Source organism: Ascidiella aspersa, chromosome 8, assembly GCF_963924565.1.
Source record: "Ascidiella aspersa chromosome 8, kaAscAspe10.2, whole genome shotgun sequence".
In the NCBI taxonomy this organism is placed as follows: Eukaryota; Metazoa; Chordata; class Ascidiacea; order Phlebobranchia; family Ascidiidae; genus Ascidiella; species Ascidiella aspersa.
In genome coordinates, this window is record NC_139454.1 from 11,405,294 (window position 1) to 11,539,750 (window position 134,457).

The 134,457-nt window shown below is 39.0% G+C and overlaps 4 protein-coding genes and 1 non-coding gene across 6 annotated transcripts; 1 reads left to right on the top strand and 4 right to left on the bottom strand.

The window, feature by feature from the left end:
- Window positions 1-3,727: 3,727 nt before the first annotated feature.
- Window positions 3,728-21,920, bottom strand: LOC146136108 (aspartyl/asparaginyl beta-hydroxylase-like). Its single transcript, XM_083396158.1, has 21 exons — window positions 21,803-21,920; window positions 21,145-21,182; window positions 20,866-20,992; window positions 19,930-20,082; window positions 19,633-19,701; window positions 19,148-19,198; window positions 19,038-19,078; window positions 18,930-18,972; window positions 18,784-18,821; window positions 18,640-18,695; window positions 15,956-15,963; window positions 14,474-14,639; window positions 13,923-14,010; window positions 13,735-13,813; window positions 13,346-13,482; window positions 11,376-11,570; window positions 10,205-10,342; window positions 9,153-9,296; window positions 8,587-8,681; window positions 7,008-7,136; window positions 3,728-5,367 (listed from the first exon to the last, which is right to left on the bottom strand). Exons 1-21 carry the CDS (start codon window positions 21,873-21,875, stop codon window positions 5,217-5,219), a joined length of 2,019 nt encoding a protein of 672 aa, XP_083252284.1. The 5' UTR covers window positions 21,876-21,920; the 3' UTR covers window positions 3,728-5,216.
- Window positions 21,921-25,034: 3,114 nt separating this feature from the next.
- On the bottom strand, window positions 25,035-73,690 carry LOC146136109 (cGMP-inhibited 3',5'-cyclic phosphodiesterase 3A-like). 2 transcript variants are annotated; one of them, XM_083395377.1, is made up of 20 exons: window positions 72,841-73,690; window positions 71,692-71,795; window positions 70,607-70,686; window positions 69,982-70,137; window positions 64,943-65,080; window positions 46,005-46,139; window positions 43,495-43,593; window positions 39,321-39,460; window positions 38,089-38,186; window positions 36,322-36,360; window positions 34,991-35,136; window positions 33,179-33,382; window positions 32,095-32,206; window positions 31,367-31,477; window positions 30,735-30,913; window positions 29,766-30,030; window positions 28,860-28,999; window positions 27,968-28,133; window positions 27,031-27,190; window positions 25,035-26,766 (listed from the first exon to the last, which is right to left on the bottom strand). In XM_083395377.1, exons 1-20 carry the CDS (start codon window positions 73,578-73,580, stop codon window positions 26,514-26,516), a joined length of 3,465 nt encoding a protein of 1,154 aa, XP_083251503.1. In that variant the 5' UTR covers window positions 73,581-73,690; the 3' UTR covers window positions 25,035-26,513. The 2 variants fall into 2 exon arrangements, with proteins under 2 accessions (XP_083251503.1, XP_083251504.1); XM_083395378.1 differs by lacking the exons at window positions 69,982-70,137; window positions 70,607-70,686; window positions 71,692-71,795; window positions 72,841-73,690 and adding an exon at window positions 66,388-66,530.
- Window positions 73,691-77,972: 4,282 nt separating this feature from the next.
- Window positions 77,973-86,569, bottom strand: LOC146136110 (uncharacterized). Its single transcript, XM_083395796.1, has 8 exons — window positions 86,478-86,569; window positions 84,882-85,017; window positions 82,417-82,588; window positions 81,860-81,970; window positions 80,119-80,205; window positions 79,286-79,400; window positions 78,575-78,655; window positions 77,973-78,388 (listed from the first exon to the last, which is right to left on the bottom strand). The coding sequence occupies exons 1-8, from the start codon at window positions 86,533-86,535 to the stop codon at window positions 78,117-78,119; spliced, it is 1,032 nt and encodes a 343-aa protein (XP_083251922.1). The 5' UTR covers window positions 86,536-86,569; the 3' UTR covers window positions 77,973-78,116.
- Window positions 83,251-83,333, top strand: Trnal-uaa (transfer RNA leucine (anticodon UAA)). Its single transcript has one exon. It is a non-coding gene; the product is annotated as a tRNA-Leu (tRNA).
- Window positions 86,570-96,544: 9,975 nt separating the features above from the next.
- Window positions 96,545-113,790, bottom strand: LOC146136112 (uncharacterized). The gene is made up of 5 exons (XM_083394950.1): window positions 111,933-113,790; window positions 100,455-100,595; window positions 99,463-99,608; window positions 98,920-99,051; window positions 96,545-98,601 (listed from the first exon to the last, which is right to left on the bottom strand). Exons 1-5 carry the CDS (start codon window positions 113,668-113,670, stop codon window positions 98,044-98,046), a joined length of 2,715 nt encoding a protein of 904 aa, XP_083251076.1. The 5' UTR covers window positions 113,671-113,790; the 3' UTR covers window positions 96,545-98,043.
- Window positions 113,791-134,457: the final 20,667 nt, after the last annotated feature.

The following is a 134,457-nucleotide window of genomic DNA, read 5'->3' on the forward strand; positions in this document are numbered from 1 at the left end:
TATTAGCGCGCTGTGCTCCTTTAAGCTTTCACGTACGACGTAACCTATACACAATGTTACAATATTATGCCTAACGCCATTATTAACTAAAGGCAACGCCTAATAACAACTAGTTACAGAAAAAAAAACATTAATAATCCACTGAACTATGGAAGCTATAGTTAAACACTGAAGGTTTAATCAAAGAAAATATTCAAAAGTTGTAGCTACTGTTCAAACTGGACACAGAAAAATAATTTTAAACTTTTTTCCGCAATTTCATATTTAATTTTTTTTGAAGTACAAGTCGCACCGCTATCTATATAATTATGACTACCGGTATTTAGGCCTACCAAACTATAGTAGGGTTGTTATATTAATGCCCCACCCGCAAACTATATTTTTTGCCACTATTTACTTTTTTAGTTATTAGTAGGTATAACTTATTTGGCCGTTTTAACAAAATTCCTATAGATTCAAAGCGCCGTGTAGGCCTACACCTGGCATGTTGCGCCGGCTGGAATCATATACTCTAGAAAGTGCGTATTCTGTCAAACTAAGAATTGCTAGGGTTGCTGAACATTGCTTACGGTTGTTGAAATTAAAACATAAAACTCGAAACCTTAAATCTCCCATATATTCAAACTTGGGGTAGATATTAGTTAAATTTAAGCGATCGACCTTTTCTGGGCTGCTCACGCAAACTACTTTTCCATGTAGCACCCGCTTTACTTCACCAGTCACCTGATAACAACATTAAAATTGCGCGGGTTTGCGTTTGCGGAAGGAATAACTGATCTGCGTCTCGGTCCCTAAGCGCCGATTGATTAATATTTTATGTCACCGCTCGCCAGGCCAGCTCATTGGACAACATTTTCATGTGCTCTGTACTTTAGCCTGGCGCTGTCATTCGGTTTGGCGTCTCCGGGTGCGCAGATGGGCTGGATTGTCGGCCGTGGAAAATTACCGGATATTTTCCACTGCAAAAGACAAGCGCGACCAAACCGGGACACGACCAATTAAAACTGGAGAACGGAATACGACCTATAAAAACGTGACACAGCCTGATCTTTTACATCCTTTACTTGTTCTTTTAAACAAACAAACATCAGGTTAAAACTAGATCTGGGGATGCTCGAACGTGAGGATGGACAAGCTGACGTTATGTCCTACTTAATGCTCTTTTTCGGGCATTTTAGGGGTGAGCTGATACTTCCACCTACATCAGATTTATTATTACAAAACTAATTATTTAAACCTTCAACAACAGCTAAATGTATCCAACAGACAAAAAACAGGACGCAACATTTGCAAATTCAAGTAGGCGAATTTTTAACCTTCGCTTGGCAACTGCTATGCTGCTTTTAATTATTTGCATTCGGCCAAGAGTTGCCTGTGGGCAATACTGTCTCCCTCGAGACGAACTAGTAAGGCGCTGTAGCCAACACACGAAACACGGATTGAAGAGTGACTTCAATTTGTAGGCGCAGTTTGGTGCCTTTTTTAAGCAGTTTGATGCCTAAAAGCGAAGTTCTTGAGGTTCAAAATGTTTTTTGTAAATATACCACTAGCTATTTTTTTTTAAATTTACGGGATCAATTTCTAAGGTCGTTGTTTTTCTGAGTTCATTTTGAAGACCTATACTTCCTATAACGATTTGAAAAGTCCCGTTGTTAACTTAAATTTATACTTAGCAGTTGGTCACCAATCGAACTTATCTCAACGTGAAAACTTATAGTCCGCAATAAGCGAAATAACGGGTGCTTATTTCTCTATATAAGGGTTGTTTAACAAACACTTTTTTGTTAAATTTCAGTGGGGACCCTCTGGAATTGTTAGGTTGTGTCTAAAGAAACTAACAAACCAAATCTAAGCACGTTTGGTTCAGTATTAACCATGCTACGTCAACTTGAAAATTCAGATTTAGGTTGAAAGTTTTGAAAAAAAAATTATACTTTTTTGCATTGCTTGCAATGGAAAAGTTCTATATAGGAGCCGGTTTTACAGTTTAAAGGTGAGTATAGTCATGGTATAAATGTCACATTATTTTATACGAAAAATGGCCTTTTAATCATGTTTTATGAACTTTAGATAACTAATTGATATGATTGTGTGAATACTAAATGCCTTACTTTATCGATTTGATGTCAAGTGTGCTGCATCTACATTATTTTACAACTAAAAATATTTTTTTATCAGTTGCTATTGGCAGAATTTGTTGCCAATATACTCCTTTGCTATAATTTAGAAACCACTGTTGGTTGATCATCACGCTTAATTTTGCAGCTGATTGGCAATCTTGGTAGAAAGCCTCGACACCACGTCAAGGTCAAAAAGGAAATCTGAACTGTTATACACCTCGTCAAGGTCTCCCATAGCTCAGATTTGCTTTTTTGTTTTACTCAGATATGGAAACCTTCATCTTATAGTAATGAATAGAGTATTTATGTTGTGCTTAGGCCTATCACATCTGAATTGATAGAGAACTAGATTGGCTAGTCAGTTTGGAATTCCTGAAATCGGGTAGCAATCCCTTTGCGTCTTGTACTTTCTACACACTTGGCATTTTGACTTGGTTCAGTGTCAAGAGTTAGTAATTTTAACTCCTCGTTCAGCAATATCGTTGACAACCTTACGCTTCTTCACCACCTGTGAAGAGGTTTGTTGGTAACTGGGAAAGGTCAACCATTTTTCACTTAATGTGGTGCTGGCACTCAAAACAAAATCGTTAACATTGCCATGGCCTTGGGATGTTATGGCGATCGGCAGCTGCTATGACTTATGGCAGTTTAGTTAGCTGTCTTGGCGCTTCTAAGGAAATAGTTTGCGGATTTGCTATGATATTGGATGTACTTGCCCAATCTTATTTGCTCACAGAGCTTAAATTGGCCTCAGCACTGCTGCTAAGGAAATCAAAGCCAGCCTTATCTTCGCATCCAAATATTCGTTGGCTTTGATCATCTTTAACGGACGCATAGTCTTCAAGTTTTTCTTTAAAATTGGCTTTTGCTATATCAAAAAGGATATCCAGATCAGCGTCAAACTGTTTATTCGTACTGCCGTGTTTGGTGGGAGGTTTACTAGCCTTTAATTTTACTGTGCTTCAGTTATTGGTCGGAAAACAGGTATATTCAGGTGTAGATCCTTTAAAGATCTTTTTCCATGGCAATTCAACCTCACTGCATGTGGTGGATACTAGCCACAGCATAATGTCTTGATTTTTTTGAATTTTTAAATAGAAAATAATCAAGCCTACTTAAAGTTCAACATAATGTTATACTGCACAGCACATTTTATACCAGTGACAACTCACAATGATCTGTGATGCCATAATTAAAAAAAAGTACATTTAGTAATCATTGCATTGTAACAACTACTAATCTAAAGTTCATAAAAACATGCTATAAAAAACATTTTTCGCCTAAAACAACCTATTAAATGTTGTTAAAATGTGACATTTATAACAGGACTATTACCCACTTTTAAACCGTAAAACAGGTTTATTTATAGCTATTCCATATATTTGAATTTTCAAATTGACGTAGCACGGTTAATACTGAACCAAACGTGGTCAGATTTGGTTTGTGAGGTTTTTAGACGCAACCTAGCCATTTCAAGGGTTCCCACTGTAATTCGACAAAAAAGTGTTTTTTTGAACAACTCCACTATACTTCTACTTTAACAATGTAAAAACCTTGGAACAAAGAGCCAGATAAATAATTCGAAAAAGACGCGTTTGGAAGGGCGGCGTTACAATTTATTTTAGTGCAACTTTCCATTACTTTAGAAGGCATGTCAAACATGATTAAAAGAAAAACTACGAACGAAATTTTAGACCATTAATAAAATAATGTGAATCATTTAAATACAAATAATGATACCCTGAAAATATTGGGAAAAACTGAAGGATTTAACATCTGCTTTATAATGACACTTTATAGCTCAGCACTTTACAGCTCAGTATAAATATAAGTATAAAAATTTGCACCCATAAAAAACATGTTTTATCACGTCTAGGCTACATGCTAACTACATAATATGAATACAGTATATAAATATATGGTCATTATCAAATCCAAAATATGCTGTAATAAGATTCCGCAAACCGTTTATAAATAGGTGTTAATATGATAAAAAAATGGGATGTTTAATTTAATAAATAAGCACAAAAGTTTATACGGATCACTTTTGCAACGAAAGATATAGCTGGCGTTAATCCTATTCAATAAAACTGTATACCAAAAATAAGTTATTCACAAAATTACTAGAAACATTTTTTTGAAATACAGACAATTCGTAAGTAGCGAATATTTAAAAGCGATTATGCAAATATTAACAAAAAAGGTTTAATGGATGGATCCTAGCTAAATGTACATTACAGGCAAGATACAGAAATCGCAAGAAATAACACCTAATTAGATCATTTAAGAGCATTGTGTAATAAAAGGAACGTAAAATTACTTCATCATTGTACTTATTTTCAGTAATAATTAGATACAAAATTAACAGCATTAGATTGTGGGATGAACATGTTTAGTAAATAAAACATTAACTATTATTCTACGTTGTTAGCTTCGCTAAGTACTCCACTGACTCCAGTATCGCAATTTTTGTGTTAGATCATGTAAACTGTTGTAAATGTGCGTTGGATGTAGAAACAGGCAAGAATTTGGTGTTTTTGTAAAAAAATGCGCAAGCTTAATAAAAGAAGATACTTTTTACTATTTGAAGAGCGTAACTATAAACTACATGCACAACTACACATCCTAAACCAGTAATTGTACGTAGTACTTACTAGGCGGGAAATTTTACCATTTTTAGGGTGTGAGGGATTTTGAAAAAATATAAACAGGTTTTTTTTGGCTGCGTACGAAAAAAAGGTGCCAGTGTTTAGTTTATTCTTATAAATTAAAGTTACAATTGTACAGGTTCTGTATAGGCAATTGTACAGGTTCTGTATAGGCATATAGAAAAAAATCCGAGAACCACTGTTCAGTTGTCTATAATATACAGCAGCTAGGCGAGCTTGGGCAAGTAAAAATGCGGATACACTGCGGAAAGAATCGGCTGCAATGGACAAGAGGGCAGTGTGCGTCGAACTCGGACATCACTTCAACATTTAAAAAATACAAGTGGGTAACGTTATAAAATCGGCTGATTACAGAACAAGTGGATTAAAAATTATAAAAATTTCGGGGTGAAAAAAAAATCGGCGCCTGGATTAAACGGCGAACGATCTATATAGGAGTAAGAGACCGCTTTTCGTGTTCCGACAAGTCTGGGTGCCAAACATCGACGATAAGAATGAGGCGGTAGGTAAGGGCGTTCTGCCAAACTTCGTGCTCAAACGAGTCGTCGAATATCATCACCTTGCCTTCTTCCCACGTCCTGGATGTTAAAAGGTTCAAAAGTCGGCAGCAAAGATTTGCCATTCAGTCTCAGTTAAGTATTTCGACGAATTTATAAAAGTGCAAAGCAATAAAGGTTTCGCGTGTAAGCACAGCTATTTTAAGCACACATCCACAAAGGTAATATGGGGTGTAAAAAAATAAAAATAAAAAAATAGTCAAATGTAATTGCATGTCAAGTTCAAGTCAAACAATTGATTTATAAAATATTTTCGCCGAACTTTGTACACCTGGTTTTAAAATGAGGTAATCATAACTATATTAATTCGTCTTATGTTTTTAGAGGAAACCGGTTTAAGTAGGGGAGAGGGGAAATTTTCAGATCCAGGACAAAAACTTATTTAATTTACAACAGACGGGGCGGCCCACAATTGTTTAAATTTCAGGTTCACCGAAATGAACATTTTATATTCAATGAAAAGTTCTTCAGTTATACTTGTACACACATTTGTCCACGTTCTTCATTTTACGACTTTACTTTCACAAAGAAATTCAAGATTTTAACAAGTGTCAAACTGGCATGTATGTTACATATGCAATAAACTTTTAAAATCAAATGCTCATTTATACATTGGTAATAAACAATACACCAAAGTACAAAACCTGTTCGACCAAATTACGAATTTTGCAGATTTTTTTGTGTTTTAAAATAGCCTACAATTAGGAATCTATCTAACAACCTAAACCAAGAATCAAAATGAATAGACAACAATGCTTTAATTTAAACCAACTTATGCCAGGGCATATGGCCGACCTTAGCCCGCAGGTAGTAGAGGTTTGTTCGTGTCTGGCTTGATCAGGGAAACTAGGTTAATTAGAAGGATGTTTGAGATCAGTGGTCTGCTCTTTTTAACAAGCGGCCCCAATTGAAGATGGAATCAGAATTCACATTGCGACCCCGTTTTGTTTTTAGATAGGAATAAAAATATTTTGAGTAATCCTGGAACAAATCAACACGATCAAATATGCGTAAATTATACACATTTCCAGAGAACTGTAGCTACATGTGTGCACCAAAATGATTTTTTATTTAAATTATGAATTTGAATTTAGCACACAAACGAACACAATTTGTTTAAGCGGCTCCACTTTGCATAAGCATAACCGCCATGCTCTACTTCCAAGCGATTTACGATGTTTCGGATTTAATATGCTTAATGCGCTGAATTTCGTTGAACAAAGTTATGTGGTTGAAAACGGAAAGAGTTAGTTAACTCACAAAATTGGACAGAGTCGGGTAAATTAACAGTTCAAAAGTAAATGTTTATTGCTGAATCCTGAAATATTTGTAACCTAGCAGCTCATAAGAGCTATATACAGTAGGGTTGTTCAAAAAAACACTTTTTTGTCAAATTTCAGTGGGGACCCCCTGGAATTGTTAGGTTGCCTCTAAAAAACCCACAAACCAAATCTGAGCACGTTTGGTTTAGTATTGACCGTGCTACGTCAATTTGAAAATTCAGATTTGGGCTAAAATGTTTGAAAAAATAAATTGTCCTTCCCCTGAAAAAATTTTTTTTCTTCTTTTTTTGCATTGTTTTGCAATTGAATAGCCATAAATAAACCTCACTAGGTTAATTAGTAGTATGTTTGAGATCACCCAGAGATGCAGGCACTCACCTGTACTCGTCAGCGCAGCGTAGCCTTGCTCCGTCCCCGGTGGTGGGTATAACTAGCCCCAGGTGCATTCGCAGTCGGCAGTTGGTGGGGCCTGTGTGCGGCCACACGTGAGTCCCAGGCATCATGACACTGCAACAATAGTACACACTGGTATAGGGGGAGCTTATTTTATTCTTGGGCTGCTGTTTTTTCGGGTCATTGTCTTTTGATCGTTTGCACGAGTACTCGAGTAGCCACTCTCGTTTTATTTGGAATAAAATGCTGTTGGGAGAAGTTGCATTTTCAACCACCTAAGTTGTTCGCAGATGTAATTATAAATTCCTATTTTTAGTGCTACTTAGTCAAGCCTGCAAAAGCATGATTGTTTTTTTAATTCGTGTATCGGCAACGCAAGCTTAGGGATAATTAAAGAATCTGAAGCGTATTAGCTTTAATATAAAATATTAAACAAGCAATCGGTCTATATTTACTAGCTAAGCTGATACACGTAATGCAGGAGTTAGGAATTTAGCATACGTCTTTTTAGGACACCTCGATAAAAAAAACGCTATATCATCCTTTTATAAGCATCAATTAGTCGTGTGCTTTTGCATATCGCATCCTTGCTTATAAAATAAAACAGGACAAAAACGCACGACTCGGTGGTTAACCTTTCAACCAATTTAAAAAAAAAACTAAAAAAGCCTATAATGAGCATATTTAAACATATCATCAAATAAGTAGTTAAAAAACTCTTAGAAATAAAGCTACAACAAACGTTTACAGATATAGCAAGACACTATTCTCAAAACTAAAAACACAAATCTTAGAAAAAGGCAGTGAATTGGCCGGGTTATAAGGTTTACTGTCGGTTAAAAATATGACAAATAATAATATCGTGACAATCCTACGGACTCCAGCCATAAGACCGAGATAAGAACAACACCAACGTCAAAATAAAAGACAATTCGGAATAAGGCCAAAACAGGACTAATACCTAATGTAATTAGTACCGTCTAAATCGGAATAAGTCCTAAATCCCTCGAAATAAAACCTAAAAGGTCAGAATTAGGCCCAAACAACACTTTAACTAATCCCCAACACCACCCCTAAGTACATCACTAACTCCCTTAATAAATTCAGCACTAACCCATTTTCCAATAACCCCAAACAGTGCCAAAAATCCGGTGCCAAAACAGCGGCGCCCTGCCCTAAGGGCGTCCAAACGTGGTCACCAAAACGGCCTATGCCAGACCGATTGCCCCCGATCGTCCTATACCCTCTACCCATAGGTTCAGGCGTTATTTTGGCCATTTAGGCCTTCTTCCGATGAATTGAATTTAGGACTTATTCCGATGAATATGGATATATATAAATACGATGAATTATAGGCCTTATTCAGACGATTTTATTATTATGCTGTACTGCATATTACTGCGTATTTGGCTGTATTATGTCGTTGGTCTTAATACTATGGTTTTATAGATTTTTCTGCTTTAGCTATTGTTGCTTTTTAGGTCATATTGTGTGTTCCAATCCTACTTAAGGGACACTTCCATACTAATGTTATATTTACTAGAGTTAGAGTCTTAGAGCACACCTGTATTTAATCTGCCCCCTTTTGCAGCCTTTTGCGTTGACCATTTTCTCCACGAGGGCGCAGGTCTTGGGAACCCGTGTGCATTCTGGTGTTTTCTCTCCTGCCATAGAAGCGTTGCAAGCAAAGCATGTTTGGGTTATATTAAGTCCAAGAAATAACTAGAGATCGACCGATATCACTTTTTTGATACCCGATTTTTTACAATGTTGTCGACAGATACCGATTGTTTTTATATACCTGGGAAATGTTCAAAACTTGAATTATTTCAAAATAAAATCAAATAACATTTTAGTTTATATACCTTTATTAATTATTAAACTATAATTTTGCATATTACCTCGTGATGCTAAAATCCAATTTTTTTATCTACAAATGGGTAAGTTGTTTGTTGTACAGGAAAAATTATATCATATTTTTGTATTAAAATATTGGTCAAAGTATAGGCCTACATTTATCGATACCGATATATCGGTAAAAGCCAAATATCGGCCGATATTATCAGTAAACCAATATATCGGTCTATCTCTAGAAATACCTACACAAAAATCAATTGGTAATAGACAGACAGACTTACCCCTTGCGAACAAAGTGAATTGCCTCCACTCCCCAGTGTCCTTTAGACTTTCGTCTTCTCCCAAAAAGAGTCCCTTCTTGACATCCATCACCCGGAGTGCCTCGTCCCGGATCGTTTTCCAGTTTTGTTCAAGTTTCTATGGCAACAAATGCATTAAAAGTGAATTTAACGGAATGTACTCAAACAAGCAAAATACATGAAATTCAGGCGTTCAAAGGTAATTTTTCAGGTTATTAGGTTTAGCGTGAATAAGTTTAATTACCTCCAGTTCTCCACCTACAAATATTAGATAAATTTGCCGTTCAAGGTAAAAATAGCGGATTTGGATTGTAAATCACAGCTGAAGTTCTAATATTACTTTTGTATCGGATCGACTATCGGTTACGATCCGATATTATCGGACATCGCTAACATAAAAACATTCGGCATAACACAAGACAAAAAACACTTTTAAAAATGCAAAGAAAATTAGCAAAGAGATTTCAATTCATGCTAACGAGCTGCATGTGCTATATGCATATAAACGACTATGTAAACCAGGGGTGTCCAACAAGCGGCACGCGTGCCAAATGTGGCACGCCACCAAATAAAAAATGGCACGCAAGCCCCCCTAAATTAAAAAAAATATCTAATTTTTTTTATACAGTAAATTGCCTTTGTTTATTCACAATATAAAACAATCGCTGCAATCACGACAACTAACAATTACTTCTAATACTATAACATTATATTGTAGTGGAGGCTAGCATTCAAATAACTATAAAATTATGTGAAGAAACAAGAAAGCAAAACCAGCTCACCGACGGACATTTAGATGCAGTAAAGCGCACTGCTAACTACACGTTTTTATTATTTGTAAAAAACGCTTTTATTATTAGAAATACTAAACTTTGGCACGGGAAGAAGTTGTAGGATAAAAATTGGCACGCCGGCATGTTTGAGTTGGACACCCCTGATGTAAACACACCTTGGTACTTATTGATTTAGGTTGAAAGAAACTGCGTTAAATAAGCTTCCCCATTATAGGAACTTAAAGCCCCTCACCCTAACGTAATCCTGCGTTCCCGCCTGCTTTGCTGTCCAGAACGGCCTCGACTTGAGATGGTCAACGTTGTACAGAGAGCGCTGGTACTTGGATTTAAACATCCCTCGCTGCGCTCCGAGTTCGTAAACTTCTTCGGCCTTAAATAGACAGCTACGTTGTTTATAGATATTCAAGAACTTGCTGAGCAACAATGGCCAGGTTGATATTTTACCTTCAATTAATATTTTAGCGCGTATGCTGTAAATCAGAGGTATACAAAATGCCAACATCTGTATGGTTTTAGCCCGCCCCATATCCCATAGTGGAATTCCACTGAAAAACCTGTATTTTTTAAACTTATCTGTTGCCCTTGGTAAGTGATATATTTTTTTAAATAGATCACTTCCTTTTTAGCGGTAATTTTGCAAATTTGTTTCTTTTGAGTATTGACGGGTAGCCTTTTTCGTTTCGCCTGAAATGTGACCTTTAAAAAAAGTCACAACCCTTCACGTAAGTGTGCCGCATCTGTTCCTCAAAGCTATGAATTATGAAGATTTTTTTCTAGATCTCATTTGTGTAAACTAAGATCGGAAACAACAATTGTTACTCGCCCGGCGAAGCATTTATGGAAAGGTGAATGCTCAGTATATTTTTGGGTGAATTCTCAGCATACTACTGGGTGACATGCAGCAAACTGGGCGTCCATTAAATAACTGTGTCATGTGTAAAACATATTAAACAAACAACTTGACTCAGAAAGTCATCGGTGTTGAGGCTGTCCTCCAGCAAAAGTTGTACCTGTCTAGATTTGCCGCCAGGTCGGCAGCAGCAGGTCATAGTTGACGGCCTTGAACAACTAGATTTGTTTGGGCTTTTTATAATTAATTTGAACCCAATTAAATCGCAATTTATTCTTAAACAATGTGGATAGCAAATGCTACTTTGGCAAGATTGGCATTTTTAACACATCGTAAGCTTTTTTAGAAAATTCTTACCTATTAAAATATTTACAATTCTTTGTTTCGATTAAAACACCCCAAAAACCGTTGGACAAAGTAGCCTTTTTGGTAAAACCAGGCTTAGATTAGAAATACAATTAGAGAACACAAGCCTTATTAGCCGCACTTTGCTCTGCTTTTTTTAAATTAGCCAATCAGAAATGCTAACTTGTCCAAGTCTGACTGCCGGTACCTCTTTCGTTTTGTTTATCCTGTGCAGGGCGTCGCCGAGATGAAAGTAAAACTTTCCGGCCTGGGTCCCCTTGTCCATGGACCCGACGCCGCGGCCCAAAAGCTCGGCGCCGCGTTCCCAATCTTTGTCGACGGTCTTTACGATGAAGCCAAGGTGGGTCTGTGCAAACCCGTCGTCGGGTTTCAGAAGGAGCACCTGTGAAACAACAGGCGGTCGATGATAACGCGTTAACTAGCGAGGTTGCCGGGTGTGTTTAGTATTTTTTGGTATTTCCTAATTGAGATATTGCTCGTAATAATCGGCCGAGTTAACTTTGATTTGTTTATCGTTTTATTTTTATATCAGTGATTTGACTTGGAGTTGACTTGCTCTAATAATGATTTGACTGGGCCTTGTTAGCAAACTAGCGACTTTAATTGGGATTTGACTTGTTTTTTTTGGAAAATACTCGACTTAGGCATAGGTTATTTCACAAATGACTTGACTTGTTTATGGCATTAAAATAAAATTCGCCTTCGCCAGACTGGCAAGTGTTGGCCATGAGGAACGCACCCGGGCGAAATAACATCCGCCAAAATGGCGACACACAGTATGCGAATTTCCTTCCTACCAAATTGTTTTTCCTTAATTTAACTGCCTTACTATTTCGGTAGAGTTCCTAAACGGCAAATCACCGTGTTTATTTACATGCGTGGATAGACCATTGGAAAGTAGTTATGTGCTCAACACTAACTAGAGCTGCTGTAATACCATCGACCCTCATGATTCGTTAAGTAATTTGCTCCGAAACAAACAACTATCCCTGAAAACAGCATGTAGCAAGCAAATCATACTTTGATTTTAAAAATGTAAAGGGATTAAAAAAATCTTTAAAAAACACTATTATTAAGAGGGTTTTTGTTAAGTCATTTCCACTGCGCAAAATCTCTCCTGGGAAACATTATTAAACAAACCAAAGGTTAGTAAAATAACGTTTTCTTGCACCACAAGACCGTTTGGATTGTTCATACAAATCAGGGCTGTGGAGTCGGAGTCGGGCTCGGGACTCGAGGAGTCGGTTTGTTTTGCTGGAGTCGGACTCGGGACTCGAGTAAGACCATGTAAAACTACCAGAGTCCGACATGCGCAGTAGCAAGTTTAAAACTGATATGGCCGCCAACTGGAAATTGTAAAGGTGGAATAGCATTTGGTGGAATATTTTCCAATGTATCATGAGTGAATAAATTATACGACACCCCTATAAGTGGATTGCTAAATATCCACGTTATTTTAGGTACGTAAATTGTCGAAATACAGGCGGTAAAGTCAGTGCCGGACTCGGGTTTATTTTTTTGGGCGAGTTGGACTCGGGTTATTTTTAACCGACTCCGCAGCCCTGATACAAATATTGAATACGTAGGACTTTTTACAATGTGCGATGCGTATGGACAAATTTGGACTTTTTACCATTCTAATCGATCAGCTGGATCCACTTGATAACATAGATCAGGTAGTACGAAATGTTTTTTAGGGCTCGATAACGGTAATACCTGACGATCGGAGGCCGTATATAGATTTTTTATGTCGATCTTTATAAACTTCTGCTTAACAAAATCTATAGTTAGCACTGTGAAATTGTCGTTCGTTTTAATTTTATTTCAATCGCGTTTTATGTTCATTAGGAAAATATTCAGCGGGATGAAAAAATTAATCTTCGGGCAGCATCCATAGTAAACCCTGATTTCGAAATAAAACAAATATTTGAACAAAATGAAGCTCGCTTGATATCATCAAAACCTTGTATTAACACATGTGACTAAAACAATAAACATAATCTGGTATGTTCTGTGAATTTCGGTAGAAAAAATGTTTGTATCATTGTAAAATCTATAAAATAAGTCGTTAGCTTATAAAACTAATAGCTGAGAGGCTGTATTACTGCCGGCAACTATTTGTTTTCATAGGATTTTGTTTGATAAAGTCATACTAACCTGTTCATAGATGTTGCGAGCTTTTTCAGTTTTTCCGACCAACAGCCAGCTAACACCAAGTTGATTTAAAACTTTTATTTCCTTAGGAAATTCCCTTGCAAGTTTGCTAAGAGTTTGAAGAGAACCTTTTACGTGACCTTGGTAGAAAAAACAACAATTATTCATGGTAGATGTACTTGCATGGTAAAAAAATGTTTTTATAAATGGTAATAACTCCAAAAAGAATCCGTAAGAATTATTTTAATTATTATGATTCACTGAATAAGCGAAATATACATATAGTTTTTATATCAAACTTATTACTTTTTAAGAACTAAAATATTGGACCTAACTAACATAAACTGAAATCTCTGTTTAGTGTTTACCCAATATTTAATAGTTTTGCTCACCTAAAAAGCTTTGTCTATCAGCTTTGGTAAGCAAAGCTTTTATCTTCAAATTATCTGGACAGTTTGGGATTTGTGAAACCTGAATAAAATAAATACAATATAACACCCCAACATGTAAAAGACCTAATCTTGATATAACAGAATTATTTTTTTTTTAATTTGATAACCATCAATAATATGGCTCTTACTTCATCATATGCTTGTATGCAACTTTGAAGTACTTCATTGCTTTTTAATTGTTGTGACAATTCATTTAAAGCCTCGGCCAATCCAAACCTATATATAATATACAGTTAACTAACAATATATTTAGAAAAAAGTGACGGAATAGCTTGCATTTAGTATTGCTTATTTGTTTGGACATATAATAATAATAGCAAGAAGAAAATGCCAGTCTATTCATGTATAATAAACATAGGGTTACCTTTTGCACTTTGATTTTACAAAATTTTTATCAAACAAACTAAGTTATTTTTTTAAAAAGAAATATTTTTATTAGCCAATCCTATAATATTGATTGGAGTGGCTGTCTCTTAGAAATTTTGATAAATAAATAAATTGCACAACACTTTTGACTGATTGTTTCTTTACACAAACAAATTAACTTCTCAGCTCAACAGAAATGAGGGTTATTTTTAATTGGTTTGGTCCAAATGTGTTGCTTTTTTGCCTAATGGCCCTTTTATGAAGAGTTATGTATCGCATCAAAAATACCTATTAAAAAAAAAACAATTCAGACCTAGCCCTCGGACTGACTGGGTGGCTCTTGATTAACTTTCGAAAATGGGTTTCTGCCTCTTTGGCCTTTTTCTTTTTGATAAGGACATCCCCCGCTTCCAGTTCTTTAAGGATTGGAATATCCTTTTTAGAGGTGTATGGATTATCTTCAAGCTTCTTCTTTTTTGCTGCTGGTTCAACAATTTAGGTTATTACTATACAATCTGGCCTAATTCTTGATGATAAGTAGGGCAAATATTTTTTACCTAAAAAATGAAAAATTTTAAGGTTAAAATTTTGTCCTAAGAATATATTTTTTTAACAAAATTTGGACCTATTAGAAATACATTGATTTAAACAGCATAAGATCTAGTTAACAAAATAGGAAATGGGATAATTGCAAATCACAAGCAAAAAAGACAATACGTTTGTCAAAATCAGAGATAAAAACTATATAATGCAGAAACGAATTCGAGCTGAACCTTATGGGATAGACTAGACCTGGGTGGTTAATTCTGCCAGCTAGCATATACCGTATATTGTTCTAATGAAGATACAATACAGTTAAAATGTCACTGAATATATCTCAAAACTATTTTTTTTTTAATTTTAACTGAACGACAATTTCAAAAAGCTGACTATAGATTTTTTCAAATAGTCAATATATAATCGCCCTAGTGATAAGTAATTAAATACCAATAGTTTAGGGCCTGTCATCTCTTGAAGCTTAAAAAGGTACCAAGATCTCATTCAAGAATAAAAGTTTGTGATAAACCAATCAACAGTGTGAACAAAATTACAGTTGTGGTGAATAGTGTACTTAGATGAATTAAATATCAATTATTTAGCGGTGCAATACCTTGAAGATAAAGAACTCTTTCATGAATGTAAGTTTGTGTTAAAACAACCAGCACAGTGGACAAAATTAAATTGTAGGGGGCTATAGCCACCGGTAATGCTTGTTAGTTAGTAAATAAACCCTTCCTATATGACTGTAATGCCAGTATTCATTAACAGAAGGTTAACAAGCTGTAATATATGTCAATGAATTAGAATAGATGCCAGAAAATCTGTATGAAATCAGGTATTTAATAATACATTTTGCTATTTTACATGTCTTTTTGTTTTTCGCATAGGTAACAACCAGTATATTTACTGAAAATCGTTGTCTTAGGTTAGGGACTACTAAACACAATATAAACAAATTTGAATATTATTGTTATCCATTTAACAATTTGAATTTATTAGTTATGCTTTAATGTCGTCAAAATCTCAATTATTTGAACTATTAAGATATTGCCTTTTTTAATTTGCAATAATACAGGGTAATACATTGATGCAAAATAAGTTAAAAATGTGTAACAAAGTTATTTTTAGTAGGATATACAAAGGCACAAGTTCTCAAGATTTGTTTATCTTTAGAAATGAAATATAACAATCAAGATTTAGTGTTTATTGCAGAGTTCAACAAAAATGCGATTTAAAATATCTTTCATTTTTTCACATGTCACACTGTAAAACATATAACCTTCATAGTTAACAAGACATGTAACAACATGCAACACGGGCCACTAACCTTCAAAAACAGTGCGAATCAAATTGTATCACTTTCACTAAGATTTAAACAAAGATTTACATGTAGTGAACAAAGATTTACATGTAGAGTATGTGTATGGGAGACAAAATGTAAACACAAAAACAAATTCACATAATACATAGACACCATTTGAGTTGTAAATTCAGATTATTTATATATCAGGAACTTTAAATACAAAGTGAACAAGCAGCACTAATCCCTGGTAAATAAATATCATAAAAATTGTGACAAAAACACTTGTACGAAAGCTATTGCTTGTTTCCGTTGACAAAATCTGTGCTATTTTGTTGCATATGTGAGCACTGTAATGTGCAACATTGGAAGAAATTTTTTGACATCGACTGGAAGCTCCATTTACAGGATTTTTATGTTGCTCACCAACATTTTGTGATTGTAACTTAACAACAAGCTTTGATAATATACTTGCAACAACATTGAGTGTATGCAGAATTTCTTTGCAGAGTTGTGAAAGGCTTTGTAAAATTAAGCTGTTTGCAAAACGGTGGTCCCAGTCCAGATGGTTTACAGTGTTACAAGAGATTTCAATCCTATTTTTGTGGAAACTTCTTCCTAAAACTTCAATGAAAACAACTTCACGTATGACTGGCTTCAACAAAAATTTTCTATAAGGTTTTTCTGATAGAAAACTTTGCACTGCTGTTTTTGCAGTTGGATTTTGTTGACTAAGCAGGTGACCTTTTAACGATTTATTTATAGTGGTAAAAGCTTTGCCAGTCGGCCTTTTATTTGAATCCAAAGATTTTTTGTGCTTATCTCTAGAAGGGCTTGACAATGTTATTTGTTGATTTTTTACAAACTCTTTTATGGACTTGTTTGCTGTTAACTTTTCTTTTATTCTGTTTATCATTTTATTAATTAAATTTATTACACTTTTCTTTGGTTTTTCATCATTTACTGTTATATCAACATGATTGAATCTCTTAAATTTCAGCAGAGGTGAGTGATTTTCTCTTGATTGTTGCAGTTTGTTAATAGATCGCAGTCCAGTTGTCTTTTGAGTATAGTGCCAACCTCCTCTATTCATTTTTTGTGTTGACTTATTGATGACAAGTGTTTTTGTGGTTGATTTCTTGGTAATTTTTCCAACTGGTTTGTTCAAATTAAATCCTTTAATCAAACTTTTTGTATTTTTTCTGGTCAATTCTGGTAGTTTTGTTGCTCGTAGTTTTCCCCAGACAATTTTTTTGTCATTTTCTGTTAGAAGATCCTTAACGCGGTTTAACACAAAGTGTTGGCCTGTTCTTTCAAATAGTCTCACACAAAAATAAAGACTTGGAATTGCAGGTTGCATGTTTACTATTCGCCTAACCAAAACACTGATTTGTCTTAATGTTTTTGAAGAAGTCATGTTTGTCTTGTTGCGGTTAGTTAGAAAGTTTGGAGCAAAATACCGTGACAAAACCTTTAAATTTGTTTCAAAATTATGTTTTTGAAGTGGATTAGTTCTAACAAAAATGCGGAAAAATCTTAATTGTCTTAAATGTTTGAAACTTTCTCGATTGAAAGCTATAATGACTGTCCGCCGATACAGAAATTTAAACTTGGCATACAGCTTTGTCAACTTTCTCTGTATACTTTGAGATATTGCTGTGCGATTAAGTTTAACAAAACATTGCAAGGAAAATCTTCTTGGGTTAAAAACTGGTGGTGAAGCAAGCCTTGCTATTTGCAATGCGGATAAAGTGTAAAATTTTGTTGATATGTTGCATTTCTCAAGTGGTGAGCTTTGGGTTATTCGACGATTTAGATATAATATTCCGGGAACCTTTCGGTAGATTGAAGACTTAGATTTCAGATTTAGAGTCAGAGTCTGATCCTTTATGTCAAGAGTTTGATTTGTGCATCTCATAGCATCGGAAATATTAGATTTAAACTCATTAATTTTCTGAATAATTTTGCTTTCCAATGTTTGTCGTTTGAACAAAGATTGTCGCTTGAAAGGTTTGAAAATAGGGATGCAGGTAAGTTGAAAACCACGCGACACAAGACTGTGATTGCCGTAGTTGAACGAAGAGGAGTTTAATCTATCTGGTAAAAAGAGGGAAAGAGAAAAGAAGGGAAAGAAGAACAGAAAAAACATAGTTTGAGAAAAGTGTTTAGGAAAGTGTGTGCCAGGGGTCACCAAATATGGCCTAATGCACAGAATAATTATTCTTGCAGCCCGCATTAAAACAGGATTACTAATACTTCATTAGGTAAACGCTTGCTGGATACAAAACTACATTTGGTTGCCATTTTACACTAAACAACAAATTAATTTAACACATATTTATTTTATCTGTTCCTTTATAATAATTCGATCAAATAAGATAAAGAGATAATTTTATTTCTGGCCCGCAATCTCCAATTTGTACAGCTATTGGGCCCGCAATTTCCAGTCATTAAAGGTATTCGGCTATTTCTAAACTAAAGTTTGGTGACCTTTGGTGTAGGCCATACAGCAATAATTCATAAAATAAAAACTTTTTGAATAATACTTGTATCCGCTTTGTTTATCGTTTTGTATTTTTTTTTAATCCAAAAAAACAGATAATTCAGCAAACAATTTGAGTAAACCAATAGAAATAAACTAAATTAACATACCTGTGCTTTTCTTCTTCTCCTGTTTATTTCCTTTCTTTGCAGGCTAAAGAATAATAATATTTAACTTTCAATTGTTTTTTGTGTAATTTCTTTATTAGAACAATAGAATATAGTATCACAATAACACCAACCTGTTTTGTTGTTGTGTCCTTTTTTGTAGATTGTTGATCTAAAATTAACAATAATATATATATAATAATAAAAAAGTGACGAAATATTACTTAAAAATATTTTATATTAGTAGGTATGATCTTTTGTTTAAAAAAGCAACTACTACCTTTACTTTTGTCAACACCATCTTGTTTTTCTTCAGAAGGAATCTAAAATAATCAAATTAGGTTTTACAAATGGCATAAAATAAATAGCTAAAAAGAACCGTACTTACAATTTTAGGCTCTGGCACTTTTTGTTGTGATGTAAAATCAGCTAAAAAGTGTAAACAAAAGTAAAATCATTTATTATAATTTATTAGGTAAACACTATGAAATACATTACCTTGATCAGATGGTGCACTTTTCGTTTTTACATGTATATCTTCCTTCCAACCTAAAAAAGATTATAAGATTGGATTAACTGTACAGTTAAGAAGAAACAAATGACATCCACCCATCATAAAGTTGACAAACATATTTCCTGATGAATAAACCTACGTGATTATATTACTAAAGTGGAGTAATAAACCCAAACTTGCTTTTGTTGTGTTCTAAAGGACATAAGGGGTCTTAACTATTTTGCAGAATTTAAGAACTCAACAATTCATTTATTGAATTGACGGGTAAGGTTTGTTTGACAATCAATTTTATACAAGAAGTTTGATCAGTGAAGGAAAGGAAAAGATTCTTCAATTCAGGGTAACTGGTTAATTTCGATTCTGAACATTTGTTTATTCTGAATACAGTGTTTAACTGTTCAACAACAATTCTAATTTGTTTCAAATGTTTGCAGAGTGTTTCACAAATATTATATCTTGTCTAACATACTATGGCATGTCTTGTCAACTGGTGAACTCAAGGCAACTGTACGTCTCTTATCGATGTAATTCATTTGAGCTGGAAGAAATAAGAGAGATAGAAAAACAGAAGAAGATATCAGCTGTTATTTGCCAATGTGTGAGGTAATTTTTATACTAAAGTAATAAAACTACCAAAGGTATTTCAAAGTAGGAAATTAGAAAATTAAGTCAAAAGAGGCAAGAGTTACAAACAAAATTTACAACAAAAAAAGAACATTCTTAGGGAACCAAATGTTATCAGGGTTGTCGATAATAAATAAATAACCTTTAAACTGAAAGAGGCTATAAAATGCATCATCAATAAAAATCAAAATGTCTGCAAGAGTTCGAAGAGGATGGTAAAAGAAGTTGTACTGCACAGGATTAAGGAGACAGAGAGATGATGAAACATCAGCCGAAGATAAAGAAGAACTACGATCTATAGAATTTGCATACAAACAAGAAAGATTTAGGTCAATTTTAGATAACTGTTTGAACAATGAGTAAACATTCATATTATGTTTAAGTTATTTACACCAGTATATCCATTTTGCTGTAGAAGATATGTAATGCAGAGAATAAATACAAGTAAAATTAAACATGCTAAATATCTCTTTAGTTCAATCATCACAATAAATGTTTTTGTTGGTTAAACAAAGATAAGAGAAATACAGTTGTTGTACATATGGATGACATTTTTTAAATAAATTCAGCTACAAGTCATTTGTTGTTGATGCTATATTTATTCTTGAAATAAAAACAACACAACAACTAATAGTTATTAAATTACACAAAAGTGACGGCTTTTTAGAAGTTGTTTGTTGTTTTTAATTAGGAAAGACAGATAAATTGAAATATAAAGTGACATAAAAACGGGATCACACAACAAGACCTACAAAACAACAATATCTAAAGTATACCATTGTAGTAAGACCAAGACAATTTAACATAGTATGCAGCATATCCATTAAAAAAATCCCAAAATTGTCTGAATAAGACCTAAACCTGTCAAAATAAGTCCTAAATTCATCAGAATAAAGCCTGTGGACAATAGAACACCTAAAGCAGTTGATGAACGAGTTTAGGACTTATTATGACTAAGAAGCTATAATGACTATCAGGTACTTCTTTTATGGGCTTATTCCAAACAGTGTTTCACATTCTGACAATGATTTTGTTCCAATTTTGGCTTTATGTCTAGAATTCATGAAAAAACACTGACCCATTAAAGTTCTGTAGTCAACCAGTCCAAGATAAGCCGTTACAGCAATCCCCCATGTTATAGCGACCATGACAAATAAAACAATTAATATTGATGATGAGGAGGCTGATTTTCCAGGGGTTGCAGCCTAAACAGCAATAGATTAAAACAGCAAAATCTTAAATAATGTTGGCTTCTTAAATACTACTGCAAGCATTTTATAAAGTTTGTAATTCAAAAAAAGATAAAAGTAATATAGTAATTTAGATCCGGTATGGCTTCACACTGTTTTGTACAAACCTTGCCAGGGGAAGATTGATCCTGGTTGGCAGACTCATCTAAAACATAAAAAATTAACAATCAGCTAAATAATTAAATGATTTTGTTTTAATCACTAGAGCAGTGCTTTTCAACCCGTGGGATGATACGCACTTGTGCAAACAAACAAAAATTGTAATGCGGATGAAAATGGTGTTTGTTATTATTTTTTATTATGTAATCAAACAAGCTGGTGCGCCCACTTGTGCGATACAGGTACAGTAATATAGTCTCGTATAGTGGTTCATTGCAGCTTAAGCTATCTATTTTATATCGATCAAGGCTTAGGCACACGGTTTTAATACACAAACCCTTTCTTTGCTATTTCACAAATAAAACTAAAGGTTGTAAACTTAGTGAGCTTGTTTCGTGCGGATGGAAATTTTCCGAAATAAAAAAGTATGGATGGCAATCTTCAAAAATAAAAAAGTGCGGATGGAAATTGTAAAGGTTGAAAAGCACTGGACTGTTTAGCACAAAAAAATCAGATACAAAATTGTTATATTTTTTGCAAAATAAAGTCACTGATTGATTTAAAAGAAATTGAAATTTTCATAGTATATATTAAATACAAATACTAGAAATATTTGTTTTTACATCAAACCTTTTTTATTTAAAATAAACCAACCCTAAACCTTACCATACTCAACATTATCATCATTGGTAATTGCAACTTTAGAACCTCTGCTCCTTAATTGATCATGGCTAAACATTGCATTTGCTTTGCCATATGTTTAACTGTAAAGCTACAGCCCTACTATAACATCAATGATATAAGTGGTGAACCATGTTACACTTTAACAGTGTCTGGCCAGTAACAGCTGACAGGAATCGGTCTACCTTGCACAAACAATTAGTGTCACTCAAGACTAAGAGCTATTTACAGACGCTATACTATTTAAATAGGTATAGACCTCTAATGTACCTCTTAATAAGAGCTTCTTATTATGTTTGTTCAAAACACTCTTTTGTGACAACTTATAGACTGGTTAAATATTGACCTAAATATTTTATATTGATATACGTTCGATCATTTGTACATGAAGAGCAAAACTGTTTTTTATAAAAGTACGGCAGAGATAAATCAATTAGAACTTACTTGCTTTCGTTGATTTTCGATGCCTTGCGTTTTGGTTAGTTGGTCGAACCATTTTTAAAGCAATGCTAAGTCAGTAAAGTGCTTCTAAAGACAGCTTGCAAGTTTTGAATCCTAAGCAAATCTGACAAAAGAAAGCTCCACGCATATAAAAAGAGAATGGGCAATGTCGGTAATGAGCTTCAGCTTGTTCACGCAGCATGCCAAATGCAACCACAAATACACGTTGACATAACTTCTCTGTATAGCATATTTGGAATGCCGCCTTTAGCAGCGCCACCCGTTGGTTATTAACCTACTATCTTTTTTCCGCTAGGGCAACGGTGTTCAATGTGGCCGTTAACACGTATTTTAAAAACCTTGTGTTGGCGGCCGTGCTGGCATGCGTTCAAGTAGAGGTTCCCAACGTGGGCGGGACCGCCCCCTTGCGGGCGTTGGAGAGTTACAAAGGGGTGTTTTGGGTCTTTTTCTCATTTTAGGGGCGCGGAACGCACATAAGGTGGCGTTTCATAAAGGTACTTTTCACAAAATCTTACAAAGTTTAAATAAAAATAGTAACAAACAGCACTGTAGGTAACATTTGAGCTTAAATGGCAACTTTCGTTCTGCGAACTTGTAGTAGTTTCCGCCATTTGGTAACTTCTGGCGTAACAATTGGCTTTCTTATGTAAATTTATTGGTTGCTGTTGCGTTTCACCGTTTCATACGCGGCAAAATGTTGGTATATTTAAAGCAAGGGTCGCCAACTTAAGGCCCACCGCCTCTTTGACAATTAGACAAGAGTCCATTTTAACTGCTTTTTGACTATTACTACGTACCGGTACGTGAAAAAAATTCTACGTCCGGTGTGTTTACGGTTTGATGCTGTCTTTTGACCTACATTAGCGCTTCTTTAGCGGTGCGAAGTGGAAGGCTGCGTCGCGGACAAACGCAAAACGTATTCAAAAATATTGGACATATATTTTTTAACATTTAAAAAAATTATGTAGTAAAAACTATCAAGAAACTTAAAAGAAATGCCGGTATACCACCAAAACGTTCAAGTTGTAAACCGATTGACCGTGCAGCTATATTATTATTGCACAGAAATCACGTAAAAATCATTCAGCACGTTTTTTAAGCTGGACAGCTTTTAAATTAAAGAGTTATATATTACGCGCCTATCACAAATGCATCAACTGGATTTAATTCGCAGAAAATTTAATTTAACGAGAGTTGAAGTTCACACGTGCTAGCTCAGAGTCACATAAAAACGTTTAACAATCATATTTACGGGATACAGAAAAATACAGATTTATATTTAGTGATTTTTTTTTTACATTTATCTAATTCAGGGGTGACGAACCTATTTGCTGTCGCGGGCCACTTTGTCGGTTACCGCTGAGTAAGCGGGCCACACAGCTTTTAACTCATGCTATAAAACCTGTTAGAATCATAAAAATGTTCAATGGCAAGCAAAGCTTACGCTCAACTAGTTACTACTGCAATGTACTGAAGCAGCAACGGGCTCATGGTGTTAAATTTAATTATTATTAGTATATTTTATAACACAACAATGAATAAACAGTTGAATCCTGAATTGAACAGTTGAATCCTGAATTTGATTTTTCTATGCCCCTACGAAAAGCAATTCAGCATTTTATGATTAATATCACTGAGACAATATGAAAATAGTTAAGCGTATTGCTGGTCGCGCGAAACGCAAAAAAAATTAGGTTTTGATTTCCTTGAATTGGCTAAATTGCAATTTAGGAGGCTTTTAGCATTGGGTACACAACAAATTGCTGTGCTCGACACATTGATTTTTATCGAGCTGATTTTGCAAAACGTTTTGTGAGGAAATTGACTCCACAAGTTGTAAGGTTGTGATGTGGAGTGCAATAAAGTCAAGCGCAAGAATTAAACATTACGTTCTCGTTTTTTAAAAGATGTGACGACACACAATACAACGGCAATATTACAAAGAACGTTATAAATTTGCGCAAAAAAGAGTCCCCCTGTTGCTAGCCTGTTATCATATATAAAATATGGAACAAAAATAGTTCGAAAGGGATAACTTTTATCATTTATCTATTAGTTAGCAAAACTGAAATTAAATAGGGCCGTTATTTCTTCGATGATATATGTATAACATATAGACAGAAAACATGCAATGGCACTCAAAGAGAATTTGTACTTAAAAAGAAAAAAAATAGAAAATTGAAATTACGCGCGTAGCGCGACAATTTTGGGCAGTTTCAAAGGCAAAGTTGGGAAAAAAACACGCGTTATTTAATTCGGCTATCAGCTTTTGATATCGCATCGCAAAGAGTAGAAGCGGGTCAAAGAAACTTTAAGACTGCCTTGTCCTCACCCGAATGCTTCGCGGGCCACATAAAATTATTTTGCGGGCCACTTGTGGCCCGCGCGCCACGTGTTCGTCACCCCTGATCTAATTTAAGTTTACAAAAAATATAATTTTTAGCATGAGCATTGTACTCTTTTGTTTATATTAAAAATACGTAGTAGCGTAATAAAATGCCCTTTTCTATAAGTAAGCAAACCTAATATTTATTATTTTTTTATGGTAAGCACGTCTTAGGGCTAAAAAGTTTATTTTTTTTAAACCGATCAAAAATATACTATGGGGGTCGTGCCTCCCTCCCCGTCCTTGCTTGTTGCCGATTTTCCTAATTTAACACAAGACGAAAAAAACAAAAAGTTTCTATCGAATCTGCCAATAACAAAATCCTGCCAGCGAAATGACAAAGACAATAATACTTCAAAGATTGGAAGGATAATTCTTGTATTTGTCAACGGGAGTAAAATAACGTTTTGGTCAAAATAAAGAGAGTCACAATACACGTAACCGTTACGTCATAACATCATCATTATTACTACTCTTGAAGATATGTCACAACATAAAAGCTGCGAAGGAGGTTTCGTTATATACAACTATAAAAGTGTCAGCGACGTAACCAAACTATGGGGCCATAGAAGTGACGTAACATTGTTTTCAGGGGGCCCGGTTCATTTTGAAACGTTTACCAACCCAAAAATCTACACAATACGAGGTTTAGTGGCGAGCGCATATAACAGTTAATTTACTTTTCAAAGAATCTGTTGCATTCATGTTTCGACAAGTTTACCGGTTCAGTAACTTATTTGAGGAAAACTGTGCTGAGAAGTTAAAAGAAGGACAATAAGTTATTGTTTCCTGAAATAAAAAAGATTTCGTGGACTAATATTGCTAACAACAAGCATACGAAAACTATTCATTGTATATTTTTTTTTACAAACGACCAACTAAATGTATGGCAAAACTAAGTTATTTAAAAAAAAAACTCCAATAAGTTGTTTTCTTTTTAGTGAGCGTCTTTACAATGCCGTTATTTATTTTGGATTTAGAAAAATAAAACAAAATGTATTTAAATAAAGCGGCAGTTCGAAGAATGCCTTAGTTTAACCGCAAAACCATTTAAATTAATTGAAATTGTTAAAACAAACCAGCGCCATACAGACTTTGGCTGTTAGTTTATCGAATCAGGATGGCTTCGATATACGGAATGTTTTAAACCAAAACTACTCTGCACTGTTAATAAATACAAAATAAAAATACACCTAAGTTATTTTTCCAAACCTGCAACTTTACAGAAAGGACGCAAATTTTCAAAATAAAATATTATTTGGGGGTTAAAAAGTTTTTTTAGATTAGATTTAAGACACGGTTCTTGATCAAACTTAAATAAGGAATGTTTTTATTCAAATTATTGCTTTCTCTCAAACGGTATCAATATTCGGAGAAATAGAAGTGGTTAAAAAATGTTGCTATCGACTAGCGAAAGGCAACCAAGCATGAAGCTTGTATATAGCACACCAGCCCCCACTAGTGGCAGGGAAATCGCGTAACAGCATGAGCTGACGAACGTAGTTACGCCGGTCGCTTTACTGCAGCGGAAAAAAAAAAAAACAACGAAGAAACGAGTATGACGCGAACAAAAACGGAAAGAAAAATGCGCAATAGATAACAACATATATAATTAATTAATTATATTTATAAGTGTTTACAAAATAGAAAAGAGAAAACAAAAAAACTAACAAAAACAAGAAAACTCGTGCAATAGGGTCGCATCTCTCTCTTTAGGTAATTTTGGTCCCTACCAACAACATTTGACCTTTTGACCCGTCCTCGCCCATGACGTCATGACCTGACCTTTGTTACGTCATCAAGGCTGCTACGTTACTCCATGGCGTAACAGCTCGACATGCAGTGACGTCATTTCGGGTCGTCTACATTGTCATTGCCAACGATAATCTTTGGAGGTCGACTCGTATTCGTTGGTGACGTAAACGCGGTTGTTGACGTCGCTACAACGTCAAAGTGAAGAGGTTGGGACAAACTGGACGGCGGAAATACGTCATCGTCTGTGTCTTGTGGTACGCCGCAGCGACAAGCTTGAGCAGGCACAGCCGTTGGCCGGTGGAGGAGCGTGGCCGAGTGAGGCGATTTTGAATTTTGTCTTTCCCGTCTAAAAATGTATTATAGTGGTTAAAATATTCAAGTTTTTTGTTGGGAGAGAAATGTAAGTTAGTAATATGCGAAGGTAAACTGCATCTAAAAAACTAAAAAAAATAAAAAGGTTGTTTTAACCAAGCGACAAAGATCATTTTATACCACGGGCGGCAAGGCTTCGGACTTAAATAAAAGCAGAAACGAAAACCAAGCACTGACGACAATGCTTTGGTGCAAACATATCGTTGCTTTCCAGTCGAAAGTATACGCAAATATATACCTGGACAATCGCACGTCGACAGGAAGAGCAAGTTTGAAGGCCTTATTCATTTCCTCGTGCCCAGAAGCGAACGAATTTAACTTCCAAAAGTTGAGGTTTTCCTTTAGCTGTTCCAGTAAAAGACTTTTTCGCTGGGCGGCGGCAGAATCCAACGCTTCATCTGCAGCACACAAGTTTAAGTTTTACAGCAAAAACAAATAATAATAATAATAATAATTAAGAGGAGCAAAAAACTTGTGATGAAGAAATATGTGTTGCCTGTTATTGTAATACAAAATACTTATTTGATCTGTTTACCGCTGTTTATAGGTGGGTAAATTAAAAAAAAAGAAAACATTCAGTGTGTCCAGTAGATTAATGAAACCCTACCTACGGCTGACGAACACGTCACATAAAAATCCTCATGCTGAATATGCATATGTTTTTTTGCATTCAAAACAGTACACCCAAAAAAGTAAAATTTAACCACTCATAGATTTATTGTTTGAAAAAATAGTGTTTGGTTAATATTGTGGGTTTACAAACTGTAGTTAATCCAACCCAAAATTGTCAAGGTCTGTTAAAACAATATTGTTCTGACCTACATGAACAGACAAACTGCAATATTAAAAATGTATGGAAATTCTCTTTTTATCAACTTTTTTGTTCTGAGCAATGTTTCTGTTCCTAACTTTGCCTCGCAATTTGACTTTTAACTACCTGTGATTTAACATTCTTAATTTGGGTTTACGTGAACCTCCTCATGTTGAAACAGTTAAAAATAATAGTTAAAATGCCCCTTTGGGTGTGCGAGTATTCCAAAGCGTTCAGTTTGTGCCAATTATTTTATATGAGGTGCACCGCGCATATGGGTTAATTAAAACTGAACCCAATAATAAATTCAAATTTTGCATGTTTTTTTTTAAGTTAGAAACGCTGTGATGTGGATGCGACTAACCTGAATCGTCCTCGACAGCACCAGCAAGCACCCCCGTCTTGTGCATGACGTACACGATCGGCTTGATCAGGTTGTTGATGAAGGTCCGCTGCAGCTCTGCCACTTGAGGGAGCTCGCGGTCCATGAAGGGCGACACCGGGACGTTGAGTTCCCGCTCCTCGTCGCCCTGACAACCAGTTAAACAACATTTTGAATTTTAAAAGAAAACACCGGGCGGTTAGGGAATTAACCAGCCGTACAGAATTTGCCAAGACATTGGCTATAGAGAAAATGCTCTACGCAAGACTTGAATTGACGACCTACAGGCTATTGAACGAATAATATAGGCTGGCAAAAATAATCACGATGGTGGTGAACCAAAATACTCATTTAACCAAACTTTATGTTATGAACTGCGTTAAGCTGTAAAAATATCTTCTTTAAATGGCGCTCAAAAGATTTCTTTAGAAAATTATTTCTAAGTTCTATAATCCAGTCTCGTAATTTTTTATTCGATGTGTGTATTTAATGTGATCAATGGTCATGCCAAAAATTATTTTAGAGAATGCCAAAAAATGTGATGCGCGCTGACTTCGCTGTTTTTTGTCTGAAATCTTTCTAAACATTGATAATATTAATACGTTCCATGGACTCAACAATGAACTTTATAAACAAACTTCATTTGAAGTTTGGTTCGTGGACTTGGTCAGGAGTATCAACGAGCATTCCAATTGAGGTTTGGATTTTAATTCGGATTTAGGATTTCGATTTTCGCAATATTGGCTATCTTTATTTTTATTCAATATGTGACAGCTAAGCGGCCAATGAATTTTATTACCAATCAAAATGACAAGATCCAAAAAATTTGAGTTTTCCATCCCGAGTGTGTCGGAAAGGCTCGCTCTGCACAAACCTGTATAAAGAATTCCTCGCAGATAGCTTTGGTCCAGGTGATGTGCAGGTTGCGGTGCTTGGCCGGGCCACCGATGTCCGCCAGCTTGATCACCATCTGGCACACCAAGAGCCGATCCTCGTCCGCCGACCAGTTGATGCCTGGAGCAATTAAGGGACAGTGTGAAAAAAACGACGTAAAAACGATATGCTGTCCAATCATAGTTAGACTAGGACGGGATACACATTGAAGCGTATACAAACACTAGGAACTTTAATGGGAATTTATGCGGCAACAGTTAGAGAAAACCCTCAGTATTTTAGCCGAACAATAAATCGTTCATAAATTTGTAGAGCGTTTTTGCCTGGGGACCACAATAAGCGCCATGCCAGAAAAAAGGGATTGTAAACTTTTAGCAGACTGATTTTAAGGGGTAAAATAACAAACAATCGTTTGTTTATTGATGTGAAAACAAAATCGTCGGCAATTAATATGTAGCGTTTTGTAGCTATAGACATTTCGAATAAAACTATAGTAACAGTATTACAGCATAAACAATGGAAGGGTATTTAATTTAAACGTTGTTACTAGCAAAAATATTGTGTCATCACCCGCCCGAAGATTTTAAAAGCGCAATTGTTGTTGTTGTTTTTTTAGACGAGCCCAAGTTAACAAGTTAATGCGAAAAACCGATTTCACTGAAATAAAACAAATAAAAAAATAATTTGCAAAGGCTTCCATTGGTCTTTTGAAACCTATTTAATTCTTTGTAGCAAAAAAAAAAAAAACAAAAAAAAAAACGATTTGATAGCTAGAACAAAATATAACATTTTTGAAGCGTATTTCATTCAGTGTGAAATGCGTAAAAACTTTACCACTCTGCCAAAAAAGTAACAATTGATAAAAAAAGGGACTTTAAGCACCCACCGGTTTTCATGAGACAGTTGGAGTCGCTGTCATCCTCGGCGGCCGGACGCGGTCGTTGCGACTTGCTAGTGAATTGCGAGAGGATGTCGAAGTGCTTCTTCAGGTCGGTGGCGAGGATCGCTTCGACGATGAGGAAGCGCAATCTCTTCCACTCTGCCGTGGTGAGGTTCTTGAGGAAGTCGAAGTTGCGGTTGGAGTAGAGAAGCTCCCAGGATGCGGACGCGTGGTGGTTCTCCAGCACCGAGCGGTCGTTGTACAGAATCGCCTGCGTCGGAAAGTGAGAAGTTAAAAAAAAAAATTGTTTTTTTACGCGTATGTGTTTTTTTTAGCTAGGTGTTTAGTCGTTGTTAGAAATTTCCGAAGAAGCTTTTTGCGATTAAAAAAAAAACGCATTCTAGATATGTCTCTTTTTCATTTTGATGAGTAATAAAAAGTTTTTAAAACTAGATTGATCGAATTGCCGTTTCTTTCTTTTAAAATAAATCGGTACATAATCAACTGTTTAATTGCTGTTGAAAAAGAAAACTGTAATGATTCGGATTTTTGTCCAAATCTCTTTTTTTATAAAACACTTTGAAGTGACTGGCGTTTGATGCGACAAAACATATGACAAATCAGAAAACTAGTAAATATTTTTGTATTGCATAAATTACTCCTAAACATTGCATTCTCCAAATGCAAACGTAAAAGTATACTTACTCAATGTGCATGATATTTTAAATATACCTCCGTCATTAATGCCAAACAAATCTTCAATTTTACACGAAATTATTGAACAGACAAAAAGGTTTAAAATTAAATAATATTAGACTAAGATGGCGCCATATAAGCTCTCGGTAAATCGCTAAAAAGACAGTTCAACATCGGAGTGAAATTTTATTTCGGGCGTTTTGTTCGATCCTAAATCCGTAACAGAAGCACACTCAAAAACGCAAATTTCGAGATGAGCCTATAAGCGTTGGTACTTACCAGGGGGTGCCTTGTTTCGACGAGGAACGCGTTGGTCCGGCCAGGATGGTCGTAGTCGTGCATTGCAGCCGCCAAGTACAAAGACATCAGCTCCAGGGCGGGGATGGACTGGGCCAGGGATCCGTGGCCAATGTTATTTACTTGTCGGGTCTGCGACGTACCGGTGCCGCTATCGGAGTCTGCGCGTGACATAACAATCGAAGTCGCGTCGTTAGCAGGGCCACGCCGGCAATTTTTTAGAGAGGGGTGGTGGCGGATCAATAAGATCGATGGTTGGGCTAAGGATGATTGACGCGCTCAAAAAGGGTCCACTTTGACTCTATTTTAGATCTCGCGTAATAAATTCGGACAACGAAAAAAGGGAATAATGGTCGCGCGTGCGCCAGCAGCATTAGCTTAAAAGCACCCGGTGAAAACCAAAACGGGCGCCGTGCAATTCCGATAATGGAAACACAGTGGAAAATCTTTTCTTGATATACATCACTGAAAACTCGCCACAATGGCAGTGTGTAAACAAGCGACATCTAAACAACAAACATTTAACTTCTGCAAAAAAAAACTCAGGGAAGAAATGGCGAGGCACCGACACGAATAAAGGGTTTTGGGTTGAGCCAGTACAAACTTCTACCGACCTGAGGAATCGGAGCTTAATGGCGGGTAGTAGTCCTGAAATCCCGGTATGTCCTGTGTTGAGAGATACCAGCATCCATGGAGTACATCAGCGGCGTGAATGCGGTTGTGGTCTTAAAGAGGAAAATATAAATGGTTGGTAACAGATATGTGCTAGAAGTAAAGCTTGGCACGATTTTTTGTCAGTTTTGCTGAGTGGTGGGTATATAAAAAAAATCCCGGAATTGCAATAAAAGGCTGCAAATGACGAGCCTATTCATTTGGCGAAGTATGCAAATGTGCGAAACGGGTGTGATAGCGGCTCACATCTAACATAACGAAATCAATCTAACGTCTTGGGTCCAGGCAATAAATAGCTATAGTTTTATATAGTGCACCCAAAATACATCTCAAAACAAAGCATCCTTGGTCATTTGTGAACAATCACAAAAAGGTTTTTTAGGCTAACTTCTTAAGCCTCATTAAATGTTATATTTCAGGTTTACATTTCAGTGCGTTCGGGACAAAACAATTTTCTACACCCCTATAATTTTATTCTAGTGTGATGTCATAATGAATTCACACATTAATTCCGTATTACATTTATGCAAGGTTTCACGTTTTACGTTGCTAAATGTGCACTTTTAATTTAATAAGTGTGCATTATTTGCTGCCAAAACTCAAAAAAAAAAAAAAAAAAATGTTACACAAAAAATATCAACGTAAAGCTGCTTAAAGGTCTGCAACTTACATGGTATAAGCCTGTATCCGCTCTCGAGAGCTATCATGTAGTTGACAAACTCCTGCTTTGGAATCCGAAAGGTGGCAAATAAGCCGGTGTCTTGGAACAACTTAAACGCCATCTGCGTAACATTTTTAGGTAAATAAACTTAAAAATTTCAGATTAGGCTTGAAATTATTATTATTGAAGTTAAAGAAAACTATATTTTATTTCACGTGCAAAGCTTGGCGTGTCTTCGTGCATACTCAAGTGGAATTGGAAATTTTTGTGTTTTAAGACAAACGGGATATTTCAAAAGCTAAACACGCGGGTTAGTTTAAGCCCAAGGTACATTTAAGCATTATTAGATTCACAGGCTGTGGGCGATTACTATTCGAAACAACTGCAATACTGTGGCAAGCCTAGAGCTTTACAAACTGTAGGTCGCAACGCGAGATACAAAATGACACAAACTAAGGCAAAACACAATCCTTAAGTGAGTTACAGATGACTACAAAAAAATGAGTGCAGAGAACTAAAACTATCTATTGATCACTATTAAACAGTAAGGGTCGTTTAAAGTTGTAAAAACAACTAAAAGGGATCACACATAAATAAGTTTGACAAGCCTTATTTTCGGAAGCAGTAACCCATATCTGACCTTAAAAGATTTTATTTCTAAATGATCGCTTTTTGCAACTGAAACAAAAGTTGAGTTCGCAAACTGAGTTGGGCGAAAAATATATTTTACAAAATATCCCCTATACTTGAATTGGACCAAGTTATAGTTAAAATTCATTGTTTTTATTTTTCCTACAGTATTTAAGTAATACGTGTTTCCGGACGAGCGTCATTTTACAAAAACTCGACTTCAACATTAGTGCAAATTTATTTCTTTGACTTTGACTACGGTTGCAAAGACTGGACTAGTTTGCAACAAAACGATTTATAACCGAGTGTTGCTCATAACGTTGATTGTTTACATAAAACTGCTGGATGAGCAACACTCGGTTATACATTATGTCTGGCAGGAATAGCTTTTTTCATGTAAAAGTTATTTCTTTAACACACCGAACCTCGTATTAGTGTTTAAAACCAGATCTCAAGCACATACTTGCGACAGCACGCAGGGCGTCTGGTCGGCAAGGTCGAAGATCTGAAAGTTCCAGTTATAGACGCTGCCAAGCAACGAGCCCTGGTAGTCCTCAAAGAAGAGCGATCCGTCGTCCTCCTCCTGGCTGTCATGGCAACACTCGTCCTCCTCAACGATCTTGCCCTCGCATTCCTTGAACAACGGAAGAACCGACGAGTCCAGATGCTGGTGGATAAAAAGAAATAAAAGATCGCTTGTAAAACGTTGGATCGATTTACTGAAGGTTTTTGTACTTTGTAGTAGTGTTGACTTTAGTCCATTACTTGACTTAAGTGCACTTAAGTCACTGTTTTCAAATGAATTGACTTGACTTAAGTCTTTTAGACAAATGACCTGACTTGACTTAAGTCTTTTAGACAATGACTTGACTTAAGTCTTTTGGACAAATGACTTGACTTGACTTAAGTCTTTTGGACAAATGACTTGGGTTGAAATAAAGTGTTTTTTCAAGTATTTTTTATAAAATTGTGCTATTTATCCAAATGTTTGCGCATAAAACAAATTGCTTGCTATACGTTGCGTTTTTCTTATTTTTTAGTTCAGTTATTGTTCAAAATCGTACTAGTTTAAAAATTATAATAGTTAAACGTTTTATTTTTATGACAAGGACGTGACTTGCTTTAACTATGGAACTGGGACTTGACTTCAGTTATTTATTCAAAAAGACTTGATTTGGAGTTAAGTGATTTTTCAAATGACTTGACTTGGACTTTAGTCATCTTAAAATGACTTGTTTACAACACTGCTTGGTAGGATGTAGTGGGTAGGGATGTAGTTTGTTCCGAGAACAACAGCCGATATTTTGGGCTAAATGTTTGGCCGTCCGATCGGATACAATATTTTATGGTGAAACAAGAAATCTTGGTGAAATTAAAACTTTTCGAGGCAAACGTATTTTCTTTCAGGATATTAAGCCGAAATTTGCTTTACCGCTTTAATTGCCCATTATAGTTTAATATTTTCTTTAAGTTGGAAATGTTGGATAAGCTCGCAAACTATGATTGAAATGCTAAAAAAGATTTTGATCGGCCACTGTAGTATAGGATGAGTACCAACAATAAATACTAGATATTTCAAATCGGGAACATTTATTTCTCTAAACGAGTGTTTCCTAATCTTTTCACCTCTCAGTGCACCTGTAACGTCTAAAAAAGCTGAGCCGAAAGAGAAATTGAAATATGATAAATAAAGAATCTTTTTGTATGTTAGAATAACTTTACAATTCCCCGCGGCGCTCCTCGCATAGTTTCATAGCGAACATAAGGACGCAGCCATTTATTAGAATAAAGCTACCTCATAGATAGACCAAAATATATTTTCGAACAGCAAGCCTAACGTAAAGCCGAGCTTAGTTACGAGTAATTAAAACATAATTTTCAACAAAACTCAAAGTGATCAACATCGCGAAGTAAAAAAAATGGTCCACAATGTCGGCTTTTCTTTCCTGTTTAAAGTACTCTAAAGCAGTGCTTCCCAACCAGGTCACGAAGCTATTTTAGGCGGTTCGCGATTAGATCGGAAAATTATTGCACTGTCATTACGTAACATTTATGCAACAATCACAAATAAGTAATATATAGATGTGTTATGTCGCAATAACTATTTGAGTAAGTACACCAATAAAAAAGATGCAGGGTTTTATGTAACTTTATTTGTTTGGCCATATCTTATTGTGGGTTGCACAATAAAACTTGTATTAAAACTGAGTCATGAACTGAGAAAGGTTGGAAAGCAATGATCTAAACGACCTAAATTTCTCCTCCGCTAAATTACCTCGACCGAGTCGGGATTGGCGAAGAACTGTTGCGATGAAGGCGTCTCGCATCCATTCATCTCGTTCACCGACTTGGAGCGGGCGGCGGGAAAGTCCCGAGCCGGGGAGTCGTCAGTGTCGCCGCTTTCGTAGTCGGAAGAAACCACTGCAAGCAAGGAAAGTTGAAGGGGTAGGAAAAATCTGGCTACGATTCTTAGAGCGCTAGAAATTTATCAGTTTGCAAAAGACGCGCCTTGAGATAAATTCATAACTCTGGTGAGTCCAACGAACATGCGAGCAAAAAGTTTTCCTCGAATATTAGGAGTTATGCATAAAATAAAGTTTTCCTCGAATATTAGGAGTTATGCATAAAATAATTGGGCATCGGTAAACAGACCAATCTAATGCTGCATGTGAAGTTCTGCCTTGTATTTCAACGACGGAATTTGTGTTCGTCGTCCAGACAGTGTTTAATTGTAATATGGTTACTTTGGCGAACAACGTGATTTTTTTGCTAAGTTTTCGGAATGTAATCTTGTCTATAAGGAAATTACCGCTTATTCATATTCTGTTGTAAGTGATACATCAGAAGCAGAACACTGCACCGTAACTCTACTGGAAGTCGTATGGCCACGATCTGTACGTTACCAAATTTCAGGATATCAATAATTAAAATTCGATTTAATTACGACGAGGGGCTTCGAAAAGTGATCGTATTAATTACGGCCTTGCGCAACAGCGTAAAGTAAAAGCATCGGCGAATCAATGCAAAGTAGATTAAATCGCGGCGTTCGTCGATCGCATACTGCGGGAAATGGAAGACTGAAATCCCGCCAAAGATTAGGGTTAGGGTCCATCTTGTTTACACGCGTTAGTGTCAAAAAAAAATTAACGAAAGAAAATCGATGATCTGCTGCCATCTGGCGGGCGAAGAAATTATCGATTTTTCCAACTGATCAAAGTAGGATTTCTATCTACCTACGTCATTCGGCTGCGCGATGGCCTAACCGGTTGAGGCGGGCGCCATTAGGTTGCAATTTAAAGCAAACACTAAATTTGCCAATGTATACAACACTGCACTGATCGTTTGTAAATTATGGAATTTATCGATAAATTCCGGACCGCACATTAAAAAAAGGCTTACACTGCAATTGTATGTAAAACATCAATAGATTTTATCACTTAACAAAAATAAATTACGTTTTTACAGCCATTTGCTGAATTTTGCTATACAATATATACTATAATTACCGAAAATAACGGCCATTTAAAATATGTACGACACAGTCGACTAATGTAGGTAAATCTTTCGAGAGTTAGATTGGACCTTTAAGCTAAAATGTCAACTTACGTTTTCTTGAGCCGGCATATGACGACGAAAACGACGTTACTGTAACAAAACGTCATACATTAGAAAATTAGAAATAAATATATCACTGGCGTGGCTTGTTCAACAGTCTGTTAAAAAGATAAACGGACTTAGAAAAATATACTCCCAAATTTTTGAAAGGGTCATGTTAGGCCAGGGGTGTTCAACATGACAAGTGTGGTACGCGGCCTAACAAAAAATGGCACGCAAACCCCCACAAAATACAGCCAATTGTCAAAAAACCTAAATTTGTTATAAAGCCAATTGTTATTGTTTACTCACAATACAAAACAATCCCAGCAATTACGATAACAAACAATTACTTCTGATATTATGACACTATACTGTTTCATTTTTTGTGTATAAAAAGCGCTTTTAATATTAGAAAACAATAGTTGCTAAACTTTGGAACGGGAAAAAGTTATAAGATTAAAATTGGCACATCGGCATGTTTGAGCCGGACACCCATGTGTTAGGCCAGGGGTTTTCAACCTATGGACCATGGCCCAGCAGTGGGCCACGGCAGTGTTTTCAGTGGGCCACAGAGCTTGGCATACAACGATACCAGAAATCATGTCATTATGAACACATACGAGTCCGACAGATAAATAACAAACACCTCGACGTAATGCTATGTTTGCAACATCATTTGTTTTTGCAATACAATGTGTTGGGCTTGTTTTTACAATGTGTTTTCTCGCCACCCAACATGTGGTACGGATGCCGGGAAGGTTTTCCAAACGTAACAATCGCCTTGCTGACGTATTATCCTATGTTACGTTTATTTTTTGTTTGCGAGCATTAATTTTGCCTGGTTTAAGACAGTGCTCCCACTGCTCCTGCAGCGACATTTTCGTAGGTGTGTTAATTGTGTTTCAGGGTACTTTTTAATCATTCGAATTAACACGAAAATATATATCTCATCAAGGTAAGTGTTTTGACCTTATGTATTATTCCAGGTGTAAATTCATGAACTTCAATAATATGTAAAACATTTTTAAAACCTACGTTACCTTCTATCGCCATAAATCGAATATTGACTTAACCACCAAGAACTATACCAGGAGTATAAAAACACAACAACTGTTTTCAAATTTTACACCAACGTGGAAAGGGAGATTAACCATGCGCTTGAAACCCATAAAATATCATGAATATATTAAGTAAATATATTATTGGCATTTTGTGATAAAGTATAATTAGTCTTGAGAGTTGTTTCGAAAAATATCTGAAGCTACAAAATACAAAGCACCAATGCCCGGTTTCATTTTCCAAATGCTATTTAAAGCTCTCTGTTTTCCGTCCGCTATTGCCGGCTTCAGAAGCTTTCAGAAAGTTTGTAAAACCGCAAAATCAGAAGATAAAGGAATGTAATACGTATTATAACATTTTCGGCGCATTTCATTATAAACTGCTCCTTTTTCGATTGCCTGCCCAGGATATTTGCTGCCCCGCTTTGTATATTAAGCTACTCGCCTGGGCTGTCCCAAGCCACGCCATTAAGTATGGGGCGACCTAACACATTTGAAATAATGTACAAGCTTTATTAATTTATTGTATTGTTGAAACTTGGCGTTTTTCATCGAACGTTAATAATAATGGGCCAAAGCCATTTGTTTGCTAATTTAGTGGGCCATGAGCAAAAAAGGTTGAAAACCCCTGTGTTAGGCGAAATAAAACAACGATAAACTCGAAATGTCAATTTAACTCTGCGAGGATAATGTGGCGGTAATGTGACGTGGCACTCACCATTGCTCTGAATAATGGGGAAAGTGCTTCTTCGTCCCATCCGGAGTTGTCCGCCACAAGGAGGGCTGGCCTTTGACAGATCGAACGGAGAACCACTGCTGAAATCGTTAACAAGGTTGTAGAAAGTATAACATGTAGTAAAATAAATAAGTAAAGAAGTGATACTGAAAGGGGCAATGTGTTACAGAAAAGAAGACAGAGCAGCTAACGAGAACTAAACGACAGTAAGCTTTTCGTATGGAAGGGTCACTGGGTTAGATGTAAACCATTAACGATTTAAATATTAATTAACCTCCAGGATGTCGACGTTAGACACCAATCAAATGGCTTTTATATTTTTCGGAACAGCCAGCTAACCAGTCGGCCTGAATGGAATACTCGCGCCAACTTCCCGCCATTGCTCCCGTCGCCATGGCAACCCTGGGCGTAGCGGGAGCAACGTCCCAAGTTTTCCGCGAAATTCTCCGCCCTCCCGGCCAATCGGTGGAGGTGACATAGGAGGAATTTGCTAAGCAAACAGACGGCGACAACAAGCCACAATTCCATTAAAGAACGAGGAGAAGTGGCTGTGAGTGACACGTGTTCGATATGTGACAGCCGTAGCGAATGCACTCCTTCCGGGAAGACGCCGATGCACAAGTCGCATCGCTCGAAAATACGCTCTTTGTTGCCGTGAAACGACGACAGGATAAACAGAACTGGGTTTCTGCTACGTAACCGCTTCTTTATAATTATGGACTTTTTAAGTATGTGTTGCGTTATCTTTAATTTTATTTATGAACTCGAACATTTAATTTGCGAGGACATTATTAAGTTGCTACAAGTCTTGTTAAATTAACAGGGGCAAATACCATGTTTCTTACAAACAGAAATGATGAAATTATATTCCGACATAAAAGGACTTGCATAATTGAGGTTTATATTATGCCACATATTTTTTTCACACGTTCAATCAAAAAAGTCAACGTGAGTATTCCAACTCAATACGCATAATGTCTTTTTTAGTTCGTCGTAGGTTTGGCGATCAAAGAAATTAAAAAAAACACCAACGGTACATATTCCGCTGCCCAACTTTTTCTAAAATTGAAAAAAAAACATGAAAGTGAAGGCTAATCGACAAACATTGCTCCGAGATACTTCATAAAAGGACAGAAAGGCCAATCTTTAAAAAAAATGTGTATGCAATAGTAAGTAAATGTACGGACCACGCGCAATTACCCCAGGAAACTTACATGGGCGTCTTGTCCTTGACCACTTTTATCCTGACTGGTTTCTCTGGGGCAGGTTCCTCGGTCGGCAAACCCGTGGCCGTTGTCGTCGTGGAAAAGATGTCGCGGTGCGCTCCCGACCAATCAGATACGCGGGACGGTCGCTACACACAAGAGGTCAGAGGTTACTCGGGGTCAGGGGTTCATCGCGGTCAGGGTACTAGGGGTCGGAGTTTGCAGCCTTGCTTCAAGAGTGGGCTGTCCGAGCGAAATCGATTAAGGTGAACAAAACGTATAGGGAAAACCGTTCGCATTCCCACAAGGCGGCTTCGTAAATAAATTAGATAAGATAAAAGATTCACGTTCTACACTGGAACAAGGACCTTAAAAGTGGCTTCACACACGATTTCGAAGCACAATTGGAAAATCGTATTTATATGGTTTACCCAAACTAGTGACACTTTTGCGGTCGAATTTGCCTTAACACTGCAGGACGTTTTAACGTTCCTAATGTTGAGTTAAATTTTGGTGGCACTATATCTCGCCTCGTACTACCTTTAAGGCTTCTAAAATCGCATGAACATCACAATTACAGCAAAACATCTTGCTAACCTTTCTGCATAGAATAGCACAATAACGGCATACAACCTTGCGACATAGCAATAAACATTTCAGCTAAAATAGAACTTACTAAAGCACGTACAACCACTTCACTATCGAGTATTAATAAGATATTCCCTGGGAAATTTAAAGCTAAGTCCACACTTAGAAGAACACACTGAAAATTGGCGGGGTTGCGACAAGCCCAACCCAGGGTTATAAAAAAGGCCAGTACACGTGCGACAGTCAATAAAACGCCGTCTATTGACGCAGGTACAACTTGTGCGGCAACAATGGGCATTGTTATACAAAAAAGGCCATTCACACATGTTTTCGTTTAAATGTCGCGGCACGCTTTTTTTGGGGCTAGGCAGACCTACGTAATTGTGATGTCATAAACTTGTCTGCAGTTCTGCCGTGAAAAGTTTTAGGGCCGATTTTTTTTCAAGTGTTTTGCCCTGACAGTATCACCGAAAACAGAATTGTATGAATGTTGATGTAATGTGTGACGTCACGACCGGACCTTCCACATGGGGTACGTCACAGAAACCAACATACAAACGAATACGCGTTTGAAAAGATTTACTAATAAGAGGAGTGGTAAAATTTCCTAGCAGTTTTCAAAATTGAATAAATATTACATATGTTTTTTTTAATAATAAACCGTTAACAAAAGGTGGATTGGCTATTTTGCGAGAGTAAAATGAAATAACATACAAGCAGTTCCTAAACAAACTGACCTTGAAAATTGTTAAATAATTTAAAACAAACGTGTTGAAAACAATTTGCGCCTGGATAGACAGCACAAAGTAATTTTTTAATTTTATTTTGACAAAATAATCGTTACGCGGCCCGGCCTTAGGACCGTATCCCTAGGGTGGCGAGTCCACCTGACCACGGTTTAACCTTGTTCATCAATCCCACATCTCGCTTCTCTACCAATGTTGCAGGATTTAAAAGTAACAATAAACCAACTGTAGGGAAAGCTAGGTCCCGAGGTGGTCCACAGCAATCGGCACACTTAAATTACTGGCGCGGAAGCAAAACGCTATAATCGTAGTAATTTGTTACGCGACCAAGAAAGCTGAATAATAACACTAAGTTATACTTCAATGCTAGGCTTGCGGTTTTTGTGGCTTGGTATCAGGACGCATCGGCGTCAGGTTGGTACCCAGCAAGTGTCCCACCGATCCCTTTGCAGACTTTGCCTTTTTAGGCCAAACCTTATACCACGACAATGGAGATGGGAAGAAATGGGACTTGCGAATCGGCTGAAAACGCACAATGACATTAAATATGGTGGTTTTACCACTACAAAAAGGCTCACTTAAAAATGAAGCAAGAACGTATTGTTAAGATTTGACCAAGTGGCTATAGTTAGCATAATTAAATTAAACAATAAAGTCTATGTTGTAGCGTATTAGTATGTAGATTTGGAGCACAATGGTTGGAGGTTGTAGTAAGACGCAATAAGAATATCAAAGCCCATACAGAAGTAGGTATCATTTTGAACGTTTTGAACAACTCTTTATTCCTTTTCAACATATATGTAGATTTAAAACACATGGCTTTATGTAGATTAAAATCACACGGCTTTGTTGAATTACGTAAATAACATTTTTCATTTGTGCACTGTTCTAAAGATTTCATAAAGTGACCACGTACCACCTATAGATTAGTGGTTCTGCAAGTATGCGCGAGCAATAATTTTTTAAAACAAGTTGCACCTGGTTTAACAAACAAATAGGGATAACTACGATAACTAATTTCAAAAATATACAGTAAAAGCTAATGTAGTTTTACGAATTAAACGAATGTTAAAGCACTATCAACACAGTTCATAGCTTATCGTGAGTGCACATAGCTAAAAAAGCGCTTAAACTATTGCGGTCCCTATAGATGCTGGTAATCTTGGTTAATCCTGACCTTACTTATGGACTTTAAAAAATTTAAACCGAAGCCGGACATGTCTGTTTTAAACAAAGTTAGGGGTGTCTAAAGTTCATATTTGCCAACCTCGCTTTTTACCGCGTTCTTAAACGGCTTAACTGGCTAACTTCTAAACTCGTCATTGTGCCAATCAGCAGCAAGCCGACTGGCAGCGTACAGTTGCTCCAGGACATGACTCAACCACTGGAACGTAATTACACGAGGTCGCTGTCCCTGCATATCCAAAGTACGTCATTGCTTCTGTATGCAGCGGTGACTGTGCTTGCCTGTCAGCCGCCCGACACACTCGGCCACTTGGTAATGTAGGTAAGGCCTGCTGCATTACGACCTCGCACGAACGCTGTCGCAATACGTGATCTACTAGCGCAATAAGTGCCATATGTGAAATGAGGACTGCGTACGTATAGATGTACACGGTTCTCCAAAGGCAGTCCAGAAAACCCAAAGTCGAATTGGTAACAAAACACATCAAATAATATAAGCAACTAAATTATAAAAATTGTAATGTGACGGGTTTGATTGCAACTGTGGCAATGAATAGTATTTCACACCGACCCAACAGGTAACCTACATCCATGTGCATAAAAAAAACTTGAGTAGAAAATGCACAACATTTAATGTCGGACCATATTAAGTTTTAGAAATATGTTTTGGTAGTGTGAATTAGAGGTAAATTCTGAGTCATTTAAAAGGAACAAGGGAGTTTAACGTGTTTATATTTGTGTATTTTCCAGATCAACCTTGTGTTTACCCATTAAAATACCCGGAGGCCTTCGAAAAATTAAACAAGAGTAGATTGTTTTCTTTCCCCTCGAGCTTGCCGAAACAAATTTTCTAGTGTTCTTCAATCGTTTTTCAAATATTTCAATACGTTTTAAAAGGCGTCAAGATTGCATTGGTTTATTATGTAATAATATGGATGACGCGAAGCCACTATAAGTAAATTTTTAAAGGCGTTTCTAAACCATTTTAAATAAACTTAAACTAAATAATAAGTGGATAAGTTAAAATTACTTAAAATGTTAAACAACAATTAATTACTGATTTTTTAAGACCTAAAAAATGAACGTGAAGTTTCCTATGAATACCGGGACTATCATTAACCATGACCTTGACCTTGAGTAACTCAACACACTTGAACTGCCGTAAACTCACAAGCGCCCTGTAATAACCTTTTTCACCGTGGGTGTGTCTATTTGTAACAACTACAAACGAAGTTAAAAGGCATGCTGTTGCTTACAAGTGCCAGGTTACAAAAAAACATAAACCAACTAGTAAAAAGAAGTCTTTAGTAAGATTGAAACAAGAATAACTCCACTTCAACTCAGCAATGTACAATACAGGTCGTTTTTTATCTGTTTTTTTTTACCATACTGAAATGAGTCGTATGGGTTCTATACTATAGGTTTTTACAAACACGACTAATCAAACCCCTATAACGTTAGTGGTCTGTAAACAAAATCAACACTTCACCAAACGTTATTTGATCGAAATTTGATCGAAATTTTCACAAAATAATTTTGCTACGTTAAGAAGCTGCGATTGGCAAGTCGTACCAAAGTCGTTGCAATTGGTATTGACAAGTCATTTCTACGTTGTACACCAGACTCAATTTTTATAAAGTAAACGTAAAACCTGTAGTACTTACGTTTCCGAGTGTATGTCGTGGTCCAGCAGTATCCTCGTCCGATCCATCAGTGGTGCTGTCGTGCAGCCAAACCACTTGCCTCGGTTTTATGTGGTCGGTCTGTGTTGCAAGCGAAGGGACGTAAATGAAATATTCAAACAAGGGGCACAAGGTTTATACACGGCCTTGTCGAAAAACAATACGCCTTTTTTATTTCAAATCATTTTCTGATCTCATCGTTATTTTAAGGGGTCATCATACCTGCCCTAATAGAGTCTTAGTTTAATTTTTCACATTAAAATACACTCCCTGGTGGCGTTTGCATAGCTACTAAATAACAATGTATGTTATGTGAAGTAATCACATGATTCAAGCTGTTTACTGCTACCCAGATGACCCCAATTATATATACTACTCCCTTACGGTCCTCCCGTCCCTGTAAATTGTTTATCAGATCGCATATATTCAACAATTTTTACTGAGTAAATTATACCTGGCTGGATTTCCGCATAAAGTAATTACTAATCACGCTACACCTGCTATTTCAGAGTTTTGATTTCTTTCCTTTGGCTTGAACCATTTTTACTCTGTCGAATTTGCCTTCATGATAGGTTATAGCCGATAACAACCTTGCCACACATCCGTGATAAAATCACTACAAGTGACGAGGGTTTAATTGGTCTTCTCAGGTTATTAATATAACATCTGTTACGTCTGGTTTCTAACCCTGGATGTTAATGGCTTAAATCCGGGCTTTTAGATTATCTTAAAGCGTTCGAAATGGCCTTAATTTAGACTGGACAACGATAGATTTAGAGCTACGTAATTTCCGGAAGTTGATAATATGCATATTAGTTGGCTCATGACACGTTCGACACGCTTCGCTGCGTCTGCTCATCAAAATCGCGTCCATCCTATGTTTGACGTCACACTTGCCGTTTGTAATAGAACGTTGCGTTGCGCCAGAAGTGAAAAGTTCGAATGTTTCGGCACGGTTTTGTTGCAAATTTCATTCCGAGTCAAAAGTTCGCTAAAGCTAGCCGAGGCTAGTTACTGGGAAGACTTGCAAATCAACCAAAGCAATTTGCAATTTTTGGTTACTTAGAATCGTTGCAGAGCATGTGATTTTAAACATGTTTAGTAGACGGAAAGCGCACATGGATTACTTTTTTGATGATAATTTTGGAAACACTAATACTATAATTTTTTAGGCATTTGAGGATAGTTACATGTTGTGATACAAATGTGGTCTTCACGAAAGTGTATTGTCGCCATTACAACCTTGCAGTGATCCTCGATCTAATATTACTATATCTGTTTTAAGTTACCGAAACTACAGAGTAAAGACAAATGCTAAGACTTTACAGCCAATGTCTAAAGCTTTCACAAAGCGTACAGCACTGCTAACCTAACATTTCTTTCTTAAATGCTTTTGTGGTTCAAACAATGCCAGACAACCACAAAAAGATGAAAGATTTTCGTTAAACCTAAAACACCAACTTACACTCTGTATTACCTACACACTACACAGCATTTGCCGTCCTTTTCAGTCTGTGCCTTCAAATGTCGACCTGCCAACCCACTGTGTACGCTCCGCACTGGTCTAGTGCTATCCAACTCAAGTTAATTAGCCTCGCTAGTTTCCGCAAAACGTGCTCCTTTAAAAAAACAAAACAAAACTGGCGACCTCCTCAACCGAACCAAAACCCGATGGCGATAAACCGCACTAGAAGGCAACTCGGTGCGTGTGTACGTGGTTGCCAAGCTTGCATATATGGCGATAACGTGCCGAGCGCACGTCAAGGCGAAACCATTAAGCCGGATGAGTTGTGGAAAAATTGTTGTGTCTACACACGCGTTCCGTCAGCTCCAGTTTAGCGCGACTTGAGAGCGTCCGACCGCGGCAAAAAATCGTGGTGGGATTACAGATCGAGCAGCGGATTACACACAAGGTAGCGGCCAATTTGCGAGTGCACGGGAATTCGCGGTTTGACCTGAAACGTCAGGTTCAACAACCTTTGGCAAGTGTCATACTACATTAGACCTGCCAGCGAGAAGCCTGGTACATTGGCCACGGGATTCGAACGGCGGGATTTTAATGGGATGCAATCGAGAGTTTTTCAACAGGAGTGCGGCATTGCGTGAAACTTGTCCCACAAAGAACTTAATAATGGACAAAACGTGTGCAAAGACTCATTCTTAGCTGAATCAATGACGTATTTGCTTTTCAATTATATAGACAGTTAATGCAGTTTCAAAATGGGTGGTTAGTCAACTACTGCCTTGTATACTATTTTCAAATTAATTCACACAAAAAAATCGCGCCACGTTTAAATAAAAATAATAATTTTACCAGGCTGTTTTCACTTGACTTATTTTTTAGACTCTTTTTGTTTTAAACTTTTCTCTGCCATTATTATCAGAACATCTTTATTCCAAAGACTAGCAAACTTCACAAGATATTGTTGTTAAATCTACTAACCCGATTTTGATGGGGCGAAGAATAATTTAAAATGATAAAAAGTATGTACCTTATAAGGTCGCAACAGCTGTTGTAACCGCTCAATGACCTTGGCGGCTTGACTTGGATCGTTGGAATAATCCTCCAAGGTCGATTGTACGTCCACGAGTGTGGTCGTATCCACCAGCACTGATGACATCATCGCCTGTGGGGTGGAAGCAATGACGTGATGTTGCTTTCGTGGCGTCATAGAGGCAGTCATTAGTGACGTTATAAACACGCGGTTATACCACTATTTATTGCCTACTGGTGTTTGTTGGTAAACAGTTGAACGCATCTAGACAATGAAGAATAATTGTATACTTTATAAATAATAAAACAACCACCTAATGTTTAAAAATAATTGTTATATGCAACGGTTAACCACAATTTTGTCCATGTTTTTTGGCTAGCTTGGGAATCTCCACAAAACATGGAGCAAAATCTCAGCGATTTATGGACCTGAACAAAGTCCCAATCAAAGTTTAGAAGCATCTTCCGAAACCAAAACAAATATCAGTGAATCATTATTAAAAGCAAATCTATAAATTAGGGCAGATAATGAAACTTTTTTTTAGGCAACGCAGAGCCCAAAAGCAGTTTTAACTGAGTCCACTTGTAATTTGCACGAAAAGGAAAATTAGTTCACCGAAGTGACAAGTGTTGAAGCGGCAAAGGAAAAGGATGACGCGCGACTTGGCGGAGTAATGAGCCAAATCATAGCAGGATTAGAATATTTGTTTAAGGACAGAGCCACACGCACTTCGCGCTTTTCAGTTTACACATCATTATTTGACTAGTTTACACGGCCAATTTAAAAGCGACATCAAGAGCGTTTTTGCACCTTTAAAGTTCATTTTATTCCGACGGAGTTAATACAGGAGCGGCTTACAATTTCAAACGGCTCGACAATGGCCTTTCATTCATCATTCGGTTCCAAAATGTCGACAACTTTCCAAAACAAGCGCAGCTGAATTAACAAAAAAGTCGATACGTTGTATCGTTGACCGGATTATAGCACTTCAACATCAAAGCACGGGTTTCTGTATTGTCGGGCGCTACTGAGGCGACCAGGACAACGTCCAACCGTGCAGCCGAACAACTAGTTGCGGGCGGCCGACCCGTTGGCATTTCAAACTTGCAGGACGAACGGGAAATCCCCTCGAGATTATATAAGCGACGATTGCGAGGGAAAGTCGCGACAGTAGGCGAAATGGCAAAAACCACAAAAAAGACACGACGGCTGTATGACAGCTGCTTAAAGTGGTACAGCAAATTAGTAAATTTTACATAATTAAAGAGTGTTGCGATCGCCTATATTATGGCAACAGTAAAAAAGTAATGTGGTCAGAAAATGGAAGGCGCCCCGACTTGGCATTTCTCATTTATAATGTTTGTCCAAACCTGGCTGTATGCCCTTAACAGAGTAAAGCAATTTTGTCAGACCCTCCACCCTAATGTACGCCCATCGAACCATAACCAGAGCCAGTGAGAAGTTTGGTGTCAAATTTCAGCCACCTCTGTGAGGTCACAAATGACGCACAACCACACACCTTTATCGACGTCACAGACGCACTTAATGTGACGCAACAATAACCGCAAGGATATGCTTTGCTGCCCCTGGCCTGTTTCGACATACTTGCGTACTTTGTATCACGCTGTGACCAAACGACTAATAGCTTAAAGTATTATTGGCTTAAAGGGAGGCTTGGAACTGGCGTGACTTTAAATAAAGGGATATACTGGCTTGGCGCATCCATCAACGTTTCAACGCTAACCACATGTAGATTTGCATTCAAGATCGCGGTCAAACTTTCCAAATTGAGAAACAATACGCAACATTTCGCAGTAACTTTCGGCGCTTTGCTGTTATTACAAGCAACACGACAACGGATCACTGCAATGCAATGTAATGTAGATGTTTATCTTTAAACAGAAGTGAAAAGATGTTCGTGGAATTGGTTCGACCATATCAATCATTGAGAAAACGTTGAAGATAACATTAGTTTCCCGACAAATGGCCTTCATAAAAACATTTAAAATGGAAATAAAGAAAATAAGAGAAAAGAGATTGGTGGATATGCGAGCGTTGTTTTTACATGTGGTGATAGGTTGTTGCAAGTTGTAACATTCAGATTCCGCGAAAAAGCAGGCTCAGGTGAAGTAATCACCTGTAGATATTTTTCGTGTTTATCCAAAGACAAACAAATTGCTCGTTTCGTTTCGCTCAATTGCTGAGATTGAGATGAATGTTCTCATTACGTATAGAACAGACACAAACCGCCTTTAACTACCTTTAGGATTGCATAATAAGAGGTTACGTTCCGAGAGTTATGAAAGGTTTAAATTCGCTTACATTTCGTTTTTTATGGTGCTTGGTAGTTGTCTCGATAAATACGAGGCGAGTAACATTTGTTTTAATATTTTCTCAAATTTGCATTTAAATGTACTTTCCGGCTTTTGCAAAATCGTTCGTTGGTAGATCGAAACAAAAACGATTTCACCTTTTCTTCTACCCTTAAATAGAAGCAACTAACACGTCACCAATATATGTCGTGTGTAGATTTACATCTACCACCCGTTTCGCTAGTCAGTGGCGGGCATTACATGAAAAATGTCAAACAACAAAAATGCCAGCAGTGAACGCTTCAGAGGCACTGCAAAATAAAACAAAAACACAAAATTGTTTGTTATTGCAGCACTTGACATTCCCGGCTTTTCATCCGTCATTCCCATACAAGGTCTGAAAACATTTTTTTGGTCCTGCAAATATGCACAGTCACAAAAACAAACGACGATAATTAGGCCGTGGCGGGCGCCGTCCGAGAATCACCAACTACGACAATGCATAAATAGGACAACATATATCTGGAACAATATAATGGGCCCCTAACGGTAAATATTACAAAAAACGTTAAAAACGTAACAGTTTCTATTGAAGGTTATTTTTTGTTTTTTAACCTAAGCTTTAGCCTGAATTCGCACTGGATTACAATTCCTTCATTTTAAAAGTAAAATCACGCGTCATCGTGCCGTTATATCATCCCTTCTAAATGGACACACACTTCTGGCCTCATAAGGCAGAACTTCTGCGCAAGGGCAGTGACGCAAGAGCGGCGGCGCTCGGCTCCGCGGTGCGTTCCCGGCTTGAACTATGTGATAAAAGCGCGCACTCACCTAATAGACCGCAGGTCGGCCTCAAAACACGCCACTAATGGAAGCAGAGTTAAAAGCCCGGGCCCTGGGGCACCGAGCGCCACAGCATTGAGTCGCTCGTTGGCTCTTCAAGCTGCACTTGTGCGTTTTGGCTTCACAATGAGTCGATGGCATTTCGGCGAGCAACAAAACCGGGACAAGCTCTTTCGAAGATGACCGGGCCACAGAGTTTTTACGTTAAAATTCTAGCACGCCCAATTATTTGGAAAGATTGCAAAATGTTGGCTCAAATTTTATCTATCCAGCGATTTTTTCAACTTATTTGCATAATTTATGGCTTATGGTCCAACAACTTAATAGGACATAGTTCTATTAATAACGGGCGAACGTCACAGAAGTCCGAGACAATCAATTAGATGACTTCTAAGAAAAACAAAACAAAACCATTTTGAATTATTTGCGCCTTTTACAGCGTTACAGCGCGACATACAATGCGTAATGAAGTTAATGCGAATAAATACCGCTAGTTTTTTTTATCAAATGCGAAAAAAAACAGGAACAAAAAGAGGGGCCGGTTTTGATCGAAAGGCATAAACACGTGGTAAAAACACCGTCGTTCGGATTTCGGTGTATGACGTCAAGCGAAAGACAATGATCAATATTGCGTTGAAATATTGTGACACGATTCTACGGGCCAGGTTGTGTCTGCATCGAAGGTGCTCATTAATTATGCAGTGTGCTTGCATACGATCCACTGTGAAACTGCGCCTGATTACAAGGCGGTCTGATGCGGCTAAAAAAACAACTGAATTCGTTCCCACGTTTAACGATATTCTGTAGCTTAAATTAGTAGGGCGTTTGTTGTATGTTTAATTAAGACGATCACATGATGTGATGTCCGTATCGTTAATATGGTTTGATTTTCTTCCAATACGAAGACGCATTGTTTTAAAGTGATTGTATAAAATAAAAACGAGAAAACTAAGATCAATATTTAAGATTGCGTTGATGTATGTATCCAATATTCGCTAATATATATCCATTTACACCACAACTACAAGTCGTTATACAGAATGCTACATCAAAAGACAAATCGTCTAGGAATAGCTTTTGGTGGATTTGCCATGTCCACGGTCGAACAACTAAAGTACTCCCGAAAGACAACTAAAAACATACCTCGTAAAAATACTTATGTGCTAACTTCATTCACAGTACACTCCTCAACTGTTTATAAGGCGACAGCAAAGTGTTAGATCTTAAACCTAACTAACAACAGACTGACCACAAGCTTGGATATAACTCTTTTCTAGTAGAAAACAACTAAAACAAGCCTTAAAACACACCATCTTAACGATTTTAAAACTCGAGCAGGACACAGCAACCTAGTAAGAGCTTCGGGTGGTTTTGCCCTGTCCACAGTCAAACAACCAAAATACATCTGTAAGACAACTGAAAACATACATCTGACAACTTTATTTACAGTACACTCCTTAACTTTTTTTAAAAGGCGACAATATAGTGTCACATCTTAAACCAAACTAAAAACAGGCTGACCACTTGTCAAGCTTGGATATGCTTCTTTTATATGCTTTCCGAGGCGCATTCTTACGTATTTTCGGAGCGCATTCTCGTAGAAAACAACTACAGTAAGCTTAAAAAACACAGCATCTTAACGAATTTAAAACTCAAGCAAGACACAGCAACTGATTTGGTGCGTCTCGGGATGCTCAGCGCTACAGACTACAGACTAAGAAAAACATGACATGGACTAGTCCCAACCGTAGCCCCAATTGGCAGGTTCGCGCCCACATTAAACTAGTAATTAAAAGCGAGCTTACAGGAGTAAACGGTCCCGCCATTGCGTGCGTTATGAGCCAGTTCAAACACACGTCCAATGATAATTGCCAGGCTGCGTTCCATACCTCGCTAACGGGCGTTTATCCAATCATTTGATGCCGTTTAACGAGCGAGTTAGGACTTGGAAGCGGAAAGGGACGACACATTAACGCAAGCCGCGATAATGTAAACAACTTTATTTTGGGACAAAACGGTACTATGGAATTCTCCTTTAGGCAACCTTTATCCAATAGAGAAATAATACAGTGAAATCAACGAATGGTAAGCGAGAACTAAAACAAGATTTAGCGACTGGTTGACCGAGGATAGCAGTCGCCTTCGTAGGTTGTCAACGAAAGAAAGATGAAAACAAATACTTCTTGCTGTTTCCGACAACAAAATAGATACCGTTAGCACTATTAAATATCGTTCGTTTCGAATATTTATAAAAAGTACATCAAACATATCCATTACGTACCGGAAAAAGTAAGGTATTATATAAAAGTCTAAGTCTAGCATAATTTTATCTTCGACGTTTGACAAACAGGTGCGGGTGATGAAAATTCAGATTTTTTAATTTTGATTGGAAAACTTGAACAAAAATCAGAAACACTTTTTAAAAAAAACCCGGATAATTCTGTTGGCGACAATGTACGGCAGGCTTTTTTTCGTTACATGAATGTTTAATTCCCTGTCACGGGGGTTGTGAGTCAAAGCGAACTGGAAAAATTAATGAAGTTTCCAAACATAGTCATTTCATTCTTGCGTATAAACGTGAACATAGAGATGGAAGAGTTGGCGGCGGCTCAAGTCTGCGACTAAGGTCAACGGAGTACAATTTGCGCAGCGCAACATATTTTATTCGTGCTGCATTTTACGTAGTTTGCAAAACCAACAGCGTCGCTTTAGGGTTTCAGACTAGGTAGTTGAGGCATAAAGGTCAGTGCTGTTGCGCAACGTAATTTTTAACTAAATAAGATATGATGTATATTCAATTTTCAAATTAAATTTCTTAAATCGATTTCGGCTTTTCGGTAATATTACGACGCGCCGTCGGGCATACACGCTCGAAAACAATCAGTTTACTGCATCGATCTCTATTCAGGAGGGACACGGCACGGTTCACATATTTCAAATCATGGTTTAGGGAAGAGCTCATACATTCGGTTTGCTGTATGAATGCTAAGCTTCCTTTTTACCAATTATGTACATTTAGACACTGTAAGCCACAGCTAATCGCTTATTAGAATTCCGCAAGGGCTTTACGGGGTCGATCAAAACATATGCAAGCGGATATTTGGATAAACAATTTTGTATATTAACTGTTACAAACGGCCTGCAGTAAAGCATAAGAACGGCTTGAACATAAACTATGTTAACCTGTTCTGCTACAGGGAAATAAACTTACGGTTCTGTACAATCCGGCAATTTAGCCATAGTTTGCTTTATTTGTAGCTAATCATTTCAGCAATGCCATGTTTATGACCCAACGCTACTACTCCACCCTTTGTTTAATCACCATTGACGAACCTAATGACGCAATTGTTACTAACTCACTGAGTCAGTCACTTTCCACACTGTAAAAATAATCCGAGTTCAATCAAATACAATGAAGAAAACTCAAATACTTTGGCGATATGTTGCTTAGCAAGATATTAGTTAGTTTTCTAAATAACATTACCTTTGATCACTGTTAGAACAATTGAAATAAAAATTTCTGTTTTAAACGATGCTGATTATTATTATATGTAACGTGCTTGAAGTATCGAGTTGCCAACTCTTTAACTTTAACTGTCCCATAAACAAGTGCGTATCCTGACTAAAAGTGAGTCAACGGAAAAGACCAAGCACAACAAATCGTGTAATATAAGGCCAATGTTTACGGTCGGGAAATTACATTTGACAGAAGTTTGGCGTTTCGTTGTCGCAATTTGTGATGTAGAAGTGAATATTTACATTTCTTGCATCATAAAACCGCCAGCGTTTATTCCTTCCGATATGGCGGTCTTTTTTTTTATCAAACGCGACAAATTATCAAAAGGACGCCTAAATTCCACTCGTTTCGCACGCACGCAAATAATGTTAACACAAGCGTCGGTTGGTCCTTTGACCAGGATATTAGAGTAAAACTATTTTAATCAGAGAGGTAAATGCGGCGCAAGTGGCATCAGTCAGCACACAGACACACGTCACATACGTTGGTTGCATTTAATTTAGACGTGACGTAAATAGGCTGTGACCGGACACAACCCCGGATATGTCATTTTTCAGTTACAGTGCGTTTACATGACCGCTTTCAAAATGAGTTCGTTCTTTTTTGCCTTTGTTTCAGGGAACGTTAACGAGGCGAAAAATCGGCTGCGCATTAAGCATTCGAAATTTACGCGCGCCAAATATATAGATCGACTAAATATGAACGACTGTTTTCAATAGGAAGCGCATACAAAAGACTACAATCGACCAATGTCATTGTGACGACATATAAGGACAACAATTAACGCACGATCGTCCTGCAAATCGCGATCAATTTGCATACAGCCAAATACGAGGGATGGGGGTAGACCTTTTACCAAAGAAATTTGAATGTGATTTAATACCAGTATATCATTGCGTAACGGTAAGTGAACGTCAGAGAAGAAAATCATATATTTATAAGTATTGGCGGGACAATAGACATTTGCATAGCCATTTGCTACGCCATTGAGTGATAGTTTCCTGTTTCTAATGCGACCCTCGCGTGTATTTTAGTGGTTTCTAAATGGCATGTGGCGTTTATTGAGGAATATAAAAACTATATACCAACGAACTATAATGGTATGCCAATGCAGCTTAGTAATATATGCTATACTATAAAATGTGAGACTTACACAAATTAATTATTGCCAGTTGCCACCTCTAATGACTACAATTTTTCCTAAAAACATGGAAAATAGCGACGTTGATAATAGTGAGTTTTTTTCTAAGTGTCAACCGAAGAGGAGATGTGGACATTTTTCTTATCGTCGTTAACGGCAAGAATTCCACATATTTAAAGGCGAACACCAAGCAATATTGCGATGCGGAGTTACACAAACGCTTTAAACATAAATGTTTACATGCCTAAATTTGTGGAATTCTAAGATACGCTCAAAAACATTATATTAGTGCGCCTAGTGCAGGGATGGCGAACCTTTTCATCGTGCGGGTCACAAACACGACCTTGATCCTTACAAAATGCACAAGTGGGTCATATATTTATTTATATGTTAATTTTAAGCGAAACTTTGCTGATGCGTCGTTTTAATTGTTATTGTGCCAATTAAAGGTTTTTGGATAATTTCCAAATTCTGATTCCCACAAATGTTAAGAAGCTAAATAGTTAACAAATGGGGGATCATTTCGTGACCCGCGGGACAGTGGTTCGCCATCCCTGGCCTAGTGTAACCAATACGACGTAAAGTCACAGCGGAAAAAATATGTTAATCAATATTAAAAGGTAAAGTTAAAAACGAAAAAGGCAAAATAAACAAATGCATATAGTTGTAATGACGTCCAAGCCAATGACGTTTTGTAATATTATATCACGACTACTTAAATTCATCTGCATGTATTTGAAATATAAAGCTAAGTACCTAACATAAATAACACATTAGTCTGCTTTTAGGTTCAACAGCGACGAGTCCTAATGGGGAACTTAATCTACTTTTAAGGTTGGGAAGCAACACAAAACGATATCAGGTGATCGAAAATGGGTTCGCAACAAAATGATAAACTTCAGTCCAATACACACTTTTTCATGCAAAGTTAATTATAACCTTGTTAGTGTTTTCAGCAAAGCAATTAGTTGCTGTACTAGTTGACCCGTTGAAAATCAATGAAATAAATTAAAAGTTTGGTTAAGCGCGCGATAATGGTATTCCCAAAAGGTGAATCGACGCGACGTTTACATTGTTTAACCTAATGACTTTAAAGCAATTTAGTCGGCGTGGCTTGGCGCATCGACATCTGTCGCTAGCGCGGCGACAGGGTTAAGCACTTGCCCGAAACCAATCGACGAGGAAAGATGTCGTACCTGAGTAAGCGAGTAAGCGCCTCTAGGTCGTATCTTGCCGCAAGTCCGGACATTGTTGTCTTGCCGGCACGCCATTGGTCGGCCTTGCATGCTTGACCGCGCGTCAAAAGTAAACACAGAAGCCGCCTGGGCAATCGATATTTATTTTCTGGCCAAGCACTTCTATGCCGGCTTGTCAGCCACGTACACTAGCAGAGTGCGACAGACTGACGCCGAATTTCGAGCCTTGCGTATACGAGAACATTACATAAAAAAAATTGCTCGTATCTTGCAGAGGGTGTAGAACACATTAAAACGCGAGTGGAACCAAAAATGTTATCCAAATAGTCCCTAAAATGCAACGTTTTATAAAAAAAAATATATACAAGGTTAAATTAGACGTGCAGTTTATTCTTCATTATCGAAACAAAAGCTACACAAATAAAAATATACACACACAATCCAATACCAACAGCGAACCTCAAGCGTTGCGAGCTGCTGCAATATTTTGCAACTCAGCGGGGAAATATTTCCGAGGGGTTTATGAGAAGAGTGTTTCCGCGAAAATCTTGATTATCTGCGACGAGTTCGCGGCGCGCGCAAGAAGAGATAAGCTGTATCAACAGATATCACTCGGCATACCGGGGGTCCGTGGCCTCACACTTCGCAAAAGGCCAACAACAACTAGACAAATTGTACGTAGGCTTTTGACATGGCGGCAAGACTAATATTTTGAAAAGCGCTTGATGCGACAAACAGCCAGGTGGTCAATGGCCACTCGTATAGTAAGAGTGCAAAACCAGGTCGAATGCAAAACGGCCTTAAAAAAAAGTTTTTTAACTGCATTTGAAAAGCGCTGATGCTTCACCAGACGAACTGTATTTTTACTATTTTTCTGCCAAACTTTAAACGTGCGGCCTATTTAAAAACTACGTTTTCGATCCGACTAAGGCGCCATATTGTTTAAAAACAACTTGGTCTATTGTTTAAAATCAACTTGGTCTAAAATCCAAAAATCTAAGTTCGTACCGGCATTTTGCTGAATATGGCTTAATTACAACGTAAGTCACAGACTGACAACGCAGAACAAAAGGAGCCACCAGACTCGTCTGAACTATAAATCAGTTTATTTTACCGGCCTTTTTTGCGCACATCAAAGAGAACAGCGAACGGGCGTTTTTCTACCCTCGCTGATATAATTAATTTAGAGCCTTGGGCGCGTGGAATGAAAATCTTGTTTGCCCATCAACCACCAATAATCCATTTTATCGATCTCAGTTTGACAATTAATGGTAACAACAACAAAAATAAAAAAAAATGTTTAAAAACAGCCGCACAGCGATCTCTGCCTGCCTATCTTCATTTGTGTTATTTTACACTTATCAACAAACAAAAACAACAACAAAAATGCTACGCATGCAACTTTCTTATGAAAGATAAGAACTGATTGTTGTTAACAAATATTATGGAACTAAAATCAATTAAATTTCAACGATTTTATTATTTATCTTCTCTCATTACAATCCCAAACCACAAAAATGCCAGATATGCAACTTGGCAAAAGCATCTTTTATCAAGAAAAAAACATTCCTTTTCTCGTGTTTGGCCAAATCGTTTCTTCAAAGTAGTGAAAGGGGCTTACTCTTTAACTGCCACATCTGAACCTGTCAAACAGACCATCCACTCCGAAGCGTCAGAAAATCGACGACACGCATATGTACGCCAGTGCCGCTGCGACATTACGAACTAAATGCCAACGTCGTTAAACTTCGGGGTAAAAGTCGACTCGATTTTACAACGCCGCGAATCAATAGCGGGAAAAGAAGTGACGGCAGAGCGGCGAAACAATCGTACGCCATCACGCAGGTTGTTTAAACAAAGGGGAAAAGCCTGGGCGAGTGCCGGCGCATCTACAGGCTGACAAGGGGGTGGCGAGGCCGTTAATTTTACATTCGGGGGCCCCCTGCATCGCGGCACACTGACACAAGCGGACGTCAGAAGGAAGTGCGCAAACACGTCAATTCTAGCCGACCGCTTTACAACCGAGCCTTGTGTATTCTTTCGACTGTAATGATTAGCAAATCAAACAAGATACGTTGAAGTGGCGGTATTAAACGGACGCTCGGTTGGTTAGCTTTAAAAGCGAGCTCTTCTGCCATGTGACCCTGCACTTTTCAGCGCAAAAATATCGTGTAAACAAATTTAGCCAAGAAAAACTTATAAGAACGTAGCAGGACATAGACTCGCAGTACCTGGAAGTCAGTTTTAACCTTTTAAATCATAAACTAAGATTTGAAGGCGATATAACTTGCAATACCTCCTTAAAAAACGTTTGTTTAAACTATAGACAGCCACAAGGTCCAAAGGCAAATCGGGCAAATATTCGATAAGTAGTCACAGGTACATACAAGGGATAGGTAATACATCGTACGGCATTGGTAAAGCTTTTGCTTGATTTCAAATAGTCGCTTGGGTTAGCTACTTAAAACCCACTCTTGGAAAGCCACGTAAGTCGATTTAAATGCGCGCTGTTCACACTGCCTATAACTGAGAATAGTTAAATATCTACGTAAACCGCAAGAGCGGGTGAATAGGCACCTATGCCACGCTGCCTGGGGATCCAGCGTAATTCCTGCTGGCCCTTTAGGTAAATCCCCCTGACAACCGGACGAACATAGAGATAAATAAAGTCTGTTTCATGCGAAGTACTTTAGAGCGGTAGCGGAATAAAGCAACAAAATCATCTCGAATTCAAAACAAAAATATAAAATTACATTTAAAAGAAAGAACTGTCTCGAAATCCCACTGTTGTGTCGACGATTGATCTGTTTCCATAGGCGTTAAATTGTAGTTAAACAGTACGACCATTTTTGAAAATTATTGCGTTGCTTTCATTCTACCTATAGCAATTTTCTTGAATCTTGATGAGGCACACATTGAAAAAGCGCTTAGAAAGAGCCAGCTTTCGGTTAGATGCGTGTTTGCATTTAGGACAGTACCAGAAATTAAGAGAATCACGCAACACAACACTGGGTGTTTGCGCGGGGCAAATACTCGCCGGGGGGGAGTTTACCGCCGCGACATTTCTGCAAACAGGCGACGCTTAAAATTGAATTTATCCGCAAAGCTGTGCATCAGCGCGCGGCGAAAGTACGCACGTACGAAGGAATGCGCACGCGCAGATTCGTTCCGAGTTATTGAACAGCGCGCGGCGACATCACGGACGCAATTGTTACGCTTCCCCGTATGACGTAGACACCCTACTTGGCCCAACCTGAAAAGTTACACATTGCGTCTTCTTGAGCACATGCTTTTTCCCACCGTTTCTGCGCGAACAAAGGGTCGCCTTAACACAAACTTGTGGCATGCAAATCTGCGGCGCGTAGAATGTTTGAGCACATTGGGTCACGCGTTTTCGAAATTCGATTTCGAAAAAAAGGCCTAGATTAGTTTGTAGAGGTTAACGCTAACTTGTGATGACTCTTTGTTCGCGGTACCGCTATTGTTAAGAAACATTAGTGGGGAGAAAAGGTAGTTGCGCCGACCGTATGGATTCCTTTGCCCCCAGTTACTTATCGTATTTTTTGTGCGTTTTTAAGACTATCCCATTAAAAACCCTTTCGTATCTTTCAATTTTCTGCCGCAGATTAAAAACATTTAGAAATTGTGAAACCATCAGTTAAAAAACGAACTGGTAATACAGTAGTAAACAGAATCTGAACGTGAGCGACCCAGAAGCTTGGCACGGCCTGTAGCCACAACAAGAGCTCAAGCAATATGACACGCCCTGACCCAACAGATGCAGCAATTTGACACGCCCTGCCCCCGGGTGTGATGTATGCTTTACCACCACACGCCATTGTTTAAACACACAACTGTGACAAGCGCAATTGATTGCACGCACACTCGAGCCGGCAAGTATGATCAATCGCTGGATCACCTCGGCGAACCGGTGACGTCAATGCGACGTCACAAGCGTTAAAAATCAACGAGAAAGTGAGATTAATCCTCGAGCGGCAAGCACGGCGAAATTTTGCGCGGCTTAATTGGATTACGGAATGTTGGTATCCGTCTGTCTGTTCGTGTGTCCGTTCGCTGTCGCGGCGATAAATTAATTTTTATCGCGCACCAATGTCGGTAGTCGGGTCATAACACACGAGGCAGAAATGTTGTGAGTCAAAACTCTACGAGACTTAAAAAATGCGATAGCAAAACCTTGCAAAATGACTTCAATTTGGTATTACTTATACCAAAAACATTTTGGCATTAAATATAACGAACAAAATTTATTTTCGTGACCAAGAAACGCTCTGAGAGAAGTGAACGATTGCTAAACTTATTTTTGTATTTCAATAGTCCTACTTAGGTTACAGAGATAATTTTAAACAAAACCCCACATTTCTCGGTTTTGTAAACTAATGGCGTGATGGTTTTCCCGGTGCTGCGTGTTTTAATTAAAACTACTTATCGTGTACACAGAAATAAGTGGCGACTTAAAATTTGGGGCAGGACAATATTATAGAAAGTTTCAAGATTTTTACAAATCACCTCATGTTTAACTGTTTCAAAGTGTTTTTTTTTTTGTAACAGATATCTCCGTTTGTGACCTCAATGACGAATAAAGGCCACCGCAAACTTAGACAACCCATGTTTCGTTTAGTCAAAGGCAAGATTATCGTAATCTGGAATTTGGACCCGCGCTCAACGTACAGGCAGCCCACAATGCGCAGGAAAAAGTTTAAGGCGGTTACGGCAGTAAACTACATGTTTAATTTCATGGCGGTTGGAGAGAAAATACGCGCGCCCCGGTCATTTCCGTGAGTTTTGAGGCCTTGCTCGCTGGTTGTCTCTTGTTATTAGCCGGCCAATGCCGCGGGCCTAACGCCTCGGCCACTGTATTCTTCTCGAAGCTATAAACACCTGCGGGCAACTTCGCGTTGTTGCTCGATTGTCGATAATTAACTTTAGCCGCTCGATTGTTTTCGATTTTTTTTGGCGCAAATCATTTTGAGGCACTGCTTAACAAATGGTCAACCTATAGCCACAATGGTCGTAATAACTGGAATTTTTCATATACATATAAATATATATATTTCTAATTGATGGCACGAATATTAAATAGACAAACCCTGGGTGAGATAATGAAGAAAAAACTTATTTAACGTTAAATAAAGTCAACGTTTAGGAACTATAAAAACAAATTAGCATAGACCGAAAAGAAGTTATCTCTCGACTAATCATCATAACAGCTTGATGATTAGGAGGTATGTAATGGACAACAAGACTACCAAGACAAAATGCATCCGTTTTAAATTGCAAAAAACAGGCTTTTTTACGGGCGCTATTGTTGGAACGGAGCTAATCCTTCCACGGAGCAATATCGTCAGATAAGCTCGGGCAAGTAAGGAGAGGTAGGGCAAATGCGCATGATAAACACTCCGGTGTCCAGCTAGGCTTGTTATGGGACGCGCGATATTGAAGAGAAATCGTGACCTGTCGCACGCCCAGCGAGGATCTCCCACTTTTGCAGGTAAAGAGCGGCATCACTCAATTCATCAAGAGATAGATCTGATAGCTTATCGGGATTCCGGAGGCCTCTGGTTTGCAAGGCAGCGGGCACATTTCGAATTTGGGCGCAGAGCCTATCGATAATATAGCTGTACAAGGAAAAATACTATATTTTTACGGGCAAATAATTTTTTATTCTATCTATTCTACACTATTTCTTAGTTTTGACGTATATGTCTATCGATAATAGCTATACAAGGAAAAATACTATATTTCCAGGAGCAATTGTTTTTCTGTAACGCCTCCAAAAAAAAAACGTTCGACATTAAACATTCAACCGCATAACTGTTCTAAACGATTTCTGTCATTTGACGCATACACATGAACCAGTAAATATTCAGAATACCATTATTGTAGTAAGTTGCAACCCTAACATTTTAGAAACCAAAGCTCGGGTGAAAGACGCTTTCACTATAAAATCTGAAGTAAGAGATAGTCAAAATAAATGGCGTCGTTTTTCTGCAAATGTCCTTCTCGGCGTGAAGCGCGCACTAGATCTTAAAAACGAAATGCAGATCCTTCCTGCCTAATTTGTTTGAGTCAGGTGAAAACCAAAGTTGTTTAATTTTAAGTGTCCATCTTTTCGTTTACAAATTTACCTGTAAAAGTTAAACCAGCAAAAGCAAGTGGGAATTGAAGAAATAGGGAGTAATTTGCGAAAGATACTACAAAACAAAAAGGCCGGTTTATTGTACGACCATCAAAATGAATTTTCTTTTTTGTAAACTAAAGGCGTGATTGATTCACTTTAGTATGACTTACACCAAAAAAATTTTGGCATTAAATAATAACGAACAAAATTTATTTTCGTGACCAAGAAACGCTCTGAGAGAAGTGAACGATTGCTAAACTTTTTTTGTGTTTCAATAGTCCTACTTAGGTTACAGAGATAATTTTGAACAAAACCCCACATTTCTCGGTTTTGTGAGCAAAAGGCGATTGTTTTCCCGGTGCTGTGTGTTTTTATTAAAACTACACTTAGAAGGGGGCCTCGTTATCGTGTATAACTACTTAATGTTTTTTGGGTAAATAGATCACATAGATAAATAGGTACACACTTTAGGATTTTTGGCAGGAAAATAATGTAGAAAGTTTTAAGACATCTACATATCACCTCATGTCTAATTGTTTCATAATGAACAAAATGCCAGCTTTGGTTTTAGACATCTTTGAGCCAAACGAATATATACCATAAATTGCTATTTCATTTTCACATCAGCCTTTCCTCCAAACACAAAAACCCAAACAACTCTTACATAAAACTACATGATATCAAAATTATTATGCTTTGTCCTTCTGACTATAACAAAGACTTCAATTAAACTATGACAAAGACTTCAATTAAACGCTTTAAACTAAATTTAAACTGAAAATACAGAAAAAAAAAGAATTTAACATTCTTTTGAAAACATGTTTTTATCATATCCGAATTTTGTAAACTCGGTAATAAAACACGAAATCAGGTTTCGTCTTTGATTTCATTGGCATCGATAAAAACAACTAGTACACTTCTGCGACTCTAGCCTCGCAAAAACGCATGCCAAGGCGGCCGAACGAAACTAAGCGGTATTGTTGCTTGCAGTCAGGCTTTATATAATATGCTCCCAATGCATGGCCAAACTGGCGTTGAAGTGATGCCGTGATAGGTGAGAGAGTCTATTTCTCCGTGTGCAGGCCACAAGTCGGAGTAATGGCCGACCGAGTAAGTTATCTCCCTTGCGCGGTGATCTAGCGACATCTCCGCCTTACTATACGCGGTCCGCAGTATGAAACAGCACTCGTATCTACCACGACAGGTATTTGCGGCCCGGAGAAGCTAGGATCAAAATGGACGCATTCCTTAGATGTATGCAAGGGAGAACGCAGCGAAGTTCCAAATATAGCCGATTTTTCTTTAGTGGCAGTAAGATGGCCGATATGAAGAGGTATGATACGCACTTACTTACTCGAGTGTTACGTACCTACTTACTCACGTATCTAGGCTAAAGAGAAAGTTCAGATAGGAGGAATCAGCAAAGCGTCTCACACGTCTTGTACCATGTTTTGTTTTTGGAAGAAAAGCGTTGGCGTTAAGCCACAGCGCGGATCAGTTTGAGTTAGTAACATCTATATGTCTAACGTACAAAACTATATAAAGAGCGCGTTCATTGATTCCGCTGTCCTTGGAGCGGAGGTCACGCATGTTTACAGCGGTAAGATCGAATTTTACTCAGCATACAATGCTGTTGCTGCGTGGAAGGACTAAACACGGAGACGCATTTTACGTGGCTACACACGCGACATGAGCGAAAGAAAAACTAGAGTAAAACATCCAACTTTAAATTTGTTTTTGGAGGCCTAATTGGTTTAACCTTATGTTTCTTTCGAAAGCAAATTGAAACACGGCGCCGCAGCAACACAGATCAAAGCCGCTTTTCAGTTAAGAGTATAAGCGCGCATAGAACACAGCGCATGGGACTGTTATTTACAGTTGCACTCGCATTTCCTCTTGCCTAATGCCGGGCATCCGCCGAAGCCAGCGGTGAGCGCCAGGATTTCCCTTGCACTGGTAACGGGCGGCAGACGGTCAACAAACGCCGATACACAGGCAGAGCAAACACGAAAGCGACAATGCGATGCCATCTGGTTGAATATCGAAGGCTTTTTTCGTTGGGTGTAAAACAAAAATTCGACGCCAGCCGCGAACAAGGCTGTTGTTATTGGGCTTCTCTGCGGAAACCTCGCTCACTTTTTGCGCCGCAGCAGCTGGGTTATTCGTTATAGCGGCAGGGTTAAGTCAAAGTCACGCAAGCTGTGCTGCTGGAAACTTTTTAAATCTTTACGCACTGTAAACGTCGAAATGGATTAGACTAGAGCCCTGGTATAAAGTAAAAGCAAAGACATTCTATGGGATATTTTTACCTAAACATAACTATTATCGATAAAAAATACCTGCTGTTTTTAAGATGCGATTGCTAACATAAATAATGGTTAACAGAAGCCATTGGCAATAATTCTTTCTGATAGTGCCACAAAGTAAAGCTCTTTAGACATCGATTGACTATATAAAGCTTTATATTAAATTTTATAAAATCTGCCACTGAATAATAGCAACTTTTTAAACGCAATCTAAACTTGTCAAAGAAAAACAAAAACTGCCTTAACTTAACAACGCTCAGGCATCCTTCTCAACAAGAAACCTGAAAAGACCAAAGAATTTCTGCACCAAGCAAAAGCAGGCGCCTTGAAACGGCCAGCGAAAAATGCACGACATTTCTTCTTCAGGTGAAAAAGCTGTGCGGCCAAAACTGCGCGAGAAAGGAAAAAGCAAGATAAGGCCGCCTTATGAGCGTGGCTTTTAAAAGGCTGACTGGCGTGTAGGCCGCAAATTGCCTCAAGCGTCTCTAATTTATCACGTTAAGCTACGCTCAAGATGACAGCGGCACTCGCGCCACAGGGCGTTATTTTAGTGTAAATATATAAAGGCAACAGAGGAATGGTACAAATGGCCAATAGGCCGGATAAATACTTTGCGCACAGTGCGGCACTTGTAACCGTCGTAAAATGTGCACCACGGCGGATCGATATTCAGCCGAAGATGCGAAATAGCAAACAGCAATTATCGCGATGATCGTAGAAACCCTGTTTGAAAAACAGGCCACACGAACTCGCCGCGAAATGGGGTAAACGTCAAAGGGCAAAAGCGATGGATGACTATGTAAAAAATGAAGTGTGTCTATGCAGCCTATATTGCCAGTTTTAAAGTTTCGTTCGTCTTAATAAACATTTAGGGTTTCAAATTATTACAAATAATTTTTAGTTATTTTGACAATCGAAGGTTTGAAAAGATTTTTGCGCAAACTATACAAGATTTAATGATTAAAGGTGACAAAACAATGCAGAAAACCAAATAAAGGGCTAGAAAAGTAGTATCAATGTTTAAATGTATGCAAATAATCTTTACTATCAATTTAGAACTTTTTAAACCATATAGTTATAATTTAACAGCTCATAAGGCAGAGGGCGTTTTATAAACCAATGAGGCCTTGCTAGCGAGAAGGGCCTTTTTGTGAATTGAAAAGTTACTAAGACGGTAAAACCAAGCACAGTAAAACACCTAAACTCTGTGTTAACCGAAGGGGTGATAGACTTGTAATGACATCTTTTAATAAAATTAACATTAAATGAAATCCGCCTCTAAACCCGATCGGACCTTACAACACGGCCCATGTGTCGCCTTTACACTTTGAAATGTTTCGCTCAAATGACCATAAACAGTGGAAAAATAGCAAAAATACACACCGCTCTTTTCTAAACCATACGACTGATTCCGCGTCAACAAACAACGATCAGCGAGTCATGTAAGATAATAATGCATGCAGCAGCGAAAAATTTCGCACCTTTCGCTTTGAACTTGCAAGTATGGCGGGCAGGGAGGTCCTTCGTCTCTCCATCATATCCGACCACTTGCGGGCGTCGTTTACCTTGCTGTTCTCCTTTATGACGTCAAGCGAGGCGCGGCGACGAGTGCGAGGGGGCTGAAAAAAAGTGGAATCATTGTCGCATTTAAAAATCGTGACTTTTAAACGAGTGAGTGTGCAAATCGACCAGAAAAATGTGAAAATCGATACTTCTAAAATTGCTTTTCAAATCAGAAGTGGAGTTGAAAAAGCAGTTTAAATTCAAGGCTGTTTTGCACGAAAGCAGGGTAGTACTCAATAACTCAAGCCGGAATAAAAATTAGTATATACTGTTTGTTCGCTTATTTTGACAAAATGGGAGAAACGACAAATCGTTTCAGAAAAAATGGTGAGGGGGACACAAGAGAGAAATATTTTTACGAGATTTGGTGAGATTTGAGAAAAGGGTGTCCGCGCATCGATACGCATCTTTCACTCGCGCGTTGATACTAGTGCCGAGTGTCGAATACCTTCAGATTTACCGCATTTGTTCAACTTGGCGTCTTTTGGAGATAACTTGTAATGTAAGAACTGTATGAAACATACGAACTAGGGGACTTTGGTTTCAGCACGTGTTTTGCTATGCTTAATTTAATAGGTTGAGATTAACTACGTTAAAAATGTCCGGGGTGGGTGTCAAGCGAAAACTGATTTGTCCGAATTAATGAAAAAAAAATGTATCTGCTCACGTGGGTTCCATTCAGTGGTGTCGTTTTAATGTCTAGACGTAAGACTGGATCGTTTTTTTACGTTCGCTATGATGTTGTTACAGGGCGGTGGTCGAACGCGAGTCGGGCGACCGCAGAAGCGAGTTAAGCTTGAACAAACGTTACCTCCATGGCTCTTGGTAACCCTTACACGCCACAGAAGCTTAGGACTAACATTACCGTTGTATAACTCTATTAGTAGTTGATTGTCTAAACTGCCGGGCTTCAAGGGGACGATGTAAATCGAACGCCTTGTCTATTTGAATAACACAATATTTATACGTATTAAAAATATCAAAGTCTATAAAGAAGTAGGTATCATTTTGAATGTTTCCAATATTTCTTTATTCATTTTTAACATAATGTGAAGGCACCGATTCAACGTATAATCCTTAAAATAAGTGCATTGTTCAAAATGATACCTAACTTCTGTATGGGCTTTGATGTTCTTGCCACGTCTTACCACAACCTTCAAACATTATGCCCCAAACAATATTTTACATAACACTATAGGCGGGACAACACCCACCACGTTCGATTTTAAAACCTCGCATTAAGACACTGTTTATTGTTAAGACAGTAAAACACGAGTAGGCTTGAAAACGAAACGTGTAGCTTCTGTCATCTTAATAAAAATGGATGATTACCGAGAAACTGGGCAGTAAATATCGGACTTACGCGTTTGGTCGGTTTCTTTTCAGTGGATTCGTCATCCACATCAGCACCAAAACATTTCTTGAAGCACAACATTAAGACCGCGGGTACCATTAAATATGTCCAACGTTAGCTGACAAAGCGATAGCAAACACGGGCCCACATACACTATACACTACACTACACCTTGATAAAGCATATTGAACAGCAAGTGGGCACAAAACAAAGCATATTTCTTTTTGCAAAACTTTCTAACGTTTAAAAGGATGTAGCCTCTTGAAAACTATAAACGTTCAGTAAACTTGTAAATCTGCATTTGTCAAATTTAACCTCCTTTATACTACCCTAAACAAGAACATGATGACATTTTCGGGACTTGCTTCTACATCAGGCAAATAAGGCAGCTGAAAAATTATTTGCTTCAAGCAAAACAAGATTTGCTGTAGCTAAACCCTATGAATAAACTGATTTAAGCTTTGTACGTTTTCAACTTAAATTTCTTTCTGCTGAGTGTAAAGCGACATGTTTGTTATACATCTGATTGGTTTCACAAAAGATAGAAATTTCAGTTGAATACTGGGCAAGCACTTTATTTGAGTTTCTTATTACAATGGTTCTGTAACGCAGCACTTTACGCTGTTGCTAGACTTCGCTCGGCCGAAAAACATACAAGTAACTAAATAAACCGAAAACTGGCAAAAGTTGCGTTTAAAGTAGGCCTCAGCTGCACAAAACTGCAGCATAGACACAGCAGGTAAACAGCGTTTGTGGAAGTCGCTGTTGGTGCTGCTGCTACTGCCTAGTGTGCTATGAATCACCGCGCAAAGGAAGTTGCTAATTCTTTCACATCACTTTATACAACATCGCGCACGCTCACAACGCTTCGTACTTTATTGGTGCCAGCGGCTGACTATCTCATGCGTCAACCAACGTGAGGTTGCGCGGCCTACGTAATGTTGAACCGTTACACAAGCGCCAGTGGATCATCAAGTTTACTGAATAACGTTTCCTGAAAACGGCGATGCCCAATCTGCTTGTACAACTGCGTCTTTTATAAATTATTGTATGGCGCCCGCCAACGAAACGGGGGAGGGAAGTCGAAAATGCCGCGAGGGTTTACATCAACGTTTTTTTGTGTTAATGATTTCACAAAATGCAGCAATTGCAGTGTGTTATCACGAAATAAAAACCTTCAGAAATATGGTGAAAAGGGGATGTTCAAGTTGTGCTAATCTCAAAGGCCCGAATGATACTTCATTTCCCTTCATAGAATTGTTTAAGGTTGTTCTCGGACTAATGAAGGTCAAGCACAACTTTAACCACGAACGTGCGCTTTGCTGCGTAAATGCGAGTCAAAGGAAGGCTGGTTCGCTGCACGGGAATTGGATAAATACGCGTTTAGGCATAAAAAATGGGCCCGTGTCATTTACTTTGCGACAAAAATGTAGTAAGCCAATAATCTGCAGAGGGGTTTACTTACACGTTTATGTTTCCTAAAACTTTCACAGTTGATTCCGTGCTTTTCAAGTGCAAAAAGTGCGCTAGAGTATTACTAGGACTTCTACTCCAGTGAAATATTTGTTAAAATAACAGAGAGATGTCACAAGCCGTAATCCAGGTGCCGCAAGCCGCAAGTGAGCAATCTTATTTGTGCTTTTTTTCTTGCCTTTTAGTTTGTCATAAGTGACACGGTCTTGACCTTGTTTTTAACTAATCCCATACTGAAGTAAAAACCGAGTTGCCATGGGGCTTTTCGCTAATTGAAATAAGTTTTGCTAAGTAAGATAAGGCAATGTTTGATAGCACCCGTATCATCTTCATGAGCATCAGGACCTTATTTTGAAAAATATTTTTTCGGAATTTTAGTGTGACAAAAGTATTGGGCAGTTACATGAGAAAAACGTTTTTCCTGTCTTAGAAAGTATTTTCTTTATGCTCTCGGGAATCTTTTTACTTTTGTGTTTTTAAATTTGGCCATAAAGTTATACATACAGAGGTGCCAATTTAGAAAAAAAGCGAAAATAAAAACTTGATTGGGCAGTGTTGGGCTGTAACACATCTTAGACGTATTTCTTTCCAATATGACACGAATCAGAAATATATGGTACTAAATCACGCCTCGTTTTGCAGCCCGGTAAAAGGTCCCTATCATGAGGAGAAAGGTAACGCTTTTGTCGTGCCCTGGTCCACTGTTTGCAAGCGAATTATAGCACGCAAGAGTTAGGTGAAACGCAGCTTAGCGCTTGACCGGAGGGCTTGAAAATGCGTGCAGCCAGTATTAAGGAAACACTTTTGCGTAAACAAAAAACAAATATATACGGCAAAAATTATGGCGGCTATGGTGAGTTTTAATGAGTGGCGCCAGTACAATCAGGGCGTTTTACCGCACGAAAAATAAAAAAGCATTAATTTCAGGAGGAAATATACTCTTAAAAGTAATGCAATGAAGTACTACAAATGATGAATTTGTTTTGATTGAACTCAAACGGGTTTAAATTTATGTTTAAATGTATAAAAAAATGAATAAAAGTAAAAATAATGTTTCGTTTTTATCGCTATCTCATTTGTCTTTAAATTCGTTCGGGATAGGATGTGAATCGCAGGAATTAGCCAGATCAACGGTGACGACCGATTCCTGAAATTTCAATTCCACTGATATTGGTCCTTGCCCTCTCTGTAATGCAAGGTCGGTCGAGCCGATTCGACTGCCGAGACTGCTATGCACTCCCTTCTTGCCAATATTGCTTCCTGTTCGGGGCTTTGCAAATGAAGCTGCCGATTCTAGCTGCACTGGCTAGGCATTCGCGCTAAAGTGTATTGACACTAAATTGGCTTTTGCCTCAGAACATGTCACATAGTTCGACTACTGTTCCAGAATTTCTATTTCACGCCACATAGACTGTAGAGGTTTACAAACAAAACGTGTATGAGAAAACGTTCAGCAAGTGAGGTCTGATAGAACAAATAAAGCTTTATCTTTTTAGGACATAAGCTCCTATCAAACGCTGCAAAACACAGATAGAGGTACCAATGAAACATGTTTGTAGAACAAAGAATATTACAGACTTCCATAAAGTTTTTTAAACGACAAGAGTAAACTAAACCTATGCCTACACCAAGCATGATGCCCACTTGCTTGGCTTGCTATGAAGACGCCACCTCAACTGTGTACTGTGATGTAAGTTTTTATAAGAGCACCCTGACAATTTTTGAAACAAGGTGGTAAAATAAAATCTTCAACTGAAAAGTTTTAAACCATTTCAAAGACAATAATAACTCTAGTTAACCTTAAACTGAGTTTGATGCAGTGACGCCTACCTGGCATACACTAGACACAGTTTGAGAAGTTTGTGTGAAATACTGTATGAATATTCGAAACGTTTTTTGGGTGGATATGAACTTCTTGATGGAACCAGATTAAAAATAACACCAATAAAACAGTACACCGAAAGTCACACCAATAAAACAGGTGATATAATTTTAAGGATAATATATTTGTTCATGTTTTATGACATAATGCCAATATCTACTTTAAAGTTAACAAAAAATTATTTAAACAATTTTTTTTAGACCAAATTAATAGGTAAAGTTTAAACAATTAAGAATCTGGGTATTTACTCTGGGCATTGTTCCGATGTTAGTATGAGTTTTGTACAACTCAGCAGTCTGCTTCTTCATAAGGACAACACATGGCATAAAAGCATCTGAGGTAAAAGCGAGATCAGAAAGAGAGCGTCTCATAAAACGTTTGTTGGGTTTTGAAACTGGGCCATTCTGTGCAAAAATATAGGTTAAGACTACATAAACATCAGTAAAAGACAAGTTTTTAAAACCAGTATCACAACTTATTAATTTTCATTTTATAAGTTACATAACAATTGAAGCAAAAAATGTTTAACAAGAAATATGTTAGTTATAGATCTCACAAAAAATACTTGATTTTGCAAACAAAGGTACAGCATACCCTGTTGTCAATGCAAAAAATAGCAAGTTTTATTTTTTGCGACCATGCATTGGAAAAATGATGTATGGTGTCATCGTAATACCTATTGATCACATTAAAAATTGAAATAAACCCTTTACTAAAAAAAAAATCAATCAGCAAACATTACACTTGTTAGAGGAATTATCGTATATATAATGCTCAAACTCACATAATGCAAAATAAAATTAATAATAGTCCTTTTTCTAATTCAGGGTAAAAACATGTTTGTACGCTATTACAAAATTATAGTATACAAACCTTTTCTGCAAACTTCTTAAAAGATTGTCTTCGTGGCATGTTGTCAGCATTTATAATGGAACAGCAATTTTGCTGGATCTCTATAAACAGCATCATGCCAAGTTAATATGCAAAATATAAGTTTAATAAATAGGTAAATAAACTGAAAAGTATTGGATTTTATGTTAATTTTCACCATTTTCCAGTTGTATAAAAAACTGCATGGGTATCTCGTTTTTACTAACAAAATTTTTTTAAAAAAAATATTGGCCAATGTCTACCCATGACACCAGTATTATAAAGACTTTAAAACAATAGTTTGTGTTTGGCAATTTATCAGGCACTAGCAGTTCAGCATCAATACCACCTATTAATTGACTTGCGAATTTGCGAGACTCAATGGCTACAATTTTAAATCTTACTCTAAAGCAGTGGTTGGCAAACTTTTTTTTGTCGCGGCCCAAAGTCATCTTTTTAGAGCGATTGAATGCCCACTATGAAACAGCGGCAGATTCAGGATATTTGATTTTAGGGTGAAATATTATATGGCGCTTTGATGCTCAAAACACTGCTATGGCATAATGTAAAACATAGCATAAAACAAAGGTTATATGCGCGAATTGCGAAAAAATTTCGTTTAAGAGTAGTTAAAGTTGGTAAAAAATAATAGTTCGATAGGCTTTCACGACCATATTTGACTCGAAGGCCTTTCCTAGCTGAGCCAATTTAAAAATTCTATGCCAACCAAGTTTTAAAATAAACTGTAATGAATTTAGGGCTTTCATGCGGCCCACAACTACATGATAACACTAAAATATCCAAAAGTAACCCTCGGCCCGTGTTTGCTGACAATAGCTCTAAATCATATTTGATTATTTTTAATTGCAATACCTAAAAATGATAGTGAGACTGCTTTATAGTTGTGAACTACTTTCTTCAAATTATAAGCAAATATTCTAATTTATGTCAGTATCCTTTCCCACAAATAATATCAAGTATAAATGAATAAAATACGTTTAAATATGTATTTGCTTAGGTTGCAAAGTTGACAGCTTTTTGTCAAACTAGCAAGGACCATTCTCCAAGCTGTATTGACTTTTTTTTACCTTCAGTAGGTTTGGAAACCATCTTGGCTTGGCTCTTTCTAAAATCTTCTGTAAATTTAATTCCCAGGCACATGGAAAAGCAAACAAGCCATGGGGATATCAACCTAAAGAAAAAAAAGGTTTATCTGTTGAAAAAATGAAGTAATAATCTAAAAGATTTTTATAAACAGGGTTGGGATTTTGCACTCGCCCGATGGCAATGCGGGTACAATTCGCTCTGAGCGAGTGCTAATTGACAACCACTAGCCCGACTGGCCCTTAAGCAAAAATGTGTTGTTGTTATAACATAACACTTACTAAACTCAACTTGCGACAAATATGTTAAATGCCACAGACCGAAGGCCAATTATTTCATAAATCACTAACAATATTTGGGTTAAATTATTGAAAAACAATTTATTAAGAAGGAAATTAAAGGACAGCTTGCTTGCATTTTTGGTGAGTGTAATTTTGTTTGGGCAAGTGCTGATTGTTAGACACTCAACTAACTGGCAAGTGCAAATGTACATTCAATGCCAACCCTTATAATATTTTTTTAATAAAAACTTTCAACATTTTGTCAAAAAAAATAACAACAGGAAAACATATCATTTTTGCTTTATCCATAGAAAAGCATTATTTTGAAAAACGTGGTAAAATGTTGAGATGTAGCACTATTTTACTTTTAATTTATTTGTTTGAATAACTCATCTATTACACTTTTTAAGATCATTATTTGGAAATAACAAATAAAAACATTGAACAAAGATGGAATAAGCAGCAATGTTAAGAGATATAGTTATTGTGTCAAGATATCTCAATTGATAGCACTTTTAAGGTGCGCTTTAGCTTTTATGTAGTGTGTATCTAACAATGACAAACAACAACTTGAATTAACCTACAATCTTAAATTAGGCATACTTTTGTAAAACAATTTTAATCATATTGCCGGACTAATTTTGAGCATTGGCTGAAGGTTAGTTGGAGCAGAGAAATGTACACAAAGAGTAATTTATTGCATAGTAACAAACTGTCTATTATTCAAGAGAGTAAATTCCTTATTGTGCCAGTATGTTGTATTTACCTGGCAGTGAAAACAGGCATAAAGTTTTCCAAGGATTTGTGTAGGTTAGTTACCAGATGGTTATTTTTAGGAAACAAAAAACTTACCTCTCGAAATCGAAACTTGTTTTGCCATCATGCAACAAATGTGGAAAGAGGAAAAAAGCAAAACACCTTGATACGAGAATAGATAAAACAAATAATAGAGAACTGACTACACTACGGGACCAGTCAGTAAAACAGTGCTTGATTGAAAATAACGCAACAGGGAATGTTGATAAAGCACAAAGCAACAGAGTGTTTAAAAGTGAGCAAAGAGACTCTCGCTGAAAATGTATGCTCTTGCTCACAACTAAACAATCGCCAGTGTCCACTGCAGACATATTGCAACATGGTGAAAAGGTAGATTGGGAATATAACCCAAACACCGCTGAGCAGATTGTTTCCAGTGCACAACTGAAAAACATCACAGAAATAAGTTTTAAGTCATTTGATTCCCTGGGGTTGCTTGTAGTTGTATTTGTAGTAATCAAAGGATGGTGATTTTCCTGCATATTGCTTGAATCACCTGGTAGTGGTGCATGGCGCTTCATCGTCGGTGTAAAATTGATGTGATTTTGTTGCCCGATATTGTTTTCGAAATATTTCACACCACTGCAGTTGCTCTGTACGGAAGAATTTACTGAAGAATTACTCAATTTTGAGCTATGAATTTGCAGAGTTGGTTTGCTGAGGTATAACTTGAGAATTGTCTTACACATCACTGCAGCTGTATTTACAATCACACCCAAACCACCGATGAAGAAAAAAAAGCGCAAAGCATAATCCTCGATCGACATGCCATACATCCTTGTAAGTGTTTACATGCGCAAACAGCAGGAGCGTGCACATTAGCGAAATTTTTTGGTTGTTTTCATGTGGCTTTTTTTATACTTTTTATCACAATTAAAGAAAACATATTGCCTAAACAAATATAAAAAAACATAGCACAAAGAAATCTTGCTTCTTGCTATTCGTATCATGTTCTAAAATAACAGCTAACAAAGATAACATTGTCAAGTCAACTAGTTTCATAGAGCAAATGCTCGGTAATTTTTTTTTTGTACATACTGTGTTAATACTTACCCATTTAAAAGGTATTTTTAATAAACTTTCTATCCCATTAAAAATAAATTAATAAAATAAACAAGGCAATATTACTGTCTAACTGATAAATATTGCCTTACCATATTGCTTGACAAATCATAAACAGAAGACAGAAATCAAGTGCTCAAAGCAGCGGTTCCCAAACTTTTCTAAAAATTTTGCCTGGTGGACCCGTTGCAATTATTTTGAAATTTCACGGCCCAATAAAAATTCAAGGGTCAGTTGACCCATGTTTCTTGTAGTGCACGAGTGCAATCACGATTCTTTCTAATGTAACAACTTTCTAACTAATGTGAACGATTCGCTGATAGCAGGTAGTACAGCATAATAGATGCTTTATAATGTCACAGTAGACATCATAAAACACGCTATATTATCGAATAATAAAGCATAACTAAAGACTAATCATGTTTGAAACATGATCTAATGTTTAAAACCATTCACTAGACCTTTTGTTAAAAAACTTAAAAGGATTAAATCTCCTGAAACTGCTGTACGGACCCCAGTTTTGGCTTAAAGGCATGTTTACAGAAAATTAACACTACCAATATTAAATACTCCTTGACCACTACGGAAAGCATGGCAAGTGCACCCGCGACATTTTCAAGATCTTTGAAAATTTTGAAGATTTGCCATACTTTTTAAGATCTGCAATACTTTTCAGATGGCTCCTTGATTGTGGGAATGTTTTGGTAATATATTCTATAACTTGTGTATTTAGAATATTTTAGAAAAGGTAAATATATAATTAATCTATTAAGTTTACTTAAACTTGACTGTCTTTCAAGACAACACAAACTAAAACAATTGTGCTTCAAAAGCTGGGATAATGCATCATAAAAACTGGCAAACTTTTTGTTCATTTAATATTAAATGTGCTATTAAACAAGTAGCATAAATGTAAATAATTAAAAAGGTAGTTACTTAAAAGATTAAAATTAGTTAGGTACATTCACTAAAAAAATATTTATCCTATTCAGAGAATATGTGCACTTGTGCAGAACTACCGGGATCTGCCAATTTAGGAGTCGAAGGTACTTCATATACCCTTAAGCGACTTTGTACTTTTCAAGTGTTTTAAAATTAGCCTTCAAATTAGAAGCATGTACAGCAAAACTTAATAAAGCTAAAGAAATAATATAGTTTAGAAATAGCGTGCAAACCCACAACATAATGACTGAAAGCTAGTGCAAACAAACGTTTGGCGACCTCATTTATTGCTGCCCTAACGTACGTATTTGCCCTTCCACACACGTCAGCCATTAGCCGGGCACAGTGGCTTAGTACTAAGTACACAGAGGCACGAAAAGTACACAAACGGAGAAGTTAAAGTCCCAGTAAACTGGGAAAAGTTCAAGTAGCGCGGACTGGCCGCGAATCATTTCTTTGCTGAGAAACCCAAGAAAGTGGGCCACTGTCTATGGCTACTGCGCATGCGCTCTGGACAGTCGTCGCTACAGCGTTCTCTTGCGCTACTAGTGGTACGATCGAAATAAACAGAGTAATACATTAATTTAAACTTTACTTCAGGGATGGGAAACCTACGACCCATTTTTTTTATTTAATATTGCTTTAGCGATGTAGGTGCTGTTACCGGTAAGAAGGCACTGGCTCTTAAGACGAGAGCCGACGGCTGCCTATGGTCTCTAACACGTTCCTAGTAAAGACTGACTTCAAACGAACAGGCCGCTAAAATACCTTTCCTTAACACTTGAACTCTAGACAGAGTCACTTCACTCAGTTGATATTACTCGTTGAGTATATATTCACAAATCTCTGTACACACAATCAGGGCCGGATTAAGGGTACTGCAGGCCTAAGGCTGTTTACTTGAGAAGGGCCTAATTACCATAACTTACATAAGCCTAGAGCCCTAGATTAGACTAACTTAAAAACACTCACTGGATGGTTCTCAACCGCAGGACCACGTCAACTTTCACGTCGGTCCGCCAAATATATTATAATTTCATATCTCAATTGCAAAATGCAAGATGTTAAAAGCTAGTCCATCAAATTTACAACTTAGTCAGTTCCGTAATTTGCAAAAAAAACGATTTTCATTCTAACTAGGCTAGCAAAGACATATAACATATAAGTCAATTAAGTCTGCTATCTCGTAAAATAAAAAAACGAATGTCAATAATTCAATGATGATGACAATGTGACAGGTTGCCAAACCTAATTCGCAGAATCAGAGCCACAACTGTATTAAATTTCAACTATTGAATAGAAAAAATAACTAACTGAGGGCCGAAACGTTTCCAGGGCCTAAGGCTATAGCCTTATTAGCCTAATGGTTAATCCGGCCCTGCACACAATAACGTAACGCGAGAATTCAAGCCGCTAGTTTATAAGACGCATCAATTAGCGGGTGCAAGTAGAATGAATTGCGAAACGTCAAAAGCCCTCGGATCGGCGCTAGGTCACGATTGAGTGAACATCAGTCACGTGCATAATGACGTTGAGTTTGGCAAAACAGTGGAATAAGTTACCTTCCAAAACACTAAAATTACCGGTGTAAATTTTTTTGGTAACAAAAAACAAAACTACTACCACAAAAAGATGTATTTGTTTTAATGTGGTCAGTGCATGTTGCCCACCCATGCCTTACTAAAAGCCTTCCCATATTAAACTTAAAATGCATTTGTTAGTAATAGGCAATATTTTACTACTTTAGTAATATTATGAGATACATTGTAATTTTGCAAGTAAACCATACGACAACCGTTGGGAAAATGTAACGAAGTGCAGCACCACGCGGATTGTTGTTGCTTTACCTAAATAAAATGTCTTATCTTAAATATTTTAACGGCCTTCGATAAGTGCTTGTAAATTTTCAGCGTATTACACAAAACTACTCTTTAAGCGTAAATGCTATAAACGTTGTACTTCATAAAGTAAGACACAGGTATTAGCTTCCTTCTTGTTTTTTGCGTTCCTCCGTGATACGTTGCTTATTGAAAAGTATTCGTAGCTTTTTTGCCTATTTAACATATCACTTTATCAAAAAAACAGTTTCTAATATGGGACAAAAGAAACATGGTTTAAGTGAATATATAAAACCTACATATAATTTCAGCGAACATACGGCCTTTTTTGAACAATAAATATCATAGCTACGGCGTACCCCTTAAAATGTTTAATTAAAAAAGATGGGGTTACGGTTTGAAGCCATAGTTTTGGTTTATTTACTGCAAAAGCATAAATCTTTCGTCAAAATTCAATTTCGACCCTTTGGCGAGTGCAAAATATTCTGACAGAACCATGGGGTACATCATCAGCACGGCTGTAGATGAACTGAAATTCACTAGAGTTACTGTAGTTGCGACCATATCGTCACAAAGTAACGTGAAAGCTCATTTGTTACGAAACGGACAATATAGTGACTCCAAAGTAGGAGGGGGTGATTTTTAATGTCTAGCAGCAAGTCATAAGCTGTAGCCTACTTCGTAAGTTTTAACTTTTTTTCTCGCTCGTCACTTTAACGTTCGCAACGATTTCTCTAAATCACTGTTACGGAAAATTGACACAGTGCCAGTAAGATCAACTTGCTCACGTACCCCACGAATTTCTCTCGCACACAATACGCGTACCGCAGTTTAAGAACCCCTGGTCTATGGTTTCCGATAATTCTGGATCGGAGTCAATACCATAGTGATAGTATTAACACTCATCTGATCATGCTAGGTTAGGGTTGTATCGGTGACGACCCGATACCAAATTATAAGCAGTTTATTTATGGTAGAAGTAAATATAAATCATTCGTTCCTATTTGTGAGTTTCGGTTTGGCTGGTAAACTTCATACAAAGTTAACGCAGTAAGACAAAGGAAAAGTGCAATATTTCTCCGGAGCACGTAACTTTTTAATTCTGCAAATGCTTTTATTAATTTAGTCTGAAACATTGTAAGCATACCGACAAAAACAACCCATTGTCAACAAAATATCCATATTTGCCCATTAGTAAGTGCAGACAAACTATTTTCTGAACAATTTTGTATTGATTTTGAAAAGGTAACAGTGCAAAGCAAACGGACGCATGCAGTTATAAAATACACAATGGGGATAACAGATAAATAAAGACTTTGTCTACGCCTCAACACCACAAAATAACTTTTCAGTGATGCTTTGCTGGCCTTTTTAAGTGCTGTTATATGTATAACTATCTAGTTATTTATCGACTATAAAAACAATTGGAAAAAACTTGAAATCATACGCCCAATGGGTTATATCTGGTCATCAATACACATAAGGCCGATTAATTCCCTTCCTGGTACTACCGTTGTAGTAATCCTGTAGCATCTGAGGGGCGTATTTCGGGTACTGAGCGTATTCCTTGAACATGAGACTCCTCGACGTTGGAGTTGGAAGCTCGGGGACCACCGCTTGAGCAGAAGCCTCCACTTTGCTCAGATCGGCTCGCTTGCGTCCGAAAACCTGCGAAGTCGTTCGCGCACTTTCGGATGGCGCGCCGTCCCACGACGAGACTCCTCCAAGCGTATCCTTGTCAACTAAATAACGAAGCAACTGCGTTCGACAATTTTATTTACAATAAATTAAAAATAAGGTAAGTTAGAATAACTTGAAAAGAAGGTAGTAAGGTAGTCAAATCGTGTAACATAAAAATATCGCATTTGGTTTGCCACTTAACAGGAAAGAATGTTTCTTTAAAATCATTATTTTTAACGGACTTGCACCTGATATTGGCTTCAAGGCCGGTCTGTTCATATCCTTGATTGGTAGATAAGGGAAAACTTGATCTGACTTCGAACCAGCGTCTAAAATACAAGAAGAGGCATGTTTCGGTATTGCCTAAATCCTATGAAGGTATACTTTCCGCAAGTTTTTTGCTGTTATATTTTAAAAAGGGAATAACACGTTTCACCGGGGGTGGTCAAACCACGGCTTACAAGTCATATGCGCTTCTTGAACCAGTTTTATGCGGCTCTTACGCTCATGTTGAGTGTATTAGCTTAGTGTTATTTATCGCATGCTTCGCATTTTGCCTATTTTAGCCAGTTTAATGCAACGATTAAAAAAAATGTCTGTTTTTAAAAAAATTGCAACGATAAACACGCCATGTGTAACAAACATGTACAATCTACTTGAAACTTTTGCTTGCTCTATATTTTGGTTTTGTTTCCCGTGTGAAATATTGCCAGAGGTTATATGCGTTACAAATAGTAATAGTTAAACTTTTAATTTTGTTGCCAATGACTGCACTTGCTTTTGCAGGGTTTGAACTTGGAACTAACTTAAAAAACTGATGATTTGGACTGGGCTAAATTTTTTAAATGACTTACTTAAAAGTTTATTCGGATGAGCCTTTACTCGTACCTCTATCATTTCAAAGTTAATTTGTTTACAGCACTACTAGATAAACTTTGCGCCCCTTCTTGTATCCTTACCGGAAAGATGGGGCTGGAATTTGTTCTTTCTCGGTTTAAGAACGGAGTTTGTCAAATCCCGAGCACGGTCAGCGGTGAGTCTCGTGTTTCGGGGAATGACCGGAAACAGACGCTCCTAAAATCAAACGTCATTGATGTGTGTTATCAGGGAGATGAGAAAACGAAATACGAGCATCTTATTCTACCTTATACCTCACAAACACACGGCCTGTCCCACTATTGTTATTTTTAAATGATAGCATAATGCAATGTCAACAAATCTGTGTTTTTAAGTCAACCCTAATAAATCATCAACAAATCCGTTTTTGTGGACCCTAGCCACAAACCTCTCATGACAAAAGAAAAACTTCTTTTTTATGTAAATATTTTTGTAGTTTTCGTAAACATGATGTGCTGTTGTCGTAAACATGTAAATTAAGTTCAAATATTAGCCTATGTGCATATTCTTTTGTTGTATAAAACTGGTGTATTATCACTATACAACTCCTATACTGGGTTAAAAATACGAATATTAAAAATTGATGTTGATTATCTGAGACGAATTAACGGACTGATGTTGATCTTAGTCTAAGGGCATACTGTAATAGCAATAAGGCAATGTCTTGATTGTTTAGAGATCTGCCTTGTGCGCAACGTGAGCAAAGGCGCACGTGTATGTGGGTCCACCATTCTGGGTTAAGAACGACTGTGCTAGGCATTAAACGGCACATATCTTTATGCAGTGTTTCTTAATCAGGTGTTTTTTGTTTTTTTTTATCTGAAGATAGCTGCTAGGGGTGAACAAAACTAAAAAAGTTTAAAAAACACTGTGTTAAAGCATAAGTAAAGCCCACCTCATCTCTGCTTGGCTTGTTCAATTCCGGCACAATCCCAGTCACAGCGTCGTCGCTCTGTCGAGCTGGCATCGAGCGTTCGACCTCCTAAAGACATAGTAGTAACAAGGTGTTTAAACACACCGTATGCCAAACGCAGCTGGAAGTACAGTCAAGGTTGTTGTTGGGGCTCTCACAACTATCTAACATCCATTGCACGAGTCGCTGCTTACAATAGAGCCTATACGACAAATCGACATTTACTTCGCTCACTATGAGGTCTGAAAACAGTTTAAGGGATCAAATAACTATATTATAAATTAGGACAATGATCAGAGAATAGAATTAAATCAATGTTTTTTTTGCGGGATCGTTAAGGTGTTTGCAATAAGAACAAACTGTTAAAACTTCTAGTTTAACTACATTATTTTTTAAAATTTTAACGAAAGCGTGAAAAATATATGTCTGATTTCATTTGCATTGTTGGATCGTTAGCAAAATTTCGCTAACAATCTATAGTGAAGTGGTTCTTAAACTTTTTTTACCGTGGACCCCTAAAAAACTTGCTTGGACCAGGGTCGGCATGAATGTTTTAGAGATGACGTCATAAATATTGTCATAATGCAAATAGACTTTAGAAAAATGCTGTTTCGTTTCAAAAAATGTGGGACTAAAATAGAGTCTGAAATGGCATCTAAATGAATTTAGTAAAAATGTTATTTTAAATTAAACTCTTTTTTTGAAAAATTGATCACTATTCAAATAATACATTAAGATTTCAAATATGCCTTCATGGACCATCAAAAGCTAGTCCACGCCCCTAAGGCAGAGATGGCGAACCTTTCCATCGCGCGGGTCACAAACACGACCTTAATCCATACAAAATGCACTAGTGGGTCATATATTTAATTATATGCTAAACTTTGCTGCTGTATCGTTTCAAGTGTTATTGTCTGGCTTAAATTAGGAAGCTAAATAGTTAACAAATGTTTCAGCATTTTTTTATGAGATTACAAGAGTTCAGCAAAAAGCTTTTCAGAATGGTTTAACCAGGGTTTTCAGAATTTTTAGTCTGCGATGTTTTAATTTCCCACCGCCACCCTTTTAATTTCCCATCGCCACCCTTTTACGCGTTCTACAGCGATAAACAAAATGCAGTTGTCTGCCTTTCTGCACGCATTTGCTAAAGTAGAGGCTACAGCCAGTTAATGTAAGCGTACTCGTCACCCCTAAAACACTTTTACACTACCTTGGACAGCCTTGATTTATACAGTGTAGTGCTATATAACAAAGAAATGCTTTTTTACATTTCTCCTTTTATGACAATGATTGATAACATTTCGGTATTTCTAGAGAGACAAGTGGGTCATTAAAAATCTGTGGTGGGCGGGACAGTGGTTCGCCATCCCTGCCCTAAGGGATGCATGGACCCCAGTTTAACATCTCCTGATCTAGTGAAAAGGTAATACAGGCAAGAAAACGTCATTTTTTTTCTATTCATTGCAACCGGAGCAAACAAGCGTTTAATCTCGTTGTAGTAGGAAGGCATTCTTGTTAAAACCACCATAGGAGTCCATCCTTTATAAATTGGCCTGCTTATGAGAAACTATGGGTTTCAATTCCAATCATTAGCCTATATAATTAATTAATCAATTCGAAAATGCAATTGTTTCAACTGAATTGTTCACACAATACAAGTTGGAAATGTTATTCGTAATGTTAGTTAGATGATCCGAAAAAGTAATTTAGGTTTTCGACTTACGTTTTTCTTGTATGCCCTGTAAGTTCTATGCGTGTTGGATACGTATGGAGTTTCGATTGGCTTTCGGTAGAATTCCTCCAATGTCATCCGAGTACGAACAACTGGAACACCCTGCCAAATCGAAAACGCATCTTCATTTCAAAACGATCTACGCTTCAAGCGTTACAACGTTACAATGCTATGCATCAATGCATGATATAACTGTTACGAATTGGCTAAATGCAATATTTGCGTCTTCAATGCAATCATTTGAGCATTGTTGAACATTTTACTTCGAGCACTCTTTGTAAGTATTACCAATTAATCAAGCAGCCGGTCTGACCGTATAGCCGCTATATACTATAGCGGAACGATTTTTCGATATGGAAAGAGTATAGGTAAACCATTTGTGAGAAGGGGCAGCGTGTTGATGTTTTTTTAGACGTATTAAGTATCAACCAATATTGCACAAACAAACGAAAACACCCGTATAGCCTACCTTGTAAACAAATAATATAAAAAATAGAGATTAATAGGCCCCTCATCGGTAAACAATGCAAGCAAACTAAATTCTGTACCTGGTTAAATATATGTTTAACATGAAAAGCTTGGTTTGGGTGCGGCTTGTTTCTTCTGTTGATGGACGAAGGTCGAAATTTTCTTAGAGACAAGGGCTTCGGGGCGAACTCGGAAACATATTGGCTCACTTCCTGGTAGTGAGCGTTCTCTTTGTCAAGTTCGACACCCTGCCTGTGGAAAACACTGTAACTAAAGACAGCGTTCTAATTTTATATTGTTACAAATTAGCATAAGACTATTTGAAAACAGGAAAAAAATTCGCGCTAATTAGGCGAGAAATATTATTTAGATGAATAGGTTGTGGACTTTTATTTTTGACCAACTTGGCGTTTCACAAAAATAAAAAAAATCGGACAAAAATATATTGTTATTTCATGTAACTCTCTTAAAATATTTACACTACAGAAGCGTAGACACTAAAAAAAAACACATTTTGTTTTATTTAGAAGCTAAATTAAGCTGACATTTGTTTCTCCCTCACTGTTTTAAACACAAAAAACGTTTAAAGTTAACTTAATGTTGGATAAATAATAGCGTTTTAATTGGGCAAATTTTTAAATTAAAGAATAGCATGATCCTATATTTCCAATTGTCGATATATCTCGCCCACTCATAAAGATACAACATATATATAAACGTTTGTCAATATTTATAGAATAAACACTTCTAACTGTGAAATAAATAGCCTGATTAACAGGTCGCAATAGCGCAGTATGCAAAATTGCATGGGCCATAAAAAGTTTCTTTAGCTTTCAACCAATAACACGCCCGGTTAAGTCGGCACTAAATTACCCGCCGTCAATATAGTGTCGTTTTCGCGTCAAACATGCGCGACTGGGTTGGCCGAGTGGTTAAGGCGTTGGACTTAAGTTCCAATGGACAGATGTCCGCGTGGGTTCGAACCCCACACCCAGTACTTATGCAATTTTTTTGTCTTTTCGATAGAAATCAGTTCGAACAAACTAATGATGATTTAAATTAAAGCCAATTAAAAATTTTCACTTCTAATTAAATGACTAGTGAGCTAAAGCACCCACAGGTTGATTTTCCAAAAACCTCAGTACCACATTAGTCTACATTCCCTGGTAATTTTCGCTAAGATCTCAGGTGTGAACCATTAATTTATCACGTGTTCAAATGGAGTTGTATGCATTTTTATGTGGTAGATAGATGTGAGTGTGTAACTTACCAACTCAGGTCTCTACATAAATTGTTTTAAAACATCTCAGGTGAGCACCTGCTACAGAACGCAGACTGGCCTCAGCGAATCAATTTACAGTTGATCGATATAAAATGATTCTACAAATTTTTGATTTATAAGTAACTTTATACAAGTAAAATATTTAGGCTGAATTGCTTATCACGTTTTTGAATATAATTAGTCAATAGGCTTACGTCTATGTAGCCTACCAGAAACTGTAACGTTTTAAGTCATATATATTTTTATTTAACGGAGGCTACTCACATGTTTTCTTAGTAGGGTTTAGGTCAATAATCCAGTCACATGTTTAGACAAATAAAAATAAAAAGACGGCTAAGATGAAAAACACTAATAACATTGTTTTCCTCGAAATGTCTTAAAATGTAACACAAAGTAAATACGGTACTTTAAGTTAGAACGAGACTTGTTAACAAGTCTACCGTTTAAGGCAGGGGGGCAATTATTTTTATCCGCGGGCCGCATGAGAAACCTAAAATATTGTGGCAGGCCGCATGAGAAACCTAAAATATTGTGGCAGGCCGGGTCAAATATAGGATCTGAAATACATACAATATGACGTCATACTCTGACGGTGTAAAACACATAATCAACCAATTTGTTATTACGTTTAGAGTTGTGCGAAAATGTGCAATTTAAGTCGGATTTAAAGAAGGTCAGGAAACGTGCGACTATGTTTGTTTGAAAATGCAAACTTAAATTTAGATTTAGATGGTACGTGAAGCATTGGAGCACCGACTAAAAATGTATATTGCTTGATTTAGCGTTTATTAAGTTGTGGGGCGCGTTGACCCAAAACTTAAGATTAAAATACGTGAAAATTTCGTACGAAAAACTTTTTTTTAAACTTTAAGTTACCGATGTGTTACAAAGTTTAACAAACTTAGCCTAATATTTATATATATTTTAAATATTAGGCTAAGTTTGTTAAACTTTCGTTGGAGAGAGTGCCACTGAGCAGAGGACGCTATTTGTTTGTAAAGATGCAAAAAAATCGCGTGAAACATTCGAGAAAGACATAAGAGATTCGCGCGAAGCGCGAAAAGAATTTCCGTTTTAGCATTTAGAATAGGCTAAAAATCGAATTTGGCGCGGTCTTGACAAGATCTGTCAACTTGCCCTGGTTTTCGCTTAGCCTATGTATTTTATTGAAAATAAGCCGCGGGCCGGATTAAACTGCTTGGCGGGCCGTATGTTGCCCAGGTCTGGTTTAAGGGGTAGATAGACTGAATACTGCAGGCCTACTTGGTTTCTTTGAATGGGTAAACTTTTGGTGTTGTTTGGAAATGCAGAAGTCCATCATTCTTACGCCGGTGATCTTGATACTCGTCGACCTCTCTATGTTGTTCGACGTAGCCTGCTGCATGCCGTGGACTAAATTCTGGATGAAAACAATACATGTATATATTATTACTCATAGCCTATCATTATTGCAACCTAGCTAGTTCGCAAATCCAACACTTTATTGGAGACATTGGCTCTTGTCAGCACTGGATATGCAACAATATCATCTCGGAGCCGATACTTAATACTAAATCGTAGTATTGGTAGGATACGCTTCACATGCTATAGGGTTGTATCCCTACATTAGCGCATTTCATCCATGTTTTGTGATCCAACGCAGTGTTTTTAAGTGCTGTGAAGAAGTCATTTCAAAATGAATTAAATCCCAGTCAATATTAAGTAATTTGTAAAATACCTTAGTTTAAAGTCAAGTATTTTTTAATAAATACTAATTACCAGTCCAGGTCAACAGTTGCCCAAGTCAAGTCCCAGTCAAGTCATAATTAGTGCAAGTCAACTGCAAGCCAAGTTCTTGCCATAAAAATAAAACACCAAACAATCAAAATTGGCAAGCTCGTCCGATTAACAATAACTAAACGAAAAAAATAACAAAAACGCTACATGGAGCATGCAAGTTGTTTTATGTGTAAAAAGTAAGATAAATTACTTTATTTATAAATAAATTTGCTTAATGAAAACACGTCATTTCACCGTAAGTAAATTGTCTAAAAAACGGGCAAATCAAAACCTTTAGAAATAGTGACTTGAGCACTTCAATCAAGTTATTGACTTAATTCACTATACAACACTAATGTTTTCGACCTTGGAAGATAAATCTTGTAAAAAATATCAAGTGAGCAATCGAATGTGGCTATAGCTTATGCTTTTTGAAAGTTTTTAATCATCAACCATAAAAATGACATGTTAGGTGTCGGAGACGACGGTTGTCCCTTTTAAGTCAGCACATTTTGGTAGAAGGCGGAAAACCTACAGGCTACACTGAACTCTTCAGCAACAGGCAAGTTTGACTTAAAAGTGACTGCATTTAAAGGCATAGTTTTGTATGTCAGTCAAATGTTTTAAAAATATAAACCTTTTTTGATTTGGCGCACCCATTGAGCTATAACCCGACAAATATTGAAAAAATTCTCAGAGCTTACTTATTACGCACAATAAAAGTTTAACAGTCTATAAATCGACAGACTATAGCCGTTAAGCGAATCATTGTCATAGTTGGTGGTTGTTAAACAGTGCGTCACGACGCCCTTGGTGCGCCGTTTTTTTATTTTTTTTAAGGGTGTCACACAATAATTTCGATTAGTGTCTAAACTCGACTGCGGTATTAAAATGCTTACCGGTATTTTTGTTCTATGTTATACGACATGCAGCTTACAGTCCAACTCATTGCTACAAGAAAAATGCACCAAATTATTACGAATTTCTGATTAACATGTAAAGAAAATCAATTAAGTAAAGTCTTTTTCGCAAATTACGGCAAACTTTTCCAAATTCGTCGCAAGAACTCTACAGTATCAATAAAGAAAGAACTGCCAATACCTTCAGCAAGTTGGTGAACAGTGTGGTGCTTTTCGCCTTCCTTTTTTGCTTCCGACATCTTTGCAGTTTAACTTGACTAAAAGGATAACCTTCAAGTTAATTAATGATTAATGCAAGATTAAGTGGGTGTATTTGCAACAACAGCGACTAACCTATATGAGGTAGCCTACTGTTAGGAGTGAACTACAGTTACCTGCTACAATAATCAGCCCTTTTGATTTATTGCGAAACAATATGCGGCTTTGACAAACGCCACTGCTCTTTTTGCGACACAGTTGCTATCAACATTGGCTTGTGTTTACCGAAAATGTAACATACATTCCTATATGTTTATTGAACAAACAAATTCTTTTTTTTGTATGTTTGCTGTTATTTTTTACTGTTTGACTCGTCCAAAAAAATTAGTAAAATGTACAGTGCTTTAACCCGTTGACTCAAATGAATAAAAACGTAAAAATTATCGTAAAGTATGCTGTAAAGATACGCGAGGGTTCGTTAAAACTGCTACCAGTGCATTTCACTGTAAATTTTTAACAGTGTGCCAATTTCCTTGAGAAAGAGATTCTAAAATATATCATACCACTAAAAGTACTATCTACATAACATTTTACTAAAGAAGCTAAATTAACACAACTTACGATAATAAAATAGACCAAAGCGAACTTGCTACACTGCGCTAAAACGTAACGTCATGCATGTATAATGTTCCCGCAATGATCATATGAATAAGCTTTTCCCGTAGCACAAGATCTAACACTATCATCTCACTTTAAACACTGCCTTCTGGAACACGACTTAAATAAATACTTTGCGGAAACGCCTTAACGCGCACGGTTAAACGAATATCATGTTGTACAACTTGTACTTTATGGACACAAAAAGCAAACTTACGACAAAAGGGTGAATTGCAATACGCTTTTTTGTTGGTAGAACACTTTTTTGAAAATATAATAAACATGGCAGTTAAAAGCTTTGCCAATTATTCTGATACCTAGTTTTATGAACTAGACTAGACTTTATATCGTTTGTACGAGGTTAAACGTTACATAAATATTTATATTTTCTGTGCAAGAACACACATTAAGATCTCAGTAAAATAGATTTACAGATTCAGCGATCGTCACTTAAAAAAAGTGATAAAAAATTACTCATCTAATAAAAGTTATTTGTTTGCAAAAAAACTTTTGGTAAATTTGGACAGTCATTTTAATTACCGCGGTACTAAAAAAACATATATGGCCTGTAGGCCAGTACATAACCAAACATTGCTATTTCTGGTTGAATATCAAACAATACAATTCTTATGGGCTTACGGCATATAAAAGGTTATAGCCTGAAACTGGTATCTTTCAAACTGACATCAAGACTAGCAAAGTTCTTTCAAAGTCGACCGAAGCCAAATCCCACCTCCCAGGAAAACATAAGACCCTGCTTTGTCAAGCCCGTCACGGCAATTTCACTTCTAAGGTTTAAACGCCTTCCACACAACGGGATACTTTACTGTCCTCTTAGGTGTCTGGTTGGGATTTAAACGAAGACAAAACGAGGCGACCAACAAACCGAAGCTAGGTGGAATTATAATCAGCGTGGCATACGTGTTTCAATTAAGCCTCAAACTAATTACCACCTCACAGCTGCTTTACAATACATTAAATTGAAGCTAAAGAGCGTAAATGTGTCACGTTTGGAACCGTGTTACACTTCTTCTTGTAGATTTTATTCCAAAACCTTACCAGGTTATAGGTTATTGCGAGCACTTGCCATTTTTACAAAAACAGGAAGTTACTGGCAGACCCGCGACAAATTTGTGCTGTTCTAAATTAAACAGTAATGAAATTTTCAACACAATATTTAGCTGATGATTTTAAACTGTATTAATTTAACCCTCAGATATTAGAAATTCAAAACCTTTCAATAAAATCAAGATTATCGTAATATTAACGACATTCTAACTTTAGTAAAACGTAATAAACCCATTTCTGAAAGCAATAAATCAAACTCAGGTAAAGCCAAAATGTCGCAAACAATCCGGCCGAAACACAAGTGTACACATCTCATTTGATGATCTGCTAACCCAGCCTAATTAAATATTAAACGTCATTTTTAGTCATAGTCGAACGAACTTTCGAATTTTCGCACTTTGTGGTATGACCTGTATGGCGGACGCGGTGTAAAGGCTTTGGGTTTTATAATGAAAATATTTTCATTATAACTTCCTCAATGGGACTTGGCACGCGCGCAAAGGAGCCTTAGTTATTGTCAACATACACCAGGCAATTTCGAAATTGGCAGTAATTTTTAATTCTAGTTTACGAAATAGTCCGGAAAACTAAAAAAAGACGTAATGTGTTTTAGCGTTACGTATCAGTAAAATGCAGCCTAATGGTGAGTCAACGACGCTTTAGGGTAGAAACACAAACTGACATGATTTTATTATATGTAAAATAGCATAGAAACATATTTTTGCTAACTCCTTACCTACCTAAGCAGACCTTTTTCACAAGCACGTAAATGTTTTTGTATTTGTGTTGTGTGGAAATTAGACCAGGGGTTCCTAAATTTTTGGGCCGCGCCCCATGAAACAATTTATCCAAACTCGCGTATATTTCATAGACACCATGATCAGCATTATACAGGCAGTGTTTATAGAAACACAGATAGTACAAAGAGGCGCTTAAATGTAAAACATGTAAATTTTGCGATAGTTGTTTGATAACTGTGGTTTTCTTTCAATAATGTAAGTCAGCATCGAAAGTTTAAATTGTTTATTATATCACAATTACGAATGGTGTGAATAAGAGTTGCAGAATGCTAAGGAAACATTTATTGTCTTTACAGAAAATATGATATTACACAGAACAACACATATGATAGTGTAGCCTACATGGCCTTTTAGACCGAAAAGGTTCTTAACTATGACTTTTAACTATGACGTCACTTTATGACGTAACTTCTGACGTTATGTTCTCTTTTTAAATCCCTGAAAGAAAAAAATGAATTTGACCCTGGTAGTATACCTGACTAAAATAAGGTACCTATAAATAGGTTTCAAGGTAATAAAAACAGAAATAAGATTTTTGTTCGTTGCAAGAATTGTTTCTTCGAATTACTTAAGGATGTTAAAATCTTGAGATATGGTGGTATATATAGGACAGTTATCATACAACAAACTTTTCTTTTCAAATAATAGTAACAATCAATTTGTATTAGGCCTCTTTTGGTTTGCACTATTTAACTTTACTTAGCGACTGTTATACTATATTTTACAGTGTTGTGTTTTTATCTTGTCCCGTTTCCCACGAAGATTGCTGTTTTCACGGGAACACACAATAGCACCTGCAGGGCAACAATATCTAAGGTAGAATGATGTAAAATACCATAGTATAGGGCAAGGGTCTCAAACACGCGGCCCGCGGGCCGCATGCGGCCCGCGAGAACATTTTGTGCGGCCCGCGTTGAAATTTTGGATTTCCAAGTTCTTCACAATATTTAAGTGTCACATATCTTTTTTTTCAAATTTGAGAAGTTAGAATTCACTCTAAAATTGCTCTAAAAACCTGAAACAACTCATTAAACTTCACTATCACATCTCCTTTAAACGCTACCATTTATGCGGTAAAATATCTACTATTACGTCACATTGCCTATTCACATCTGAACAGTTGTCACAATACCATTGTAAATTGCACCAGTCAGGTGTTAGTGGAATTGGTCATCGTTCAATTTGATTGTCGAGGTGTAGGCTAGCCTTGTCAGAATAGATTGCTATAGTTTCAAAAGCCAAATTAGACATGTCTTCTGCTTCGAAAAAGAGAAAAATCACAGACGAAAGAAGAGTTTTTCAAGATAAGTGGGAGGAGTTATATTTTGTCACCGCGGTCAGAGATATTTGTCATTGCCTTATTTGCCAGCAAAAGATAGCTGTTATGAAGGAGTATAATATGCGCCGGCACTTCGATACAATGCACCGCGATAAATATGATGCTTACGAGGGAAAAGTAAGAGAAGAAAAAGTTAAACATCTGAAGTCAGCATTTTGCAAACAAAGAAGTTTCTTTGCAAATATTAATCAGTCCAAAGAAGATTCTGTAAAAGCGAGTTTTGTTATCAGTGAAATGATAGCAAAGTCATCACGGCCCTTTACGGAGGGTTTGTTCATAAAAGAATGCCTTGTGAAAGCAAGTGACATTTTATGTCCAGGTAAAAAAAAAACTGTTTGAAGGTATAAGCTTATCCCCAAATACAGTTGCAAGTAGGGTCACAGATTTAGCTGCAAATGTGGAGAAACAATTAGTTGCGACCGCAAAGGACTTCGAAGCATTTTCGATTGCCGTTGATTAGAGCACAGATGTGTCAGACACCGCACAATGTGCTGTGTTTATCAGGGGTGTAGACTGCATTCTAAATCTGACGGAAGAGTTTCTGGAATTAATACCATTGAAGGGTACTACAACTGGACGAGATATATTTCAAGCCTTGGAAAAGTGCTTCGAGAAACATGGCTTGCCATGGGATAGGCTTGTATGTTTGGCCACAGACGGTGCACCGGCAATGCGTTCTAGCAATGTGGGTGTAGTTGGATTTGTGAAAAACAAACTAAACAGTCTTGAAACCGAAAGAATCAGCTTCGCTAGTGTACACTGCATTTTACACCAAGAAGCCCTTTGTAGTAAAAGCCTACAAATGAAGGAGGTCATGGATGTTGTTGTTAAAACAGTCAACTTTATACGATCTCGGGGGTTGAACCACAGGCAGTTTAAATCATTTCTTGCAGATATGGACTCTGAGTACGGTGAACTACTTTATTATACTGAGGTCAGGTGGCTGAGTCGTGGAAATGTTTTGAAGCGTTTCTTTGCACTCAGAAATGAAATCGCTTCATTTATGAAAATGAAAAACATGGCAGTTCCTATGTTGGCTGATGCTACTTTTCAATGCAATCTTGCTTTCCTAACAGATATTACACATCATATGAATGAATTAAACTTGAAGCTTCAAGGTAAAAAACAAATTATTACACAGATGTATGACCATGTGAAATCGTTCAAAGTCAAACTACGTTTATGGTTGAAGCAGTTGGGTGAGGAGAATTTGGCTCATTTCTCAACTCTGAAGTCTTTAGGAAAAGTTGAGGCTGAATGCATGAGAGAATATACAGATTTGTTGTCTAATTTAATTCAGCAATTTGACGTGCGCTTTGCAGAATTTGAAGTATTAGAGCCGCAGTTTCGACTTTTTTCAACGCCATTTGCTATAGAAATTGACAATGTAGCCGAGGAGTTGCAAATGGAGTTGGTGGAACTTCAATGTGATACTATCCTGAACCAAAAGTATGCAGAGGTAGAAATTTACGAATTTTATAGATTTCTTTCACGAGAAAGGTTTCCGAAGTTAGTGTCTGCTGCAGCAAGAATTATTGCAATGTTTGGAAGCACATACGTATGTGAGCAATTTTTTTCATCGATGAGGATCAACAAGACTGTGCTAAGGTCACGTATCACTGATGAGCACCTGCAAGCAACTCTGCGATTGGTTTCTGCTGACAAGTTGAAGCCCAATATCGAGTTCCTTGTTCATGAAAAACGCTGCCAGTTAAGTAGCCAGAACAAAAAACAAGTAGCCTAATTCATCAACCTACTTGTGTTTATCTTTTATTGTGTTTATATTTGTGTTATCGTTTTATTGTGACATTTCATCGTGAATTGCGGCCCTTGGGTATTTTACACGTGCCCATTTGGCCCTCAGAGCATTTTGAGTTTGAGACCCTATACTATAGGGTTACCATAATTTCGTAGCCTAAAATCCGGACACTCTTTAGTCCCCACTAGCGGTTTTTAAAATGAGGTATATGAACACATTGTCTGTCAATATGACGTCACACTGGCAATGCTTTGCCTATCCACTGTATACCGGAGCGGATTTTTGAACATAGTGTAGTGAATTTACTAGACTATTGGGTCATCTCTGATTTGATTTCTAGGCTAGGGTTACTATATTTGATACTGCGCAATCCATAACAAATTTACCTCGCAGTTGCATGGTAAACCAACTTTAGAATATTACCAAAGTACTTTACCGCCATTGTTTTTTTGTGAAAGAAGGATAAACACGAAACTATACACAAACAGAAAATAAATGTTGTATTGCAATACACGAATACAAGTTCTCATTAAGCATTAAACAAAACGACAATTTCCTTGGTATTCTCATTTGGTTTGCAACAGACTTCTTGTTGCGCTATTTTTCTACTGCATTATAATTTTTTTTCAGCGAACATACGCTCTTATCGTTTCAGACGTGTTCTAAATTTTGCAATATCGACCAAGATATAAGGCCTTCAGCTACTAGCCCAGCCAACACTCATTCATGTATCCCAAATAGAGCGCTGTATTGTCGTTTTTGACGTAACAATGAAATTATTGCCCGCAACGCAACAAACAATTTTAAAAAATTCCGGACATTTAAGCGTATTTTGGCATTTTCCCCCGGACGCAGTTTGAACACTAAAATTCCGGACATGTCCGGGGAAATCCGGACGTATGGCAACCCTACCATAGTACGAAGACCAACGACATAATAACAGTGTTGTAAACAAGTCATTTTGAAATGACTTAAGTCCCAGTCAAGTCATTCGTAAAATAACTTAAGTCCAAGTCAAGACTTTTTGAATAAATAACAAGTCAAGTCCCAGTCAAGTCATAGTTAGAGCAAGTCAACTTCAAGTCCAGCCCTTGTCAAAAAAATAAAACTTTAAATTATGAAAACCGGCAAACTCCTCCGATTATTATAAGCAACTCAAGTAAAAAATAACATAAAAGCAGCATATAACAAGCAAATTCTTTTATGCGCAAAGATTGGGATGAATAACGCAATTTTATAAATAATTGCTTAATTAAAACAATTTATTTTAACCCAAGTAATTTGTCCAAATGACTTAAGTCAAGTCAATCATTTGCCAAAAGACTTAAGTCAAGTCAAGTCATTTTGCCCAAAAGACTTAAGTCAAGTCAAGTCATTTAAAAACAAGGACTTAAGTGCACTAAGTCAAGTCATTGACTTAAGTCATTACAACACTGCATAATAAAGCCAAATATACAATAATTTCCACGAATGAATAAGATCTAAAGTGTCTGAATTTCACCTAAACCTTCCGGAAAGAACTAAATAGCCTAACTTACGCCTGAAACTGTAGGTAGAGGGTATGGGACGATCGGGGGCCGTCGGTCTGGTATCAGCCGTTTGGATGTCGACGCTTGGACGCCCTAGTTTGACCATCACCATTATGGTGCCTCGGGTTATTTTCCCTAGTTTGTGGTTATAGGGGGATAATGATAGGGGTTAGAAATTGGGTTAGGGTAAATTTATAATTTTATTAGGGAAGTTAGTGATGTACTTAGGGGTGGGGTTTGGGGTTAAGTAAATGCTAGTTAGACCTAATTCTGACCATTTAGATTTTATTCCGACGGATTTCGGACTTATTCTGATTTAGAAATTATTATGACTATTAGGTAGTAGGTAATCATAATTTGTTTTTTTTCCGAACTGTGTTTTATCCGACGTTGATTTTGTTCTTATGTAGGTATTATAGCTGGAGTCCGTTTTCACGAGACTGGCGTTTTTCCAACTAAACGTCATCTATTATGTCAGCCGGTTCTTTGCTTGAAAGAGACAATCGGAAGCACGATAGAAATGCGTCGTTGGATAGCAAGCGGCCGGCTTCGCTTACTCCAAATAGTTAAAGAGAATAGTTTAATTCAGGCACACAGAATAAGGTAAAAAGGTGAAAAATATTAGAACATTACGCTGCCCGTCACATTACTTTTTTGTTACGTTAAATTGCCACAATTAGTTTTTTGAACCATCGGGAATAAATAGCATGAGGCTTCAGCATAATTAATAACACCAATGCCACAAATGCCTACAATATGTACAAGTGATAAAGAGGCCACAGCTTCATGGCTTTTAATGTTGTGCTTAACCATGCAAAACATCGCGTTTATTACAATGGTTAGCACTTTGCATTGTAACACCAGCATCCTAAGCATTTTTTACAAGTTTAAGGCGACATAGTATCAAACTGGTAAACAAAACCGGTTTCGCGCGTATTTTAATCTAAACGAGATAAGGCTACTACAAAATACGTTATGCTTTTCTAGAATTTGTAAAACCCTTATAACGTTAACCGAACTTAGAATGAACTTCAATGCCCATAGACAAGCAGGTATAATTTTTTATGTTAAATAAATATTTGATACGTTTAAAATGTGCTCCCTACATTTATATTGTGCTTGACATTTAGGTAGGTCTATGCTAACGGTTCAAAAGGGAAATTTGTTGTTTTTTAATAGCCGGCACCCCTAAAGCTTTATTTCAATAAACTAGTTTATTATTTTATTTAGGCGATTTTATTGATAAATGATACGTAATGAAAGTATAACACGTTTATTCCGCTTAGCACTGCTATATTATGATTACAGACGAGTGTGTCAAATATTTTTTTTTTTTTTTTTGCTGTTGACAAGTTTTATTATTATATAGCGACACAATAAAGCGAGTGCGAAAGAAAAAAAAGAGGCGAGATAAAACACATGTCAGAAAGCGACGAATTAGCAGGAAGGCATTAAAATACAGTTGGGGATTCGGAGTAACATGAAGTGAGCGTTAAAATAGCCCTTGCCACTTGCAAAGAAATTCGTTAATTTTATAATTCCGAATGGCGATAAGATGTTCCGATTTCTGAACAGATTTAACCATATTTAGGAACATATTGAAATTCGGCACGGATTCGGCGTACTTACAGCGGTAAATTACGAAACGCGCACACAACAACAAACAATTCAAAAGGGTTTCAGATTGATCTGCCCCAATACCAAACAACATATGAACAGGGTTAGGGCGTAAATCATTCAGAAGTTTTGCCGAGATCCAGGCAGAGTTACTTCTTCCCAGAAAGTTACTACTTTGGTACAAAAATAAAACACGTGCGCTACAGTTTCTAATGCATCGCAGCAGAAAACACATTTATCTGAGTCTTTAATTCCAAATGAGCACAGCGCGTCATGAGTGTGTCAAATACGTTAGGTTCGTGGTTTGCTAATATCATGAGCCCCTGGTGGATAGATACATCGTTATTTGCGACTGCTAGACGGTGTCCTTGAACCGTTTCTAGGTGGATCAAACAACTTCTTCGTGTTGCCTCAAAAGTTGTCAAGATGGAAAAAATATAGTTTCGCAGTAAAGTTGATACAACGACACATAAGATATATAGGATGTGTCAACATGGTACTCTATCTACGCTTACCTTGAAAAGTGTAAAAGGTTTACATGGAACTTGGAAGTATTATTGCCTGAAAATAGTAAAGTTAATCAAAAATTGAAAAAAGATTGTCCAAAATATATTTAAAAAGTAAGCTTACAGACTATTGAGTTAAAAAGAATGTTTTATTTTTTTATTTTTTATTTCTCCTGGAAACAAAGCACAAATCTTTATTTGTAGGATATCAGAACTTTCTCAGTAGAAAAAGAAATAATCAATAGTATGTGAACAGCGAAAAGTGCGTCATACAAATTTGCAGCTTGGTTTGTGTCGAGGCATGCTGCAAGTTCTAATTCCCCCACCCAGCAATATACAAGCAACGCACAGATCGATAAAGGCAGTGAGGCACATCAGCATTAATCATCGATCTTCGATTATAATTATTCCAATCTATAAAAAAATACGTTTCCAAGACAAAAAACGTAGGTTTGCGTACCCTGTAAAGCTAGAGGTGTATTTAGGGCTAGGCAAAGTGTTGTTCAGATTATGTTTCGACTGCTTACACCTAATTCTGGCGGTTTTTGACTAAACACCTACTTTCGGGCATTGTTCCTATTATCGTCTTATTTCGAACTGTGTTTAATTGCCATGATTATCTTGTGTTAAACTATCTCTACGGAGAAAGTTCTTTAGGAAAATAATTATCAACAGTTTAAAGCACCTAACCTAATTCCTTTCAAGTTTCATTTCGGATCTCTGATAATCAAAAATATTTTAAACACACAAAAAAACAGCATGTTTTACTGTTTTGTTTTCACATTTATTTCTGCAGTGTCTTTCCGGTGCGAAAAAAAGACAAACGCGCTTTTGCCACAAAGGCAGCATTAGGGACAAAAATGAAGGATTCAAACAAACGTCAATAAATAATAAGCCAAAATATCATGGCTTGATCACAAACACAAACAACAATTTCCAAATAAAGACTCCGGCAAAAGTAAGACAAATTTGATGTCTGCAGTTTTTTCTTTGTTTTTTGTCTATGCTTTGATGAAATTACTAAAAAAATGCACCAAATTCGTGTCGAAAACGAATAAAAAGTGAAGGATTTTTGCGCCGAGGTATACAGACACACTGAAACAAAAATAAACACAATTGGAAGAAAAAGGAAACAACGGTAACACATAGGGGATTTTCCAACTAGACTAGTGTGACGCCTAACCAGCAGTAGGCAACAGCCACAATGCATATTGTTATTATTTTCGTTGCGACACAGTGCTATTTTTCAAGGGGCTGTGTATGGGGTATATTGGATTAAATTTGAAAGGTCATATTTCGCATTTAACACTCAAAAATCAACTAACAGTACTCCTTCGGGTTGGTATGTTATCATAAATTTCACAGTGAAGGCGTTGTGTTATTACAGCTGGGGTCGGTCGTATAGGTACATTTTACAATTACTTCGGAAATAATTAAAAAAAGTTGTTTAGTTTTGTCAGTAGGTAGCGTAAACAATAAACATGCATTGTCCGTCTCAAACGAAACAGAAAAGTGCCAAAAAACGGCCAAGGAGGAAAAAATTAGGTTTGGTCGGCGAGACTTGGGACTAAACGTTTTTTGGTTTGTTGTTTAATTGTATTATACTTTTTTCAAAACGTATAGGCTTTAGTTTAACTGAGGTAGGGTAGGGAAGGCTAAGATAGAGAGAAGAGAGAAAGATAGGGAATAATTGAATACTGTGTTCATGTCGAGACGTGGTAAATATAACATACAATATCGCCAAGGTTGTTTCACTAAAAAGTCATGAAAGCAACAAGTGTTATTGGAGTTAATGACAAAAGAGCAAGGAAAAAAAAAGTTAAGAAAAGTGCTTTAAAATTAAGCGAAGTACGTTTTTATTTGAAGCAGACAAAATTTTCTTGTTAAATAATAATGGGACGCAAAACGAAAACTTATTTGATTAAATTATTTCTTAAGGACAAAAAAGTGATATCGATAATGACAATAATAATAATAATAATAATAGTAGTAATAATATAAGTAATAAAATAACGTCGAAAACGCAATATAGTATTGATAAAGACAAGTCTTAAATAAAGTAGCCCCAACTGCGCTCGGAGGGAAAAGCAACATCGAACCGTAACAAGTCCCGCACCAAGTTTCGCTTCTTTTTCATTTCAAAAAAGGCGACAAAACTTGGCAAGGGCAAAAAGCACTATCGCCTTCAAAATGTTCTATTGCTGAGAGCTGTCAATTACCTAACGATTAAGATGTCAAGGGTCGAATGAGGTGCAGGCGCGAACGGACGTTTCGTTATGACCTCACAATGCACTCGCTGGCTTGCAGAGGAACGGGCGAGCTCTGCCCCCCCAACATCATTGGGGTAAAGCTGGGGTCCTGCTGGTGGTAGACCCCCTGGAATGGGTTGGTGCCGGGTGAAATTGCAGATTTGGGGGGACTCTGTGGAGTCGAAGGAATGTATCCGCTACCGGGGTTCCTGTACAGTTCACGGGTGCTCATCACCCCATTTTGGGGGTTACTTGGGGGGCTGCTCTGGGCGGTACAGCCCCGGGCAAGCCAAGGGTGGGCAATTACCTCTTGCAGCGTGAGACGTTTGTTTTGATCTTTCTGCAGCATCGTAGCTATCAGGTGTCGACACGCGTCACTGGTCGTTGTCTGCGCGCGCTTGTGACGTAGCTCGCACGCAATAATGTCCTTCTCCTTCTGGAAGGGAACCTCGGCTTCAACCATTGTGTAAAGCAGAACTCCGAGCGACCAGGCATCGACCCGTTTGCCCATGTAGCGACGCTCAATGAACCACTCCGGGGGGTAAAATTCCGGGGTACCGGCAAACTCGGTGTACGCTGCCTCCTGTGAGCGAAACAAATTGCTTGTTAAACTACTATTGCAGTGAATAAAGAGACCGCCTCGATAGGGGAAATTTAGTTTTACACACCCAAAACTACAGAACCGTACATGTACAAAATAAAGTAATTAATTTTCATTTAAGTTTTAAATCTTTTTAAATCGAGAAGATCTTTCAATAGGAAAAATAAAAAGGCTTTATCTAACAAAATTCGCTTTGTAGTCGTAATATTTATTTAAAACCGCAACCGATGTGTTTAGGGTGTTTTTTATTTGTTGGATGTCGTTGAAGTCCACTAAATTTAACCGCTCACACTTTGTTACCTTCATAATCGTTCCGCATCCGAAATCGATGAGTTTCGCTTCGGAAGTGTGGAGGTTCAGGAGAACGTTTTCATCTTTGATGTCGCGGTGAACGACCCCGTTGTCATGGCAATGGATAACTGCTTCCACGATCTGGTGGACGTAAAAGTTACACGATTAGTTGGATACAACGATTGCCTGAAATTAAGTAATCTTTTTGCACTAATTAGTTATGCCCAGGACTATAAGGTGTCGAATTTTTTTACTTAAAATTATCGTCATACATGATAATGCCATATGGTTAAACTTTTTAACACGTGATTTTTTTAAAGCACTATTATTTTAACAGCACAATTGGGGCAGTCCTGAGAAAACAGATAACTGAGTTGTTGCTTCACATCTTTATGTTATACGTAACGACACCGAAACACTCTTTATTCTGCTAGCAATAAAAACAGCGCCCTCGTTGCTTTATGGCGCCCAACTGGACTCTGACGTCACGCCTCGTTTCACGCCCGAACGCACAAGCACGAAGGCAAAAAGGCAAGGCGAAGAAAGACGCACCTGTCTAAAGATATTGCGGGCCACGTTTTCCGGTAGGGCGCCGTGCTGGTTCAAGTAGTCAAACAGGTCGATGACAGGCTGCGGCCGTTCCATCACTAGGATGTAGCTGTTGCGACGCTCGTACCAGTCCAACATGCCGATCACGCCTGTAGCGCACAAAAACAACAAAGGTTAGTCGCGCGTGTAAGTGGATGCCTGGGCGATGGGCGCGACGCACCACAGCGCTAAAGTGCCACCCGCGATTAATTTTTGTAAAGGCGCAGGTGCAGCTGCTGTTGCTGCTGCTGATACTGCTGATGCTGCGAATGTTCGCCGTAGCAGTGGCTACTCCCAAACCGGGTGGGATGAGATTGTTTTACCAAGAACCGGATCGCGTTTACTGCGGAACCGAAAAAGAAACAAGTCACGTTTATCGCGGGAAACTGCTCCTAAATCTATCGGAAACTGGGACCGCGGACGCTTTTCAGGCTTTCGCGCCCTTGTCACGTTTTAGGGCCATTCAAACTAGAGCGCCCAACCGAAAGTGGCTGATAGCACTCTGGGAGCCCTTCGAGGACAGCTCTTTTAGGTCCAACATACGACACGGTAAGAAAGCGTCAGGCGGGAACGGCGTTTAACTCCACAGGCGTGCCTCAGCGCTCGTAAAAAGCGGTGGAATAGGTAACGCTGTAATGCGAACTGGCGGGCAGTGCGTGGGTGACGCCTCACTAATTTGCACCCGGCCGTTGTTTGAGAGCGGCCGCCAGAATCGGTTCTTGCGCCTCAGGGGATGGGCAGTTTTACAAAGCGAAAGGGAACAAATAACTCCGTCACTGCCAAAAGGCAGTAACATCGTATTTGAGGGCTTTTTTCAAACTGAAGTAGATGGTGTCAATTCAAATCAAAGTGATATATCTTTTTTAATTGCACCTTTTCTCTCTTTAAAATGCAATGGGTGAGCCGACTATAATGTTGTAAAAGAGACTAAAAACAAAAAAACTTTTCGTTGTTACCTTTATTGCCAGACGCGGCGGCTCTGTGCAGAAGCTCAAACTCGATGGGAACAACTCTCCCGTCCAGTTTACCCCATCGCTTCACCTTTGCTTTGGGCACCTGCTTGATGGCTACTTGCACGTTGTCAGCCTTGCGGGTTCCTGAAAGCAAAACAGTTAAGGGTAAACAAGGGATTAAGAGCAAAAACCTAATCTGTTTTGCACGCAAAAACGAATATCAGGAAATAAGTTGTTAATAACTTGGAAGCTTGTAGCATTGAATTAAAAGAAAAATAAAGAGCGCATATGATCATCTTTCAGGTTTGTTTACTCGTGATAATTCGAGCGGTGTGGCCCGTGTGGAAAAGTCATTAACACCGGGTTTCGTGATTGACGCAGTCCAAAGTCGCTGGGTAAAAGCAATTAACGACGCCGGCGCGGCAGTGCCAGGGCAATCAACGGGCAGCGAAACGTCCAAACGAAATCTTGAGGCGCGACAACCTTGAGTGACCCCTGGCGGCTTAGGGCGGGACGCGCCTTTCCGCGCTTTCACTCGCGAGTCCGCTGACCTCAATAGCAAGCTGCCAGCACACAGCTACATTGATCGCTCAGCGGGCGTCGGGCGTGTGCGAAGCCTCGCGGCATTGATCACAAGTTGGCCAATCCACGGCCGATTCAAACTTTGTTTTTTCGCGACAGATTTCGTGCGACAACATCGCGCCGTGGAGCAAAAGGTGGGGCGAAAAATTGTCAGTTAATGATATTATCATAGAGCGAGTGAACTACCAAAGGGTTCTAAATAAAAAGGAAGATAATTCAGGAAAAGGAAATCGGCCACTTTCTATTGGGGCGTGTGTTGGCCAACTGCCTGCTGTTATGCTAGTGTAGGGGGAGGGAGGGGGCAATCACTCAAACTTGCACCAGCACAAAGTCTGCTAGTTACTGTGAGCTGCTCTAGCAGGTTGAGCACCCGGCGGCTCGACATATGCTAGTGCATAAAAAGCATTGAGCCTTTTAACCACAAGTAGTTTACTATTGATTAAGATGTATTTCGTTAAACTAAGTGAACGTCAACAGTGGCAAAGCAAACGCCACCAAATCCCAAGCCGATGGCCGAAACGACTGATTTTTGCACCCAGTCGCTGCAATATAGCAAATGCACACAGCTTGCTTTCTGCGGGGAACAACGCTAGGTGTATGGGAAGGGGGCTACCTAGCTCTGGCGCCATGACCCGCATTAATATTTCAACACCCCTCCGCGTCTGAAGTGTGTCAAACCGCACCGAACGAAAGCCACTAAAGTGACGCCCCAAAGCAAGCAGTTATAAACGCAAAACACAAACTGGTAAATAATAAAGAACAGCAAAACGTCGCAGTCAACACCATGTCCACTTCATAAGTTATTTTTAAAGCATTCCTATAAGATCGCATAACTGTTATCTAGCTATTAGTAATATAAACACGTCTGTTACAGTAGTTCAGCAGTGGGTTAAATATAAACACGTCTATTACAGTAGTTCAGTAGGGGGTTAAGTAAATTTTCGAAAGATCAAAAACCGTAATCCAGTCTCGTGGTTCAAGTCTCCTAGAGACAATTACAATTACCAGAGGAGCTGTTTTTGATTTATATCTCCTAGAGACCGTCAACAAAAAATAACGAAGTAATTGAAGTCAAAAAAAATATAGCGTTCTTTACGACCCAGAAATACAATTGCATCGCCAAAAACAGTTCCGACGGCATGCGTCGTTCGACGTCACAGAAGGCAGCGCAGGGATGGCGCAGTGCACGTCAGACGAAATCTATTTTTATCGACGCGCAATGGATTTGGACCAAACGAAAAAACGGGCGTTTCTCGGGCCTTTTTTTAAGCGAATGTAATGACGGCTTGAAACTCACTCTTGGCGTGGAGAATATAACAGGTGAGTGTATTTATGGCTATAGTGGGAAATCCAGGGGAAAATAATTATTGACAGCTAATTTTAAGATAAATTTTACACATTTTTTTTTATAAAAAAAAACACAGGGTCACAATGGGCGAGGTAAAATCATATGCTGGTGATTTACTAATATGCCTATAAATACTGAATTGTGACCTTAATTTAAACGTGATCGTAAATTTGGCAGTAGAAGGTCTATTCATACTCCTGTCAACGTTGAAAGCAGTCGAACCGCCGACATCAAATCGAACGAGAAGCAAACAACACGGGACACTTCTGGATACGGAAAATATTTGCGCGAGGGATTAAACAGTTCGTTCTAAAAATAGCGCGGGCTCGCTAACAAGCGAGAATGGCGTCGGGTGGAAAAAGCGCTCTTTGTTGTGACGTGATAATGAAGTATCGCGTTTCTACGGGGGAACGCAAGCAAGCAATGGCCAACGAATTCCTACTCGAAGGAAGACTCGCTATTTGCGAGTTGTAGAATCCTTCTGGTTAATGTAACCAAACCAACCGGGCCTTGTATAACTGTAGAGATAATATCCCATCAGGTTAACACTATTTTAACGCTTCCTTTTAAAGGCCCATCGCTCAGCATGTATGCGTATGTTTCCAAATGTTGCGAAATGTGTTTTTGGTGTTCGCTTAATATGACGCCAGTAATGAAGGTTCGTTAAAAAATAAGTCGGCCGTGGCCCAAAAGTTCACTTTATTGCGCAACACTGTCGGAGTTTGACCCAGTTAAATGAGTCATAGAGGCCGAAGCAGTCCGGGGTAAATCACCATTACGTGCCGCACACACGCTGTGATGTGATATCGCACTGGCGGTCGTCAAAAGGTCCTGGTTGTAAAGAGTAAGCGAGAAAGGCGGGACCAACATTAAAATAAAGTCGATCAAATTTGGACCTACACTTTAAGGTTGCAGCGGCAGAAATCTTCACTAATACATAAAATATTAGCGAAGCATTGCGAAGTGCTGTATGTTGGCTAATCCTGTTAAAGTGACAACTTCTAATGAGAATGATGCCGAGTGTGAATTTCTGGGAAAATCACTAGGCAACACTACGCGCGTATGACTGTCACACAAAAATTCGAATCACTTAAATTTGATTGTCCTTAACCTAAAACGTGGATTGTCCTTAACCTAAAACGTCCCGGATTACAAGCGAAAATCACATGCATTTTACATAAATAGAAGGTTAGATATTAAAAGAAAAATTTTGAAGACTCGAGTTTCTTTAAACTGTGACCTATTACCTATACAGTGTGGTTTTATTACAGTCGGTGTGAACAAGTGGTTGATTACAGTACCTTGTTCGTGACACAGTAATAAATAAAGCATTAGACGTGGTTTCGGATAGATCACACACACATTACTAAGACGGCTGCCCTTTCAATATCGGTCCGATCAAGATTAGAAGGTAGGATTAGTATCACAGTAAGACCCTGGTTGAAATTATACGTCCATCGCACCGAAGCGCGACTGGTAAACCTGGGTGATTTGGGTTGCTTTAGGTTTAGGAGGAACAATACGCCCTGAACTCTATGATTAATTTCGATTGCTGATCGATAGCTTGGTTTAAAAAAATAAACACTATTTGTTAAAAAAAAACTCGTAAAAATCGCGCCTTCAGTTACTCGACGTATAACTACTGTATTGTGGGCGGAAAACAAATCGGATTGCACAACTCAAAAGCTACTTAGGATATGACAAAGGCAAACGGTTTGCGTGCGAGCTGGTGGTCCAATTGCTCACAGGGCGCATCCACAATTAGTGCACAGCGCCAGTCGAACGGCGCAAATTATAAATCGCAACTGGCATTTCCCGCATAATGTATTTCCTGGTGCATTATCGCCAAACAGTTAACCCGACGACCTTCCTTGCATAGTCATGCGGCGAGTTTGTTTGCGGGTCATTTTCGCTAAACCACTGGGGCGAAATAAATTTTCAACATTGAAAGTTACTATTGGTGACTTTTGAAAGACGCTCGGATAAAACATTGCATTGGCTGAGCGCAGTCAGACAACAAAGTGACCCAAGTGTATTTTTAACTTCCAGGGATTTGAAAACCGTCTTCAGCCTGGAGTGTTATACAATAATTAAAGCGAGTACATTGCCTTTCTAATGATGTCACCACATTTAGTCCACGTAATACTTCTGTCATGAACGAGTGTGGGAAAGCGAGACCTCGCCAGCAACAGCATACCAGCTTATAACATTCGAAGAACCTTCTTCTACCATAGACGGTCGACTTTTTGCGTGTAAAAAGGGCGACTTCGACAGGAATCAAGATCCGCCGTGCGCATGGCAAGGTGGTGAATAATGTATGAGCTGGGAAGCGCGGACGTTGCGAAACCGAAGATACCGCGTCTCATGTGGCACTGGGTGCCTTTACTTCCATGCGAGGAAAGGCAAGTGCCATGCGGGAACTAGAAACTGTTTGCTTTATAATGGACCATATGCGAGACATATACCTCTACATTACACCTTTTTTAAATTTGTAAAGAGTAGGGTGGATCGGTGCACCGGTTGAGGTCTACGAATTATTTTAGGAAAACACATTTATTATGCTATTAGCGTTTCAATAGTGTTAACTAGGGGACATCAATTGGCTGTTTAGGTTGATTTTTACATAATTTTAATGTAAACTTTTTATTGATTGTCTCGCGATGGTTCACTCCCAAGGATACAGCGTAGACGATAAACCTTTCTACCCAAACTATCTTCACCACTAAGCTGTCACGAAATGTGAAACCGCTACATTCTGGGACGCGAGATAAGACCTGCCGAACCAAGTTATGAGACAAAGGCGGTGGCTGATTGCCGGTTGCAGGGCTATAATTACCCGTGGTAAATAAGCACGCGCGTCAATGCACTGAAGAGAAGAAGCTGACATCCGGATGCGACTGGTTAAGTAGATTGAGCGAGCTTTCTAAACTCCGCGCACAAACGAAGCCAGCGACCTCATTTTTGCCATTCGTTGCCAGGGTTGGGAAACTGCAGTGCGTCAGTGCGCATTTCAGGGATTTGTGGGATTAGAAAGCTTAAGGAAATGAAATCGCAGCACGTTAATGACGGTCGTCACTGGCCTTGCCCGCTCAACACTTAGTGTGCTGTACGTACAGCTGAAAGAAGTGCTTGGGTGTTTTAAACCCGGTAATCATACACGCGCACTTTATAATCCCAAGAAATTCAGCAGCTCACATCATACCCTTTTTAGAAAAGTTCTCCGGTTCTTAAACATTAAGTGGTCCGCACTGGTGTGTTCATTCACAAAAAAGCACCACCTGAGAGCGAGTGTGATTTCCCCGGTAACATTCAGTTTTGCGTGAATTTGATCGATCAGGATTTCCTTTTAAACTCGTGGGAAACGCCGCAAGTTCACTTCCTGGTGTGACACGGCGGCTTTTCGTGCTTCCGCGTGTGACAACATGGTACCGCTTTCTATGGAGGAATAGAGAAAGCAGTTTCATGTTTGACAATGGACGAAATTATAATTTCGTTTTGAAATAAACCCGCTCCGGACAGCATGGCATGAATGTTTATGATACACCTGTTTTTCACAGTTGATTGCTCGTTTCCACATTGACTAATACCTTGCGAATTTCGACATAAAGAAAGTGTTGTTTTTCTGATCTCAATATCACGATTTCGCTCGCCTCTGTGACGAAACAATGAGGCAGCAACACAGACGCAACACGCGACAGAAAACAAAGAAACCGAAAGCGAACATCGTCAGCAACCAGGACACTTTGCTGTGTGTATATGTTGCTTCGATATCGTTCTTTAATCGTCAACGCCGCACTGTCTTCGTATAACATAACACAAAGATACAAGCGTTGAATTCAATCTAAAGCGCGTCCGATTGTCGTAAAGTTCCAAAAGAACAATTCTAATTTGTTTTTAGGTTTTACCACTCATAACCGCCAATTCGTATAAGGCGTTCAAAGTATACGCAGTAATTTTTAGGGACGCGTCTTGGTCGCGGCAGTTTCCTGTGGCCATCGCGCGGGCGGACAAAGGATGGAAACGACGTGGCAGCGTTCCGGTCGCGTGAGCTTATGCTGCGCCGTAAACAACGAGACAGATGTGCGCGAAACAGCAGCAGTGGCGACCACGCCACGCAAGAGCAATAAAACGAGCAGCGCATCGGTGCTGTAAAGGCGATGGCGACAGCAGCGATGAATCAGAATCAGCACAAGAACCCCCAGCGCTCCGTCGCCGCAACTGCTGTTGTATCTGCTGCTGGCACGCTACGTTGACCAGGTCGAGCCTGGTACGAGCCGAAGTTGCTTTGATGAGCCGACGCTCAACAGTCGCGCGAACAAACGATAACGCCGCTCGGGCGAAGGTAAGCGTTTTATTGCCGCCCGTGCGAGCAAACCTACGCGCGCGCGGTGCACAAGTCAGCCGTCTGGCTCCCATCCGTCCGGATGCAGCCGCCACTTGTTGCCGCGCGGTCGTCGATCGTACGCCCTTTCTTTGTGTTTCCGAGGAGCAGTTTCGCACACGCAACAGGTAGCAGTTCGAACTATGATACAGATTTGCCTCCCAGCGCCAAATGGCAATCAAGCAGCATTACAATTGGTCTCATGCCGAACGTTATTTACCGGGCGACCGTTTAGAGCAGTGATTCCCAAACTTTTTTTCTCGCGTACCATTTTGAGCTTCTGTACAGTGTTCATGTACCACCTAAGTTACATCCGACTAGAATATCTCAAAGTATAACTATTTTAGCATGTAGCTGTATTAAAGTTTAACAAATGTCATTCAAGGAAGACATAAAAGCCATAAATTAAACAAACAAAGCACAGCAGATAGTTCTAATGCGATAGATGTAGTTGTTTGTTCTCCACCATCTGCTAACAATTGACGTTTTATTATCTTGAACAAGATAAGTGTTACGTCATAAACGTGCGAAATCTCAAATTAAAGGTAACTAAAACGCAACATTGCAAATTTCCCAATCTGAAAGTTTCCGGAAATTTATACAGATGCTTTAGTCGCGTACCACCTGAAAGACTCTCGCGTACCACCGGCGGTACGCGTACCACAGTTTGGGAACCACTGGTTTAGAGAAAAGAGGCCAAACCACGCTAGGCGCAAACGATCAAACGGCTTGAAAACGTTAAGGCGAGTAGCTAGTTTAAAGTCCACCGGGATGAAATCGTTCGACCTTGAATGCTCTGCCGTGCTGTGGCGGCGTGCGGTTAAACGTTGCCGTCACACAGTTGTTTTTTTGCGGAGCGAGGACGTGACGTCGTACACGTTGCCTGGGGTGATGCATCACAAACGAAGAGGTGTCGCAGAAATGTGCTGGCCAGCTTCCCAACGACGTAAAACAACAACAACAACAACCAGGGACTAACTCCCAGAGTTGCTATCTAAAGACGTTAACATTCTGTAGATAAATAGAATTCTTCTACGTGCTAGTTTGCACTTTTGCCAAAACGTTTCTGCAGTTAGAATGGCGGCAAAGGTGAAAGCAAACGTTAACCAGTAACTCTTATCAACGAGGCTAGGCGTTCAACAAGAGATCTCTAGCTGAAAGACAACAAACAAGCGCGTCGCGTAGGAAGCCGAGCAGTTGGTTTGCCTGCCAGCGCCATTTGCACCGCGGCATTCACACTAGCGGGTTTATTCTTTTCACTTGCAACAAGGGATCTTATATGGGCTTGGCGCATCCAAAGGCAGTCTGTCAAGCAGTGTCGGCGGCATTGGGCAGGCTGTGAGACGCGAAGCAGAAGCCGGGGCCAATCGATTCCTCGAATGGGACTCGACATCTGTCTGGGCCAGCGCGCTCACCATTTCTCCCGGGAGTAATAAGAAGAGACGAGTGGGCGCGATGAGTCGAGAGAGGGGAGTGGGTACAACAACACGGGCGCGACTGGAAATGGCACGAAACCGATTCTGTCGTATCCCTTGCCCTCTCCGTCCTATTGCTGACGCCAGCAATCTGTTTTTTTCAGCACCGCCCTGGCCGACGAGGTCGTTCATCAGACGCCGTCGCGGCACACTTGCCAGTCTGACGGTTTAGCTGCCGACGCGTTCCTAACTGTTTGATCATGAAAGTCACCGCCGAATTGGGAAGTGCCGCGTTGGGGGAATACAACAGTATTATAGCACACCACAGGAAGCGCATCAACCGTGAAAACAAAACGACAAGGGTAAACAAATGCCTTTACCACACTATTATTTACCCCATTCGTATGAGAACCATTCAACGGCGCGTTGTTTAACGGCAACAGCGCTTTAAATGCCGTTGCTTTTAAGTTTCCGGCAAAATTCATTTCTCAGTCCTGTTCTTGTCCAAACAGCGAGCCGTCAATTTTCCACTTAAAGCGACACCACAGAAAGGCCCATCGGAAACGGTCGCTGAGCTATTATTACGTCACAGTGAGGTGGCATCGCGCGTTGCTGGGTCGGAGGGCCGAGACGAACGGTGTGCTGCGCCAAAAACGTTGTTTTGGTTTCGAACGCCAAACAATGCGTCGGCGCCCGATAAACCATCGTTCAGCGCGCCGCGTATGACAGTAACGAAGTGTTTACAAAACAAAGCGTCGCAATGCAGCAGCATCGGCATCAGCAGCAACAACGGTCCCGAGAGTTCGGGGGGCAATTGTGAATAACTGGGGGATGATTAGCCAGTCCTGCGAGCGGATGTTTTGGTTTGACCATTGGCGACGCATGAATCACCCGCTCGCTTCTAAACAGAACAAACGATGCGCAGAAATACCCTCGCGCAAAGAATGCAATAGCGGGATTTCCGAAAGCCGGAAGTTCTAAGCAGCGAATTCGGAGCTGTGCAAGTAGTTTTTTTCTGGGGTCGATTTTGACGAAAAATATTCTTTAAAAAAGTCCTGAATCACTGTTTCATCACAGCTGGAACGGGTGTGTGAAGGCGGGGACTGTAGTGCAAACACACGACAAGACAGCACTGGGTTTTGAACTTTGGTCTGCATGCTCGACAATAACACATTGGTGATCAGCAGCACTCGGTTTAAACGATTAATGGAGTAGGCCTAGGAATTTAGTCAAATTGGCATATCAATAAATGAACGAGTTCTTTACTTTAATTGTAATTGAAAGATGTTTTGATGCAGCGTGTTTCGATTTGGAATTCGCAAATATGTACATATGTTATATTATAAGGTCAAATAATGTGCCACGCAGAAGCTGTCGCATATTTTCCTCAAAAAATCGTTGTGGCCAGAATGACCCTTCGGGTTCAGGTGACTTTGCGCTTTGATTCACGACTAACCGTAGCGTAATTTTACTTTGTATAGGCATTATCTATAAGCGTCTCACAGAAACCGGCCCAGACAAGTCCGGGCCCACCCATAACCGACCGTAGTTCCATCCGGGCGGGCGAGCACACAGCGACTAGAAAGCGTCACCGCAGCCAGCCAACAGGCGCCTGGAATGTGAAGCACGCACCTCGTTCACAGCAGCTCTTTTGCCGGACGGAGAAATAAGAGCTGGGGCTGAAATGACCGGCACACTGCGGTGGTTTGCAGCGAATGTTAGCCGTTTTTTTTAAGGTTTTTGATGCCGAAATGGTTATTTTGCGGTTTAGGCGCCTTTGTACCAAACCCTAAAAACAACAAAGGCGGGGTTCTACAGCATACACGCCCTACCCTTTATAAATTGCGCGCACAGCAAGGCTTCAAATGCAGTATGTTATAAAGTAAAAGCCTCTACTTAAATCAAAAGCGTCCAGCAGCAAAAAATTGGTTTTACTCTGTAAAAGATGTGATCGCACACAACTAACACAAGAGCTGACAAGGATGCCGACCGGTTCCAAGCTAAACAACAAGTGCGGAAAAGGGCGTACTGGCGTCGACTAAAACGGTGGCCTTACTGGCGTCGACAAAAACGGTGGTTCAAAGTGGCACGTGAATCGATCTCGCGGGTGCGTGGGTAAGCCAGGCACCTGGCAGGCTTAAGCAAGCACGCACCTTCCGTAACCTCGTGTACACGAGACGCGCCTCGCAAGCCAAACAAAGGAACGAGAACTGTTGGAGGCCGAGTGGGGTCGGCTGCGCGTGTTGGCCTTTGAACGGTATCCATTCGAAAACACGGGTCAAACGCCGGATACGGCAGGCACGTTGCTGCGCTCTTTTTAGTGCGTGGCGAATATAAAAACTTGTCACCGACTAGCTGCTGTTAAAGTAAATTGAAATTGTATTCGGGGCAAGTTCGCTCTGAGCGTCGGAAAATGCGGTTCGCTACTCTCAATAAACGTGACACGGTTTTCCCTGGCAAATCTAGCCTTGACGTCACCACGAGGCGTCACCGACCAGTTCAAATAGGCTTATTCCGCCCCACATAGTCCGCCCGTATTTAGCGTTTTGCCACGTCTGAATTGCAGGCGCGACACTCCCAGCACGGCGGAACGTTTGCCGTCGGCACACTTTCACATTTCCACACTTTCTTGCTTTGCGAGTTTGTGTCAACTTATCGCGTCTGCATTTTTGTTTTGTAGTTTTTCCCATGTGGGGCGGTATTATATGCCAAATGCGCTTTACTTTCCACTGCGTGCAAGCTCAGACATAAATATAGAAAGCGGCTTCACTAGCTCTGTAACAAAGTTAACCCTTGGAAATGCATACACAAACCAAAACATTGTAAAATTAGCATTTGACGTTAGATACCATTCTGACAAACGCAACCTGGTCGGCAACAAACACTACCAAGAACTACTTTGCTTGTGTTTACGCGAGGGCTCTCCGTGTTTAGAGGTTCAGGCTTTCGTCCGTTGAAAGCCGTCTTTTGAGCGCTGAAGGTTGCTGGACAATTAGAAGCGCCGGGCAACGTCGGGGAACCCTCTGTTTGCTTTCGAGGTTAGGTGCTGCGCGCCGTTGTAAAGTGCTGCTTTAACCTCGTTTAATGTGCATTGAGTGGATGGTTCTGGTTTGGCAACTTGGTGTGAGCCGCTTTGTAGATGCGACGTGTCCAAAAACGGATTGCGACATTTAAAAAGGCGATTTGCATGGTGGCCCCAAGCTTTTGCTAATGCTTTTTTTAGTATGGTTCTAGCGCTAAACAAACAGCAACATAATATTTTACCAACCAGCAGCTACTCAAGGCTGTCCGCAGCTTACGATAAAAAACACAAGGTATACATTGAGACAGTCCCGTCGATAAAGTGTTGACGACATTCGAAAAAACTCGAAGCGCAGTATGAAAAAACTCCGTGGGCTGATAACAGGACAAAACCATCAGGTCGCTTGTAAAATTGGCCAATTATATGCAGCAAGGGGAAATCAAAGGAGCGCTGGAAGAGCCGATTTTGCACAGGCGCAATCAAATCATGCAATTGGAACCTTAATAACGGTTGAAACATGGGGAGGGGTTTCTAAATATGGTTGACGCAAAACGGTCGCATGCGAACATAACAACTCTACAGAAGCTGGTAGAATTTTAATAATCGTACTTTAATTTTGTATGTTTACAACCAGATTATGGTATTTGATAAGGCACTGCTATTCTACGTCATAAATCAACTTTGAAGATCAAATTGAATCACAAAATATACAAAAAATAAGCAATAAACATACCTGCATAAACCGTTCCACCTCCTCCAACTCCAATAATGCCTCTGATGTCGTAAATCTTCTTAAAGGCGGAAGAGGATCGTTGCTGTGGATCGCTGCTGACGAGGGGAGGAGCTATGCGGATAACACTGGCGGATATGGACGTTGTCGCTGGAACACTTGGATCCTCAAAGACCACAGACGTTTGCTGTTGTTGAGAAGTAGGTTGCTCGACAGAAACTTGGATTGTGGGCTCCGGGACAGTGTTATCTTGCTTTCGACGTTGCTGACTCCTGGTGTGGTATCTGATCGGAGCGGCATCTTCTTGTGGAGCATATGGGTTGTTGTTATTGTTCTCGTCTGTGCCATTTTTCTTCGCTGTACTTCTCAAAAAATACCGCTCCCCAGTTGTCATAGGAGAAGCGAACACGGGCGATTCACTTTCTGTTGCATAGTAACAAGGTTGCTGCTGTTGATATGACATCATAGATGTGGGTACTGGGGAAGAAGAAACAATTCTTCCCACTGGAGGTCGTCCCACTCTTTTGGTTGGTCCCTTCTTTGCTCGTCGAACATTTTTTGCGGGCTTGGAAGGAGGTGCAGCGGCAAAAGGATTAGCTTTGCTCAACGCAACATCATTAGTATTAATGACAACATCACCAAGCCGTTGCTGTGGAGGTTTGGGAGCGGGTTCCATAGAAACGAAAACAACGTCGTCGTCCTCAGCACAGTTGTCATTCTTGGATCTCTTGTGCTGATGTTGCTCTGATGCATCCCGAGAAGTCATCTGGGAGGAGTCGCACAATCTTACTCCATTAACTCCAGCTGTGACCTCACTAGTGGAGGAAGACACTCGGCAACCGGCTCCATTGTGAGAAGCGTCTTCATCCGCTCGTCGCTTTCTTGGAGAAACTCCATTGATTGATGACGAAGAGCTTAATGATGAGGAAGAATATGAAGATAGGGTTGAAGACGTTGACATGTCGGAAACTTTCTTGCTTGAAGACGAGAAGATCACTGGCTGGTGATGGGAGTAATGTACCGATGACGAAGCTTGGAATAAAGCAGGATGAATGTGGTGGTTGCTTTGGCTCACTATGCTTCCCAGACTTCCACCGACACTACCAGCGGTCGGTGATGGAGGGGCAGATGACAATGACATCTTGCTGTCCCGGACAACGGTGCAATCACCACAAGCTCCTGTCGCACTAAATCGGTTCTTGTTCTTCAGCTCTTCGTTTGTGAAACCGAACGATGGGGATTGAACAGGATGATGACGTTGGCGGTAGTAGGCTTGTCTCCTTGCTGCCTGTTCCGAGGAAGGATTCGCTTGAACTAGCAGAGGTTGCGTAGGGGGCTGCATAGATACAGCAATCCCTGAAGGACCAGCAAACACGTTGTTGTTGTCACTGCGGCATTTTGGCACCTTATACTGCCGCTGCTCGATAGGGGTTTGAACCAAGCAGCCTTGGTAAATCGGGGCGTGCTCAACCCGCGGAGACATCAAGAGCTTCTCGTTTTCTTGATGACAGTAATCGACGTGGTTCATCGGAGCGTTGCGGTGGACAGGGACAGAAGAAGGAATTCCATTTGAGGCAAACCAAATGGCATCGTGGTCGGGAACACTCAGGCAGTTGAGTGCGTTGTGGACCTGATTGGTCACCAGCTGACAAACGCCCACTGTTGAATTAGACGAGTTTGGTGAGAAGGGGCAATAGCTGACTGCACTTTGACCAAGGTGGTGAAAGTTGTCGGTGGACATCGTGTTTGATGTGGCAGCGAGTTCACTTATTCGCTTTTAATGGGCGAAGTTCATTTCAAAGTTACGGCAAAGTAGGTTTTTAAATAAATATTTTATAAATATCTGTATAACAAAAAAGATGATGTTAAAGTTAGTCGCAAACACGCCTACAAAAAATAAGAATTTATTAATGCGACTTGTATAGCCCTTAACCCTTCCCAATGCTCAGTGCCTGGACTAAAATTTTCAACAAACAGACCAGATCACGCAATAGCTGGTTAATCTCACTGGGTAAATGACTGGCGTATTAGGACGATTAGCATTGGAAATTATATACACCTTATATTTTTTTACAAAAAAAATCCAACTGACTGTCTGCGCTCTTTAAAACGGGGCTGAGATGCGCCTTAAAAGCATACGAACGGCAGCCGCCTTGCTTCCCTCAGACAGGCACCAGCTGCCCATCCGCGTGTCAACAATACAAGGGCCGCGGTAGAGCCGACCGGAGGGCACTTACAATAACGGGGGCCGGTAGCCTAACAACCGCCGATGCTGGTGAATGAATCACTTTTTTCACATGGCTTCTTCTAAAGGAACCAGACGCGAAAATCGCCTTTTCCGGGTTGGGTTGACCACGCCACAGCTCAAGAAACTACTGCGATTAAAACACGTAAATGTTTCCGGTTTACATTCTTGTCTACAACTGCCGCTTAAAAAACAAGTATAATGACCTACGATACTTTTGATACTTCGTACCTACTGAGTGGGAAGACATTTATCAGCGCGACAATTTAAAGACGTAGACTTGGCGAAGTGCAGATAAGCAGTTGCTCGAGTCACCGTTGCACTGAAACTAACAAAACAAAACAATGCAATTGAACATCTTTAACTCGTCTTGCGCAATTTTGACCTTGCTGTAGTGGCTGTTTCGAGCTCCTAATGACTCATGTCGTCTCGCTAGTACGTAAATGTACTACTTGCGTGTTGTTTACGGCTGCACTGCGGACTTCTTCTAGAAGAAAACAACACTACGCATCAACATGTGACACGAATTTGCGAAATCGGCAAACTGATTCGCTTTCGTAAATATTTCCATTTAAACTACTTGGTTTGGCAGGTTTTTCCAGCCAAACCAGATCGCAGCCACATTTTGTTGCATACCTTATCACTCTCCCTCCTGTAGCAACTGGAATGTCGTGTAAGAATCGAACAAACACGACGAACCGCGTGGTCCAAGAGAGAGAAGGTCGTACCAAGCCCGACACCGGTTGTCGTAACGGACACCGCACGCTAATGAAATAGAGAGAGAGGCTGGCGCTCGAAACGGATTGGCCGACCGTTTCACTGCTTCCATCTCAATACCGATCGGCGTCGTTGGGCTTACAGCCGCTTTCAATTCGCCCTACGAGCGCAGTTTTTGTTCGCTTGTCGATCGGCCTTCAGGGAAAGCGGAAAACGCGACGTTGCACTTTCACGCAAAACAGGACACGGGCGTCAGTTTGTTGGTGAAAATATTGCTGATAGCGAGATTTTCAAAGGTTGCTTTTAGCGTGCCCTCCTAACTAAATTCGTCGTTTTCCGAATTTCCGGTTACGCGATGCCTGCATACCATCGTCGCTGTCAGGTGCGACTGCTGCTCTGACAAAACAATTCGATCCACCTTAAAACAACCACCGCCCACTTATGACCGGGACCGCTCAGCGGCGGTAAACAACTAGTCATAGGCTTGCGATATTATTTGTGCCGATATCACGATAAGTGATGCTGACCAAAACGAACCAACTGACAAATGAGGAGTCATAACGTACATTTACTACTTTGGCCGGAAAACGCGCCCAGCCCTTTCGCTTTGCAAAGATATTTCATTTATGTAAGGCCACACGAGAAGCATAGGGGCCTTGCCCTTGCCACACCTATTTCTTTCAACTCTGCAAGTAAGTTTTGCGGGGTCGGTTGGTGGGTTGCGCCAGCGTTGCGCGGGTCGCCTATGACACAAAGTTATTTACCTGTGGCCTGCCCAGTGCCCACGTTAGCCGTGTCCGAGTCACAATAAATACGAAGCAAGTAAACAACAGCTGACGGCATTCGCGTGCACTTTTATGCGCAGAAAAGACCCGAGAGCTCGGATGCCTCACCTGGGACCACACCACGCGGTGAGACGGCATATAACAACAAGCAAGCGGAAACACCAAACCCTCTTAACTGTATTGGCTTAAAACAATACACAATGGGGTCGACACAAGGACTGACATAGCGCCGGATACAACACTGATTACTACATGTCTGTTTTAAAAACTATTCACGCCTAAAATACAAGAAACGCTGGTTTGCTAAGGGCCGCTCTAAAACTGGGACATAAAGAGAGATCGAAAACAAAAGCAGCAACTAGCGTCACTCTCTGGGCGGTTATTTGCATCTACGTCTCTGTACGCCGTCCCTTTACAAATTTCCATCTGCGTGACAACTGCACGCAACAAAGACATCGAGAGCGCAGAGACGGCTAACAACTCCCAGCGAAAGCGACGCCACTTGCGGCAAAACGCTTTTAACTGCGGGGTTTCCCAGTGACCGAAAACACCAACAAGCTTACGGCGTACAATGGATTAAAAGAGCAAGTTTGCACACCCATCTTAACGGAACCTATCTGTTTCTGATAACTATTACGTGTCGACCGCTTAACTTTGCGATAGTGGGTTGAATAAACCCTGATTATCTGTCCATTCCAAGTTACAGAACGTCCTGGAATATTTTAAGTTTGAGCAACACAAATATTCCAACGAGCTTGGTATATGAAACTGACCTTGAAAAAACAACGGGTTCACCGCCTTTAACTCAAACACCTAACAAAACTGTCGCTACAGCTCAGAAAATTAAAACCAAGCCTTTAGTTTAAAAGCTGTTGAATACTACTGGTCTCATTGAACATATAGTCACTAATAAAAACAACACTCTTGACACAAATTTTGCAACTGCCTAAAACTTCGACTTTAAACTGAGTAAAGTATACAGCAAACAATCGCTCTCTCTTACGCCCGGGCTAAAAATGCCAACTGGCTGACAGCAATTGCACGCACGCAGAGCAAACGAGCGTCCCCGTCAGTCAGTCACACGAGCGCCTGTGTGATGAAACGTCTGTCGGCCGGGCGTCCTTCCTCTAGCAGCGTCAGGCCAGACTGACTGGCGAAACCCGATCGACGCCCGCTTCTAAACACCAGAGCCCGGCTCGCACAAAGCAGATTAGAAAGCGCAGCGACGACGCTGGGACGGCCGCTAGCTGCCTGGCTGTGGTCGTTGGTACGGCCGACTCCGACTGCGCTCAGTGCCTCTTTATTTCCCCACAGTTCGGAGAGGTCTCGCAGGTCGCGCGTTCGTTGGAACTACTGCTGTTGTTGGCAGGCGACCGGCACCGCCACCGGTGGCTGCTGGCCTTTTACGTGCGACAGACGGTTACCAACGACGCTTTCGACAGGCCTCGTCGCCCAGTTGAAGCGCGATGCTTGCGGACGCCTCGACGTTTGGAAAATCAATTCCTGCCGTCTTCAAGGGTGCCCTTTCCAACAATGTACACTTGCCAGACAATCGACCAAGCTTGACGATATAGTTGTTTGTCGGGCGGGCTTTCGAACTTGTGATTCGTTTCAGGAGTCAAACAAAACAATTTACAATTGATTCTCCGGCTTTTAAATAAACAAATTAAAGCGTAGATTTGACAATCTGTTCAAATACAACAATTTAGCCGTGTAACAAAAGCATGTTTTTTCGGTTTGATATTAACAAGCCTGAAATGTGCCACGTTAGACTTTCACGAAATCTCGTAACAGGCTAATCGCAATAACAAAAGATGTCACAGCCAAAACTTGTTTTCGCCCTCTGCGCGCTACGACCGGTTACCGTCGCCGAATCTTCTGTTTGACTGCTTTAAGCCAGACCAGGAAGTCGACATCTCATCACCGATGCTGCTGCTGCTGCTGTAGCTCTTGCTTTCGCTGTTGCTGCTACTGCCAAGGTTGACGCTGGAATCGATGACAGGCCTAGCCTCGGTCAAACCGAAAATGACCTCTGGTGCGGACTGAACGTTAATCTATAGATATCGACAAAGCATCAAGCCCGCAAAAACCTTTAAGCTTTGTAAAAAAAGATGACAAACACTGTGTTGTGGGTTATTGTAATACAAACATCTGACCAATCATGTTTAGTGACTTATTACTGCCATGGAGCTGTGGTAGAGGCTTATTAAAAAAGTAACTTCGCGAATCAGCAGCAGCATTGTTGTTACGACTGGTATGCTCCCTTCACATCACAGGACAAGTCGGTGACCTAATGCTGGGAATTATCACAGGCGCGCGACGGTTGGAGCCGATGCGAGAGCCGACGCCAACTGTATTTGACACTCGGCCGAGACGCGAAACCTTTCAAAGCTTTGGTTTGCACGAATCCTGACGCCCAGCTGCCGTCGCATGCACAGCAAGAACACGTTCGGACGGCGGCGAACAGCAAAGCGCGATAAGCCCCCTCCCCCTATGAAACTTCGAGCACGACGACTGCCTTTTAAATATCACCGGGTGTCACGTTTGCAGTTGCCCTGCCATTTGTGCGGTGGCACCCGACCAACGCGAAGCAATTAGGACATCGGTGTGCTAAACACACAGCAGCTTAAACAACAACGTTTGCTTTTGCCTTATCTAGAAGACCGTATACCGTGGAAAACTTTCCAACGCATGATATAAAAAAGATGACAAAATGCACGCAGCTTTCGGGCTGTCGTTTGTCTTTTGTGAAAGGGTTAAACCAGGAAACCACAGCCATTGGCAGCAAGATACGGCTTAAACATCCTGCCATATATAGTCGCATAATATCGCCGATGCAGGATGCCGTCTGGCAGTGGCATTCTTCGCCGGGTCGACACGGTTCCCACTCCAGCGTTCAGCAGCAACCAGCTGTTTAAGATGAGGAAGGGCGCCTTGCAGGAGCTACAAGCGGGGCTAATGGCTTCTAGCTGCTGGGTGCCGGGTAGCGCGATAGGTCTGCGATAGGAACGATTGGCGCCTCTATCACGACCGCGATTGTATTATTTGTCAAACCCCTGCCATTGTTGCTAGACGCCCGGACGGGATAGCGTGAAATTCGTAAGCTGAGCGCGAATCTGGGAGTGAAAGGTTGTGAGGGAAGTAAATCGAGACGGCGTGACTTTCAGGCGATTTAAAAAACAACCTTTGGTGGCATCCTTACAGGATCAAGGTAAAATTCGATCGCAGATTGCATAGAGTGAAATGTCACTGATCAACTATGGAAAATAACACTTCCTACAATCGTAACCTGAACTCTTGGGGCAAAATAACAAGCGCCAAAGATTCTACAGACTGGCATGGTTTAGGGGTAGTTACGGCGTATGAGGTTGGCCTTCAATTAGGCGTGAAGGTTTCGCATAGAAACGAGGTCGCAAGTGGGGCGAACTAAAGGCGAAACGGACGTGTATAAGTTGATAGTTGCCGTAGTCGCAAACACAACCTGATTAACTGGGCTGTCACAACATTAAACATCGGCCTTTGGGAACAATCACCCATTTATTACAACAGGGATAACAGCTGAACCCACCCTGTAGTGACAAAGTGCGCGGAAATTGTCGGGATTCATGTATAGAGACTTGCACAGCTAAGAAATATACATTTGGGTGACCACATAAAATTAGCAAATGCACTGTATGGCCATTCAATTGTATAGTACAATAAAAAATAATTATGTAAAATTTGGAAAGTTTATATCACGAAGCCATGAACATATATTGTCACAATTGTTAAGAAATATAATAATTTAAAGTTAACTTTGTGGGAAGTTTACTTTTGTCGCAGTGAAAAGCATCCGCATATCTCTTTATTAATGTAATCTGTTTGGTTGTGCAACGCTTGCACTGCAATTCAGTTATATCACGATTTTCGGGTAACAGGTCGAACGCTATAGGACACTGACTTTGCCAATCAAGCGGTAATTAAAGAAATCGAAGCAAATTATTTCGTGCACTGACTTGGATTTAAAATTGCATTTTTTTGGATGTGTTTCATACGCGGTAATTCATGTCTTCATGTAATCTTACGAAGGATTTTTAAAATATCTGTTTTTGTACCTTGCAGATCTGCAATACAAATGAACAACTAGTAAACTCTTATCCCTTTTCTCTCAATTAAAATAAAACGAGACTAAAATAGTGCTTATAACAAAAATTATTCATATTTCATTTTTTAAGGTGTAACATTAGACACCTTAACATTTGACATGCATGACAATTTGTTTCCATTTTCTCTGTGCACAAATCTGCTTCTTTTTATGAGGACTTTGAAAACCCTCAGGCGCAAATTCACAAAACAAACTACGAAAAAACAAATGTCCAAATAAAGCGTCAACTTTTTACGAAACACATTCACTTGCTCACTAAACTGAAGCTGTTTGAAGGCGCCCGAACCTCGCACCCTCAGAAAGTGCGCGGAATTCCAACAAGTCTAGCACATTCGGGTTATCAGCACTGCGTCTGGTACAATTAGCGCAAAGTGGCCGCAAGCCTATGGCGTAGCTATGGCGATTATCAATTAAATAACGCGCTCGATTTAACGGTAGGCTCAAACCGCCACACTTCACAATGGCTATTTACAATTTCTTTGTGCTTTAAGTGAGCTTGATTTCAAATGTACAGGTAAATGTGTGGAAGTTCGAAATAAAATTATCAGAGTATTTCACGCGGCGTTGACACCAACGACCTTATGAACAGCATTTTTGATTTAAATTAGCATAATAAGGAATGAAACAAGATAAGAGACTGTCCGCTAACAATTAGGTTTAACATCGAGCAGGATAATCACCTTATAGCAACACTTTTGGTACGATATACTTGCACAATGCAAGCAACAAACCAGCTATATTAGACACCACAGCTGTGTTTATTGCTGGTTACAGAACTAAGCCAATAGTCACACAGGAAATGACAAAACACGAACGGTTTATCAACACATTATAAAGAACGTTTTCAGATGCATTTTATTCAACCAAAAGTAATTTAAAACTGGCCAAACCAACAACTAAAAGCTCGGGTAGCGGCAGAGGTGTCTTTCGTGTCGGCTAGCGGTAGAAAACGTTTGTTGTTCAGCGTTCAGTCCATTCGCGCACGGGAAACGACTGTACAAATCACAACATGATAACAAACCCTCGGCTGAGGCGGCCCTCGACCAGTTAAAGGCAACAAGTCGTGTTTACGTTTACGCCGACCTGTAAACAATCTGCGTCGTCCGAACGAGCGTGACGTCACGGTTCACGTCACGATCAAGGATGTTCGGGCGAAGTTGGTTTCAATTATTAGCGCGTTTCAGACTACGGTTTTCTCCAATGACAGTTAAGCGTACGCTCAAACGTGATTTGGTGTTCGCAGAACGAGTTGACTTAATTGGTGCTAACTTATTTTATGTTCGATAATTACCTCCAAAGTTGGAGGAAAAATTAAAGAAATGTACTTTTAAACATTACGTGGTTGTTTGGTACACAGCAGTGAATGAGAAAGGAAGAAATGATATGGCGCACAGGTATTCAGATTCCCCAAAGCAACGAAATTGATTTTATCCCTTCATCCGCCTATTTTGTAGTTCGGGTGCTGACCACGAACAAACTATAGCATATTAGTTTTGTTTTGCGTTTTAATGCAACCGCTAGCAACACAAATGGGCGTCTGTAGCGAAATTCGTTATGTTGAAATGATCGGATTACGCTACCAAATCTGCAGTATATACAATCTTTTGACATCTTACAAAGATCTTGGCCCACAATTTTTTGGTTAGCAAAATAAAATATTTACAAACCGCGAATCAAACTATTACATTTGAAAGAGTAAAAAAAACTTCGGAAAAAGGTTGTCTACCACTTCAAAGGTGATGCAGCGTGCGAATTGTCTCGTTACAAACACCGGGTTTGAGCATGCATGGGTTGCAAAAGATAAACAATAGAGCGAGACAATTTCATCCTTGTCTGCTCGAGCAAGCTACCGCCTGCTTTTGTTTTAGTCGTTTGAAGTAATAACGACACAACAACAAAAAACAACCGACAACGCTTGAAACGATTTTCGGTTGTGAGGAAACCCATCTCCATAGTTAAACTTCACGCAATGTTTTAAATGAAGTCGTTATTCCAACATTTAATAATATTGCGGTTGGACGGTACAACACATTCCCAAAGCGGCTTAAAAACACGCATTCAATTTCGAGAAGCATTGGTAAAGTTTAATTTATGACAGATTATTGCTCACATCCTAAATAAAATACACATTTCTGGGGAATAGTAATCTTTATGAGAACTCAACTTTCTAATTTTAAATTACGTACGTCCACCGACCAACAATCCGTAAGATGCAGTTAAAACCCAAAAGACACAGGACATGACTCGGTGCGCGAAATTTAACGAACGTCGGTCGAAAATAGAGCGAAATCTTTTTCGCGAAGATTTGTCAAAGCCAACGAATCGGGCACGTCAGTGACGTCACAGGCCGCCGCAGGTTTAGGCAAAAAGCAACTTTCGCACCGCGGCGCGAAAATTGCAGGGAGAAAGCCAACACAGCAGTATAGCGGCGGTTGGCTGCGATTCTCGGCCGAGCAAGGAAAGTGACTTTCTCCCCGTGTAGGTTAGCTGGAGGCGTAGTGACGTAACAAGAGGCTCGTCGCCTTGTTTTCATCGCGGATTGTGATGAGCTCGGTTGGAGGCTTGCTCGGCAGCGACCGGACAACATGTTTTGGCGAGCAATTCACTGGAACCCGATTAAAGCGGAAGAACCTGCCCGCTGTCGCCAGCCTCTCATTGTTTGCAATAACTCAAGCTTAGTCAGAAACCTGAGCAAGTTTCCCCCTCAAAAAAACATTTTTTGCGTGATTGGCCGCGCCGCTTGTCACGTGACGGTGATAAGCAACGGGGATTTTTAAGTTAAGTGAGGTAAAATTCACTTTGTGCGGGTAGGCAATAACTCAGGCTTGGTCACAAACCTGAACAAGTTTTCCCTTCAAAAAATTGTGGCGGTAAAATATTAAACTTAAATTTCCAAAATAATTTTGTTTTTGTTTACGGATATGCCACTTCACGGTAACAAGCAACGGGATTTCTGAGTTAAGTTAGGTAAAATTCCCTTTGGGCGAGTAGGAAGAAGGAAGCAAGCCAGACATGGCATTTACAGTAAACTTCTATCAAAGCAGTAACTTATTTCATGTCAATCACCCCATTTCCATATAGTTCGCTTCCTAATGCTTTAAAACATGTAGGATTAAACATTAAATTTACGTACAGTAATAAAATATCGAATATTATCTGTACGAAACATCAACAATGTGGAAGATATAGTAAACTTCACACCACAGGCTTTTCAGGAAATACGGAAAACGGCCGTCTGGGAGTTAAACAGATAAACTCGTAAACTAACTTTTAAAAGTCAGGATTGACACGCTTACAGTCGATAGAACAACTGGTCTATTCTAAAACAAGAGGTCTTGAAATAATTTAAAATTTAAACACGAATATGCCATGATAAATATTTTTTGTAATTTCGTGTAGTTAAATAATAGTTAGCGGTTTGAGTTCTGGTAAACAATGATTGTGCATTATTCTATTTCAATGACATTTTCTGTGCGAACCATTTTCAGTGCGAACAGGGCATAATTTGTCAAATTAACAGTCACGTTTGCTATACTGCGATTCTCTACACTATAATGTAGCGTTACAGCCACAAAACACTTGCAGCAAATTTGAAATTCAACGATCGTGATATAGTCGAATCGTGATAGTTGCTGTGACAAGCGTTGTGATTTCTTTGAACTTGCTACTGCTGAAGTACTTAAAAAGGCGAAAAATTACGAACTCTTCCAATCCTTGGGACTGTTTAATTGACTTTTGGCAGCGCACAGAAACTCTCGCTTAACAGGTTTACGTATCTTTAAAGAAAACGTTTAGTTTACCAAGTTCCGGCTTCAAAACGAGGCGGCTGCTGCAGTCGTCAATCGATTCATGAAAGAAAAAACGTCCTTTGATAATGGGGAATTTCAAGCCGCCGATGTTAAGATGGGCGCGCGGCAGCACGAAGTTTGCGGGCAAGCTGAAAAGAACGATGCGAAACGCTCGGAATTTTTTGCATTTATGCGTTCGGTTTCGCAGCGCTTTATACGTGACCAAGCAGAGTTTTGGACTATCCTCTAAAAGGCCTAAAGGCGTTTTCTAAAATTTTAAATTAAACAAGAAAAGGAGATAAAACACCACTTAAAAATGTTTCAAAATTTCGTAGTTTTGCTACAAGTTTAGAAACGGTGCGTTTTATATTGGCCTAATATGACTGCTCATTTAAAACAATATTTATTATAATAAAGGTGAAAACACTTTCCATCGTAATATGCAAGCGCACACATTTAATTTCGACCCACAGAAAGCCTGCAACCTAAAAGCCGTTCCTATTGTGTGTTTTCGTGATGCGTTGCCGTTGCGCTACCATTCACACAAACCCCTATTTGGTTTTCCGTTTTCCCAGGCCTTTTCCCGTTTCAGTGTAAATAACTTTGGTGCATTTTAACGCGTACATCCGCCATGAAGTGACGAAAAACGGCTTGCGCATGACGTTTCCGGCCAAAACAGACATTTCGTCATTTCCGTCCAAGGCAGTCGGTGAACCTAAAACGTGAACGTGGATGCAGCTAGATTGTTATGATTAATCCTAAAACAAACGGGTGGAAACAGCTTGCTTTCGGGTTTGTGTTTCTTTTTGGTATACGTAAACAGGTGAAACTCATCTAGTCCAAAACCATCCCTGAAGTCCGCTTCAAACTTGTTGCGTCATTGCAGCGGGTTAATCGATACTTCGATACCTTGGACTGAAGTGCTATTTTTATGGATTGAAAGATCCTGTGGCAAGCCTTTGTGCTACGTGACCTTGGGTGATTCGACTTTATATAGACTTTGGCGCATTAACGAACCCACGAATGAGTAAGTGGGTCTAAGGCTTAGAGGAGTTACCTTATTTGTGGGCACTTGATCAAGCTTAATAGACTAACAATGCAACAATATGACGCGAAACAGTGATTTCTTACACGCCAGCAGGTGTTAGTTCATGGAATTGTGTTTTTTGATTTTGCGCTGTTTTTTGGCATCGTCGTCTGATCTTTTATCTTCAGAAGCAAATAAACAACACTATTTGTGATATAATCACAAGCTTCTTTCTCTGTGTTAAAGTTTAGTAACAGTAAGCACAGGTTTGTAATGTAATAAAAACCTCTTACTTGAGTTTAATGTAAATTGATCAAAGGGTAAACATTATACAGTATATTTATTGTAGTATTGTTTTTTCGGCTTTGTTTCACTATATGGCAATAAAACGCGATGTAAAAAAATAAAATGGATTTTGCGAAATTGGCATGCAAAGTAGCAATCGCAGTGCATAAAAATTAAAACGAAGAGTCGAAAAAAGATACTGCTTGACAAGTAGACTGTATCCATGTATCCCGAAGTGCTGATCGATTAGCGGTAGACTCTGTAACGTGTGATGAAGGCTCTACAAAGGTCTGAGAGTTTGATTCAGTTGGCGCCTGTTAAGATTGACCCCGGAACCTTTCCTATAGAAGGCCTGTTGTCCCCACACTGGGTTAAGATGCCCTCGCGTAACGTGATAGCGGTGAGTCTACTCTACTATGTAGCTTTCGTCTGGATTAAACGCCACGAAAGGTAAAGTGTGCGGGTTACCAGTTACGAGTGGAACTTCTTGCAAAACACAATTGAATCGCCGTCGCAGTCGGCACAAATTCCCACAGGCGTAAGTTCCAAGGCAGGTGCTGAATATTGTGGCTCTTTGTAGATTCATTCAAGAGGGCGGGAAAAAGGAACGGCAGCCGTTTCGACCGCCAAACCTCCTTAGCAGACCGGTTGGGGCGAAAAACAATTCAGCTTTGTGGCAAACAGATGACAAGTGAACTTTTCGAGTTCAACACAAACGGTCGTGTGCAGCAGTACTTATAAGGTCGCAATCGAACGCGCAGTGACAGCGCACAATCAGTATATTGGCGCAAACGCCAGTTCCGAGCTGTATGACGAAACGTGGCACCATGCGTACGAGAATCGTGCTGGCGCGCAGAAGGGGTTATTGTAACTGATGGGGCACGCTGGCCCACATTTCTTGGTCAATCCGACCCCTTTGTTTTAACCACTTGTTTTGCAAGGAATCTGTAACATGATTTTCGATTAATATGGCACAAGAACTTGTCGACGACTCCTTAAGTTGCTATATGTCGTGTTTATAGAAAGAAGGTTTTCACAAATTAGTAAGTAAATCAGCCGAAAAGAGACATAATAAACAGCCAAGCGGTATATTCGCTGTGACATTGCACTTTTCACGAACGTGATTGTACAGCAGATTTCCACAAAGAATCGTTTTCTTTTTTGGTGCCTAAAGTCATACACACTTGATTAATGGCGACAAAATGTCACATTGAATCACATATTTTAAGCACGAAACCTTTTTTTTTTCGCACTAATTTCGTGAACAATAAAATTAAGACCATTAGGCTATTACAAGAAGGGTTACATCAGTTTGACCACAGCTTGTGCGCCTTCGAGGAAAATCCTTTAGAGAGAACGACCGGTTTCCAGCAAGCCACCAGGGAGACGAGCCTAATAAATATTTTAACTGGCTATTCGGTCACCAATCGTGGAAGACGCGGTAAAGCAACGAAATAACAACAACAACAACAGAAGCAGCAACAACAACAATTTAAACCTTTCGCCCAGCGCACGCGCAATTGACCAATAACAAATGGGCTGTCACGAGCAAGCGCGACAAACAGATTGGAAGTGGGGACAAAGCCAGCCCTCGGTCTACCCGCCAGCCATATACAGCGCTGCAAAAACGTAACAAAGAAAGCGCGAGCGCCCTTGATTGGAAAACAGCACGAAGTAAAGCCAGTTCGAGGCCACGACGCTGATGCCAAAACACAAGGGGCTAATTTTCATACTGGATAAGCCGTGGTTGGGCGCAAAACTATTTATATGGTCGCGGGGAGCGTAGGTTGATGTAATAACCAGGATTGGCTCGCTTGTTTTTCTAAATACAATTATAACATTTTTTACTAAATTCTAAAACAGCATTGTGTTAATGACAAACTTTCCCCTAATTATAACGACATAGTAAATCTAAAATCTGTACATTAAAATGTTAGCAATATTTCCGTATTACATCCATTTTCATATGGAAACACTCTGTACAAAAGGTAGCTTTGTGTGTCAGTCACTGAACAAATCCCGCTTAACAATGAAAATAATTAAGATTTTGTTTCTGCAAACACCGTCAACAAACGGTCCTTATTATTATCGATACGTAAAATGTTTGATGGACATTTTTGCGATAAGGCAGTCCATTGTGACGTCGAACATATTTGTGACGCAATATGGGGGTAAACAAGAGAACAGATAGTGCTTCACGGATGGCTATCGTCAGCAACTCGAATGTGACATGTTGCCAACTATTCGAAAGCCCTGGAAAACATTGCAAACTTAAAACAAGCTGGCGTGTAGCATCATAAACCAAAGTACCGGCTCGTGAGCCATTGTTGGACGCGCTATGACATTCAGGAAACAATTTAAAGGTACACACACACAAAGGCAACACTGTTTGGATAGTCAAATTGACTTTTGTAGAGATACAGTATCTTATTATTATTATTACCAAATTCATGCAAAGTGGTAAAAAGCCGCGGTTGGACGAAATGAACTTATACCAACATACGACACGGGTGTGTTGCAATGTTCGATCGCAATACCTAAATCCAGTTATTTCAACACCGGTGCTTTGAATTGTACTATAGATGCCGAAATCAGCTACAGTGGCTCAATAGCGCACTACGGTTGCTTTGCTTTTGTAGTTAAGGCCTTCTTTGGCTTGTTGGTGCGTGGGAGTTTTGTGTGACAGGCGAATGTTTAATGTTTATATACCCTGTTTCGACTTCTGTATTTCGGAAAATCCCACCAGGAATATGTTGGTCGAAAGAAATACCATAGTTCTTGTGGTGGAATGCGGCGTTTCAGGAACGAAAAAGAGTATATATTTTCTATAGCTATAGGTTGTTTAAAGAGTTATCTGGTTTTATAAAAAAATCATTGTCAATAATAGAATTATTGTTGAGAGGCATGATATATTGCAACATTCGCTGTAAGTGATTACCTGTGTAAGGCGGGATATTTAACTTTCGCAGTTTAAGAATTATTATAATTAATAATCATCGCTAATACAAACTATCGAATTATACACCACAGTTGGATTATTAAGTTAGCGGCAACAAGGTTTACATTACACCGATGTCACCACTGTTTCGTTGACATTTTGCAATACCAAAAATGCATACCAAAATCGCCGCGATGCACACGCACAAAAAACACCTCACAAAAAACAACAATACTAGCAAAAAGTTTTAGAACGCAGTTGTGACGTCACATCCCGATCGGCGGCGCCTGGTCTAAGTTGTGACGTAACAGAGGCTACGTTGGGCCGCAGCCGAACTCGTCCCGCACGATGATTATGCCGTCACAATAGCGGTGCTACAAGCGTTTGTGGTGGTATTAATAGAATTCTGTTATGGGTTAGCTGGCGTACATCTGCGTCTTGCTCAGAGGTCATGTGGCATTGTTACGACGTTGATAAAACACGCGATGAATCGCAGACAGGACGTCATTGCGCGTCACATGCTTAAAAAATATGCCACATTAGTCAAAATTGAATTCGTTGCAATAAGGCAACCCGTGGCCTGTAGTATTTAGGTCAGAGGTGTGACACATACGGCCCGCGGCACCTATTTTTGTGGCCTGTACAAACTTTGTTAAGTTTTCCTTGTTTTTTGTTGCTTTTAAATGGATCTGTGGGATTTCGACTTCGTGTTTAGCCACATTCATTACAGATATTACACTGCCATCGAATTCGGTCTAATGTGGCTATTACACGTTTTAGCGCGCAAATAGCGAAGCTGACAACAGTGTAAGATGTAAAAAAAATATGATGTATTGACAATTGAACTAACTATAAGTTTCCCAGCGCTATAAAGCACTTTTTTGTCGGCAACCTGCCTTCGTAATGACGGTGTTTGGTATGGGAGTGGATCGCGATATTGAATGAATTCCTAATGTCATATATCCTTATTTGGACGTCAAAGTTTTATATACAAATTTTGTCGGCAAACCAACAGTTTTGGCACGCTCTGATGCAAGTAAACGAGTTTGCCTTCCAAATACCAGCCTATTATTCATTAATAAAGCGTAAAACAGTTAATAACATATATGTTCACGTTTATTGATTTACGTCAGGCACGAATAACGTTACGCGTTGCATATTATTTTGATTTAGCGAAAGAAATGATTGCCATGAATTTAGCAAAAGAAATGAAAAATATTTAACGAAAAAGAATTACCATGCAAATTTGGGATTGCCCAGATGTACTACCGTACAAGGACAGAGATAAATCATCGAAACTTTCGATTATTGTTAGGCAAATCAGGCATTTTGATTTTTGGGCAAGCATTCAAGAAGATTCAACGTGGAAAACTGGGGAGCTTTCGCTCTAAGACAGTGGTTCTCAAACATTTTCTAAAAAATTACGCAACGGTCCCCTAGCAATTTTTTCAATTGCTCGCGGTCCCCTTAAAAATACACACAAATAAATATAAAATAACACGTTTGGATGGGACGGGTGCACTTACAGTCTTAGATAGGCTTGTTGGTGCCGTATTTAGCATTGTAACGCTAACAAAATCACTTTATTTGAGTGAAGCAATCACGATAAGTTTTAAAACCACGACCGCACAGCCCACAGTGGCAGCGCAGCAAGCTGTAGAAACGTAATTCTAATGAGCACAACGCATCATTATGACGTCACAATGCACAATTCAGCTCAAAGCATGCAATCACGTGAATGAACAACTAATCGTAGCTTTTGATGACGAGCGCAAACACGTTAAAATTAAAATGTTCTCCTTCAGGGGCGTCGTGTTGATTTTTGTTAGTGCTTCGCGGTCCCAGAAAATTGTCTCGCGGACCACAAATGGACCGCGGACCCCAGTTTGAGAACCACTGCTCTATAAGAGAACATATAATCTAGTAAGAGGAAAAGTTCCCCGAGAAAAATTTCTGAGAAAACTGCCAATTCCTGCGCAATAGGCTGGATTGATATATTATTCTAAGCTTAATCAAGCCACGCTCTCCACTTAGGCTTCCTTAACCAAACAAGAAAGCTCGCGATTCGCCAAGATTTCTAGAAAATGCCAAACAACAACATTTACCTAATTGCTTAGGCCTTAGAGGAAGAAATCGACCGATATTCTAATATAAATTATGATCTTATTGATCTTTTAATCCAGTTCTCATTTAAATCAACTTACCGAAGGCGAGATTTTACTAACCGATCCTGCAAAGGTTTAATATACAAATGGAACAAAAAAGTGTCAGGTGCATTTTATTTCAAATGTGTTTCTGTTCGTAATATAGCAAACCTATTTTCTATTCTAACACGGACGTCTGGACAAAATTGTATAAACAGCAAAGACTAAAAATATGACACTTTTAATCCAGAGCACAACTTGCTGACTTGTTTTAACGAACGTATACTGTATAAGTTAAGGACAACTATAGGAATGATAATGAAATCAAAAAGGTTTAGCAAGATAACTGAGCGACAATTTCACTTTGCTCTTGATTAAGCACATTCAGACCGATCATACAACGTGGATAAAGGATCAGAAGTTGCTGCAATTGCAAAAACAACAAGATATCAGCGGCAGTAGACCGCGATGCACCTGACTAAACTAACCATGCTCAGTTGCCCACCTGACACACTGAAGTGATATACATTTGGACAGGCAAAAGATCATGCTCTTACACAGATGACACACCCTGTGTCTTTTTTTTACCAGGATAAGTACATTAGGCTGAAAGGTAAAATCTTATTATTCTGGCAAACAGGCTTAAATAACCTCTGCATAAAGTATGCCGAAATTTGTTAGTTGTTGTTCACTTTTGGTTTTTTAATAGTAGGTTGGGTCTTACCAAGTTCTAACTGTCATGAAATATGCTCTCCAAAATCGTTCATTCTAATAAAATTATTTCCAAAAATGTACATTTAAGCATTAAAATGTATCCTTTATATTCACTGTAAGCAGCACTGTGTCCTTTTATGAATCACTTTAACCGCCACGCCGACCAATATACGATGACTATACCGTCGGTCGTGGTTCGAAGAATGACGCCATGCGTGCCAAGCGCGTAATGGTTTATCGGAGGACCCGAACGAATTGGACCTTTGGGCAAAAAGTATGCCCTTCAAATTCACTGGGTTAGCGTTGGGATTGTTGCAATCCCTTAACCGCGATTGGATGACTTGTTACAAACAACCCATCGGTCCAGCTCCCTGATCAGCGCACTTAAACCACGCGACCTGAAAAGTACCACGTGGAAACCTTTGTTGCGCGTCAAGCGACCTTGAAATCACCCGTGGCGACCTTGTGGGTTCGTAGTAGCGTCGACGTTAGTTCGAGGCCTGATTAACCGTGACATTTGAAAATTGAAACTAGAAAAATTCCGACTGATGCGCTGCTAACGTCGACATTTTGTTAATGCGACAAGGAAAATCACGCATAATGTGGACAGTTCGTATTACTCATCCAGGTCTTATCAGTTTTGCACAAAAATTCCGTTTTGGGTTTCGCCCAATTAACAATATGGTTGAAAAGAGGAACATCCGTTACCCGGGCGAGTTACGTTTCTATAGCATTTTATCAAACTATAGCGGGACACGAACTGAATAATATTTATCCGTGATGTTGCTAAACATTAGTTCGCGTATTTTCTGATATGTTATAGCATAGGCAACGAGTAGCATTGTTCGATCCGTTAGGAATTGTTTGATTACAAAGGAAAAATAAAAGTGTCAATGAACCGTAACTTGTCTTGGGTTATGAACCAACTACGTTACCTAGGACGATAAAATTGTAATAACAATACACCGTCAAAATACAACTTTGATCTCTTATTTGCAATAACATCACTCATCAGGCATGGATTTGAATAAGTAAATTAAATTTCAACTAGAATGGCGCGTAAACTTTTGTTAAAATAATAATTAAAAAGCATTAAAAACAAAGCAATGAAATTCAACAGGCTTACATGTTAAACTGGTTTTAAAAATGGTGTGGTTATTCATTTTTACTAAAAACAAAGCATAGCCATTGTTTGAACTGGCGAAAATAAAGTGACTGGGACCAGTTTGTAAGCGGTTTGGGGCAGCCAGTCCTTATAGATACGAAAGGTTTGCACAAAAAATCTTGTAGACAGCATTTTACAACCAAAACGCATGCCAGGAAGGCCAAAAACGTATAAGGCATTGGTTGTTAAGTATTTTAAAGGGCGTTTTTGTATCAAAAATTTTATAAAATACTACGTATTAGTGTTGTTAAGCGTTAAACGGGATATGCTCTTTAGTGAACTCTCGTAATAAAAACAACTTGAAAAAGCTGTATATTGCGTTTTACTGATAAAAAATCACCGAACTTAATTTCCAAGTAAACACTGCGTTATATCATCCGACCACAAGCCTTGTAATGTCCTCATATAGCATTACAATGACTAAATAGTGATGACCATCAAGACCTTGCACAACGGGAGTAGTAACACCGCGATGCGATATTTACAAACTGTAATTCTAACGGCAAATGTGTTTGAAAAATGAACCCTACATCCCTATGGGCCTTGGCCTTTTACAGTGTCCACCTTAACTAAATTTATGGTGCAGAGAAAATCTACACATTGTTAACAGGCCTTCGTAACTCAGCTGTGGCTCCTTGTCAGTCAAAAGCATTTTGACTTTGACATTTTAGCTCTATTTATATGGTTAACATAAAACAAACAAAAACAAATACCGTTTGCAAAACAGCGCATTTGTTCGACTCACTATACATAAAAATACACCGATACATACTACGCAAAATCATTTAAAACATCTATTGAAATTGTGAACAGAATGCCACAGCTAACTGCAAAAACAATTGCAGCTAAGCCCAAGCGGGTTTGAATTTGAAAATGTTAACCGCTGCGTTCGCTAGACGCGCTTGGAATTTAAATCCATGAAATTCTTAACATATTTCAAGCAAATACCTTGTAAAAGCGGCGAAGCCTTTCTGTTTCTTTTGTCGTAATCAATCAGCTGAGCGCGAATCAGTTCTCCAACAGCTTCTACATCACAAAGGCTATCAAGCGGCGGTCTTTGTCGCATCACAGAGTCGCCACGCAGCTGAACTGAGCGACCGTTGACACTCCGCCGGCAATTCTCACCAAAAGAGCAAAAAGAGGAGCAACGTTTGTTTCTTTAAAATCTAAGGGGCGCTTCGCAATTGGTGCGTTGCGTTTGCAGAGCGACAGCTGATTGCTATTCACCGGCTGTCTCCGCTGCGCTGCGAGCTTCAGCCGACAGCGGCCTGCTGAAGGAGACAACTGACTGCTATTCTGCTCAATAGATAGGATGAACCTGGTCTGTTGGCACTCGAGTGACTGCTGTGCTACACACACCACACCACGACACAAAAAGCTTCATTGCAGTTATTCGAAACAAGCAAAAAGGACTGAACGGAAGTGTGCGAAGCAATAACGCAAACGCTCTTTCGACGAGCGAATATACACACTTGTAAACCGATTTTCATGTTAGTTGGCACTAATCCAGTCTTACACTTATGGCATTAAACGAAATCCTAACAGCTAAATTTGCCCAGTCAACAGTCGAACCAGACGAATTACTAGACGAAGGCTTCCTAACTAGCTGTTGGCAGTTTGCTTCATTTGATATTAGGCTGCCTGGGCTCTACCGAACAACCTGGAAGGATATAATAACATGCAAAGTGCCAGCATTCTAAATCAGCTTATGCTAATCACAACACGCCGACCTACTACTAAGTAAGGCAAGCCCTCGCGACTAGACTATATTTGTAATTATTTGCTGCTAAATAGGTTTTACGATAAGGGGGTGGTAGCGTTACACATAATTGAATAACTTGTTTCGTACATAAGTTTCCACACAGTGTGTGTGTAGAAATACTTTGTTCTGGAAAGCAAATAGGCAATTTTTTTTATTTTGGGATGAACCAAGTTGCTCGCCTTTCATCGTACAAAAATTGTACCTCAGTTACTTTACACCACCTTCCATCATCAACATCATCAATCAAGCACCAATAGATTTACCAAGGCAAAAATTCGTGAAACAGGGTGCACATCGGTTTACACGGAGGTAACGAGCATTTTGAAATGCAAATCTGGCGCAGGTCTTTTTCCCAGTAATGCATCCTACACCTAATCTCCATGCTTATTGTACACCATCGTCTGTTGCCTCCATTGACCCCAATGTGACGTCGATTACGTTAGCTGCGTAAATAGATTTTTATTATGCAACACTCGCAACTAGAGTTTCGTTAAAATAAGTTCAGCTCGTAGCATGACCCGAACACTTGGTGTATATGAGCGTCGTAATTGTATTTACGTAACATCACATTGGGGAGTAACTGGAATGTTTAACGGCCGGCTGACAAACCAAAAAAGGGTTTTCGACAGTTAGGATTGATTTCATGCCAAAAAACAAACCAAAGTCCACTTTTTAACAGAAAACTTAGCAATAAGAGGTATAGGCAACTTCATATATATTTTCTTTATTTAAATGCCAGTTGAATATTACAAAATAAGTTCAGGTATACATTTATAGAGTCCACGATTGCAATACCTCGAAAAATGCAGGGCCA

What these genes read in the sequence shown, in the direction of transcription:
- LOC146136108 (XM_083396158.1), bottom strand. Translation starts at nt 21,875, where the DNA reads ATGTTTAGCCATGATCAATTAAGGAGCAGAGGTTCTAAAGTTGCAATT. An exon ending in AAGTGCCAGAGCCTAAAATT is followed by an intron (nt 18,973 to 19,037) that starts GTAAGTACGGTT and finishes TGATTATTTTAG; the next exon opens with ATTCCTTCTGAAGAAAAACA. An exon ending in TGATAGACAAAGCTTTTTAG is followed by an intron (nt 13,483 to 13,734) that starts GTGAGCAAAACT and finishes TTTTCTACCAAG; the next exon opens with GTCACGTAAAAGGTTCTCTT.
- LOC146136109 (XM_083395377.1), bottom strand. Translation starts at nt 73,580, where the DNA reads ATGTATGGCATGTCGATCGAGGATTATGCTTTGCGCTTTTTTTTCTTC. An exon ending in ACATCGGAACAATGCCCAGA is followed by an intron (nt 65,081 to 69,981) that starts GTAAATACCCAG and finishes ACTTTTTTTCAG; the next exon opens with CCCCCTCGCACTCGTCGCCG. An exon ending in CAACTGTCTCATGAAAACCG is followed by an intron (nt 29,000 to 29,765) that starts GTGGGTGCTTAA and finishes TAATTGCTCCAG; the next exon opens with GCATCAACTGGTCGGCGGAC.
- LOC146136110 (XM_083395796.1), bottom strand. Translation starts at nt 86,535, where the DNA reads ATGTCGGAAGCAAAAAAGGAAGGCGAAAAGCACCACACTGTTCACCAA. An exon ending in ACAGGGCATACAAGAAAAAC is followed by an intron (nt 80,206 to 81,859) that starts GTAAGTCGAAAA and finishes CTATGTCTTTAG; the next exon opens with GAGGTCGAACGCTCGATGCC. An exon ending in ACAAGCCAAGCAGAGATGAG is followed by an intron (nt 79,401 to 80,118) that starts GTGGGCTTTACT and finishes GTTTGATTTTAG; the next exon opens with GAGCGTCTGTTTCCGGTCAT.
- LOC146136112 (XM_083394950.1), bottom strand. Translation starts at nt 113,670, where the DNA reads ATGTCCACCGACAACTTTCACCACCTTGGTCAAAGTGCAGTCAGCTAT. An exon ending in AGGTGGAACGGTTTATGCAG is followed by an intron (nt 100,596 to 111,932) that starts GTATGTTTATTG and finishes TTTTGCTTTCAG; the next exon opens with GAACCCGCAAGGCTGACAAC. An exon ending in CGCCGCGTCTGGCAATAAAG is followed by an intron (nt 99,609 to 100,454) that starts GTAACAACGAAA and finishes TGTGCGCTACAG; the next exon opens with GCGTGATCGGCATGTTGGAC.